At 40.6% G+C, this 131,381-nt stretch overlaps 5 protein-coding genes across 9 annotated transcripts; 2 read left to right on the top strand and 3 right to left on the bottom strand.

The window, feature by feature from the left end:
- Positions 1–12,969: 12,969 nt before the first annotated feature.
- prss35 (serine protease 35) lies at positions 12,970–18,914 on the top strand. Its single transcript, XM_018682968.2, has 2 exons — positions 12,970–13,372; positions 16,328–18,914. The coding sequence occupies exon 2, from the start codon at positions 16,347–16,349 to the stop codon at positions 17,619–17,621; it is 1,275 nt and encodes a 424-aa protein (XP_018538484.1). The 5' UTR covers positions 12,970–13,372; positions 16,328–16,346; the 3' UTR covers positions 17,622–18,914.
- Positions 18,915–19,602: 688 nt separating this feature from the next.
- On the bottom strand, positions 19,603–36,699 carry snap91a (synaptosome associated protein 91a; the record flags this gene model as incomplete). The annotated part of the gene is made up of 19 exons (XM_018682910.2): positions 19,603–21,710; positions 22,043–22,131; positions 22,430–22,564; positions 22,717–22,812; positions 23,021–23,111; positions 23,445–23,463; positions 23,561–23,758; positions 25,748–25,999; positions 27,666–27,737; positions 28,588–28,707; positions 29,074–29,142; positions 29,432–29,515; positions 30,581–30,823; positions 32,681–32,758; positions 34,486–34,698; positions 35,035–35,049; positions 36,027–36,121; positions 36,260–36,426; positions 36,685–36,699. Coding segments are annotated over 18 exons (2,043 nt in total), but the record flags the coding sequence as incomplete, so codon positions are not given.
- A 655-nt stretch (positions 36,700–37,354) lies between these two features.
- LOC127143317 (clathrin coat assembly protein AP180) lies at positions 37,355–68,046 on the bottom strand. 2 transcript variants are annotated; one of them, XM_051076002.1, is made up of 10 exons: positions 67,515–68,046; positions 67,157–67,339; positions 47,403–47,545; positions 44,768–44,843; positions 43,640–43,742; positions 42,897–42,990; positions 42,381–42,492; positions 41,706–41,812; positions 41,566–41,607; positions 37,355–37,576 (listed from the first exon to the last, which is right to left on the bottom strand). In XM_051076002.1, exons 2-10 carry the CDS (start codon positions 67,284–67,286, stop codon positions 37,511–37,513), a joined length of 873 nt encoding a protein of 290 aa, XP_050931959.1. In that variant the 5' UTR covers positions 67,287–67,339; positions 67,515–68,046; the 3' UTR covers positions 37,355–37,510. The 2 variants fall into 2 exon arrangements, with proteins under 2 accessions (XP_050931959.1, XP_050931958.1); XM_051076001.1 differs by having other exon boundaries at positions 37,362–37,576; positions 67,684–68,046.
- Positions 68,047–69,232: 1,186 nt separating this feature from the next.
- Positions 69,233–94,909, bottom strand: dop1a (DOP1 leucine zipper like protein A). Of its 2 annotated transcripts, XM_018682976.2 has the most exons (38): positions 94,499–94,909; positions 92,059–92,255; positions 91,745–91,926; positions 91,470–91,640; positions 90,382–90,571; positions 89,906–90,004; positions 89,578–89,677; positions 88,577–88,686; positions 87,652–87,766; positions 87,379–87,499; positions 86,899–87,018; positions 86,522–86,639; positions 85,526–85,555; positions 84,261–84,527; positions 81,490–82,015; positions 80,993–81,276; positions 80,751–80,903; positions 80,552–80,652; positions 80,129–80,394; positions 77,863–79,993; positions 77,484–77,595; positions 77,103–77,285; positions 76,084–76,209; positions 75,578–75,712; positions 75,246–75,301; positions 74,998–75,102; positions 74,737–74,803; positions 74,366–74,510; positions 73,537–73,616; positions 72,678–72,787; positions 72,341–72,490; positions 71,691–71,752; positions 71,205–71,357; positions 70,915–71,051; positions 70,721–70,776; positions 70,454–70,618; positions 70,068–70,197; positions 69,233–69,856 (listed from the first exon to the last, which is right to left on the bottom strand). In XM_018682976.2, the coding sequence occupies exons 2-38, from the start codon at positions 92,194–92,196 to the stop codon at positions 69,548–69,550; spliced, it is 7,503 nt and encodes a 2,500-aa protein (XP_018538492.1). In that variant the 5' UTR covers positions 92,197–92,255; positions 94,499–94,909; the 3' UTR covers positions 69,233–69,547. The 2 variants fall into 2 exon arrangements, with proteins under 2 accessions (XP_018538492.1, XP_018538503.1); XM_018682987.2 differs by lacking the exon at positions 85,526–85,555.
- On the top strand, positions 93,985–114,956 carry ube3d (ubiquitin protein ligase E3D). 3 transcript variants are annotated; one of them, XM_018683006.1, is made up of 11 exons: positions 95,635–95,653; positions 95,820–95,904; positions 98,356–98,567; positions 99,107–99,197; positions 101,341–101,563; positions 102,171–102,243; positions 102,338–102,416; positions 103,149–103,257; positions 104,362–104,528; positions 106,758–106,896; positions 114,402–114,956. In XM_018683006.1, exons 2-11 carry the CDS (start codon positions 95,828–95,830, stop codon positions 114,420–114,422), a joined length of 1,191 nt encoding a protein of 396 aa, XP_018538522.1. In that variant the 5' UTR covers positions 95,635–95,653; positions 95,820–95,827; the 3' UTR covers positions 114,423–114,956. The 3 variants fall into 3 exon arrangements, with proteins under 3 accessions (XP_018538524.1, XP_018538523.1, XP_018538522.1); XM_018683008.2 differs by lacking the exons at positions 95,635–95,653; positions 95,820–95,904 and adding an exon at positions 93,985–94,058; XM_018683007.2 differs by having other exon boundaries at positions 95,610–95,904.
- Positions 114,957–131,381: the final 16,425 nt, after the last annotated feature.

Genomic DNA, 131,381 nt, shown 5'->3' with positions numbered 1-131,381 from the left:
TCAAACTGCCATAAGGAATATTTCGAATGTAACCTTCCACATTATGAAGATAAAATTTGCCAAACCTGAAAACATGTAGTTTTCACCAGACACCGGTAAGATGGAAAATAGCTGAATAATGAAAGTTGAAAAAATGCTGAAAGATTAGACAGGAGTGGCAGCTGCATTGCTGAGGTCAATGTTTGATGTTGATCAATGTTTGAAGCCAAAACAGGTCCTTTTAAAGCAGCACAAAACCAAGCCCCTCCTGACCACCTTGTTTATCAGGCATTCGTCCCCTGTTTGAGTGACTAATCTGAATGACAAACATCTGCCATCTGCGTCTGTATCAGGAGGAAAGTCTGGAAGTTATTTTTGAGGTTCAGGCACGATGCCAGTTGGCAGCAGCAGAGCATGAGGAATGCAGGGGGCGTTTGGGGAGTACCATCAGCCCACCTACTGAAGGTGATCACAGCAGTGGAACAGCTGGATGTTGTCAGGGAATTTGCCTTCCTGGTTATAATGTCATGTGTATGAACAAATTGAGAGAGAAAGTTCACATTGTAAAATGCTTTTGTCATCCAACAGCTAAAAGTCATACTATGTGTTAGTGTGTGATATGTTTTTATTGAATTTTTAATTGTTATTTAAAAAAAAAAAGTGTGATTCAAAGTAAAAAAAAAAAAACAAACCTTTGTTTGTTTGAAATCATGAATATCCCTTGTAGCAATTATGAATGTGAAAATAACAATGAGCTTAAGATGTTTCAAAATACTTTCATTTATTATATTTATGTATATTAGGTAAAATGGAAACAAAAATTAAAACCAAACTGGAACAAACAAAAAACTGATAGAAGAGGAGGTACATCAGAGAAAATAAGTAGAAACATTTGGCTCCTCTCCCCCTCATTTTCTGTAATCTCTCTCTGGTATCTGGTTTCAAAATGCTGCCCAAAAAAAATTTTTAAAAATCAAGTGGAAAAACAAATAAAATGAATACCAGTTTTATTCTGGCAAAAAGGAAAAAAAGAAACAGTACAATAACATATCAAATATTCAAACCAGATGCAAAAAATAGGTAAAAATTACTCATACTCACACATATTCCCCTAGCTAGCATGACTGTGATATTTTGTACAGTCATGCCATGATGTCTCAGTGGGTGTGTGCTTCACTTTCTGCATTTGTTAATAGTCATATGCTCTATTGAAACTGGGAGTATGTTGTAAGTAAGTGACATGTGATAAACAGGTTTTATTAAAGTTTGCAAGTTGGAGTAAAAGTGAAGGATTTTTACCTCTACATTTTATTTCTTTAAATTAAGTCTAAAATTTCACTTTATCTTCTTCTGTTCATTTCAGTTTAAGCATTGACACTTAAACCCTCACTTCCTGTGTCCCTGGACAGGGTAAGCAGAGAGCAGGTGTAGAACAACAAATGTATATTAAAGGCTTTCATGAATCAGGTATAAGCCACAAGACACAACATTTAGCAGCCAAATCAAAAGAAAAAAAAAAACAGGTGACCTGCCAGTACAAGCCTTTGTGTGATCATTTCTCCCTTCACACTTATGTGTGTTGCCACTTCACTGTATTGAGAAAAGAAAGAAAAACTTTTTGCAAGAGAGGCATTTGAACTAAAAACTACTTAAATTACACCTTGAATGAATGTAATGAAGTTTTCAGTAGGTGAATGATGGCCAACAGTCAAGGCCAGTCAAAGGTCACTGTCGGCTCTGCTGATGATGAAACGGAACATAAAATCACACGATTACAGATGATGTAATCGAATAAAAGGCCCTCCAGCCATTTCTAGTTATAATATTAACAGAATAATTTGTGATCATGTAATACATGTGCTTACTAGAGCGGACACATGCAGTTTCCTTTTGATTTCATTTGCATCATCTATCCTAATCAACTGTTCATGACCCTGTTTAACCAGATGTTTTAAAGATATAATCTCCTGTTACTGCCTCTTAATAACAGGCACAACTTCTGACTCACACATACACACACATTGAGGAACTTCATAAATATACGTTCACAGTCCATGCAGTCTGCATCATACACAGCCATCTTTTCTTTCTCATCTGTGTTTTGACTCTTGTTTATCCCTGTGGGGCTTTTCTGGTCAGGAAGAGGAGGAGGCAGCAGACAAAGACAAATACAATTACTGAGAATCAAATCACCCACAAACACATGGTTTTCTCTCTCACCTCCATTTATTCTGTTGGATACTGACAGCAACACCTGGCCATACTTCCTGCACTGTAGCTGATGGTAAAGGATTCACAAACGTGGTCATTAAGTGTAATTACAGCCAGACTCTATGGAGTGGGGAAACCATACCTTCTGATTGCACTGGCACCTGCCTGTATAAACTATAAGGCACAGAGTTCATATGCAGGTTTGAGTGGTATGGGTTTTTTAAGGCTGATGCAGTGAGTTAGCGGCTATTTATAGTGGACAGGGGAGCCGCAACTCTTGCTCAATGGAAAGAATGCAGCAGACAAAGACAAAAATAAACTTAAATTTCAAGTTGTTTATTTTGAACTCTACATGACCATAGAAAAACAAAGCACCTGAGTAAGATTTCTTTTCTTGATTTCTCATCAGCTAATTTTTTTTTCTTCCATTTAGATTGTCAACTCTTAAATACAGGCAATGTTTTATACCCCTTTACCCCTCATCAATGGCACACAATGTGACCTTTATAATTTCTTTAAGCTAATGCCATTAGCATTGTATTTTAGATGCCTGTATGTAAAACAAAGAAAAGGAAGTTTGGTTTTGTGAACAGCTGTGGTGTAAGAGTTGGTCACTTTGGGTATTATCAGTCTAATAATACTAGCTGGTTATTATGCTAACATCAGTATATGTCTGCTGCTGTCTGCTGTTTGATGCTGAACTGGCAACATCTCCTCTAGACAGGCAAGTAAACAGCTATTAATGCTAACATTGGCTATGTAGCATTAGCCAATAGCCAAAAATTACAAATAGCTCCTTTAAAGAGGCAAAATAAAGTATTTTGAATTGAATTGCATTCAGTTACTACAGTCTGCTTTATGTTGCTATCTATGTCACTCTACACTAAAAGAAAAAGACCTACTGTACACCACTTGAGCAATCCCTGCCAGATAAAAAACAAATGTGGTCACATAAGTATGGGATTAGATTTGTTTCAGTATCACAAATTGTAGACAAAATGAATAGTGAGAGTGAATGAAAATAATTTAAAACCAAAAGCCAATGTGCATAAGTATGATTACATATAATTTCTGTAAGGTGAGGTGAAGGGCTTTTTTCTCAGCCACACTTCTTTTCCCTTCATGAGATGTAGAAAATGAGGGAAGATAAATACAGTAGTATTTCAGTTGGACTTTCGGCCCATTTTCTGTCGCTCCAACAGCTGCTGACAAAAAGTAAATAAAAAGTAATTTTGTAACACCCACCAGTGCTAGTGATTTGTGTCACTAATTAAAAAATGGAGTGGTAGCAAAACTGAAGGAATGCTTGCAAAAGAAAAAGTCATAAGCAATGAAATGAAAGTGAATCAAACAGGAAACTCTTGTATTACATAGTTTTATTCTAGGTTTTGCTTCTGAGGTCGTTTCTTTCTGTTTCTGAAACTTCAAAACAATCCAATATTCACACCCACTATTCACACCATGATTGGCCAGCTGTGCCGTGGTAAGAAGGTATAATTCAAGCCAATTTGCTTCCTTGGAGTACACACTTTTCAATTCCTCCTTCTCTTTTTAGAGAAAGCTCTAATTTGCCTCAGTGGTTGACGGAAAAACTGCAGGTGTTGAGAGATATGAGACTATGAGAACAGTGGCCAACAGGTCAAAAGGCCCAAAGGTCAAAATGCAAGGCAGCACAAGAGACTGAGGTGAAGTCTCTCTCACGTGTATGAAGGTGTGCTCATCTGTCATGGCCTCCAGGGCATTTTGACCTTTCAGCTTCTTTTATTATCACTACCTTGGACCAATAAACTCTACCTACAATGAACTCTGTGTCGTATGTTCCTGCAGAGGGTTCACAGCTTACAGAGCAACATTTCCCATAGTTAACCGCATCCAAGTTTGATCACTGGCAGAGGAAAATCTGAACAAGAACCACATTTCCTCCCTTTAGGTACTTTTATGAAGCCATAACTACTGTTGTTTGGACCCAGAACAGAACACACACAAAAGAGCTCAGAGACGTCAGTTTCTGCCCGAGCACCTTCAGTACCAGAGGAGGAAATGGGTGGATGTTTTGGAGGGATTCCTGAGGAGCACTGCACTTCCAAGTCTCCTGCCATACATCCATACATGACTTCCCTCGCCCCTTAACTTTCTCTCTCTCTCCTGTGAGTACATACATGACCTTCCCCCAGCCCCTCAAATCAATGGGCCCTTTCACTGATCACTCTCCATAATGACCCACTGTTTTGAGCCCATGGATATTTGGGGAGAGGTGGAAAAACAGAGAGCTTTAAGCTGCAGCTTTTCTGTCTTGCATTATTAGAGAAAGTTGAGTTGACATGTGTGTACTGCAAGAGGGAGCTTGATCATAATAGGCCAGGTTGGAGTTAAGGAAGCCCTGAACATATCCTGAGGAAGCTACTGCTGAGCCTTTGCTTTAAAAGGCTATACTGTATGAATGTATCAGTTCTTGTGATCTCAGTAAGCTGTTTTTTAAACCAAACTGAATTTAAAATGCCAAGACATCAGTATATATCCTTGTTGTGTTGTACTTGGCTAAAGGAAGAAAAGTTGTTTATTTTTCTGCAGTGATAGCACCCTCTATATTAGTGTTCTCCATGGGGCTTGAATTTTTGCCAATGGCTGGCATTGATGCTACTGGTAATTTGGTTGTGTGGTTGGACACCAAAAATAGTTCATATCACTTCAATCAGGCAGTTAAACAATTGCAAAGCTGATGGTGTTAGCCATTGCTTTCTACCATATATCAATATATGTCTTTCTGTGACTCTGTAGTCAGTTAGTTAGTTAGTCACTCCATGCCATGATTAGAATCATCACAAGTTATATACAATGTTCTAAGGTCACTGGTTACCTGGGAAGACACACAGCTAACACTAGCTTAATGATTCGTACAGTGTGGGAAGAAGCTAGTATGAGTGTGCATAAGCTGCTGGTGACTCAGTAGATGCTGAAAGAGAATAACCAAAAAGGATGTTCTAGAGAGTATCAGTATTGATGTAGGCAAGCTAGGCTAGCTTGCTTTCTGTGTTAAAAACAAACTGTATAATCGGTCCTCCCAGATAATGATCAGGACAGAGGCTTAAATTGTTAACTCTAATAGAGATCACTGGGAAAAGGGAAAAAATGTCATGAATGTCCACAGGCTATACAAGATACCTGGCTTTATGCCCATTTTTGTTGGGTGTATAAATACCTGATATTTGAAGGGAAAAAACATCAAAATATTGCAAAAAAAATGGATGAGGAGACTGTAACACTTACATTTTTTTGTTTGTTTGTTTGTTTGTTTGTTTTTTAAGTACATAATTTCACTGTGCCCTCTTCTTCAGTAATGGTTTAATGGCACAAACTGTAAAACTAGCACCACCAACTGTTTATCGTGATGCACAAGTCCTAATGCTCAAATAACAGTGGTTATTTCGAAAGACAGAAAATACACAATAGCTGCATACATTAAATTTCCTGACATAAAAAGAGAGCAGTAATCACATTTTATTTTATAATAAAGTAAAGTCAAAGTCTTTTTTTCCCCATTACACCATTGAGAAGTAAATCTATCTCTCTGGCACAGGCACAGGTGTGTATGTGTGTTTCTACTTGCAAGCATGAGTGGGTGTGTTCTTGCCCTTTTAATAATGACTGTACCCTCGAAACAAGGTGTGCCACTGAACTCGGTATGACTGCAGAATGAAAAAAAGCTGGCAGGTCAAGGTTTTCCAAACCGAACTGAACGAGGCATTGAACATCAGAGAGCGAAGATTCAGCCACAGAGACAGTAGAGCTTCTCCAGTCAAACTACTAAATGGCATTTGGCAGAGTGAGCAAAGAGACGTCATCACTGCGCTTCAACAAAACCTCCTTTCTTCTCCAGGAAAGAGGACAGAGATTAGTGTGTTAACCAAGTCGCACAGTGTGTTTATGTAACCTTTCTGACCCCACACAATATGTGAGTCTCTCGATGTCTTTCAACATGCAAACACACAGACTCTTTTCTGCTTTCCCCCGCTTCAGTCTTATTGTATGAAATCATTCCAGACTTGTGAGGTCTGTTTACATGTTCCTTTACAAAAAAAAACATGTGAAATAAATGCTTTTACATCTGAAATACCCAAAGTTGAACATAAAATGTCAGAAACTATGTACTAATGTTCTAAATCATATGTTCCTATTGTATATGTGAATTTATCACATTAAATGATTTTCAAATTGAAATATGTTTTTTTTTTTTTTGGAAAGGCAACTTCAGCAGCACACATTTGCATTTGGAGATATACAGTGGTTATGCTTTGACGAGATCCACTCTTCTAACTAATATCTGCAACATCTGAGCTCAACAAATACCTTTTCTCTCCGTATCCTCCCTCCTCTCACATGTCTCAAGTCCTGGCAGCACATCGTGAAATGAAAACACCTCCTCTGTCCAAATCCACACTATAAACAAGAGGCCTGTCAGGGATAAATGTCACATTTCTTTGTGTTTGTCTCAGCGTGTCTAAACAGTTTCATCTCAGCGCGGACACACTGCAGATCTGTTACCCTCGGCTCAATAACAGGGATGAATTGTTGGTTCCACTTTCCTCCACGCTGCCAAATGAGCCTCGCTGATGGTACATCTACTGTATAATCTACAAAATATACGCTTGGTGTTTAAGTTGTTGCAAAATGGAGGAACTGATTTCATGTAGGCCAACATCTTGCGCAAATTTTGTTGAAAAACCTGCCTGGTGTGTACGCATTATTATCATGATAAGAGATAGGGTTAGTCTTTGTGTTTGTTTTGCTTCCTCTTTTCAGGTCCAGATTTCTCAGCTCTGCTAAATGTTTTGACATTATTGGGATGGATGAGGAGGACATTTCTAAAGAGCTGTTTTTGAACCAGATATTAATTCAGAGCTGCTTCAAACATGACTCTTCAGTACTTGGAGGAACATCAAGGAAGTGGTAAAATGCTGCCATGTATGTACAGTAGCAGCATAAGAAGAGCTCTGTAATGTGACAGAGAGGTCAGTCAAAGAGCACTGAGGATGCCTGCTATTTTTATTTCTACTTTTCAAAGGAAAGTCAAAACTCAGCAGCCTAAATTCAGTTTTCTTCATGCACATTTTGACTGCTGAACTAACCAATACTGTACTGGAGCACAAATTACAAGGTCATCAATCATGGCTGGAAACCTCAAGTGTCCAAATACCATCCCCAGCCATGAAGAAAAGCAACAGACACTCTGTTTCTTACCTGTAGGACAGGTTCTTTTTTTTCCTGTGAAGAGAGGATTAACAACATCTACAGTGGATGTTTCAGGTGCATGCAAGCGTGTGATGTGGAATGATATTTTTATGTTTTTATAGCAGGAAGGGATTATGGGCAGTCAGTGTAAACATACATGAGGCCACACACAGAGAGTCATAGATGATCATAAGGGTATACATGCTGATCTGTTTTAAAGGACAGGCTCAGTTTAGCATATCAAAGTGTTGCATGTTACCTAACCAACCATGTCTGCTGGAAATGATGTTCATTTACAATACACAATGTAATCACTGGGTGGATCATGTTCAGAGGCAATGTCTTGAATGAATGAAAGTGAACTTTTTCTGTATTAAACCAGAGTGATCTTTCACTAACCTCAACCAAGTGCTGTGTGTGCATAAACATGACCATTAGACTACAGATTTAACAATGCTGCAAGATTGCATATTTTGGAGGGGGGAAAAAATACTGATGAAAACATTACTGTTATGTTCACTATCAACATATTTGCAACTTCCATCCATTCGTTATCTATACCGCTTATCCCAAGAGGCAGGGTACACCCTTGGCAGGTTTATCACAGGGTCTACATATAGACAAATTCACATTCACATTCACACCTATGAGCAATTTAAAATCTCCAGTTTCTAGCTGCACTGAGGAAACCCACACAGGCATAGGAAGACATGCAGACTTCACAAAGAAAAGCCCCAACTGAACCAGGAGTCCTTCTTACTGTGAGGCCACAGCTTGAATGTATCATGCTAGCTATAGCACACTATCAATAGCAAAATCAGTCTGTTGGTCAGTTGGTTGGTCCACCATTTTAATCCAGACTAAAGTATCTCAGCATGTTCGAGGTCTGCACTATGGTCACTTACTGGTATGCCTCCACAGGGAGACATCCTGGATGTATTCCTTTCAATTTACTTTCAGGATCAGCAGGTCTGTTATGAGTTTTTCCAAGATGTTAGAGCTCCTCAATCTGTCTCTGAGACTGAGCCCAGCCACCCTGCAAAGGAAACCTCTATCAAAAATTTCAGTCTTTCTGGCAAATAACCCAAAGCTCACGACCATTGGTGAGGGTTCATACTCAGTTCCCTCTTCACCAGGAGAGTCTGGCACAGCATCTGTCTTTCTGCTGATACTGCACCAGCCCACCTGTCAATCTAACACTTCTCACCCTCACTAATGAAGACAGAATAAAGACCCAAAGACACTAGACAACTTCTTCGCTTGGGACAACTCCCATCCCAAAAGAACCAGTAAAGCATTATTTCAGTTTTTTGTGCATCAACAACAACGTTTTTTCAATTCCTGAAAAGCTGATTTTCTTGAAAGTAGAGGGTTTAAACTGCTGACAGTGCTATGACCTGCCTTCACAAATCTGCCTTGGCAGCAGGACTGTGGTTGCCTGTTCATTTGCACATGAGATTCAAAGGAGAACGTGTGACTTCAGTCAGCCTTTCATCACGTACAGTCTCCTCTCTGAAAGCTGGCATGTTAACCATTTACCCAAATATTTACTATTAAAAAAGGTTATAAACTGTATGTGGATCTAAGCAAGACCTTTAGCTAACTGTCCCATTACTGTTTATATATATATTTACTATATATACTGTATTAATGTTTGTGTGTGCGAGAGAGAGAGGTAGTGAGGTAGAGAGTCCTATCATATCAATGGTGGTCTGTTTGGCGTGGAGCAGAGCTAAAAGACCATTCAGTTGCCAAAATAAAGCCTGTGGAAGTGAACTGTGGGTCAGTGCAGCCCTCTGGGTTGGTTTATTAGTGTGGTCTGTGCAGAGGCAGCCTTTAATGTATACTGCTATATACAGAGAAAAGGGCAATGAGGTCCTCTGACATTGAGTTTCAATGGGGAAAAAAAGCTTTGTGTTCTCTTAAATTTGTCAGAACTCAAATCAGGGAGCTCAGGGTTACTCAGTGGCTTCTAGATATTAAATCACTTGGAGTATAAACACACCAGTAACATTTTAAAATACTATGAGTCAGGGCAGAAGCATGCTCAAGGATGAAAGTTAACCAGAAAGTCTATCCCCTAAAAACTTGGTGTACTCCTTTAAAGGCCGCACCCATTTGCTGGTTTACTGCTGTGAAGGTAAGGAGAGTCTCATCCAGTACACCCAAACACAGCTAATGAAATTCCTGAAACTTAGCTTCCCCACCAGTATGCATCCATCTACCACAGCAGAGCGCAAAGGGAGCACTTCCCGTGAGGGTGTGACACCCAGCACAAAAGCCCCTCTATCCTCAGCACTTATGGCCCTGACCCCAACCAGAAATATCACTCACTGCTTTTCTATTTGGAAGCCACAGAGCCCGTAACATAGACAACTCTCTCTCTCTCTCTCTCTCTCTCTCTCTGTTGCCTCATTCCTCTTTTGTGACCTTTGACCTTGAACTTAGCTGAAAACAGGAGCATTTATTGTGTTTCTTTGTCTGCATGTGTTATGGTTGTGATAACAGTGGTCACAGTTTGTCATTGTGTTGGGATGTTGGTGGCCTTTGAAAACAGGGGAGCAACAGTTGCCAAGAACATACTAACAATACACCACATTTCTTCGACAGTCTGCCTCTTGGTTAGGTAACGCAGTGGGTCATAATAACATGAACAACAAAATCATCCATCCCTCCACAGTACATAATTCACTCAGTATATAATATGATGATTAATTGTAGATTACTATTCAAACTAAGATGTTTTTGTATTCTATAACTTTCATTTCATTTTCAAAATGTTTGATTACCTCTCTCACATGTCTAACTTGACACAATATGTCTCGTGCTTCAATGAAAGGTCCATTCTCAATGTTCATACACTGGAGGTTTCAAATTTTCACATGACACTCAAATAACGTTGCATGTTGGACCATAATTGGCCTCCAAACTAGCCATAATGTCATAAGTACACGTAAACTGAGACTTAAGGTGAGTAAAGACTCACGCAGTGAGGCTCAAACACAACACTGAAGTAGTAATAAGAAAAATAGTTTTTGCCAGGAGGGGGACTTTAAAGGAGCCTCAGCTGTGGGGGTTATAATGTGCTCATCCCACCTCTGCTCCACCCACACTTATGGCCTAAATAATTTAGATATCGTGGCTTCAGTAATTTGAGAAAGATGGTGGTGAGTGGTAACCCAACTTAAGCTTCAAAAAGCTCCCTCAAAAAGCTACGGGTGATGTCACATACACAATGTTTTTCCACAGACTGTGTGGCCTTCTGTATAATTTAATATGCTGAGCATGACCACTCAAAAGTCCTAGCATTGTGCTCTAGAGCCAATGATCTACCAGGGACCCCGTGTGTTTACAGTCCCTGCAGTATGTTTTCATTGACCATTGGGTCAATATCTCAGGATGTAGGCATGTTTCATTAACATGTTGAGTCTGAGTGAAGAATCAGGACCACACCCAGAGAAAATGTACCTCTCAATACTAACCCATCCAGCTTAGAAAATATTAGACTTCATAGCTGTTTACAATGTGCACACACACACACACACACACACACACACACACACACACACACACGATCACCACCCACATGGATGAGCATCCATCATGATCTTTAACATGCTGATCAGGTGTGCAGGCCACCCAAGTCTTCTCTCTCTCCCTCTCTTTCACACACACACACACACACACACACGCACACACACACACATACACACACACACACACACTCACTCACAAAGACAGACACACTCACAGTCTCAGGAACAGGTGTAAGTTTATCACCAGTTTGCTGAGATCAGTTGAACTGGTGTGAAATCTGCTGCACATCAAAGTCAATGACAGAAGTGATTACACAAAGATCAGTTCCTATTCCAGATGACATCCTGCACTCTTCATTCCCTCTTGAGCCAGATGTGTATCATCACACTCCCTCCTCCCCCCTCTCACTTTTTCTCTCCCCTCATTGCACACATATTTTCCATGTCTTTTCTTGGCTCATTGAGACTTCAACTAGTCACCATGGCATTCTTCCTCTGTCAGGCAGAGGCCCTGGTTTCTTCCCTTTGGTCTTGACCTCTCATAATGAAAAGACTAAACACAAAAATGATCTTAGCTGGTCTCACAGTCTCTCTTGTTTTGTTTCTCTGTGGAGGCAGCAGGAGCTGTCCACCAACCAGAGGACTAAGGCTGCCAGAGTGCAGTCATCCATCTATCCTATAAAGATGGATAGAATATAAGCAAATGTAAAGGTCAATAAGGTATTTGTCTTTCATTTATACGTTTTTCAGAATACTTAACACAGAAAACTTGATGTGATTATATTTGTATATATCCTCTGAGCAGCTATGACCACATGACACATAGACATCTTTACTATGTAGTCAGTTAGTAAGTGGTTCCTGAGTTCTTTGCCATGTCACACTTTTTAAAAGCTTTGAGGCTGAGTCTAAATGAAACCCTTTATCACAGGCTGCATGTCTGCAAGCAGATCCACCAAACCTGTGTTGGAAAGCAACTAAGTACATTTACTCAGGTAGTGTTAAGGTACTTGTTTCCATTTCTGGCTGCTGTTCCTTATACATCTACACCAGTACATTTCAGAGGAAACACTGAACTCCATTACATATATTTAACAGCTGTGGTTATTATTTAGCAGATTCATATTTTACATACAAAACATATGATGACTTTATAAAACATGATGCATCCTTATACATGAAACTAAAGTGCATTATCTCCACCTCGACTAACTATAACACTAAAATGTTGCTTACATGTAGATGCATCAATAATAAAACTTCTGTAATATAATTGTACGACATGACTCTCTGAGAGAGTTTGCAATAGTGATACCTTCTCCCATGCAAATGCAAATACATCTTCCACAGCTGCACCAAAGAGTGATTTTCCAAAGATTTTCTCTGAATGCTTAATTTGAATCCCTGCTAGAAACCTGAGGAGGTAGAAGTGCACATTGTATTTTAAAAGAAAAAGAATATTTCATTGACAAGTTAGAGAAATGAATAGAACTTTGCTTCTTCTTTCCTATTATTGTTTGAGCAACATTTATCAGATTGATCTTTACACCTTTGGAGAGGTTCCCATTCCATGTTGGGGGTGGGAGTGTTCCAACCCTCCTGTGGTGTGTTTACTGTTTAATGGGTAAACAGAATATCAAACATTATGTGATTGATAAGAATTAAAAATCAAGTAAAAAAAATAATACTGAGACATTTTCAAAACTGAACCTTCATGTCTGTGATGAGGAAAAGTCATCACTTTTAGGTGATGCAGACTGAATTTACTCAAACTTCAGTGAACATGTGGAATAAAAGTGCCACAGATGTGGAGGCTCACATGGCTCAGAATGGAAACGCCTCAGAAACTTTTGTTGAGCCCAGTGGAACTAATTCCTTCACAGTCCGCTCAGAGGCTCATTGACTAAGGCGCGCTTCATCTCTCTCTCTCTCTCTCTCTCTCTCTCTCTCTCTCTCTCTCTCTCTCCTGGCTGCAGCCCCGCAGCCACACAACACACCTCCCGACAGGGCTGCTGCTAAATAGACCACTGACTTCACCCATTTCAGCCTTTAGTTAGATCTCTCGGTCTGGTCCCACCCATATGTGAACAGCTTTTGTCACAAGTGAAAAAAACCCCAGTCCTTTTCAGATTTTTTTTTCTCCCCTTCCCTCCTCCCCCTCCCTCCTTCCTCCCTCTCTCCTCCTCCTCCTCCTCCTCAGCATCAAGTGCAGCCTGAGCGGAGCGTCCCGGCTGCGACTTTCTCTCAGCCTCTTTGAAGAAGCAATGAGGAGAAGAGAGCCGTCGCCCTGCTGATACCAGGACGTCTGGGATGCAGTAACACCCGTTTGTTTTCTAGCGGGATCATATTTGTGTATATCCGAGGGAAACAAACAATACACTGCGGATTTGGCATATCCATCAATCGGATGCAAGCAGGTAGGACGCCTTTGTCATTTTACAGTTATTCCGATCTCTTGATGGAGGCGAGGGAGGAAATATATTCTCTCTTTGTTTTAAATGTTTTATTCCATATTCTTGTGTTTTCGTCTCTTTCTTTTTTTTATTGATTTCTGTTTACGTGGATTATCGCTTCTTTTCTTTGTGGATGCAATTGTTGATTTTTTTCCAGGAGATTTAAGTTGACTTTATGGTCCTAGCAGTGCACAGTATTCACAGTATTCCTCATTTATGCACATTATTTTAAAGCGTTTTCAGTATTATTATTATTGAATGATGTTATTCAGTGAAGGCATAAGTACCTTTGTACATTTTAAGTATATTTGCATAGGTTGCTCCACAATTAAAAGATACATTGTCCCTCTTCTTTCCACATACAGCTGGTGATGCAGATGTGGAATTACAGGTGTTTGTTTTTCATATTTCACTGGATATATATCTATCTTTATTTGAATGACGTTGCTGATAGTAATATTTTTATTTCTCAGTGTGAAAACAGATGGCTTCCACTTTTACTCAGATATTTTGAATTTTATTTAAATCAGACTTTTTGGGCACATTTTCATAAACAGGCTCATTTCCATCAACGGGGTCTGTCTGATGAGTCAGACACTCTGGGGACTGTGCCTGAGAGGCAAAGTTTATTTCAAGTTCTGAAAATAGGTCAAAATGACTGAAAACACCCCTTTTAATAAGAGTGGTGTTGAACCAGACAATGGACGTGGAGATAGAGGTGGAGATGGACAATTGCACCATAGCGCCACCCTTTGGTCACTTTGTCTCCCGGGTGCCTTTAGCAGCCTTGTGTGACTCCCTCCACTGGGGGATGGAGAGGGCACAGCCTCTTGTTCAGCTGACTGCAGTGGAAAATAGTTTAGCTGAAATGAACGCCTTCTATGACCAAGAGCCATCATGGCAGCATATCAGTTTCCACTCTATGCTGAATAATTGCAGGCTTTCTTCTGGATTTGTGTTATGTCTGAGTCTGGTGGTGGGAGTGTGAAGCTGAACAGAAACTGAGGGTCATTTTTGTATTCTTATTTATTGAGACTGTTTTACAGGTCTTGTGGGCTTGTATTTTATTACCGTCTGATTCAGACTGGTTAGATGTTGGCCACTGGGTATGTTTTATTGGACACTGTGTGGTAAACTAAAGCCAAAAACTTTGCGGTTAGGCTCAGCTGGATGACAGGGCACTAACTGGCAAACAAATCTGGAATGAAAAGGGAATGCTTTGTAGTCCCAACTAAAAAAGTGGACTTTGGGTAAAATTGCCACAGTGGATGATAAAGCACTGATATAGTCCACAGGTGATGCAATGAGGCAGTTCTCTTTCTCAGGTAAGTCTCCCAGGAGCTTTGCCAACATGTAATTCAAAGGGATTGAGTGTCTATGGACCTGCTGGCCAACTGAGTGTGCTCCCCTCAAAGATCTGTCCTCCAGCTGAACACCCGAGATCTCAGCTTGTCTGCCACACTCCATTTAAAGCCGTCAAACAGCCAGTATGAATGGCTGTTTCACTCTGAACTTCTGTTTAAAATTAACTGTTGGATTTTCACTCCAGCTGCATTGCTCCTTGATGAACAGCATCCAAATGATTTTCTCCCCTTGTGTTTGGAATCGCATGTGTGACTTCTCTACCACAGCCACGCTGACGTATTAAAGCTCCCCTACTCTGTAGTTAAGTGATGGTCTGCTGAATCTATTAAAACGCACCCAAATTTTAATTTTCTTTATAGGGTTATCTGGATTATTGGCAACATTAGACTCATACAGTAGAAACTGTCTGCAGTCTCTGTGTTTGATGTCATTTGTGTGCATGGAGTAGTAGTGGAGTGGAGCTGAGGAAACCAGATATGGTCATTATTGAGAGAGAAGGTTAACCATTGTGGCAAACCTCCAAGCCACTGTCTCAACTCATTCAGAGGATCAGGGTTCATCCTCTTCTTCCCACTGCCCACAACCTCCAGCACGACTCAGAGGACATAAATCTCCTCTAAACCACACAGCAAATGCATCAGCTCTAGAGAAATGTTTTAAGAACTTAAGAATATTTTTAACAGAGTGCTGTATTCCTTTATGAATAATGACACCATTTTTCTGCAAACTTGAGCATTTAGAGGAAAAAAAGGACTGTGTGCTGTGCTGTCACATGTTGCTGAGCTACCCTGATAGGCTATAGCTCTGTGGACTATATTGTGGGCTACACTGCCACCCTGTGGCTGTAAAAGGAACTGTGTTTTTTCTTTGTTAGTGGATATCAACATAGGGTACAAGATGCTCTCAATTCAGGGAAAACAGAGTTTTCCCACATGTTAGACATGCTTAAAACTGGTTAAAGGTTGTTTGCTGAGCATTCTGGTTCCAAGCAAGACAATATGTCTGTAATACAGTACCAAATGTCATCTCTAGGTATGGATGTTCAGTAATCAAGCAAGAGAATCATTACTCTGGTATAGTAAATGGTAATATTTGCTAATTTTCACTAAACACAAAGTACAGCTGAGGATGGGAATGGTATTCGTTTTACAGGGATTTGGTTGGTGGTACTACATGAAAAGACTGGGGATCATCGGAATCATTAAGACATCCTCTGGGTACCATGTGCCACATTTTATGACAATTTAGAGTGTATTTCACTAAAAAAAAAAAAAGAGTGTCAGCCTAATGGTGGCACTAGAGTAAAGATTAAGGTATTGCCAAAGTCAGTAGGATTCATCCTCTTGGGACCATGGATTTCAAGGCAGTCCATTTTAATAGTTGTTAAGACTATAACAGTTTGGACCAAAATTGTCACACAAAAAAATGTGTTTCTTTTTAGCATGGCAAGAGAGAACAAACTGAATCTTGTGCTTAGCTGAGCATATCATCAAAGTGATTCATGAAATATTGAAAATGTTTCCTAAGTCTTCCTGTCTGTTCTTTATGTTTCAGAGCCAGGCCCAACTTAACAATGGGCCCCATACCCCTGTGTGTCCTACTCCCTGTGGTGGTACTGGCTGTGGCGGTGGTTGTAGCTACTGAGGAGAACACAGTCGATGATGAGTATACCTGGCCACAGTGGAAGGTTCCTCTGGTAAGGAAAAGACGCACTGTGCCTCTCAGCAGCCCCGACTTCTCAGCCCATCCACAACCAGAGCTGAGTGGGACCTGTGGGATCGAGTGTCAGCGTCGCCTTCCAACACCTTCTTTGGATGACCTGGAGCAGTTCCTGTCCTATGAAACAATCTATGAGAATGGTACACGCACATATACCTCAGTGTCTGTGCAAGGTCTCAATGAGGTGACAGCATGGTCCAGAAATGCCTCATCTAGCTCCCGCCACAAACGGGAGGTGTACGGCCCAGACACCCGCTTTACCATCTCTGATAAGCAATACTCTACCAAATATCCCTTCTCCACCTCTGTGAAGATCTCCACAGGATGTTCTGGGGTTTTGGTGTCACCTAAGCATGTGCTAACAGCTGCCCACTGCATCCATGATGGGAAGGATTATCTAAATGGAGCGCAGAAGCTACGTGTTGGTATCCTGAAGGACAAGTCCAGACGAGGGAAAGGAGGCAAAGGGAGAGGAGGACGAGGAAAGGGCAAAAGGAGAAAGGGAGAAAAAGGTCAAGAAGAAGTCCAGGAAAAGGAAGAAAATGGTGGGAAGGGAGACCGTAAAGGAAAAGGAAAAGGAAGGAAGAGCAGGAATCGGCGAAGTGTGGAATCAGAGAAACCTTCATTTAGGTGGACCAGGGTCAAGCAGACCCAGATTCCTAAGGGCTGGTTCAAAGGTGTGACCGATGGACTGGCTGCAGATTTTGACTACGCTGTTCTGGAACTGAAGAAAGCCCCCAAAGTCAAGCACATGGATCTAGGTGTTATCCCATCTGTCAAGAAGCTCCCTGCTGGGAGGATCCACTTCTCTGGCTTCGATGACGACCGGCCTGGCAACCTGGTCTACCGGTTCTGCTCCGTGTCTGAGGAATCCAGTGATCTGCTTTATCAGTACTGTGATGCCAAACCTGGCTCCAGTGGCTCTGGGGTCTACATCCGCCTCAAAGAACCTGGCAAGAAGAAGTGGAAGAGGAAGATCATTGGAGTTTTCTCTGGTCACCAGTGGGTGGATGTAAATGGGGATGGGATGCAACAGGATTACAACGTGGCTGTGAGGATAACACCCCTCAAATATGCTCAGATCTGTTACTGGGTCCACGGGGACTCGAGTGAGTGCCAGCAAGCCTAAAACAACACAGGATCCCCCCTTAAACACCACCCCATTTCTATCCCTCAGGCCACCTCTATACAACGGACACCTTACCTGTTCTAACCCTCCAACTTCCTATCATGAACCAGGGGCCCAACGACTGCCTCTCCTCTTCCTGCCTTCCTGTTACCTCCTGTGCCTCCCAGTGACTCCTCCTCCACTGATCTACACACACACACACACAGACACACACACACACACACACACACACACACACACACAGCCATGCAGACTCAGTGTTGACAACAACAGGAACTTGTCAATGCATCAAGAGAACTGTGGCTCTTCAGCTTTTCTAATTTATTTGCTAAAAAAAACTGAGAAAAAAATATGTATTGTATGTATTCACAGATCATTCAGATCTGCAGTTTTGCTTTCTATTTTGACTCTTTAAAAAAAGATTTGACCTTTTTGGATACAATGTTGGAAAGCGTGTATATTCAAATGTTTGTGAGCAAAGCACTGGTACATTTGTCATATATTCCAACCAGGCTTTGTATGGAGAGACTTGTATTTTCAAGTGCTCTCCACCACTGTAAAGAAGATTGTGTTACATTGGCTTTGACAAAAGACCCAGGAAAAATAAAAAATGTTAACTTTTGTTTTAAAAATGAACTATATAGAGATATTGAGATTACTGTTTTTTTAAAAACATTTTAATGTAATGTGCTGGTGTTTTGAATTGTGTATATCTAGAAGTTTGTTTTTTTACAACTACCTTTTTAAATAATTATTTTTCTGTTGAAATAGAGAAAGGGTCCTTATGGATCCTGATAGAAGATTTGTCTGATTTGTGAGTCTCACGATCTTTTCTCTGTTCTTGCAACGCAGTGAAATGTGGTTTCATTGTTGTGCACATAATTATATCGGTGCTCATCCAGAAGACGTGGTGCTAATTTATGGAACTGTAAACTTTTTTGAGGGTGGGATGGTAGGGGGCTTCTCAGAATATATTTTGATAGCCTAGTACTGTAACTATGTATTTAATGTGAGGCTACATATTTGGGTTGCATTCAGATGGGACTGAACCATTTAACAATTTACTTGAGCTGTTTAGATAGACTTCTGTAATTCTAAGGGTTAAATAAGATTACAAAAGCAATATTATTATATAATAACAAATTTAAATCTGGAATGTGATATTTTTGACTTTGTGTAGCTTATGTTCCAAAAATTCATATGAGTATCCTTTCGAATACCAAATACCTGAAATTAATCTGAAATTAATTATGCAGATTGAAGACTACCAACCATTAAAACAAGATTACTATTTTTTGTGTGTGTTTGTGATTATCCTGATTACAAAAAATAATCACCACTTCTATAAGCTGGTTTGGGGTAACAGTTATTATGAAAACCATGCCAATAATGGCTACTGTACTATGTATTACTGTAACAGCTTAACATACTAACTCAGTAATAAGTAACATCTTACCACAAGTCACACCACATGTATAGCCTAGTTATTCTGTGAGGGGACCCCAGTGCAAAAGTTTGTTTTTGAGGGCCCTTTCAACCGCCCAGTATCCAGGCTGCTGTGCATGTATTTGCACCCTGTTGTCCCCATGTTTCCATTAAAGCTGTACTAATCAATATTCATATATTAAAAATGGATCAAGTGACAGTAAGTGATGTAGTAAGTAAAGGGCTGATAGTAGTGATAAATCCACAGAAAATAATTACTTGACACAGCAGTTCACAGCTCTTCTGGGCTTTTTAATATCTTGTTTTGGTTATTGTGCCCATATGTTATCCTGTCATATGTTATTGTTTCCCAAGTGGCAAAAAGCAGACAACGCACAACAACAGACCATACATACACTTGCTTTTCAAGTTGATACTCCAGACTTATTGATCAATACAGGTGATACCGTTGATGAGGTGGAGCTGAAGCTGATGAAATACTCTTCAAATCAGTCATAACAACCACGCAGAAAAAAGGAAAAACCTTCACAGGCAGTTCAATCCGTCATTGAATTTATTGCATCTCAAAGGGCTTACATGCACTGGGGAGGGCCATCGTAAATAAAATAAATTTACAACTAAACAAAAATACAATTTTAATAATTCAGTCATGAAAAATGTTAATAATCTCCCATTATTTTCTCTGAATCTAACCTGATTCTCACAACCAATCGCATACATAGTCCACTGAAATGATACACAGAGTAAGCTTTATAACTGTCTGCAGTTTAGCACAGGACCGGGACTGGTGCTATACAGCTGTCCAAATGCATGTCAACACTAGAACATATTGATTCCACTGTAAGTCAGTGGTAACACAAGTACTTTGTGTAAAGATGCTTGTGGGGAGCAAGATCATGGCTAGAGGGTTCAACAATGACCTCCTGCGGGTGTCTTTACACACTGTTCCCATGTGGCCACACACAGTATTACAGACGTTTCACTGACAATTGGCCAAAGTTCAGCAATGATCAAATGAGCAACTCAAAAAACATTATGTTCAGACAGCTTTTGTCAAATGTCAGTGTTTATCTCATGCACACTGTCAGTTGGCCCATTTTGTCCGACAGCACTGAGTGGAACAGGTTGGTAATGTGGAAATTAAAGGTACCCTGTAGAGTTTTTGACTCCTTATAGCACTAGAGAGCAACTTTTTGATGAGCAGGCCCCTGGTTTGTTCGTAAACAATATATATATATATAAACAAAAAAAAGCTCCTCAAATGTTTTATGAGAAAGTAAACTTTTTTGGTAAGAAACAGTGAATGCAAACATAATTCTTTTTGTTATATATATATATATATATATATATATATATAAATCAACAGGGTACCTTTAATCTGCTCTTGAATTTGACTTAAGACCTAAGTCTTTTCCTGTTATTTGAAATCTGTTGATGAGTTTCATATCCATTGCAAACCACATGTGAAAGTAATTTAAATCTGAACTAACGACACTTAATTTGACCTGTCTGAACATAAAGTTTAGTATGGCAATGGAAAATATTATTAAATACAAAATAACCATACTGACCTGGTTTATAATATAAGTTATAATGAAAACAAAGGCAAAAGACATACTCACATGAGAAGTGTCAAAATACTAGGCAGACACTCGCACAGACAGTTGGACTGACTGAAGGACAGTTTAAATTCACCTTTATGATGAATAACTAAAGCATTTTCTCTGGAAGTTGTAAGATATGTTTCTTAATAGCAATGCCAGCAAATATCAACAGCGGTATGGAGGGATATTCCAAAAGACACAGAACATATAAATATGACAAAAAATAAAAATAAAAATAAGCAACAAGTAAAAAAAAGAAACAAACTAAAAGGATCACTTGCTGGTCTGGTATGATTGAGAAGCCCGTAGAAGTTGTTTCTTAATATACAGTATATTAATCATGTAGTGGTATTCATATTTGTTTCCAAATACTTTCAAATGATGACGGGAAATAGAAGGATACTCACACAAGTTCTTACAATTTCATGTCAGATTCACATTTATATTTCTCTTCAACAGACATACAGAATAGAGACAGAATCCTCACCAGAGAAATCTATGTACATCAAAGAGGACCTTTCTGTAAACAACACACCACATGTTTCTCTGAAAATCTACTGGGGCTTCGTTTACCACTCTTATCATGTCAGAGTGGGACAAAGAAGAGCTCCTCCCCCTTCATAAGGAGGCAGGGACAAAAATACAGGGTGGCGGGTGGAGCTTAGGACACCAAAGCACATCCATCATTCAACTCAGCACTAGAAAGAAGTCTAAACACATACGCCTTCACTTTCTCTCACTTACTTTTGTGGACTTTTTTTGTCAGGATTTTGTGTGGTTTTGTTTAGACAAAAGATCGGTACATCTACATAAGCACACGCTTGTTTTTTTTTTTCTCTTATATTCATATATAATCCGCTATGGTTCACTTTCACAGTTTGTGCTACAACATCACACAGGAGAAGGGTGGGGGTGCTGATGGGCGGGGTGGAGAAAAGAGACTCTTATAAGGTTGAGTAGCTGAACATCACTGGCATCCTGAGATGTTGACAGACACCAGGTAAAAGGTGAGAGGGCACTGCTCCAGGGAAGAAAGTAGCTGGACAGGACAGGAAATAGAGAATATTTCAAAATAAGAGTCATGTGATCCTTGTGGGTCTTGATTCAAATAAAGTGCAAGGTCTCTGCTAAAAGCTGAGAGGTGGTGAATTATTTTTTTCTCGCTTACACTACAGAATAATTAATTAATTATTTAATTCTAAATATTTTTTATATTTTTTTTTGTATAATTGAAAAGCAGCAATATATCTTTAATTTAAACACTAGTGGTGAAAATCTCAAATCTTTGCCGTCACCATGTAGCGACTATGTATCAACCACTACAAAGTGAACATATCTGTATATATTATATATACTGTTTTGAGCTCCCACCTGGGGCGTTATAAGAAGTCCTTGAGGTCGAGTTCTGCCAGAGGGTCCTTGGGCTTCTTGGGACTCTGGCTTGCAGGTCCTGGAGAAAGCTGTGAAACAAGGAGAAGCAAAACTTCAGGATAAACTGAGCAGATATGAAGATGAAGGCAAACATCCATCCATCCATTACCTATACCGGTTCGGTTCGAACCCACCCTGTGAGGCGACAGTGCTAACCACTGCACCACTGTGCAGACAAACATACACTACATCTGCACCTTTTTATGATAACATTAATCCTTTAAACATGAACTACATCTTTATATGTAAAAGTGTAAGTGGTTTAGTGTGTGTGTAATTAGATGGCCTTATTGGTAACTAAAGGCCTCAGTGTGTGTGGTCAGTTACCGGTGCTCCGGGTGCAGCAGCTCCAGGTGCAGCTCCAGCCACCCCTGTGAAGGGAGGTCTCATCATGGGCTGTCCCACCATAGGCTGCCCCATCATAGGCTGCATCATGGGAGCTCCAGGCCCTCCTGCTGGTGGCTGGTAAAACAGGGAGAGCATAGTAGATTGAGATTGTGAAAGGCTCAACAGATTCATCATCAACAACCTTCAGGATTATCCACGTTATACATTTGACATACAGTGGATATTTGTACACAAGAGATTTCACTAGGGAAAAAAAAAAAGTTCACCATGCCAAAGCCAGGCTGTGCACTCATTGGTGGCACCATGGCTCCACCAGGTGGAGCTGCTCCTGGTGCCCCAGGAGCTCCAGGGGTGGCACCAGCCTAGAGGGACAGACAGTGGTCACATCAGCACAACTTGTATGCTCTGAAAACCTTAATCACAAATTACACAGCATGTGGGGATTCTGAAAATGTTTGTAAATGTATGTTGACAGCTACGGTAGGCACAGTCCTTAACTCAGCTTGCAGAAATAAAACTGCCTTTGGATGCAGTGTGATCTCATGGTGGTGGAATCCATGCTGTTCTTACCATGGGGGCTCCTGGTGTAGACCAGCTTGTGGGGGCTACTTGTGGCATCCAGTTGGCACCTCCTGTCAGCTTCTTCTCACTCTGTGGGTCCCTAAAGGAGACAAACACAGGATATACCTGAGACTCTGTTCAAATTCCAGGATTTTTACTGATATTTGTCCATATAAGACTTAAACTTTGCTCCCTTTAGATCCTAATGAAATCAAACTGCTGCTGTAACATTTATCACAGAGTATTCACAAAGTTTTGATTCTAGAAAACATCCAAATGGCAGAAGAAGACCCACTAATTTGGTGGCTATGATAAAAAAAAATCTGATTCTTTTCTCACACATCCATAAACCTTTCAGCTATATAAGAACCACACATAGATGTTTAAGCCTACACAGGCATCATATAATTCACATATTTAAACACACACTTACTTTTTCTTTACTCCAAGGTCTGAACAGAAGAAAGAAAGAAGAACAAGTTCATTTTCTAATCAGTATTTATTACAAAGAGAAATAACTGAGCTCAGGAATGAAAAGCTGCTGTCTACCTCCAACCAGGTTGGCCAGTGACGAGTCCAGATCTCCTCCAATGGTTTTAGTGGGCGGCGGGGTGGCGGGGGGAGCGGCTGCAATGCCCGCTGCTGCGACGGGAGTTCCCATGCTTCCAGCTGTGCTTCCAGCAGTGCTGCCCCCGGTGCTCTGGGGTGTTACGGAGGGCATCAGCAAGTCGCCTAATCCATCAAACACTTGGGGAGAGGGTGGGAATGGCGGGACATCAGAGAAACAACACAGATTACAAACCTGCAAATCCCTAATCTGGCTACAGCACAGGCAGAGGGCAGATGTGAGACCAGACGGTACGGTGAGGGGGAAATCCAGCTGTGACAGCATCGGTAGTCATCTGTGCATTGCATGCACAATGGAGGACTGTAAATATATTTGAGCATTCAAGCAACTACAGCAACTGCACTCACTTGGCTAGTTGCTCAGCCAGTTTACATACAAGTAGTCACATCTCAGAAACTTAAACAGCGGCTGATTTTGGAATAAAGTACTGGTTTTATACCAGGTGTCATCAAGGCCAAAGACTTGTAGGTTTTCATTTCGACAAACTGCAGAAATACTCCTGGTTATGAATCACTGCGCTTAAGTATAGTATAAATATATACAATAATCAGTTGTTTAAAGGGCTTCATTGAGGCTGATTAACAAGGTTTCGCAACTGAAAATTTTTGCAAAACTGTCAGTATAACCAGAGGAGCAGAACCTTCAACCTCTAACCAATAGTGACAGTTCAGGTTTTGTAAAGTAAGTTAAAGTACACTGTTAATGTTTCTGACCTTGAGGTCATAATTTTAAAGAAGGTCTTCCACACCATAAAAGTTTTAGTGACAGGTGTGTGAGATCAAAACCTCTTAACTTGAGAAGAAAACCAAAGAATCCTGCTCATGATCCATCACTGGAACTCACTTTATTAAGACAATGTTTTGTTCCTTAGACATTCACTGTGCAAACATGGTGTAATATGAAACATATACAAATATTATTATTATCTAATGTCCCAATGGAGCCCTAATGTATAATGTGAACTGATATTCTATAATATTGGGACATTTATAGAGTCATCATTGACCTTAATAATATGTTTTTGTTCTTCAGTCATCATCTGACTGGGGGATTTTTCCCAGGTGAAGGCCTGTAGACTTTATATGTATTGTATGGCACTATTTGCATGGTACTGTTCGCGTGACGGACACTGTGCAGGATTCTTTGGTTTTCTTGATTCTGATCTCTGCCGTAACCAAAGAATAAGAGCTTTCATGACAATGTGATGCTAATTTAATGGACCAATTAGAAAAGTATATGATTGGAAAGTGTTGCTGTAGCCCCTCAGGACTGGAATAAAAACCTGCAGACTCTACTGCAGACAGACTCGGGCCTTGATGGCATGTGTTTACTATTAGAGCCACTGCTCTAAAGGACCAAGGGAAATAAAGATGCACTGTACAAACATAAACGACAATAAGTTGTGTCTCATGCGGTAGTCAAACAGAGGTCATTTTGCAACATGCAAAATAGCAACATCCTTATAAGACGCAGAAGGGGAAACGTGTCCACACTGCACATGCTGCAATGAGCTGCGAGGTTGAACTCACCAATTACAGATTAGAAGAAGCAAGCAATGACCCAGCAGAGTGGAGGGGGTGTGAAAAGGGAGATAGAAATGAAGCAAAACAGTAAAGGTGTAGAGCAGAAAGAAAGAATTAAAAAAAAAAACACAGACAGAGAGAAAAAAAAGAAAGATTGTGGAGAGGTGATGGTGTGAATGAGCGGGAGGTGGAGAAAGCACAGCATTTGTGAAAGTGCAACAAGGACAAGAGAAGAGAGTAAGAGAGAGAGAGAGATCAATGCGAGAGGGGGAGCAGTGCTGAGGAGTTTAGCAGTCAGCAGAAACAACAGTTTTATGTCAGGAGGACAGTGACAGCAGCACATATCAGTGTGTCATCATGCAGTCGTCAAGCTCCCAGCAGGAAGAGATAACCAGGTCCGTAGTGAAGATAGAACAGTTCTAATAAAGCAGACCAGGTTAATGCACATCAAGCAGAAGGCCTGTGCAATATGAACAGAAGACTTTTTGAAATTCTCTAACCTCTCACATTTCACAAGGCACGACAATGAAACAGATTACTAAAATGAAGCGTATCTTTCCTCACAACAAATTGTGATCCACTTACTTGAAGCATCAAAGCCACCAGAGGGTGCTGATGTGGTGGTAGTAGCTTCTGGTGCTGCTGCTGCTGCTGGAGCTGGTGTTATTGGTACTGCTGCAACTACAGCAGGTACCGGTGGTGTTGGAGAAGGCAGGGAGCCCAGAGCGTCAAAGCCCGACTCCAAGAGGTCGTTCTGCACTGGAGCTGAAGCCAGAGCTGGAGCCAGGGGAGCCAGAGCTGGGGCAGCAGTGGGGGCCAGGGTGGGGGACATCAGGCCTGAAGGGTGTAACAGACAGGAAACATTACGTAAGAAAGATGCATGTGGTACTGTTTCATATCACAATCACCCTAATTCCATGACAAACACACTAAATATGATTACAGATGCAACAGATGGCATATGAGACATCTTAAAAGCAAAATGAAATTCTGGTTTTCCATCTGGGGAAAAGTTGATCACTGCAGTATACAGCACTGAGAAGATAATACAGAGAATTACTCAACCAGTTACAACACAAGATCTTATAATAAGTCAAATATATGAATCGAATTAGAGTAAGAGTAAACCACAGCAAGACAAGGAACTAGATGAAAAATCTCCATGACGTGTCAAATGTTCAATAGAATGGTCGAATGTATTAAATATGAATAAATCTACAATAATATTACACTGTATACAATACACTGTTAAAAACTTGCGACCTCTTACAAAATAGCAGTGTCTGGTTGCCCTTTGTCACATGTCAGATGTCTTTGAGGCAATTCCCCTCTGAACTACTTAGATGATTTCATTTAAATAACCACAAGGCTCAGAGAGGTCAGATTATTCAGTGCCTTTCAAAAAAAGTGAAGAGTGTAGAAACATCCAACAAATGAATGAACACTTCTATAGAAGACCTGCACATTTATCTTGCAACACTATGGAATAGCTAAAAATCTCATCTCAACCAACTGCAGTAATAAAATACAGCTTATGCACTGATGCATCAGTCTTAACAATCTAATAATGTCACATATGACAATATATCAGGACAGTTTTCTGCAGCACAAGCACTTTTACATTTAATACTTTCAGCACATTTTGGTGATACATCCATTCATTTATTTTGGATGCAGGAGTTTTACTTTCAGTGGAGTATTTTTCTATTGCTGTAGTGTTACTTTTTCTTAAGCAAATGATCTTGGTGCTTCTTCCACCACTGATCACTATACATACTATATGAATTAGCACAGATGTTTTTTTTTACACTGTCATGTACTGTATATGAACATTTCGATAAAAGCATAGTGTCCAGGCGTACATTTTAAAATGGTCATGGTTTCAATGTAATGTACGATAGCAAGGTCATACTGAAGCTACATACAGTGTGTGTTAGCGTGATTCATCGTGATTAACAGGCTCAAAGCACTTGAGGCCCTACATTCAAATTTTGCACACTGATAGCATGTTCGTATATGCTACCACGTGAGTGGGTATGAGTGTAATACATGTTGAAAATTTCAAATTCTTTAAAGTACAAAGATGAAAATGAAAAAAGTTAAGAACAGTGGCACTTTGTGAGAGATTCTCGTTCATCAACTATTGCCTGTACGACAGTGACAAAAATAAGACGTGGTTATGACATCACTAGAAGGTCGTAGTGGACATACATTTTCCAAAAGAGTCGAAAGCCACTTTGGAAGTGCAGTGAAATTAATTCAACCAGTCCCGCCAAGCCTGTGTCATTATTAATATGACAAATGCATCTCCATCATTACTTACTGCATATTTTTTTAATCAGCATAAAACATTTCCAACAGTTATTTGCCAACATAAAAAGTTTTTGCAACGACTGCCAACATTTTATCAAAATTTGCTGGTCCATTCAGCCTTTTTAATTTAACCGTAATTAGCATAAAATACTTTGATACTCTATCTAAGTTACAGTCAGAGGAGTCTCACCTCCCAGCAGATCGTCTCCAGGGCCTCCGGGAGCAGAGCTCTGCGTCTCCTCCACAGGACCACTGAAGGAGTCTATGGGGCCGTCCAATTATCCACAAAGCAGCATGGAGGGCAGAAAGGGGTGAGAGGTCAGGCCTGGGCCACACACTGAGACATGGTGGGGTGGGGGGTGGTAGGAAACAAGAGAGACAGATCCCACTGACCAACCTGTTGAATGTGCACATTCAGCACATCTTCATATAGCTAAACTAAAAGTGTACTTAAGTGTAAAGATGTCAGGTGAATTTCAGTCATGATGGGACTGTGGAAGCTTCTTAGGATTTAATATACCATGATATTACTTGCTGTATTTGTCTCACAGTAGGATTTGGTACAAATTGTGTGTAGCAGGTATAATCATGTTCACAATCTTATTTTTTGCAAATTAGCATGCTAATGTTTGCTAATTAGCATGAAACATAGCTGAGGCTAAGGGAAATGTTGTCAGTTTTGCAGGATCTTGAATGTCATGTCAAAGAAATCCATTCAATATATGAACACACTGCTCACATGGCTAGTTCAATAGGTTGGCTAAATGTTAAGCATTACATAAACACAATATAGACACACACACACAGAGTGTATTATTTTAAGAATGTAACTGGAGTCTACTGCCAACTACTGTCTGTTGAGTATCTATGTTTCGGTGATCTTATTTAAAATTAGTTTTGCACCTACACCTACAGTCTCTCACTACATCATGGTACAAGCACTCATTTCAGAACTTACTGTAACATTTCAGCAAAATAACCAGAGGGAAGAAAAAGCTAAGTTATAAAATACACAAATGCACAAGATTCCCATACATATTGTATACAGCATATGTTGTTTCAAAGAAGTGTGTATGTGTGTGTGTGTGTCAGTGCATTGTGAGGTACAGTACCCAGCAGGTCAATGACTGGTGCTGGCTCCGCTTTGGGCGGAGACGAGGCTTCTGGGGCTGGAGCTGCAGCAGGAGCAGCGGCGGGAGGAGCAGCATCGGGAGCTGGAGATGTAAACGAGTCTAAACACAGAGACAGAAACAGGAAGTGATCAAATTACTCTCAGATCTGAATGACTGCATTTGTAGGTGACAGCCTCATTCCCAAGGAGAGAATGCTCTGCTCATGCAGTTATTATGCCTGGTCTAAAAAGCTGTAGAGGGCATGCAGAGAAGAAGCAGGAGAAGGAAGCAAGCATCCCTGCATCTTAACTGTGTATCCACATCCTTGAAGCGTGCACGATTTTTGGAAGTATAGGACTGGTGTGCATGTGCATGCAGACACCAGCACCATGCAAAAACTTCATCTTAAGTTGAGTCTGGCTGCACTCTTCGTGAAAAAGGAAGGGAAACAGTGATGCAGTAAAGGTTAAAAGCGGCTTAACTCACCCGTCACAATGTCTCCAGCCGGAGCCGGCTCGGGCAAAGGAGAGGGCCCGCGTGAAACAGCAGGTAGGTCTAATTTACCAACGCAAGCGAGAGGCAGAACACGAGAAAGAAGAAAACCATGGAGGTGGGGAGCAAAGAAAAGCATTAGCGAGGCAAGTAGAGAGACACAGCGTAAGATAGAAAGCAGCCACAACGACAATCCAAGACGAAAAGAGTGGTTACATGCACAGTTCTCATACCACTATGAAGGACAAACCAAGACGTGTGAGAAAAAAACAGTTGACAGAGGAGTGGATGTATGGAAACCAGAGGAGATGAAAGAGGTTCCACACAGAGAAATGGATATCAGCTCCTGTACCTGCACCAAAAAGGTCTACGCTAGGAGTGGTAGCAGCTTTGGATTCTGTGGTGGGGCTTTGCTCAGGCATAGAATCAAACATATCTAAGAACAAGGACACACAATCATATGTACATTCAGAGTTCAAGTCCAGTGCATACAGAATGATGAGTTAAGAAGAGAGATGAGGGAAAGCAGAGAGAGCATATATTTTGATTATCAATCAGGTAAGTTGCTGTGTATCTGTTCAGTGCAATGCAAACTGAAACAGTGCAAAAGTTAAAAGGGAATATTGCCAAATTTCAGCATGAAGACAATACAGTGCTTTTCTATTTGCATCCAGAAATCCCAAATCAGTTATGCAATATCACTGAGACATCACAGATTAAAGCCCGTGTCCTGTGCTTTCTAGAGTTAGATGAAAAGTCAGGAGATCCCCATCCCAGCGCATATTAGGGAGCTTTATATGGGCAATATGGACTCACCAATTCACCTATCCTGAATGACTAGTGGACAGTGCGAGAAACCCTGACTACCCAGGAATTAAAAATTCATAGCATACCTGAATTTTGAAACCAAGCAATATCCCCTTTTAACCAAGGTGCATATGCTACAATAGAGCATTCTCAGCTGTCACTATCTAAAACACTGGTCACAAGCAGGAGAAGAAAACACATTTCTTCCCTCTAAGTTCTGGCAGACTATTTGTTAGTATTAGGTTAATAATCAAAACAAGTTGAACCACCTCTGTTAATAAAAAGAGAGACATATCCATATCTGTCCCTTGTGATCAAATTAACAGTTCTCAGAGTTTTTGGTGCCCAGACGATGGATAATTAACAGATTATGTTTGGAAGCTGCAGACACAATGGCCTGTATTGTGCATTTTGTTTTTATATAGTAATTATTTCTGTTATGCAGAGGAGGTCAAGATGCTTGATTAACATGTTTAAATGGTCTGAATCTAGAGGAAAGGCATCATGGAAAATAGAAAAAGAAATCTGAAATGTAGGGTCTGGGCAAGTTGTTATCATTGTCACTAACATCATCATCATCACTAGCAAGGGCAGCACAGTCATCATCATCATTAAAACCTTCAGCATTATCATCATCAGTGTCATAATGCAGGGCAATGCAGTGAGAGGCATAATGAGAGCGAGAGGACTTTACCACCAAAGATATCTAGAGTCGGGGCAGCTGCAGACTCTGTGGTGGTGGTGTCGGTGGTGGTGGTGGTGGTGGTGGAAGAAGGGGTGGGGGCAGCAGGGGCAGCGATGGGGGCGACGATGGTTGGCGCCTCACTAGAGGTGGGAGGGGTGATGGCGGCAGCGGCCCCCGTGTCAGAGGGCCTCATAGCGAACAGGTCCAGCTCTGGAGCAATGTCCGCACTCCCCTCCGTTGTAGCGAAGGGGTCTTCAGGAAGAGCAGCGGGGGGAGGATGGTGTTGAGGGGTTAGCGGGTGTGGGGGGTATGATTAGAGAAGAGGGGAAGGGGATGGTTGGTGGATGGGGAAGGGGAGGAATGAGGGTTTGTTAAAAGAACAAACACTGCAAAAAGACTATTTGTGAGGCAAGATGCCTCTCAAGCTCCAAATCAGGGTTAGTCAAAGAAAGTAAACCATGCGCATGGTCATTCATTAACTTCAGTGCTGCATCCACAAGATACAAGAACAGACAGTGGAGAATAATTCCTCATGAACTAACTGACTGCACAGTTAGTGGTGCAGATCATTTTTGGCTTTTAAGTCATGATAACGCCCAACTCATCCCTACCTTGTACACTGTTTGCTATATGACAGGTACAAACATGTTAGCATACATGAGGTTTAGTAACACTGGCATTCTCTAAAAAAGAAAACCATCGTGCTGTTAAGAGCAATGAACTTGAACATAATAATAAAAGTGATTGAAGAAACTGTTTCTACTTGGCTTACCACAGCCTGAGACCAACAGTGTCCTTGTCTTTGAGAATCTAGCTAAATTCAGTGTTAGGTATGTAGATAGTAGAAAGATTCAGATATTACTTACCCAGGCAACATAAAAAACAAACAAACAAACAAAAAAAAAAACTGGCCACTCAATTCATTTAGTTCTCACCAGGTAGCATATTGTTACATGGGGTGGCATATATGAAAGAAATATTACTTCTCATTGTGTAACTTAGCTAGGCATCAACAAGTGTTTACAGAAAAATGCAGTAGCCATTTCTACCCTCTGTCATCACTTTTTTTCTTATTTTTTTTGCCAAAACATTTGACTGCACAAGGAATCTTTATTTCTACTAAAATGACTCAACCACAGCAAAATGTCTACCTGTATAATTCAAGAGAATAATAGAACACAAGTGTGTAAGATTGTACTTAGCTAAATGCTAAATCCTTAAAAATGGTAACATGCTGATGTTTGGTTCACCATCTTAATTTAGCCTGTTAGCATGCTAATTATCACAAAAAGTAGAGCTAACGCTAATGAGAATGTTACAATGTCACAAAAAGTGTCAGACAGTTTAAAATTTTGACCTGATAATCATGAAAAGTCATGAAATCACCAAAGTCAGTATAGGACATCATCCTCTGGTGACCATGAATCTCTGTGCAAAAATTATTTCAAAACCCGGTGTGTACTTTTTACGCAGATTAATACAGGAGGTCGCAGAATAAAGTTAATGCCAGAGCATGTTAGATAAATGTAAATTTATGCTTCTGTTCCTGCAGCAGTTAGTATGCTTCCCAAAATGTACTGTGAGGGAATCTATTTGATTTATTTGAAAAACATTTGTGAGAAAGCATGGGCACTGGATTGCTCTAGTCATTACACTGCACTACAGCTGTGTACAGAAGGCCAAAGAGAGAAACTAAATGGTGTTATTCAAAAAAAAAAAAAAAAGTAAAAGAAACAAGACTCATAGATGATCAGTATAATCATCACCATCAGGTAGTATCAGGGTTAGTGGTATCAAAATAAATGGAATTCATTACTGGACTACAGAATAATGAATAGCAGCACTGTGCTTTTTACTGCAGTATTCACTGGGTGAATATTAGGAGGAGAAGGGTAGTCAAGATGAGGGAGAAGAGGGTCCATGACTGGGGCATTACAGCAGGATTTGGGGTGAGACAGTAGGCCCTGAGGGCACGTGTTTGTTCTACTGTCTCCCATGGAAGCAGAAGCAGCTTTAATATAATAAAAGCACCTACAGCTTTCACATTCACACACACACATCCATCCAGCTCACACACACACTTGCCCAAAAAGCTGTTTTGTCACCCACCAGATCCACCAAATGCATCAGCAGCGGGGCCCGCGGCCACGGCAGCAGGACCATCTCCTGGGGAAGGTGCAAACGCATCTAGGGTATTGCAGACGAAAACAGCCGGAACGCAAACACAAAACGTAACACCCCAGGGGCCGACACACCGACAGACAAGTGGATGTAAAGAACAGAGGATGAGTAAACAGATGGAATGGACAGGAAACAAAAATGAGAGGTCAGCATCAGGAAAAAGCAGAGAATACAAGAAATATGCAGCCGGTTACTGCGGCGATTGATCTGATTGTACCATTAGTCACATGATAAGTTTTGGAAGGCTGCATAATGCTGCATTCAGGGGGTTGCACTATCTGTGCAGGCTTGTGAAATGAGGCAAGTTGTCACAAGTTACTCATACTCTGTGACAAGAAGGAAAATGTCAAGTTCAGGGATGGGCAAGGAAAAGTCTCTCTTTGACAAAGAAATTCATTTGGCTCTTTTAAGCAGATACTTGATGCTTATCAGATGTTAGGGCTGAGGTTAATATTAAAAAGCCCAAATATCATTAAATAAAATCCAGCTACTCATCATCTTGACATATTTATGAAACCGTTAGTAAGCCATTAGGGAGAAAATCATTAAGGGTGATAAACAAATAAACACAAAAAAAGCAAAAAGCAACAAATCCCAAAATGACAAGTCATAATAGGAGATTAATTACACTACAGTGGGTTTACTGAGGTGCACGATTATGAACAAACACTCTGACCAATGTTTAGAACACGTTAATGTCTAAGCACATCAATTTGTTTTGTTTTTTTTCTGTGACAACTGTGCAGCTTTGAATAAACCCAGAGAAAAGTAATCCACTACACTGACTTGTAGCTTTGGGATGTGCCACAAATGATGAATGTTTTGCTCTGTGCTCAGTGCAAAACAGGTTGTGTGAAAGCTTAACACTATGTCAGAACATTAGTGTCCATAGTAGTAACAAATAAGGATGTAAAAACATTAGAAAAAGGTGAGGAGAGAAAACCATTACATTTGCATCTAATTTTTGGGAGAATATGAACCTGGCAATCTATGAAAAACCCACAACAATGCTTACTGCTGTTCTTAGTGCATTTCCACAGTCCTCAAAGACTCTTCTAAACATGTGGGAGGGAAGATTTTTAACTAATTTCTCAAGCTGTGCCTGATCCAAGCAAAGATGGTAGCCTGACATGATATTTCTCGTTGCTCAATCTGTACAATGTGAACCAAATTAAAAATTGTATTGCCAGTTGTATTAATATATATTGACATTCCTTTTGAATTTTTTATATTTTGCTTGTGTTTTAGAAAAAGAGCAAAAACATATGTCATGTACAGTTACATGGAAATACAGCTGCAATTTGAGAAATGGTTTAATCTTTTCTATCGGCTGCAGACAAAAAATATTTTTTCATCCAGATGGCAAGAAGAGTCTTGGAGGTTTCTGGAAATACCTGCAACAAATAACAGTGGTTCTTTGTTTTTTTGTTTTTTTTTGCTCTGTGACTCAAATGTGAGGGTTCCATAAGGTCAGAATCCCTTCAGTCTTTAGATATCACACTTCTTATGGTTTTATACTGTATACTGTATACTGTATACTGTAGCACTCCTTGTGAATATATTAGTAGTTGCAATGCAAAGTTTAGGGAGTGATACTGTCTTATATATACCAACTTTATACCAGTGGAAACCTATCAGTAAAATACTAAATGATGAAGGGCTTGTTGCAGACAAGCAGGCAGGCCGCCATGCTGTGTATCCTGGTCTACATTCTACCCTCCAACCACACTGACCTCCGAAAAGGTCGATGTCGGTGGCTGAGGTGGTGGCAGGAGCTGAGACAGGCAGAGAGGCGGGCGCTGGTGCGGCCGCAGCAGAAGGGGGAGCAACGGCGGCGGCGACTGCTGTAGGCGCAGCAGCTGCAGGGGCAGCTGCAGCATCAGCATCAGCAGACTCTCCCTCCGCCAGGAGAGCTTCAGAGGCTCCATCAGCAGCAGCTGGAGTTGCTATGCGGATAAACCCCGTAATCCAAATGCCACGACCCAGTCACAACCCCAAGAAGAGAGAAACAGGAGGAGGAAGAAAAGGAGATAGGAGGAAGACGGAAGTGTCAAAGTGGCGGAAAAATGGGAAAAAAATACAGACTTGGTGTGTTGTAAGAGATTACTAGTGTGGATCTGGGTGCTAAAGGTGGAAATACATGTGTTTTCTAAGAAAACAACTTGACACAAAGATGACAGAGAACTTCAGGTAGGAAGCCAAGTTGGACAGTGAAAAATCAAATGCCTGCAGGCATTTCTCATATTCAGTCTGTGGCACCGTGCTGTCAACAGAATACTCACCCTCAGCCAAGAGATCTGCACATCAGACACAGAGAGAGACACAGGTGGGAGAGAATGAATGACAGTGTGAACACAAGCAGTATAATTTAAAGAAGAGAGATGCTCTGATGAAACTTAGAAATCCTTCATTTGCAGGCATTATACAGAACAAGCCAAAAAAGTTTAAGTCCAATAGAGCTAAAAGGTCCGTAAAGTAATTTAGGTATTGAAGGTTACAGTTGGACTCTCCATGTTCAGAGTATCAGTAGAGATGTGGGGATAAACAGAGGCCATACCAAAGACCAACAGCAGCTTTATAATGGAAATGCTTTATAATTTAAACCATTAGAATCCACAGTCCAATGAAAACATCAAAGATGCTATCATGTCTTTGTTGGACCAAAGAGAGTCATTCTTAAAGGCCACAGTTGGTTTATTTTAGCTCATTTATAACAAATAGTGTATACTCAATATTACTGCCAACCATTACCCAAAGCAAACTATAGGTTTTGAATTGATTTTCTTCTTCCTGCCTCTTTTAGGCAGCAGTTGGTTTCCATTAATTTTACTGTGGTATTAAAATCACTCTACAGTGACCTCAGTTCACTGTACGCTTTAGAAAATGGTCCACAGTAATGTAATGTAAAAGGGCTCGTAGTTAATGGGATGAAACATGGAAAACATTAGCACGGTCGATTTGAATGTGTTAGAACTGAAGTCTATTAAATATGTTGTGAGTAGATTCAAGTTAAGGTCATTCAATATGTTTTTTCAACTAGTGCAGGGATTGTTCGCAGAAAGTGTACATACCACTGACAATTCTTCTTTTGTTCTACAATGGAATTTTTCAGGGCACTATACTGTATAATGGAATTCAGACATAAAGAAACTCCTGGACAGTAAATGTAGTATGATAAAATAGGAAGAGCAGTAAAGTTTTTTTAAAGTTTACTTTCTTCTGACAATCCCACAATGCATTGTGCTGTATTTTATGGATCTGATCTGGATCTCACCTCCCCATCCAGTCATAGAGGAAGTTGCTGCAGCTCCCCCTCCTGATGAGGAGGAAATTGGGTCTAGATCCAACAAAAACCCATCGTCAAGGGCACTGAACACAGAGACAGGAAGAGAGAGGGCATGTTGACAGAGGTGTATCCATTTTCAATTTAAGACTGATGCCTGGATTTTGATGCAGCAGGTGATGCAGGTTCCAAACTTTTTCCAAATATTGTTGAGTGACTCTTACTTGCTAGCAGCGGTAGCAGTGGGGGCTGGCGCAGTGGGGGTGACAGAGGGCGGAGGAGGTTTGGCAGGTGGCCCGGGGCGAGCAGGGGGCCCACCGGTGGCAGCGGGAGGCGCAGGCTTGGCCGGTGCAGCAGCAGCAGCCGGCGAGCTGTTGTTGGCTGTCGCATCCTGCCGCAGAGAAAGATCCGCGTTAATGTGGTGACCAACGTGGTTATGTAAACTGCTTTTTAACACATGAATTCACAGTGAATCACTACCTGTCTGTTAAGGGTGAAGTTAAAGTCAAATTCACACTTTTTTTTTGTTCTTGCCCTGCTGTAAAGATCTGAATAACTGTGTTTTGGCCTTTAAAACAGCTACACTGTACATAATTACAGTCCTATTATTATTACCACTACATTATGATTATCATGAAACATAGCTTACCTTAGTGGGAGACCTGCAAAAATAACAATAGTACACAAGTTAAAGAGCTTAATGATGTACTTGCTGAAACATAAAGGCTGTTACTGAGATGGGAGGCAAAGTGACAGCTTAAGTATCACTTTGGTGTTTTCAGGCAGGCAGCATTTCAAAGCAATTCCATTTAGTAAACATCTGCAATTAATGGATCCATGCTGCACTGCTGAGTAAAAGCATCTTGGCCCCAGCTCTACTTCAATCACATCCTTCTTTTTCACATTACAGACAGAAAGTAAGAGAATGTTTCTGAACGGCATGCTTTGAATGCTTTGTAAAAGTCAGAGTTGACAGTAAAATGATGACAAAAACAAATATCTAACTAATGACACAGGCTAACGTCACAAAATATGAATAAAACTTGAGCAGAAAAAAAAACAGTGTGTGTTTGCTATAGAAGTGCATCTTGAACAAGGTTATTAGTGAACAACATTAACAATGTCTGTGGCTTGTTCAGATATCACTCTATAGACTCACAAATGAATCAACAGTTACTACAAAAGATGATAAATTAGTATTTCCAAGTCCAGTTCCCATTGACAGAGAATACTTACTTGTCCTCTCTGAGTTGGGTAAAGACAGAGGAAATGACATGTTAGAGAGGTTACAGAGAATAAGAAGCAGATACAGTCACTAATTTAACACTAATTAAGGATCAAACAGGCACCAGAGAAAGCCTGAAACCACTGCTAAAAATACCAAACACTTTCAGGTGCATGTTGGACACCCAACTGTTGAACCAAAATCATCTCTGTGCTACCGCTGGTAAACCAGTATAGTTATATTTCATTACTTACGGCTTCTTCCCCTCCAGAGTGTTGAGATGGGTCTCCAGGGACTCCAGAAGGCTTTCTGGGGCCTGTAGAATGATACACAGAGAATACTACAACAGGGACCCTTACTGTTTTCAGCACCAACTCAAACATAGGGGTACACGGCTGGAGTCAATACTGTCAATACTGATTACACCCCAGGGAAATACAGTGGAAAAAAGAAACCCTGATCACAGATTCAATGATATGTCCTGCAGTACAGTACCATGAGAAACCCAACAAAGGTGACGTGTGAATATGTATGCTGGAGTCACACAGTAAAGATCAATATTGAACATTATTGTGCAATGGCACCGTGTTAGCCACTTAAATGGATATTTCAAATGAAGTCTGCATTTATAGTAGATGTCACAATGGTATCTCAAACAAGATTTTCAAAAGATACGTTGCATCATAAGAGAAGAAAGTGTCCTTTTTTTGAATGAGTCCTATTGAACCATGCTGGTGAAGAGGCTTTCTAATATCCTGATCGTTGCTCCAAGTTAATGCGTCTCTCTCCGATACGCTGATAATCATCTTCCTTGTGCAGTTTTTCAGAATAATCTAATCAACACTGACTTGACAGCACTCTATTGTCTGATTCATCCATCTCTGAATGCACAGCTCCAAAGTTAACTTTAGTCTGGCACAAGGTTCAGGGCTATATACATTGATTTTCTCAGCTTACATGCTACCTCCTGATCAAAGTGTCCTTATTAGCATTGTAACTTTAACTACCTTCCTGACGATACTTAAATCTACATGCCAACTGTAGAGTTGTTAGCAACTCGCTCACAAATTAACTTTGCTAATTTTGTACCATTGTGTTTTGGTGTAAAAGGGCAAATATGATAATTGATTATATTTGGTCTGAAGTTGTTAGTGTTCTCCAATCATAAACAGGAAATGGAAAACCGAGAGGGGGATAAAGCAGGATACAAAAACAACAACTAACAATAAAACAACAACAGAAAAAGGTCTAATCTTCATGCCAATAGAGACAACAGAACAATGTTCCAGCCAGCCATGATGCAAAGCTGCATGCTCGACCAGGTTAAATGGGACATTATCACCTCCCGACATGCAGTAGTAAAAAGGATAGCTCAATAATATCCAGCAGTCTTATTAAGAAAGGTCAAAGCTAATTCAGCCAGTGAAATAAGTCACTAATTCACTTTCCTTAATTCCCTGCTCCATTTCCTGGATCTATCCATTTAAAGCTGTCAAGTGTATTATCTCTAAAACTTTGAGAGACCACCAAGGCAGAGAGGCTGATAATATTTTGTCTTGGCATTGTGAGGGATGGGTATATCATTTATCATCCAGGGACTTTAAAGTGTCTGTCTTCACCACCAAGAACAAAGAAGGCTGTTGTGCAGACAAAGGACAGCTTAACAGCTCGGGCACAGCAGTATTTAGACACATACAGTTGTAGTTCTCATGCAGGGAGGCCAGCATAAAATCTGCTGGACCATCTCCCTGTGAATGTGACAGCGACAAGCCTCCAGGCATGTGTCTGAAAGATTATCTGATATGACTGACAGTGACATCCTTTGCAGAGTATTTTCTACAACTACACACTGTCGTACAGGGTCAGTCAGATGCTAATTATTCTCTCATGTTTGTGCTGATGTAATACCTTCTGGAGGGGATGAGAGCAGAAATAGGTGGCTGAAACTGAGATCAATCCACTATAGTTTAAGAGATCTGGGAAAGTTTGATGTTTTAGCGTATAAATCAAATTTTATCATCCATACAGAATCTCATTTTTAAAGGTAGGACCTCTAAGCTCTGTAGACTGGGCTGTAAAGATTAATCATGCTAACCAGCTAATTTATAGCACAGTGTCACTTGTATAAACTAGAGAGAAAAATGGCAGTGTATTTTAAATAAGGTCAGTTACCATGTATTTATATATTGTTATGTTTAATTTCAGGCTGACACATAGACATTTTGTACAATTTTCTGCACTTTTTAAGAACAACCAAAAATAGTTTATCAGTTTTTGTATGAGATGAAGGACACCTCTGCTAACCTCAACACCGCAAACTATGCTCAGCTTCAAGCTAAAACCCAAACTATCTTAATGGTACAGTCTTTTCCAGCTTCAGAGATTTTAAAGGAATCATTTGCTTGAGGACTGCGAAAGAAGAAATATGTCTTTAAAAAGACATCAGGAACTGATTTTTATGAGACTAAATTTCAAACTGAGAGGAATTTATCACTAAGAGGCAGAGATGACAAAACTTCTCCACAGGCAGAACAACTGAACATAATATTGCTGCCAGACATATTAAATTTTAAGTCTCATCAGGAAAAGCTCTTTCTACTCTGTAATCACTCTTGCTCACATGTAATACTTGTAACACTGTTTAAATGCCATCTGCGGGGGTGTGTTGTACACAGAATATGTACATTTTATATATTAGGTGGATTAAGTAAAATACTACACTCAAATAACTCCTTACAGCAATAGTTTGACATTTTGGGAAAACGGTTATTGGGTTTCTTGTGACAAGCCTGATGAGAAGAGTGACACCACTCTCATATCAGTACGATGAATATTAAGCTAGATATTCATCATATTCACTGATCAGTCCTACCTTGCACAAATACTTGATTTTATATTTTGTTTTTTGTGCAGATCACACAAACAAAGTTAACATGTTAATTAGTGAGCTTTAGAGGTGCTGGTAGGTGGATTTTTTGAAACTACAGACAAAGCCAGACTAGCTGCATCCCTGTTTCCAGTCTTTAACGTGAGATAAGCTAACCAGCTGCTGGCTCTAGCTTCATATTTAGCATACAGACACAAAAATGGTATTAACCTACTCAGCCAACTCTCAACGAGAAAGCTGATAAGGATATTTACAGAAATGTCGAACAATATCTATATATCTATATCAGAGCTAGCTTTGACTTTGGATGCACCTCTGAAGGCCTCTGACTAAATTACTTGATATGGATTTGTGAATTTGTTCTAAAGATCTCACATTAAATTTCTCTTTTCTATAATATTCTACCATGGGGTCATACATTATATGTTCAGTTTAGCCTTGTGTGGATCAGTTTTAAATCATTAGCTCTACAGTGACCTAACAGGCCAGAGTTTAATAAGACAGCATTACAGCATGCTTTTCATGCAAGTCATTCATACTGCCACAAAAGGATAACCTCAGCTGTAGAGTTTCCACAACAGATCAGAGTTTAGAAGCCCAGGATTGATTCAGGAACCAAAAGGAGAAACCAGGTTTCTCATCATGGGAATCACTTATAACAGGATCAACTGAAAAATCAAATCAGGGATCAGAAAAAATCAAAACACTGAAACTGTCATTGAAACTCTGCAGCACAGTCCAGGATAACAGTCAGCTGTTCCTTTATACAGTTGTTGAACTAAAACTATGTTTAGCTCAAGAGTTTTAGCAGCAGAAACAGCCACCTGATCAGCAACATTGCTCAGCATATCACAGCTTATCCAATCGGCTCTTCCAGTCACATCATCCCACTTCATCAGCCCGCCTGATGTCTGTCTGCTGGGTGTGCACTCGCTGTGCAGTGTGCTTCAATTCTGTGCACTCAAAGAGAGTTCAAATGTTGACCTTCCCTAAGCTGTTTGCTCCCCAAAGCTAGCTCTGTGCACTACTCACTACTCACACTCTCAGCCTGAATGATCAATCTGCATCTCTGGAAGTGAAAAGAGAAGGGGGGCACAGGGGCCATCAATCACCAAAGAACCACAGCTCATTGGTTGAATGGAAGTTGGAAGTGCACATAGGGTACAGTGGGATATGCCTCCTCTTTAAACAAGGGACACAGTGTAGCTGTCTGAATGTCTGATTATAATCAAAGCGGAGAAATCATGGTGAACACAGCAGGAGAAAAAATAGGTGGTAGTCTTAGACATTCACGTGACATGCAGTACAGTTAGGAAGAAAACACAGTATTGACATGCTCTGTTAGTATGTAGCCTTAGAAAAACTTCACATATCCAATGATAGTAGGTGAGGTAAGTAAAATCCTTAGTCAGTCTTACCTGAGTGAGTTCAGGTATGTCATTTTTGTCTATTCCCACTTGCTGTAAAAGAACACAGCGGCATTTTAATGTTAATAAGCTTAATGTTGACAAGATTTAGGTGGTTTTCATATAATGATATAATGTACTCTGTAGGCTACCTCAGCTATTTTGAAGAACTCAGAAACCCGAGTCATTCGTGTCAGGAATCTCTTATAGATCTCCAGCCCATCTTTACACTGGCTTCTCTTCATCTGGAAAAACTTTTCTGGACAAAAAAGATCACAACATGAGATTCTTTATCCTCATATAATTAAAGAATAAGTCTGGTGATATTCTTTTTTTTTTTTTTTGTTATAACCAACAATGTATCAATCCTACGAACAAGTACTGTGTGTGGGGGTGTGAGTGTAGCCAAAGCTTGATATATATTTTATTTGTCTGTGCCACAGACAGCTACTGTGTCCAAAAACTATTAAAAACACATCACTGAGGCAAACCGCTGCACTGGGTAGACATACTCCTTCATCGCTGTGAACCTAGGCACTGTAGTTTATTTTGAGACGATCCAACATACGCTGTGGTGTTGCAGTAAATACGCACTAGTGCACCAAATCCACAACTAAAAATAGTCCCCAACAAATGCACTAACTCCTGTTTGAATAACTTTTGCTAAAAACAACAGAGCTCAGCTGAAAGCTTTTATTTATGACCCATTTTTCCTTTAAAAGTGAGTACTGTGTAAGTACTGTGGGAACCACTGGCTTGGTGCTGCCTACAGTACATATATAACAACCTCAGCATCATGAGATAAAATGAAAGGAGTGACTCTTTACCTAGCAGGTTAATGATGCCATCATTGTAGCAGGCATATAACTTGATCAGATCTTTGAAGAGTAGGAGAAAGCAGGCATTTATCACTCCATTGTTCAGTTCCTGTGGATGCACCTGTGGACGCAAGTAAAAGCAGAGAGGCACAATGTGGTTGGGCTAGATGGAAAGTATAAAAACTATAAATGACAAACTCACAAGCAGTATTAGATGAAAAAGACCGATAATTACAAATTAATACTAATGTAATGTATAAAGAACAGGTCAGTCTCTGTAGTCTCAGTGTTATATTGGCCTTACCCTGTTTCATTTATAAAAGACCACCCATCATTAATTTCAACCCTCTGAGAATGGTGCTATGTGTGAAAGGGTCTGTGACTAAATGTCATCATACATTCTGCTACAACACTAAGCTTGGCTAAACCCAGTTGGCAGCTTTTTTTTCGTAACTGTATTTATCCGTCAGCAAATTCAGTAACCTTGCAAAGTGACTTTGTTTTCTATTAGCGAGTGTCACTCACATCAAAATCCAGCAGTGCGTCGATCTGGCTCTGCAGGGTGGGCATTCCTTTCAACAGCTTCTCTACCGACATAGTCCTCATCACTCCCTCAGCTCTGAGACAGAGGGAGAGCACAGAGGGAAAAGAGATAAAGAATGAGAAAATTAAGCTGAAACATTTTAAGCATGCAAAGAATCAGAATATAAAATCCCCTTTAATAATTGGGCACAGCCTAGGCTGCATGCTCTAGTAACCATTGTAATGAAACCAGCACTGAGACAGAGTCGGACTCACATACTGTCTGTCTGTCAACACACAAGAATATCTATACATGCACCTGTCACACATATAGTAACCACCAACATGTCCCACGTCTGTTCTGTAGTCTGTCTGTATTTTTCAGTGCCAGCTTATGTAGCCAGAGGGACCTTGTGTCTGCCAGCTAAACAGAGTTGTCCACTCTGTGAGCATGAGTAATACCCCACTCTGTATTCATCTTTGCACACAGTACACGCCAGTAAAGCCATGCACTTGGCTTAGCGCCATGCTAGAGGTAACTGAGTTCATGTTTGAGCGCATCCACGGACCAACGCGACCCCGTTGGGATGTGCGTTATTCTGATGTATGTGGAGAGCAAGTAAGAAGCGTGCATTTTCTAGCTGCAGAAAAAGCTGACAAATCCTTTCTAATAGACAAAAAAATCAATAATAAATGATGAAATGATAATGCAGCAGGGCAGTATCGTGAGAAATGAGAACCAATACCCTTTCTTGACTCGGCCAAAGTCGAAAGCCATCTGTCTGTAGGCGAAGGCCTTCTCATTGAGATAGCGGCTGTAGCGTCTGATAAATGTGGACATGTCATAACCTGAGGAAGACACATACACAAAAACACATGTAAACACATGAACGCTCGTCAGTGTTGGGGAAAAAAACCCAAAAACAAATGTGAGGTCAAGATGATACAAAGTTTCAAAATGTTGTAAATACAAATGGTAGCAGTCTTTGCACACTTACACCTGTGATGAATATATGGATGATAAATTGCAATTAGTGCATCAATTTGAGTCTTAAAAGGAAGAGTTCAACATTTTTGGTCAATACACTTATATATCTTCTTGGTACTAGTTAGATGAGAAGACTGAGAGATTGACACCACTCTCTTGACTGCGTGCTGAGTGTAAAGCTAAAGTCAGGAGACAATTAGCTTAGAAGAAGGAGGCAGGTAATTGCTAGTCCTGCTCTGTTCAAAGGTTAAACAATGTAAAGCTTTAGGCTTTAATTCTTGAAAAAAAGAGAAAAAGTTAATTTCCTAAATATCATATTCTTTTAATAAAACAGATAACTTTAATAAGGACTTATATTTTTTCCATTGTAGAGTACAAGCTTCTCAGCACTGTGAGTCTGCTCATAGAGTACTACAAAACTGTTTTATGTAATCCTGATTCTAATTTAACATAGAATTTAAAATGTCTTAAAAGTAGACAAAATTGGCTTTCTAAATTCTGCAGACATCCCAATCACCCTAGTAAGGAAAATGTCCATGACACCAGGCTGTGAACCCAGTGTTTATCAATGGGGGAAACTGCTTTAATTTCCATGGAGATGGGTTTAATTGAGGGGAGCAGGGATTAGGAGAGCTGGAACTGAAGGGTGGATGGAAGACTGGTCAGGCTGGTTTTAACATTCAAGCTCATTCTACTATTGTCCAAACTGCTCAGAAACCACCTGTTAATTGCATAGAGAGAGGGAGAGTGGAACAAAAAAAATAAAGGGTGGGGTGGGAGGGGGGATGGCAAATGAAAGACCTACATACATATAAAAATAAAATTAGGTTGAAAATGTTGGAGGAGTAGCTTGGTAATAGATAGTAAGGAAAGAGACATCACGCACCATGGGAGCCTGTTTTGTCCAGGAAGTTGCTAAGGTTGAACAAGGTGTTTCTGGATGCCAGGAACTGCAGGAATCTCTGTGGGAGAGGACAAACACACAGGGTTTAGTTCTCTGTCAGACACTAAATAACAAAGGGCTTAGCCAAAAATAGCTTACGTTAGTGAGCATTCTTAATTAAAACATTTGGCTATTGCCATGAAATGGCTTACACAGGCAAGTAGTTGTAAATGAATGTATGGTTTCAGATCTGAAACATAATTTTCACTGACCTCAGATTGGATTAAAAAAATACACAGAACAGAAAATTATTGTTTCTCTAATTAATAATGGTAATAATGGTTTTATATTACTCTGATGTCTGTAAACTAACTGTCAGCAGTAGCCTCATATTAAGCATACAGATATGAGAATGCTATCAATCTTCGTAGCTAACTCTCAGCAAAGAATAAATATCACCCAGTTCTGAATAAATACACTATATCCCAGTTGTGATAATTATCAAAGGCATGGCTGCACAGGAAATACAAAAAAGAGGCTTGTTTGATAGTCACAGCTACCTCAAAGGAGGCGTTCAGCACTTTAAGCACTCTACACAAAGAGTATGAAACTGCCTATAGCAGAGAATGGAGTTAATATAAGAGGTGTGACTCTGTATTAGTCTTTTTCTTTATTGATTAGAGAGAAACGTAGCTTTAAATGAGCAGTGCTACAGCCGTCGTGAGTGGGAGGGTGTGAATATTAATTAGACACATGGAGAGCACTAGGAAATAGAGCATAATAAAGACAAATAGGCTCCCTCTGCAGCCCTGCGAGAAAAAGCTTACTCCAGTGATAACACGTGGACATGAAAACACGCCACACAAACACACACACACTGCTGATGCTTATTTAGTGACCCTGCTTGCACAAAGCAGAGCACAATAAAGTGAGGGGAGGCTAAGAATGAAAAATCCTCCCCTGAGATCAAGTGAGCTACACATTACCTCCCCTCCTCCAATTTCTCACTTTCATTCTCTCTCTCTCCAATTCAAGTCAGTACTTATCAGTATCATCAATAGGAATACTACAATAGCCCTGGACAAACACATCTCAGATAACAGAAGGTACATACTGTATGTACACATATTGCCTTGTCAAATATAACCTCATGGCTCACATACATTTATAACACTGTCCCTTTGAGCTTTTGCATCCATATCTCACAGTTATTAGCAAAAACATAAAAAGCAATAACTATCATATTCACACACAAAGTGAGCTTATCAGTGACGTGTGTGTGTGTGTGTGTGTGTGTGTGTGTGTGTGTGTGTGTGTGTGTGTGGAGGGTAGGTGGAGAGAATCCCATTGTGGTCCATTGCAACATAAGTACTCTTGCCCTTTCCCCCTGACACCTGCTGCAACAACTACAAAGGTTAATGCTATTATCTTCGTATCACTAAATCTCTGCCAGCTCCCATTTCAGCTCTCTATTCAACACCTGCTGGCATGGACAACCCCTTAGGGAATAGGGAGTAGAGAAAAGAAGGTATGGAAAGTGAATGAATTGCTTAATGAGCTGATGGCTTGATCTTACAGTATCTCTATCTCTATTTCTGTCTTATTCTCCATCAGTTGTAGTATTTTTTCTCTAGCTTTCTCTTATTGAATATTTGAGAAGACCTTCTCCTCTCTCTCCTTTGTGTCATCTACGATTCAGTGGCAGCTTGAGGCAATTTGATGGGCAGTAAAACAGCATCCGTTTATCTCTCTGAGTTATCCCTTGTTACTCATTCAGAGCCTTTGCCTTTCTTTGGCTGTCAGGACATAAATTGGGTCAGGAGGTCAGGAGGTCAGGACCACAATACTGAAGTCCAGTCCCTTTGCTAATTCCATGGTAGCTGAGAAGGGGGACATGGGAGCTAAAATGTATAAACTATGGAGCAAAAGTGGAACTTGAATGGTATTTTTTGGGGGTTTTGGACACCTATTGCCAACAGAGCAGAGAAGACCTTAAAGCAAATAATACCAGTTGCTCATAAGATTTTGTATATTATTAATATAAATATTTATGGCTGCAAATATTCTATATCTCTTGGGCATCATTTTATTCCAATTTACACCAAATTCAGCCTTACATATTTAGTATCTTCAGAAGCCCTGTGACTTCCTCAGAATTTAAAATAAAGTTCAGCAGGATCAAACATCGTTTGAAGATGTTAAAATATGAATCACTTGCTTGCTTATTTTCACGTAACTGTTGCACATTCTAACTCTGGTATTAGTATGCTAATAACTTCTGCCTTTTTAGACTTATAAGATGGTTGAATGAACAGAGATCAAAACCACAGCTTGTACTTACATGCATGAAAGGCAATCTGTGCTCCTGCTGCAACGCAATGTGTTTTTTCGAGTAGATATTTGTGTGTCTACCTTAAGTCTTGTGTGGAAAGTCAAGCATACACGCCCTCGTCCGGCACTGCTCTACTTTATATATGACAGATTCCCACTACAACCAGTCCTTTGCTGTCTCTACTGGGGGCTGCAATCACATGTTGACGGTAAGGGAAAGATGCATACTCACTTCCCCTGACTGTTTTCCCAGGCATTCAAATCATATGCACTCAGGGTTTATACAATACGTGTGTTATATCCTCACCTCATTGCCATGCACCATGAGGTGGTGTGTGGTGATCAGGGCTTTGAAAACCACCACCCAGCTGGCATTGCCGGCCCTCTCCATCAGCGTGTCGGCCATCTGGGGGACGTTGACATTGGACTCCTGGGTGGCCTGGATCAGGTCTGAGATGCACAGAGAAGAAGAAGGAACAGGAGGTCAGATGCTGAATAATAGCAGCAGGGGACACTCAGGCACAGGTACAGACTGTACAAAAAGCCCTTTATTCGACAACTACAGTGATGGCGGAAGAAGATAAATGGGTTACAAATGGCAAACAGGAGTTTGATTGAGTCATTGCACTGCAGTGGCACTGAGCTGAGCTTTGCTGCATTTCACAGCCACACACTCTCACATCCTAATTTTCATTTGTGAAAGTGTTTCCTTAATAAGAAAATAGAATGAGATATTCTTTACTTTAGTTCAGTGTTAATCATTCTATTTTAAGGGTTGTACTAGAAGCAAAGTGTCACTTTACTTTAAGCACGACAAGATACTGTTGCTTGTGTGAAGAAATATCAACACATTATATCATCATTATAGAAAACCACTTTATTGGGAGCTTGTCAAAAGTCCAGAGCCTTTTCTTTCAGAGATCATGTGTCACTGTTAGACTATTTAAAATGTTTAGTCCAATGTCTGTCTAAAAGTGTCTGTTGTTATTTTGTCAATTGAATGCCTATTTGTAAGCACCAGACTGATCTGTGAAAGCAAGAAGAGATAGTCTGTATCAACAGAACTGCATCTGGAAGCTGCCATGTTGCATCTTAATGAAATGTATTTAGATGAGTACTTCACATTATGGCACCATTGCCTGCTATGAGTCACACTGGCTGCTGCTTTGTTCCTTTCTGCAGCCAGTCATTAATAGCAGCACAGGCAAAGGGAGAGTGGAATATTCCACAGCAGAGAGAGGGAAACTGAAAGAGAAGACATGACCGCAGTGAGAATCAGACTTTCAGCTCTACAGATCAGAGTCAACCAGACAGACAGTGTACACACCAAGGTTTTGAGAGATTGGTCTCTTGGTCAGCATACTGGTTCAGTAACAAGATCTTCTGTGATACCAAAATAATTAATCTGTCATCTGTATAATGACTCTTCATCCATGATGATAATTCTATGACAATGAATGAAAAAAGATGATTTTCCTTGCAAATAAAACAAACCGTGCAGTCACCGATTCCAGGCGCATTGTATGATCTTTTAAAAAGTTGCCTAAGCACTACAATATGCTTATAATGATTATGCTTAGAATTCTTTTTTTTAAATAACTTGTGTAATAACCACGTCAGTGGCAGAAATGTAGTATGGTCATTTGAGCGTTTAAGTCTTGACATTTTGTTTAAAGCTGCACTAATCAATATATCCTATTTTCTAATGCATGTGTAATGTAAACAGAGCTAAAAGAATAACTTTTGGACTGAAATTTGTTGGGAGGCAAAAAAAGCGACTCCAATAATTTGTCAATTTTATACAGCTTATTCTGCTGCTCCTATGTGACCACTACTTTAATTTTAAAATGCTCTAACATCCAGGCTATATTATGAAAACTGTTTATTTCTACTGTTATTATTTTACTTGAATAATGTTAGCTAACTGGGGCGGCAGCAAGAAGGTTCCAGGTTCAAGCCCCGGTTTGTCCGGGGCTTTTCTGCATTCAGTCTGCATGTTCTCCCTGTGCCTGAGTGGGTTCTCTCCAGCTACTCCAGCTTCCTCCCACCATCCAAAGACATGCACGTTAATTGGTGACTCTAAATTATAGGTGTGAATGTGAATGGTTGTTTGTATAATATACAGGTATCTAAATATGTTCATATAGCACTTACTCATTTGAGAGGTAACTTGTCCTCCTTGCTAAACCCCATTATATAACACCAGGCGGTAGTTGTGTTTCCCTCCTCCTGTTTATCAGTGTCTCTCAAAAAACGGTAGAGCCTGTGAGAAGAGTATCTATTCACTGGCAGATAGGAGCGCTGTCCTCCCTGGCAAACCTCAGGGCATGTCTACAGAAACAGCGTGAGGAATTAGGTAAGTGTGGCGTCTACTCACGGTGATGGATGGAGAGGGAGAGAAAACATGACCAGCGTCATTTTAAAAGCCTTCATTCAGCAGGGCAGGGCAGATGCAAAGCGACTACTATCGAGTCCTGTGATTCATTAATAGTGTCATATCCATGTCTGCACATTTACTGCCAACAGACAGGGGGGCTGCTGAGATGTGTCTATTGAATTTTCCTCCCTGGTTTAATATAGACTAAATGCCAGTACACCTCACACCTAGCACACTTCACGGAGCAATCTGCCAATTGTTCTAATGACATGAAGTAATGAGTGATGGAGAGTTTGGTAACTAACCAGATTTGGTTTAAGATGTCAAACAAATTGAATGTTTCTGACAACGCTTAGACAGCTTTGACAGTGTTTTAAAGTGTTCACAGATTTTTGAAGGATACAAAATATGCAAAAGCTCACTAAATGACTTGTCATATCTCATTAGTTTAATCTACACAAAAACCAAAGTGAAAAAACACCAATTTGCACTTACAGGAGGTTACTATATGTGCCAGACCACAATATGTCTTAGCTGTGACATGCTGGAGTCTTGTTAATTAATTAATAGGCAACCAGCAAAAACTCAAGAGACTAATGCATTGTTGTTTTGTGGCACAAAACTTTGACACAAGTTTTCACAAAACATTTGACATCCAGAGCTCAAGAGACAACAAATGATCTGCGCTCAAGTTGCCAATGCACTGGCCAGAAAACTGCAACATGACAACGTGGACAATCTGTTTCTCACATCTGATGATCTATCTGAGTTGTTGTTCAGGGAAACAGCACGTGGGGCTGATTTATTGGTTTAAAAGCCATATTTAGCCATACTTGTAGCAGTTTTTGCATTTAGTTTCTTAAAATTGTTTTTATTATTTTCATTTTTTTAGTCTAAGTTTTGTATTATTTGAGAACTTAGCCCTTAAGGATTTTTAGGATTTTTTTTTATTTTGTCTTGCAATGACATTACAATGAGTGTTTTAAATAATAGTTTATTGAGCCATTATATACAATAAATAATTGTTGTAGACTAAAAAGCATGTTTCTATTTCCATTAATAAAGTCAAATGCTCCATAGTAAGAGTAGGAAGGAAGGAAAATGGATGAATAATGATGCAAAAATGCGTTCAAGGTCACTTTGCTTTGACAGTCATGCTACTAGCCTGTTGGTTCATTTGCGTCCTCTATCATGCTTTCATCGTGCCATAATGATTGCTGTGCATGTCCTCCTCTGTAGTAAGGCAGCGAACACAAACACACACGTACATGCACACACAGAATGTGAAGGATAATCCCTACAGGGCTGATGAGTCAGCAGCCTGCATCATCCTACGCTTTTCATCTCTCCATCTCTGACTGTCTCACTCTCTGCCTGTCTCCCCCTGTATTTTCCCACTATGAGGGTCTGTGTTTTGGCCGGACTGTGAGACAAAATGTAGTCACTGCCATCTAATGTCTACATGAGTAGCTGCCTCAAATTTTACTGTAAATTTTGTCCTAATATGAGTACAGTGAGAAAATAAATATATAAGAGATTATAACTGTTTAACTGTTTTTTTTTTATTTTTTACAATTGTCTGTTACCAGGTGGTCTTTGCTTCTGCAGTACAGTGTTTGATGCTAAGACGTCCATTCAGCTGTGGTGGCCATTGGTGCTCATGATAAACACAGTGCCATAGTTTTCACAGGAAACAGCCAACAACTACTGAGTGCTATGAATCATATTGATAAAATCTTTCATAAATACACTATTCAGTGAATCACTAATGTGTCCAACAGTGAACTGACACTCGTTTATTTATATAATGCCTTGGGAATGATTTCTACATGCAGAAAAACAGAATCCTAATCCCGCAGAAAGAGAGAGAGAGAAACAGGCAGGGAGCCTCAGTTCTGATTGATATGCTGAACAACAATTCAGCAGGAACTCCTGACTCACCATCTCTCCCCCACCTTCCTTCTCAATTATTCATATGTGTAACTGTGAGTATAAAATAGAGAGAGAGAGAGAGAGTGTGTGTGTGTGTGTGTGTGTGTGTGTGTAAGACAGCTCGATATGTAACCCTTGACAAGTGCTAGCACACACAGATAGTCACGCTCACTAACAAATGAATTGCATGCCTGGATCCAAATTCCATACTGTTTACCACAAAACACAGCAAATTGAATCATATCTTTGTACTGTATCACTGCCTGTCCAAACACACAGTGCACAAACCTCCAAGTAAGCGTTTTGTCTAACAATAGAAGGAAATAACAAATCAATCTCAGTGTCAATCTCAAAAGCAGTTTAGTATTACACTTTTATAAGGCAGGGTTTTGTGAGAGACTCATTTTTGGAAAATGGCCCCAATCAATGTAGTGTGGCAGACACTTCTAGATCCTAGTATGAGACAAGCCAACAAATTGCAACAAAGGGTTTCTGTTTAAAATGTATCTCCAAGCAGTGATCGTGGTGAAATCATCAGGGTCATTTTTTCTACTTAAGAAAGTTCCTCCAGAGCCACAGAAGATATTATACAACAGATCAGCTTGACAGTTGTTTTTTGTCTATCATTGTTCATTAATTCAAATACTGGGATTGGACTGAACAGATCGCCATTACAAAAAATATTCCACAATGATTCACTGGGCAAGTACAGGTAACAGCGGAAGAAAGCACATGACGCCTAAACCATGGTAAAAGCCTGATGGAAATATAGTAACAGCCCGAGCTGCCATGGAGATGTGGCGATATTGAACCACAGAGAGTAATTGCAGTCTCTCCAGCTGTAAGAGCATTTAGCCATCAGCTGGTGATTACTGCAATAGTCACATCTACACTTAAACCCAGAGAATCACAAGCATTCTGCAGCACTGTGGTGTAGACCTCAGGCTACAGCACAGCTTCAAGTAGCACACATGGAAAAAAGACATCTAAATAGTGTCTGTGTCCAGGGGCCCATCACCAAATGATCCAATCTTCACTTCACTTTGTGAGTCACAAGGTGAATATGGCAGACATCTGCTTTATGGCAAATGAGAGCGAATTACCTTAAGACATAAAATAGGATGTGGGGGCTGTTCCTACAGCATATACAAAACAAAAGCTTTCTAAGATTCTGGCATTAACAGATGGCTGAATGAGAGTAAGGCTGATGGGAATAGATCTGTGGTCTGACGTGAATGGAAACAGGGCATCTGGGAACTGTAGTCTTTGTGTCAAATAGTTCCGCTAGTCTTACAGCTGCAGAGTGTTTGGACCATGGTCTTATTCTGTCATTAAAACCTGGTAATTAAACTTGAAGAGACATGTGGATGTTTAAAGCGGTTCATGTAGTACTCCAAGATGTTATATTACAAAATCTATTTTGGTTCTGAAAATGTCACAGCAGCCAAAAATGAGGTAACAGTCTCTTGCACTGTGGTCCTAGTGTAACATTTCTGTTCCCCAGTGACAACATGCAGAACATGTCCTTCATTTAAAGCCTGGGGAATTTTTTGATGTTACACAAGGTTATTAGAGGCATGAGGATTACACAGCCCCTACACTGTTCTGCTATGTTATACGCACACACACACTTTAGCAGCAGTACACACACGTGCACACATGCATCCCAGCCGCAGCACCTGAGCCGTCACTGTGCAGCATAGCGAACAGGAGTACCATTGGTGTAACATGTTCACATGCTCTACAGTGTGTATGTTGCTGGAAAAAAGAGGAGGAGGAGAACATCTACACAACCGCACAAAGATGCTTAGATCCGATGCTCCAGAATGCAACCCAAATAAGAATCAGCATCTTGTCTGACAAGCATCAGTGTAGCTGGAAACAGTCAAATTTCCTCAAACTCTCTTTAATGCCAAACTGAGACAGAGGCTATCAGGAATTTCTTGATTAGAGGACTGGAATTAAAGTCTGGTAGTTAAAATTCACCAGAACACAAGGCTGGTCTCAGCGCAGTTGTGTCCTCAACGTGCTTTCCACAGGCATGATATTTTTAACAGCAGTTATTCTATAGTTCATAACCACAAGTTATCACTGAACCATGACAAGCTTCTAGCATTCTTTCTAAGCACAGAAGAAAAAGGTTGTTTTTTTTCAATACACTGAGTGTAAAACAGTCATTGTATTTTTAAATTTCTATTAATAATGGCCCTTAATAGACTAACACAGAAAATAATTAAATGTTTTCTGTGTTTCATAAAGCTTATTCTTCCCCACCACTGTTGCAGTCTTAAAACTATGAAAGCCACATAGACATGAGTTGCATTAGAGAGACAGATTCATTCACTGAAGTAAATATGGCTGTTGACGTTTACGATGAAATAACTCTTCGACTGCATTTTGATCTCTGGGGATCAGCTCTGTCTCTGCAGATGTCACTGAGCATGCTCTGGGACGGGGTTATTTGTTTACAGTGTTTTTGTTGTTTCTGAGCTGTAAGGAATAAAATACAATGCTAATGAAAATATATGTCATGATTAAAAACACATTAAAGAGCATGATATGGCTCTTTAATGTGTTTATAATTATTTTTGGATGAGGTCTATGGTGCAGAGGGACAGAATGAATTACATCAGACTGCAGCTACACTGACAGTACTTCTTAGTGAGATTAATACTTAATTGGTCTTTTCATTGGATTTACTGATAATAACAAAAAGATAAAATAATACCAGGCTTATTTGGTCATAAACCAAAGCACTGACTGGAAAGTTATCACCTTTGTTCATTTAATTTCATGAAAATATACCTCTATGGCTACACTATGGCTAGTATGGCATCATACTAATAATGGGTAGGGCCTCCATTTGCTCTCAAAACAACCTCAGTTCCTTGTGGCATGGATTTAACAAGATATTGAAAACATTCCTTTGAGGCTTTGCTCCATGTGGACATGATTACATCACATCATTTCTGCAGATGGGTCAGCTGCACATTCATGCTGCCAATCTCCTGTTCTACCATATCCCAAAGGTGTTCTATTGGATTCAGATCTGGTGACTGGGGAGGCCACTGAAGTACATTGAACTCACAGTCATGTTTACGAAACCAGCATGAGATGACTTTTGATTTACGACATGGAGCATTATCCTGCTGAAGGAAGCCATTAGAGGAAGGCAAAATGTGGCCATAAAGGGATGCATAATACTCAGATAGCCTGTGGCATTCCAGCAATGATTGATTGGTATTTAGAGACTCATAGTGTGCCAAGAAAATATTCCCCTCACCATTACACCAGCAGCACCAGCAGCAGCTTGAGCTATTGACACAAGGCGAAAGTCTATGGACACACGGATTCATGGATGCCAAATTCTGACCCGTGTATCAGCAGAAATTGAGATTCATCAGACCACATTATGTTTTTCCCAGCCTTTGACCGTCCAGTTTTGATGAGTTTTTGCCCACTGAGGCCTCAGGTTTCTTTCTGTCCAGAAAGAAGTGATGGACTGACGAATTGATTTTTATAGGATCTGCATACAACTAGAAAATTTCAGATTACAATCAGACTAAACCTGCTCTATTCTTTTAGAGGGCGATGCAGCAGGCTTGTATTGATTGAGATCTTCTACTCTCACACTTTGGACTGGTGTGTGCTCTATTGACCGGCACAGTGTCGGATAACTGTCACTGAATACCATATAAGGATGCCCTGCAACGTCTGCCACATCCAACACATACCTGACAGGACTCCAGTTTCAAATACCACCACCAACCTTTAACACATGAATAAACGTCACTGATATCAAGAACCCTGTGTGTGAGTACAACTGATGGCAAACTACCAAGCGTGCATAAACCAGAGGACACGCTCAGGCAACATCACGACACACGCAGCATCCCCCTCTTATTTTCCATAGATGGATTTTGACAAAAATGTACCAATAAGAACCACTGGGGACATGCCAAGGTGGTTTCCTAGGCAACAGGCTCTCATATTTGCAGTGGCATCAAGGATTCAGTAAAATTCCTTTGAAATCATCTTCATAGGTGCAAACTCCCACGGCAGGAGACTGATGGGGGTCATCTAGCCAAAGCCAGATGTATATGAGTCATACCAGGCTTTACACTACTGAAAGATTCAACACTGAATCTACCACTGACTTCATGTAAATACCCTTCATATAACCTCTATGTTGAACATTTACTAATGTTATTTTTGTTATGTTATTTTACTGAAAATTTGTTTATTGTCATATTTCATATAGATCCATATTGCTGAATGAGTGACTAAACATGAGGACTGGTGTATTCAGAGAGCGCTTTATCTAAGTAAAAGTGTGATACAAGCCATGCTGCATGAGTGATGCCTTATTGAGCTACACATGAATGGACCATGAAAGCACAGTGTTTATTTATAGCTTCTCTCACCCTCAAGCAACATACAGGGGTAGAAAAAAAAATACCCACAATGCACTGTGCCCCAGTGTAAGCATAACGGCAATGTGGTGCGGCAGCCAAACGAAGAGGAAGCCATTGGGATCCAGACACTGCAGAGGCTGGAAGTGACATGCGAGGAAGAATCTGGCTTAGCACACAATGCTACTGCCACTGCTGGTGGACACGGACAGCGATGCTGTCTACATGTAAACACTTTGGCTTTCAGTGACATTTCCCTCAGTTGTTGGTGGAGTTGTGGTTGTTTGGGTAGAAAACTGCACATAAACATGGACAAACTCAGCTATATGAGACAAAAAGTGAAGTGTTCCCTGTATGAAAATCACCACATTTCAAGTAGCCTATACTGTATATCAGGATCATTCTTCTCTTTTCATTTTACCACATCAATAATTGTAACTGATAGCCACTGTGTGTAACTTCAGCCAGCCAGCCACCAGGCACGCACTACCGAACACCAAAGTGTCAACAAACACACACACTAAGCACAAAGTGCAAATTTATTGGATTTTGTATAGCTTAACACTTAAAATACATATCAGTGTGTTTTTGCTTCTCACCTACAAATAATACATTTTATATTTTGAATGCAGGCTATACAGTTGTTGATTTGTGGATATATTTTTTCTACACCTCAGGTCTCTAATCATTCCCATAAAGCATGAAAAATAAGTAGTAGATATTGATCGTTTAGAGCAGCAACTATAAATGTTCTCATAAACCTTCTACAGGTAGATTAACGGTGATGTTCTCTGATTCAGCAACAAGCAAATAGACTTTTGTTCACCAGTCTGCAGGTGAACCTCATGTGTCCTCAGTAATCATTCAGCAAAGCACCCAAACAGACGTTCAATAAACCTTTTCTCGCAGAGAATAGATCTGCTTTTGCCCGCTGTGTTCACCGATCAATCTTTTTCTAATTACTCTAATTATCCTTCCTCTTGCCCACAGCTCTCATGTCTCCTAACTACCGACGCTCTCTGAGACAAAAAACATGATCATATCAGAGGCTATGTATCATCATCCTGTGCATCACCAGTCTTCCATCTCTTCCTGTGTACATTTATTTTGTCCTACCTAGCTCCCTTGGTCCCTTATTAGCTGTTAACCTCCCATGAGGCTTTGTGTCTTCCCTGTAGTAGAGTAGAAAATCCCTAGCTTGTGGCTTGTGTTTTCCTGTAGGTGCAGGTTCTGCTCCAAAGGAGGAGGCAGAGACAGATATCCACCCTGTATGCTGAACCAAATAATGCAGCCAAGATTATTTTTTCTGGACTGTTGGACTTTTTTTATGACAATGAAAAATCTGCATCTGTGTGGGTGCAACAATTGGTCTGTTCAGGAAGGGAAGGTGGGAGGTGAGAAAGTAACTGTGGAATAAAGGAGGGAAAGAATTAGTTGGTACATAACTATTAAAATCACCCATGCCCTACTGAGGAATATTTCTCAGCCCTGAATTTGGCCATATGTCTGTGAGAATTGTAGTGTTATACAGAAAAGGTCATTTCCCACTCAATGCAACAAACCCATTAAAAGGCAAATTAGAACTGGCACTTAGGTCCAAGCTCAATTTGGGCCAGCCATGCCCAATAGAAATCTGATCAACTTTGACTCAAACTTCTAAAACAATCTGAGAGTGTTACTGGAATTAACTCCTGGCAACCTAGGGAAGAGGTTCAAAACTATGGAGAGAAATACTTAAAGGTTCCTGCATAGTCAGGGGCACAGAAGCAACCTTGATATGAAATGGTCCCAGGGGTGTCGTGTGTTTGCATGAGTGGCTATTCAAATAATCTAGGAGGTCAAGAAATTCAAACACTTCACTGTCAGGTCAACATCTGGTGGTCTGCAGCAATCTCTCTCTCTGGCAACAGGCATTGCCCATAAGGCTGAGACCAATACTATGTATAGAAATAATGTGGAGGCTGATGCCATTGTTAGCATGCCCATTGTCTACCTATGTCTGAAATCAAAAAGCCAATGTTTCTAAAAATTTCAAGAGGTAAATGGTCACAACGATCACTGAACTGAGAAAGCTGATTTGTTGACAGATGCTGCTCCTTGGGCAGAGTAAGGGAATGATTCCAAGAGAGCCATAGATGTTACATAACTATTCCAAACTGTTCCCAAAGGGTCATTGTATCTTGTGATTCAGTCAATACGTTTTTGTAAAACTTCAATTTTTTAATTGCAATGTCAAGTCCTGAGGCAGAACTCAGCAGTCAGACTGTAATAAAACAGCAGGAAACCCAAGCCCCCCCTGCATTATTGATATGCAGCCTGGATATAGACACAGCCATTCAGTGTTTGCAGCTGATTACCTGCATACCATTACAAAGGATTGTTTACTTGCATCCTATTCTGGGTATAGCAAGCCTCTGCCTATATATTATGCCCATCTAAGTGCACAAAATCCCCCCACAGATACAACTGTACTGTAATATTAATGTTTTTATCCTCAGACTAGGGGACTCAAGGGCTTCACGACCTCTAGAGAACATTAGAAAGAGAACTGAGAGGCATGGGGAGAGGTGGGAGGTAGTAAAAAGGAGAGGCAAATCAATTTGAATCAGGTGCTCAGATTTAGAGTAGATAATGGTCTGATAGCAGCTGTATGGGGGATCCTGGTCCCAGGTCATTAATCTGAACACACACTGTTAGTAGGGCAGTCCACCTCCCACACAGTGTCTGACATTAGAGAAGCATTCTAGGGCTTTCAAGGATACCTGCTGTGAGATCAGCACTGCAGTATATGCTGAGCCCTCCTTTTATCAACCTCCTTTTACATTTTTCTGTTCACTGCAACTCACCATTAGGCAAGCACTGCACTGAATCAGTATAAAGGAGAGAGGATGAAAGAAGAACAGAGTGGGGGTAATGGAAGTGTAAAGATGGAGGTGGCGAGTCAGGATGAAGATAATGGTTAATATATGAGGATCAACTGTAAAACAGACAGCATGAGGGATGCTCGTCTAGAAAACAATGTCTTTTGACTTTGTCACATCCATACAGACACTGATACAACATCTAATCTAGTTTTTGATTCTGTGAACTGAAAATGTTTTTTTTTCCCATTTGCAACCATGTTTCATCCCCCTCACTGAAATATTTTGGGACCAATGGGTGGGTTTGGAACCACCTTTATGCTGATGATACACAGTTATACAATATGTGTGAGTATATACATAATTTTCTGCTGCTGGGGGTCTCTTAATAAAAAGAATAACTTAAGATGGAGTTTTGTGACATTGTGAAGTAGAGTGGAATCATGGGATTTGTTGTCTTCACCACCACTGCTTTGGATTGTTTTGGAGGTTTCTCAAAATTCTCTGCAGAGGTCTCCTCCTCTCCAAAACAAACAGACCAAGTGATTAAATCCAGTAAAAACACTGAATAAAGCAGTTTTGTGTTAAAAATCTGCATTTCTCCGACATTATTCAGCAGCCTATATGTCTATGGGGGGGTGTGAACAGATCTGCTGCCATCGTTTGCTCAGCTTGTTTCACTGATAACTTAAGATCCAGATGTCCAATGACTACAATTCTTCATCCAGTTAAAATATATAGTTAAAACTGGCCAAGATCTAAGAAGTGTATCGTAACAATGTGGCTTAAAACTGAATTAAAAAGTCATTTTGACCGCTTCTGGCAACTGTGACACTGACACTTACAAAAAGGGAATATGACGGCTACTGGCAGGCAACCAAATCAAACTGACCATTACCTTGATTTAAATTATGAATTTCTGCAGGTTTAAAAATTGCTGGAAATATTTAGGATAATAAAGGTAAACAACTCAACAATATACACCGATCAGCCACAACATTAAAACCACTGACAGGTGAAGTGAATAACATTAATCGTCTCTTTACGATACCAACCACAAAAACTGCTCAGAAATGGCTCAAGGAACACGACAAAAAGCCAGAGGTGTTGACCTGGCCTCCAGACTCCCAAGATCCCAATCTGATTGAACATATGTGGGATGCACCAGCACAAGCCAGATCCACCCCGCAACCCACAAGGATCCACTGCCAATATCACACCACAGCACACCCTCAGTGGTCCCGGTTCCATGCACTGATGGGTCAGAGCTGTTTTAGTGACACAAAGGGGGCCTACTCAATATTATGTAATTGGTTTTAATGTTGTGGCTGATTGGTGTATACAATATGGGTCTAGACATTTTTAAACATTTTAGGGCAGAAAAGTTACATATTGTACCTTTAATGCACCATCAAAATTTCTGATCCTTTATTTCAACTCATTGCAGTCTAACAGCAACAAGCTGCTGTGTAAAATGCCCCACTGCTTCGTGTTAAAACACTAGAAGCTATTCCTAATACCCTGGATTGTAACTGTGAAGCAGCATGAGAAAATAACTAGCAGTCACAGCCAGCAGTTTCAGTGAAGATATCCACACTGACGGGGTTGGGTCAGCGAGTGGAGGTGCTTAAAAAAATGTTACCTTGTGTCAGTTTCACTGACATTTTTCAGGCATGCCACACCTCTGCTGCTCCTGTGAAAACTGTGTTTTAACTGCAGTATTTTCCTCACTCTCAGAGTGAAGACAGTCTGTCTAAATACTGTTCAAGCATTCCTTCCACAGACTAACAGTCCATGAACACGACAACCTAAGCAGAATGTGTTACTGTTGCTGGGAGACGTAAAATCCTCTGTACATATTTGGCTGGTTAATACCTGAAGCAAAAACATAATCTCAAAGCAAAGTGGTTACAGAGGAGAGACTGAGAACCTTAATATCTCTGCCCTGGCAGGTTTTCTATTAACAGGTGTTTCTTGGATAGTTCATACTTCTGACAGCAACAATAAGTACAGATGTTTACAAGGTTTGGCCTGTTTAACTGTGTTATTGTTTTCAGTATTAAATGACTATTTAGACATTGTTGGGAGATATTCTTATTTACTTTCTTGCCAAGAGTTAAAGATTGATACTACTCTCCTGCCTGTTCATATAATATAAAGTTGAAGCCAGCGGCAAATTCGCTTAGACTAGAATAAAGACTGAAAGCAGGGAGCTAGCCTGGCTCTGTCTGAGGGTAAAAAGTTCACCTACTTAAAAAATGATGTGTAGAACCAACCATTTGTGGTTACAGAGCCAGGCTAGCTGTTTCCCCCTGCTTCCAGTCTTATACTAAGCTAAGGTAAGTGCCACCCAGCTGTAGCTCAGATTTAACAAACAGATGCTATATGAGAATGAATCTTCTCTGATCTTCAGTCAGCTGTTATAGCACATTACATGTCATAACAACATAAGAGTAGAAATAACAGATAGTTGCAGTTACTGAAAATGAAATGGCTTTGAATGGGATTAGAGTGAGGGGTGCAAACCCCCCCCCTACACACACACACACACACACACCTCACCCTCTCCTCCCCTCCCCCCTGCTTCAAGAAGACCGTCTGCCTCTCAAATGTGGTAACACACTGACGGTGACTCATGTTGTGGTAACAACGCCATAGCAGCCAAAGGGGACTCAGCACGCTGTTTATGTTTCTCACCGCTTACCCTCCTGCCTTCTCCCCCCCTCACCAAACACACACACACACACACACACACACACACACACACACACACAACAGGTCATATATCCTGCATTTGCTCTGAGCAGAGCCTAATCGCATCTCTGTGTTAAAAAACCTGTTAATTGGAGTGACTAGATTTAGAGCAGCATCAGAGCTGGTGATAATTATCGCAGACAGAACCTCAGCCGTGACGCTTTATCAGAAATAAGGTCATAATAATAATGTTGTTTGGATGTAAAGACGAGAGAAACGTGAAAAAATGAAGGTGAGGGAGGGAAAATGATGCCATACATTTATAGAAACATAACCATCGAGCTATAAACTTGTCTTAACTCTCTCCACAGAGGGAGGATTAAGAGGTTAGGGCAATATGAGTAGCAGCAGATAAGGATGGAGGCTATGAGGAGCAGTAACAGGATGGGCCTGTCGTTGGAAACAGAGCCAACTTCATTTGGCAGACACTCAAACCCTGTTACACTAGTTCTCTAGTTGTCTTCCTCTGGGCCTGGATTCACACTGAGAAGTGGCTCAGTTGTTATCCTGAACAAACCAGAAAAATGCTGCCTTCGAGTCCTCCGCAGAAGCACCTAATTCTGAGTCTGTCAGCTAAGTAGGCTCGTATAAAATATGGTGGCACTGCAAGTCAGTGTAGCACTCCACTCTCTGCTACCAGTGAGTTGTGTTATTCACCTTTGTTTTCTTGTTCAGATGTCACTTAATAATTCTAATATTTCTAACAGTACTGTCTGACCCTCATCCCACACATCACTAAATCACGGGATTTACAAGTGTCAGTGAAAATGGCGTGCGTGTGCCTTTCCTCACTCCATCTTGAAACCCTGAGTCATGTGCCTGACAGCGTGCCAGATGGTCACACCACTGCACCAAGATAAGGCATTATCAAAAGTTAACTCTTGAGTTAGGAAAAGGAAAATTTCTGATCAATGAGAAACACACATTTAAAGGTGACACAAGTACTTCTTTCAAATATTGATGAGTCTCTGTAAATTTTCCTGTAATACAATAACTGCCATATTGTAAGTATTGGTGGAATTAAATACATTTTTTAAAATGTTTTTGCTAAGACACTAAGAAGGCAGTCTACATCAGTGTTTGCATGTGTGTTGAATGCATTTCCCTGTTTAAAATCATGCCTGCTGTACATGATACAAACAAAACAGGGACTTACTCATAGTAACATTGCTGCATAGAGTTATTGGTGGCTCTAATCTACAGCAATACAATACTTTTACTTTATGGCATGAAACAGAAAGACTGTTGCTACTGCGCACATTAAGCTTACAGATTTTTGTCACAAACAAAAAAAACTAATCTCCTTAGCAGTGGTCTTCTTTGTTCACTGTAATTATCCTAATGCCTTGAAAACTTCAGCTCATTCAGGCAGCTGACTCACAGCTGCACCTCCTCCTCTGCACCACCCTGGCCCTGTCCAAAAAAAGACACTCAATTGGATCCTCACACAACTCCTGTGCCAGGATATTGCCAGCAGCATGTGGCACACATGCACCTCTTTGTATACTGTACGTGCATGCACAAACACACAAATGCAGCTGCTGCTACTCTCACATATCAGGATCCTTCTGTAAGACACACTCAGGCCATGTGGAGTGTCAGGCAATCTGTGCTGTGTGCCTGAGCTCTAATCTTTTAAGAGTTTAGAAGACATCAGAGCAGTATCGCAGTCATCTGTCAGGCTCTTTAAATAAATGGCAAATGTGTCCCCAAATTCTTGCAAAACCTCGAGAGACACATCTCCACTATTATGCTATTACTGAGATGACTTCTTTTAGCCTTTACTTGCCCATAAACTCGGCAGTGTGTGGCATGAAGACACAAACCATTTAGTCACAGTCACTAACTTGAACCCTGAGGGAACAGCCTCTAGCTGCTTTAGTTATTGGTTATTATTAGGGTACAAAACTAAAAACAACACGTCTGTTTATACCTGTATTCCAGACTTTCACATTTTCTATTTATGATGCCTTTGATCCACTAAAAAAGGCTGGAGCACCTGATTCAGTCTAAAAGCTGTCTGGTTTCTGATCTTCTTCGTTTTTCTCTGTCTCTGTCTGGGGCTTTGGGGTCACAGCAAGAAGGAGCTTACTGCCCTGCTGCTCTCTGTCACTTGAACTAGATCAGCTGAGCAACACACCAATACAAATTTGGCCGTCAGTGGAACAATCTATAAGAGATTATTTTTAGACCACAGACACATATCTGTTGAGAAATGTCCAGATGTACGACTAGAACAGAGCAACAATTTAATCCACTCATTGTTAGTGTTTGGAGGGTACATGATAACAGGGTGCGTTAATGATAACAAAAGCAGGAGGATCTTTTATTACTATGTTGGCAGGGTGAAGTCAAACAAAGGTGAATTCATATTTTATGCATGATATTGCTTTTACATTGATGATCAGATTGACATTATTTAAAGGGATGTCTCAACTGGTGGAGGGGAAAAAAGCAAGATAAGAGATATGTTTGTCATCTTAATTGATCTGTTGCTGTCACATTTCAGCCAGACTGATAAGCAGCTCTGTGGGTTACAGCCAGGAACCCCCAAAATATTAAATAAAACAAGAATTTGATATGTAAGAGGACAATCAATAATATCTTCATCCAGAATCTTAATCTAATTAAAATATGCAATTGACTTTAATGGAAATTCTTATGTCCAGGAGTCAAAATACGAAATATATGTGACTTTGTGGTTGATAGAGTATATGTGCAAGTGGCAGAAATATTTGTGACAAACTATATTAACATGAGGGGAGGATGTTTGAAGCAGAATAGGAGGCTAATTATGAAAATGGCTGATTAAGTCAGTGAACTGGTCTGTAATGCAGAGTACACAGTGTATGTCAATACTGATATTGTATGATGCAACAAATGTCAGAAATAACACACTTATGGTACGTACAATGGATGTAATCAATGTTAAAGCATGGATGTCAAGATCCTTTATGTGAAACCGGACAGAAGAACTGTGGCAAAGACAGTGATGAGCTGATCCTGACGATGTTCTATACCAACAGGTTTCACTGACAAATTATCATTAGGCAGTTGTTTATTTGTGACATGCTGAAATGTAGCACAGTAAACAAAGAGCAAAACAACAGCAAACTTATTTGTTAACATCAATTACACAGCTATCTACCTACTTTGAAGTTTGCGTGGGTTCTCTCCAGGTACTCTGGCTTCCTCCCACAGTCCCAAGACATGCACGTTAATTGGTAACTCTAAATTGGCTGTAGGTGTGAATGTGGGTGTGAGTGGTCGCTTGTATATGCTGGCCCTGCAATGGGCTGGCAATCCGTACAGGATGTACCCTGCCTCTCACCCAATGACAGCTGGGATGGCTCCAGCACCCCCCACGCCCCCGCCACCCTTAATGGACAGGCAGTATAGATAATGGATGGATGAATGGGTGATGTACTGTTAAGTTTAAAATTGGCACGGCTGTGCAGTCAACACTTGTGTCTTTTATGATAAATACTGTATCTGTTATTTAAATCATTTATTCATTTTTTTCTGTAGGTGACTGGGAAAACGATATGTGGAAGAGAAGTGCTCCTGCATCGACAAAATGCTGACACACACTTTGGCAAGTGGGTGAGCTTTCCACTTTGTTGTGTAATGATTCAGTGCAGCTCATCATTCAGTTTTATTTTTTAATCTGGACACGAACCGACGGGCGGATTGATTTCTCCCTCTGGGTTTGAGTGTGCCAACTTGAACCTGATGCCACTTCCTGACTTAAGAAACGTATAACGCCGTTAGCTTGTGTTATGTGACACAACAGTGCATTTATGGTGTAGCCGAGTCATCCGTGCAGTAATGTGTTAATGTTAATATAATTACACATAATTTGTCAAAATATATTTATTATTTGACTGGGAAAGCCTCCAGAGTTCAAAGTCCTCCTTCCTTAATGTCTTTATATCATCCCCACTATAAATTCCTTGAACCCCCCTCACCTTGCTCTTTTTGTGCTGGTCCCCAGAGTGAAAAGTGAGTGTTACTTTTTTGGTATCACTCAAATCCATCGTATTGTTTCTCACTGTTTATGTGTATTTCTGCTCTTCTCTTGTCTGACACGTAGATTTTAGCATACTGGTAGTTGTTTTAACATGTAAATAAAATATAAAATATAACAAACTAAGCTAACACCAACATTTACTTCAGAAGGAACTGGAGCAGACTCTCTGCTTTATTATTTGTTGTTGTCAGACATATTTTATTTTAAATGAGTTTATTTTTGTAATATTTCATTATGAGCTAATCAGCAGTGGGAATGGTGTTGAAGTGAGCAGTTTTATTTCCATGGACGTTCTGCTTTACTATTTGTCATTGTTAATTATGTTTTATTGTATATGAGCTCTTATTTTGTGTCAAATATTTTTCACATGGTGCCCTTTGTCCTATTATCTTGTGGGAGAGGAGCAGGGATGGGCAGTTTTATTTCCATGAATGTTCAGCTGTCGTATTTGACCCTGACAGAATAAGTGGATAAAAACAACAGATAAAGGAACTAGTGGCTCTGGTTACACTGGACCTTTAATCACTGTGCAGCCTACTCTGGCCTGATTTTTATAGACTGATAACACCAAAGGTCCTTTAAGGGGCGTATATCTTATAAGATTTAAATCAACATCAAATGAAGTGATGAGATTGGTGGGGTTTTACTCAGTGTAATGGGTCAATGTAAAGCCTGGAGCATAACTAAAACGTAAGGGACATGTGTGCTTACAAAAAGAGCTATGCCATTCGAGATTCTAAACCCCAGATATGGTATCATTTCATGAGATGCTGCATTTGTGTACATCTAGAGGAAACCCTTTGAGCATCCAGACACTTCTACCACTCACCTTCCCAAACATCTCTTCTCCTCTGTCCACTGTCATAACCTAATTGGTGGGATAACACATTACTCTTCTCACATTTGATTCAGTTTTATGTATGGATGCTCACTGAGGATAAAGACTATATGAAACTGCATCTAACAGTACACTGTGGTTTATGTTTGCATCAAGCCCTTTCCAAATACTTTCCAGGCCTTCTTGATGTTTCTCTTTTCTCGTCTGAAGCAGAATTGCCACAGTACCTCCATTTTTTCACTCCCTTGATTGTACAAAGCAATACACCAACAAATCAGCAAACTGCACCAAGAAAAACAAAAACAGTGATATGTCCCACATCTATTTGTGTTATCACCAGGGACAAGATCCCAGGCAAAGGCCTGTGTGTTTAGTAGTAACAACAGCACTTTTAACCTTTTTAATTATGCATTCACCAGCATTGGAGCAGCATGGGGGAGACAGTCTCCAGTCAGTCAGTAGCTTAAGTATCAGGTTTAAGGCTTCGTGCCTTCAGTATGATTCAACACTGATGCTCATCCACCAGGCACAATAGGTGAAGGAGCCCTGCTGTAATTAGATGATCCGTTTGGTCTGTTCAATTATGGTTTAAATTAAAGTAGAGGATGCCCCAAGCATGATGTGTGTGTGTGTGTGTGTGTGTGTGTGTGTGCGCGCGCGCTTATACATGTGAGGGATGCTGTGGTTCCAGGCACAGTAACACACACTGGAGGAACGGATGGGGGGAGGCAACCATGATGGTACTTGGTGCATGGCCTAGTTGTGCGTGAGGAGGATGGACGGAGGGTCACAGTAGATAGAAAGATGGACAGATGGATGGATGGCTAGATAGATAGATAGATGTTTTCTCTACTCACATTCCAGGTGCTTTTTCTTTGGAGCTGTCTGTTCATGTGTGGTGGCTTTACACACAGCTCGGGACACCTCGGATCCCGTCAGGCTGTACTGCGCCGCGGCGATGCGGTCCGTCAGCGTCTGACCCGACATCTTCTCTCCGTGGAGCCCAACCTCGACTATCAAGCGTCCAATATGGTCCTAACCTAACCCCCCCACACACACACACACTGAAATGAACGCCCGGCCTCAGTAATCCCAGCTGCTCTCGAAAAACACCACAGAAACACAGCACTAGAGAGGAAATACTGTAGCACGCTTTCTATAGAACTGCAGTTGATTTGATTTGCATAACAAAACTGAAATTTGGCTGATTCTCACTCAGTTGTGTTGGATCTGCATGCGTTTCTGGAACAATCATGAACTGACTTTCTTCCGTGAAGGCCAGTGTCCTCTGGGAATTATAGTCTATAGGTTAAATAGGCGAAAATATCCAACTGCAACTATTCCTATTCCAAGGTTTTCCCTTTCATTTCGATTAATTTCTTACTGTTGGCGTTATTGTCGGCCAGCCTCCCTGACAAAACGCTCCTCTCCGGATGATGCTCGCTGCTGCCTCTCCCCCCGCCTCCTCCCTGTCTTCCGTCCTCCACTCTCTCCTGGATAATCCTCACTACCACCACCACCAGTCCGACGGTCCCTGTGTGTCAGCGGGGCGTGCAGGGGAACATCAGGCCCTGGCTGGCATCATCTTCATCCCCCAACCATCCAGTTTTTACCCTCCTCCTCCCCCTCCTCCTGCTGGACGCTTCTTCTTCTTCTTCTTCTGCTGCGGCCACCGTCAGCCTGCGAGCCCCGGAGATGCGTGCTCCACACAGGGCCGTTGATTGGTGGTGTTTTCAGAGGATTTACATCCTCTTGTTTATTTAATTATTAATTTATTTATATTTCTCACAACGCCCCGCCCCCTCTGAGTCAGGTGACGCAGTATTACCAACCCCGCTGCTGCGTCTTTCATCGCGAGAGCTGGGAGGAGACGAAAAGGATGGAGGTTGTGAATACCAGGAGGACATAGCTGCTAATGTTTCCCTAAAGTCTGATTTACACACAGAGCTGATTTTTCACACTCAAGGGGAATAATACACAGCAGTGCTAGTTAAGAATGGGACAATATTTAACTCAATCTGTAACGCCACAAACTAATTAATGCATTGCATATTTAATGATATGCTAATTCTTTGATTTGGAATTAATGATATGTTACTGCTGTAGGTCTTAGCTAGTTAGCCTGACATGCTAAAGATTGCAGCTTACATAAGAGAAGATAAACAGTGTTATCCACTACACAATAACGCTCATAAGCTTTGGTTTTGAATGTGAAGGGTTAATAAAGCTACTATACAGCCTAGCTTGATGCCTGTCATGCTGCTACCACACTATGAAGGTCATGAAGCGTGTTGCCTCACTTGACAGATTTCCTTGATCAAGGAGGCTCAGTGTAGGACCCTGCAGTATTCAGGACGCACCTCTGCCTTTGTCTCTGTCCATGGTGCTGATATCATCAGCTCTGCTGCAGCTCTGGATAGATCGGTGATTCTGTGGCAGGAGTTCAGTGTCTGGTTATTTATTTTTGACATAAAATGCCTAATATGTATTAATGCATAAGAGACAATAATGAAATAATATAATAGCCTATATAGGCCTTTCTGAAAGGAGTTATTCTGCTTAACAAGTACTTTTTCTTTAGATTCTTAAATGCATATTGCTGACAATACTTCTTTACTTTTACTTAAGTGAAATTTTGAACTTGTACTGCAGTAGTTTTACAGTTTTGTACTGCTACTTTAAAGGATTGGAATACTTCTATCATTGGATATCTTACTGTAATTCATTCATACCACCTGAGATCAAAAAACTGAATCTCCTAATGCAAAGTAGGTCAGAACCTGGGGAGCAGGTTGTCTTTAACTAGCCGTAACAACACACACCTGTCCAGCGGGAGGAAGTTATTGGTAAGTTTGGGAGATTTCATCAGTCTACATCATGATGACATTACAGTTACAGTGACATAATGTAAGTGCATTGAGAGACACAGCACATTTAACCCTCCCATTAGAAATCTTTATTTATTAAGTCACATCGATATGGAATGGCACAACATCTTCGCTTTGTCCCAAAAGGATCCACATGAAATGTTAAAAGTCAGTCATCAAAGCTGCTCCATATATACAAATAATTAAAATTAAATACAATAGCTTTTGAAAAGTAAAATAATCATTATAAATACAAAAAATGTACAAACTATTTTTCACCATTTGTATTCGTTCATTTGTTCTTTAATGTACAGGTTGAGGTTTTTCACGAGTGTTGATCAGTCATGTGTTAATCCCCATGTTCCTCCCCCCGCAGTGTTCTCACGTCTTGATAAGTCCCTCAAGAAAGTCTTTTTCCACCATCTCCTCGATGTTCTGTCGAGCTCGACTCCAGAAGACTTTCTGGCTCTCCAGTTTGTGGCCTTCCTTGTGGCCGGGGAAGGAGGAGTCTGAGGAGTTGTGTGTGAAGGCAGGACCTGAGCGGCTGCTGGCCTTGCTGTTGAACACCTGGCTGAGCAGGTTGAAGAAGGGAAGCAGTTGTTCCATGCTGCGGATCACATACAGGGTCAGCATTAGGTGACCTGGCTCCCAGGACAGGGTTCGGGTGGAGCAGTCCTCCTCTGGGTTTTTCTAAATGAAGGGGAATAGATAAATTACTTAAGTAAAAAAAAAAAATATGTGCCATTCTGCAGGTGGAGGGAACTACAGCAAAAATTTAATGGGCTCAAACATAAAAAAAATGGTCAAGTCTTTTAATGAGTGTTTCCCTGAACATACTCTTTATACGAGGCGGTCATTTATCTCCATCACTAATAACCTTGACAGAGGGTGGATGAGATACCTTGGCTCGTTTCCTCAGCAGCTTGGCCAGTCGGACGACGTAGGGTTTAAACTCTCTCTGATGAGTCCCCTGACGTCTTACTTCCAATCCTGAATCGTCTGAAGCCTCTGGGATGAAAGCCCAGCGGTACCTATAATGAGGCAGATCTAATTTAGAAATAACACTACTTTGATCTCTTTAATGAGCAACCAAAGCATTAAAGGAGCAACATCCAAATATCTTATTCACGTGTCCATTCAAATACAGCCTGGGCAATCTTCCATTTAAAATTGTCATCGATCCCTGCTCTATTCATCTCTCACAAATAATGACAGTCTGTTACCAATTCCATGATCTAGACCTATCACATGCAAAGCTTATTATGACCCATGCTTGTTTGTACTGACATCTGGAACTGAGGCAGGCTCTCAGGAGGGAGAGCCAAGGCCAGATCCAGGAGTTTGCATGCTGACAGATAGAGGTTGAGCCAGCGCTGGCTGTTGTAGGAGGTGGAGAAGCCATTCCCTCCAGAATAAGTGGTCTCCAACCCAGCCACAGAGGGCCCTGACGTCCTAGAGGTGGACAGGAAAAGATAAATCATTAAAAGAACACAGGAAGAAGTCATTCTGATGCTCATTTGCTGCTGCCACCCAGTTTGCAGTATCAACAGATACCTTGATATGTCTTCATCTGCTGTTAGCTCCTGCTCCATCAGTAGAAACACCTGAACCTGTAGGAACAGTTGTAGAGCATACAAATTAGCATGTGCAAGTGAATTTATGTGAGAGTAGGTCAATACTTGTAAAAGACTGAAGAAAAGGTATGGTAAGTGAGAGATTGACTGCAGTCAGTGACATCCAGTGCTCACCAGTTCAGTGATCATGGTGGGCCACAGGGAGGTGAGGTGTTGAGGCGACATGCGCAGCAGCAACACTCTGAAGAACAAGAACACCTGAGCATGGAGGATGGGCACCTGAGGCAGACGCAGGCTCTCCACCAGACGCTCTGAACACACACACACACAAACATCTGAGTACCAGCTCAATGAACATGGTAAACTGCAGAAGTAAAAAAAAAAACCTAAAACTAAAAACACCATTAAGCTTCATTTTACTATGCTTGCTGCTGCTGCTCCATGTCTCTGTGTGCACTGTTTACCTTGTATGTCTGGGAGGTATTTCTGATACTGGTCCACTTCGCTGCTGTAGATGGTGAAGGCCAGGCGTTTGAGCAGCATGGCCCTCTGTTCCAGCTCAGCATCTCTGTTGGTGAACAGACTCAAAGAGCTGCTCTGGGCTACAGCCACCCGGGCTGCAAATAGAAACACACACAGACTTTATCAGTCTATGTGCCAGTCTTTAACCTCTAAATAGGCTTTTAGTACGTCACATCAGCATATTTTTCGCAGCTGAATGGGCTACAGATTTAGTGCAGAGCGTAAATACAAGTGTTTGTTTTGTTCAAAACGCTTTGCAGGATGCAGGTTTAATTCTGCCTGGGATGTAATGAGATGTGAAAAGTGTAAAACACTCTGCAAGTATCACTTAAGATTAGATGATGTGGTAAATGGTGCGTAGCCACACCCAGTGGTAAGAGCTACACTCATTTCTAAATTAAACTCTGCTAAAGAATCATAAGGCTTACTCATGAGGTCTCTGAAAGTGGTTTTGTCATGAGTCATCAGGTGGTCAATGATGGCTCTCCAGCTGAAAAAAAGAGTGACATGATGTTAGACTAATATTTAATAAACATACAGAGACAAATTAACACACACAGCCTCCTTGTATCTGGCAGAAAATGTAGGTAAAATATGCTTACACTTTAAAATGCATCTTTACTGTCCCTGTGTTTTCAGCAAAGGGCAGACTGCTAAGACAATCCTCTATAAACATACTATACATGTACTGTATACATGTGTATGTCCCTTAAAACTGACAGGAAACACAGTCTTGCTTCTTCCACTGTGCACATAAGTTATAATACATTTTAAACAAGAACGTGAATATCTCATCTTTTTGTGTGACAATCCTTTGAAGGGATCTAATGGACGTCTTTATATAGTTGCAAAAATAACGCCCAATTATTTTGAAGAAGAAATGATGGCAGGGATAATAAATGACTTTTCATTTTGGGGGTGACCTATTACTTTAAATTAATTTCTTCTTCATCTTGTACATCCCAGGTAAATGTGTTTCTTTTTTCCTCCATCTGACCGTAATCAATTAGGTTACAAGTTAACACAAGCTGTTGAAGTGGTCACCCACACACACACTCCAGTTCCCTCTCCTACTCACTGACTGACGCAGGAGGAGTCCATCTGGAAGAAGGTGTGGTCCATGAAGAGGTCAAAGGCCTCCTTCTTCCAGGCACGTCGGGTGTATTGGTACCCACTTAGGCTGCTTAACAGTTGGATGCAGGCCCGGTAGCTGGGGGCGTTGTGAGCACTGCCAGAAGAAATAGGAAACATTATATTTTCATATTTAAAATATGTGATCAGCTACAACTCATTTTCACAAATGGCAGTTCACTGCACTTCATGCATGTTACAAGTGTAAACACAAGATTAGTCTTCAACACAAACATGCACAAAAGGTCAGGTAATATTTCAGTGTTAAGAAAACTTGTCCACACCTGTGGTTACGGAGATAGGGCACCACATAGTGCATAATATTAACCAGCAGTGGGATCACCCTCTCCTTCTCGTCACTGTAGAACACCATGTCCAACAGATGAGCCAGCACCTAACAAATAAATTCAGCATTCCTTATGTCAGACTCTCCCCGTATACTTTCAGTAAGCATGGCAACACTGACTAATGTTCAAAATATGATTAGAAAGAAGGCATTCATCTCTAAATATTGAGCTACTTGGGCTACTTGGTTGAAACATTGTATATGTTATATGTTATACAGTGCCTCAAGATAACTTCTGTTGTGAATTGGCGCTATATATAAATAAAATTGACTTGACTTGACTTGACTATAGGCACCATATTCCTGCATCAACCAAATGTATGACAAACTGCACTGCAACATACTGATGTATTGCCGCAAATAAACCCATTAAGAAATAAAGCTGCACAAAGCAGTAAAGCACTGGCAAAACCTGCATAATTAGCTCTACACAGAGCTAAAACAGCCAGGGTAGAAGAATGTGGTGAGTGATTTCAATTGTCTAGCTCAGCTCATTCACAGCAAACAACACTAAATCCAGCTGATTGATTTACTGGTTTACTAATAATGATTTATGTTAGAGGTGGGGAAGTGGTTGTAAATCAGCTGTAAGGAGTTCAGTTGAAGTGCACTGGGTGGAGTTAATGTATTGTACGGCTATGCCTGAGAGCAACAGGCCTAAACACTGCTGGTAAATATAAGTGAGAGCAGCTTGAGACATAATCAAGATGAACAAATGGCAGAGCCACTGACTGATGTCCTGAGAAACAGTAGTGCAGGAGGGGTTGAGCTGAATCACAGAGACATGAGTGTTTTACCTCAGCCAACAGTGTGAGGGCGTGAACGCTGTACACTGATGGAGTGAAGCTGGAGGCCTCCATCACTGTGAGCATTAAATCTACAAAACACACATACCAAACATTAACAGCAGCTACATAGCAGAAAAATATTAATACTGCCATGCTGAAATAAGCAGACTATCTGCAAAATATATTCGCATTTCACATGCTTCACTGTTCACATGTAACTATGTGCTGTGTTCTGACCCCTCACACAAAGATTTTATGACTCAGATTAGATTAATTTCTACACTTGATTTAGCTGGATCCCTGACATTAAAAAAACATCTCTGATATAAACACAAAATGACCTCTCCCTTGACAAAATACAGACTGCCCTGAACAAAAATACATAAACTAACTAACTACTACTTCACAATCAGCTGATCAAATACCAGGAGAACAGAAAAAGAATCTCATCCTGTTGATGTGAGCTTCCTTGAGGAATCAGACAGACACATGTATTTCTGTACACATATAGAAGTGTAGAATGGATGCAAAATGCATTTACACTTGACTTTTAAAGGGCCCACATGGGTTTCTGTCAACATCAACATCCATTTTATGGTTGTGCTACATCCAGTAACCCAGGAAGCTCTTCCAAGTGTTAACACAGTGTGGGGAGGGGTAAAACCGAGACATATTACAGCTGTTTTTTTCTCACATTCCCATCAGACATAATGCCTAAAATTTTAAGCTTAGTTTTGTGGGAAACTAGCTGGTACATACAGTAGTAATATCCAGTCATGCACATGTGGCCTTCATTGGCCCTTTCTCCAATGCAATTAGTAAATGTATAGCAACACACCTTCCACATCAGCTTCCAGGTTGGTTCCATCCACAACTATCTGAGGGGAGGCCTTCACCTCTAGGTTTCTCCTCAACCATGTGGTTTGCTCTAGAGAGGATCCTGCAATTGTCCCGATGGCCTCCACAACTTTATGGGTCACGTCCTGAATACACAAAGAATAATATAAGTTACATTAGTAAGGAGTCATTTCCAGTCAGGTGAGTTTATTGTAAATCAGCATGAAACCACAGCTGAACTTCAACTTGCCATTAAGGGACATAAAAATTACACAATTGTAAGGCAAAATAAAAGTTAAAAACATTATCTTTACAAGACATAAAGCAAACAGTTAAGAATTCAACTGGAGTCAAGGTGGTTAAAGTAATCACCTGCAGCTCCCTTTGGTCCTTCTTGCTCTCCAGATTGGGATTCTTCAAAATGAACTCATTCAGAACTCTTGAGAAAAGAAAGACAAATGAGAGGCCAAGTTAAAATATATAAGGTGTGGACTCTGTAGACTTCAAATCTACAATGTGACCAGTTAACTGTGAGTTTTCTACTAAGAAATTTAAAACTAATCTTACAACTGAGGTTGTGAGCATGTAATGACACCTTAACGACAACTAAATGGAGAGAAGGAAAAGACCAACCCCAATATAAGAAACTGTCCTGGGGCAGGCAGGCCTAACTGTACAGAGTCTTTCAGCAGTGCCAGCAGAGATGGCCAGCTATCAACTAAACTGGACACAGGAATCCTAGGACAAAAAGAGGGCACAATCAAAAAATGCAAAGAAAAGGGTTTTAGAGGTTAGAAGGTTAGATTGATTAAATCAAAAACAGCAGTTAAATAACAAAGGTAAATCCAGTAAACACAGATGTTGGGAAGAAGTGGACTCACCTCTGGACATAGGCATAGAAGAACTGCAGCATACAGACCTCCAAAGAGAGGTGCTTCTGTAGATATAGTGAGGAAATATAATGAATAACCATGAACAAGGTGAAACTCTAAGACTTCAAGAAAATCAAAATCCCCACAACTTAACATATATTTAATACTTGCACCGTTCCTGCTGTAGAAATGTATGCAACTTCAAAGTTTCTCTTGATAAATAATAATAAAAAATAGGAACTTCTACAGTCAGATAACAGAGAGGAAACAATTTAAGCTCCAGTAAGTAACAATACGGTTACAGTACAGCTGACACCAGCAGCAGAAACAGAAATACAAACCTTGTCCTTTGCAATGGCAGGAGGCTGTTTGAGAACCTCTTTGACTGTCTGCATGACTGTCTCAGTGCGCATGGCACTCACTGAACGAACCAGCTCAACCAGCAGCAGCTGTTCTTCACTGGCTAGAGGAATCACCTGAAAGATACAAAGTATAAATACACATCAGTGGTATAAATGAGTGTAGTATAATAACTTAACTCCAAACTAAACTAAATCACAGTCTTGAACAGAGTATGTGTATATCATGTCGAAGAGTATATGTACTTCATTTTTTTGATGGTAACTACTCAGGCATTAGGTTCTAATTTTTTTCCATTGGCAGTGGTGGCAAAATATGCAACACTATTATCATTCAAAGACAGTTTTTTTGGCATTTCTTCTAGGAACCATGCTAACAGGAAGGTGGAATGAAAAGTCCTGCCTCTGCAACTTTTACTGCCTGTATTAGCCTGATTTAAATGGTGGTCAACATTGAAAAGTTGAGCATACTTTTTTACAACACCCACCTTATTTCTGATTGGAGTCTTGACCTGTTTTCTCTCATTCCAAACATAGGCTATTGCTGCCATGAAGTGCGCACCATGGTTCATGGAGATTGGACCCAGCAGCTCCAAAATTTGCTGACGGAGGTTCTGTAGGTTCAGATTTGAGTTTCAGTGAATATTGCAGTATATTGTGCTAGGAAAAACACAACTGAATTCAAGAAATAAATCAAATAGAGTGTTATATCCTCTAATTACTAAGGAGAGATTTAATTTTCACATTGTTGCCTCATGTCACCTTCCACACCTACTGTGTCAAACTATGCCCACTGCCCAAGCTAAAAGCTCAACCTGACAAAACATGGGAGTTAGTTGCACCAGTAACTTAGGTAGGTTACTTTGCCTTTAATTGTTCTTCCTTGAGGGACAAAAGCCTTGTAATAATGATGTAATAATGAATAATGTTTTGTGTAGGATAAAAATCACTGTATAATCTCAGTGAAAATTACATTACCAGCCCACCTCCGGAAAAACTAATTCCATCTGGACATGGCTAATAACTATTTGAAGCAAAATAAAAAATATAAATACAGAGCTATAATTGCTGAAAATGTCCTCCCCTGTCAGTAATAACATTCAGTTTTTACTGTTGGGACCAGAAATCCAAATATTCTGCATGGAGTTATTAGACTGGCTGCTCACAGGTTAGCTCTGAGCTGGTTCTGTGGTTTGTCCACCACAAACTATATTTACTGGTCTACTACTGACCACCATTATGTGCTGCTGACATTTTAAATTATGTCCTAAAACCACATTTGACCTTATCACATGCACCTGATTTTTTTTGTGGTTGAAAAGAGACAAAGCCAATCTCTTTATCACAGACACTCCCTCTCATTTCTTTGTTTGTTCAGTCAGACGTTGTCCTTGCTCCACTATCAGGGCATTACTAAAATTACTTTATCATTCAGCTAGACTGGTTAAAACTGCATTATAATCCATGGCTGAGTCTTTTATGAAAAAACTCATACTGCCTGGTGTACCTTTGTGGAGCCCAGGTTGATGTTGGAAGTAGAGGCAGCAGAGGCAGCAGCTGGCTTGTCAGAGTTGTCAGCCTGGTGGAGAACACTCCACAGCAGTGTGACAGACGACATGATGGTATGGAGGATGGACAGGATACCTGAACGAGCCTCAGTCAGGTGCTTCTGGTCAACACTCACTTGTAACTAAAAGGCAGATAATGCAACAAAACTGTCAGTGCTATAGTACAACACTGTACTATGCAATGACGTGTCAAGCATATGTCAAGCATATCTATCACATAGGGCATAAATATCTAATATATAGCAAGGTAGTGTGTATTCAGAATTGCACAGAGTACAAGGGTTAAACTGCTACAATAATTAGGTGCACAGCACCCTCACCTGGTGGTACTGGGAAGTGGGATCTAACAGGCAGTAATGGATGATGGCTGTTACCCCTTCCAGCACTGTCAGAATCAGGTCAGGAGGAATGCAGAGAGCCATCCACTGGGGTCTGGAATATAGAGGGATAATATGGAGTTTAATCAATGCATACTTTTGAATTAATATTTTATGCCATGTCAATATAAAAATGTGTAATGTTACTCTTGAAGCACAATTGGTACAGCAGAAAGATGGATGATGTTTTGGAGAGCAATTGCATTCAGTGGTCAAGAGTGCCATCTAGTGGCCAAACCCTTGTCATTAATGCATGGATATAACTGATTGTGGTTACTATAATGGCATGTCATATCAATACAATCCATGTAGATGTTAATACCTGGTGTCAGTTATCCCAGTTTCATAGCGGTACTGCTGAAGAAGGTTATCCAAGTTCCTGCACAGCTGTAGAGTGACTGAGGCCACCACCCTCCTAAGCACCCTCCCCATGTACGGGAGGGTGGCTGTTATGAGTCCGATCCACTGGGGGTGCATCTTACATGCATGGTGCTGATGAAGTGCCCTTATCACTGCACAAAGGAACATACCCTGAGCTGTGATAGGCTGTCCGTGGAGGTACTGCAGTGATGTCATTGGCTGCTGAGGGTTTACATGCTCCACTTCTCCACCGAGAATCTCAAACCCTGCCCCAGCACCACCTCCTGTCCCTCCACCTACTGCCCCTCCTCCCACAGGTCCTCCCTCTCCTCCTTCATCAGCTGGCACCAGGACTCTGTGCTCAAGTACAACGAGGCTCTGCAACAGTCTTAATAACTGTGACTGGACTGCACTACAGCTGTCGATCTGGTCCTCTGACAGGTTGATCACACTGTCCTCTGACAGACCCTCCTCCACTGTGGCCACGTTGACACCTGCCACCCGCTGCTCATGCCATTTCTGGGCACTGAATATGGAGGAGAGAAGGCAATGGAGAACTACCTTCTGAACTTTGCATTTAGAGAGGACATCACTGATGAAACTAGCAAAGCCCTTAGCTGAGCCACCTGTGACTTTGGATAGCTCGCTGAAGAGAAGAGCTAAGACCTCCACACTGGTCAGCTGCATGGCTCGGTTCCCTGCCAAGTCCTGAGGACCTGCTGCCAAGTGGGCAGAGTAATAGCTTCTTAGGAAATAGAGGCAAAGCGAGATGATGATCTCCAGGTACATGGCACTGCGAAATGAGTGGGAGTGGGAGTCCTGGGGGATGGGGCAGTAGAAGTCTTTGCCCATGACGGAGACTCTGTGACGTGCTAGGAGGTTTTGGAGCAAAGAGAGCTGTGGAGTGTAGGTATTGTTGATGCTGGTCGTGGAGATGGCACTTACAAACCCTGAGGGAGCGGCTTTCAGCATGGCTGCAATGGCTGACAGTGCATGTAAGGCCCGGGAGGAGTCGTACAGCTGGAGGTAGAGCAGGACATGCTGGTAGAGAGGATGGATGTTAAAACGAGGTGGAGCAGAGGATGATCTGCGTCCTGTGACACTGACACCCCCAACAGTCCCACCAGGACCCCCACTGGGTGAGCCAGTGTCACTCTCAATCTCTGAGACCTCACCTTCCCCACAGCTGTACCAGTTCTCTAGATCCAGGCTGTCCCCAAAGAAAATACTGGGTGGCCGCAGTTTCTCAGCTTGATTCGCTGCCTTTCTCTGCCTCTCCTCTTCTTTCCTCTTGGCCTTCTTGATCTTGGGCTTTGCACCTGGAGATTTGTCTGCCAGCCTCTCCATGATCTTCCCTTTAAGGCTGAGCTGGGTGCTGCTGTGGCTACGTTTACGGGCCTGAGGGTCATCCACCCGAAGGTTGTGGTCTGGGGTGGCTGGGTCAGAGCTGTCCGGCAAAGTGACGATGGAAGGGGATGAACTATGACGGGTGATACCCTCTTTGAGCTGCTCCTCTGCAGATATATCAGCAGGTGTGACAGAGAGGAACTCCAGCGTGCCTTCAGCCAGCATCTCTGGCAAAGTCTGGTGGTTGGAGCTGGGAAGAGGACCGCAGTCAAGATGGGGACCAGTGGAGGTATCTGAGGAAGTGCTGTCTGTGTCCGTCTGTGGCCAGTTTTCAGGTGGAGGTGAGACTTCAAGAGATCCCTCATCTATTAAAGTCAGAACCCTGTCTATTAGCTCTTTTATAACAGAGGACACAACCTCTTCTACAGAGTCCTCGGACATGTCATCTGAGGAACCGGGCTGTTGGTCTGAGCCATTGACTGTGCTGTTGACACCCTCTGCTTCCTCAAAGCTGCCATTTTCCACTGTTGATGAATGAGAACCACTGGACTCTGAGCTCTGGGGCTCCCCCTGCTGTTCAGCAGGCTGATATTCACCAGGTAACTGTAGGTTCTCACTGCTCAGGCTGAGAAGGGACAGGCTGTCACTCAATGGGTTGACAGTTAGACAGAATGGCTCCATGTCCCCCATTGCCAGGCCCCGGAGCTCCTCTTGTGTAACTCTGTCCCCACGGATTTGACTGAAGTCTAATGAAAGAAAGAAAGAGGAAGAAGAAAGTTCACATAAATGCTCAAACATATAAACATATGCTCTTATCATACAAAAGAGACAGGACACAGTCACTATCAGCATAAAAAGCAGAGATATTGGGCAGTGCTCACTGTCTGAGAAGCCAGAGTCCCTGGTGTAAATGTGCTCTGATGGCTCCTGTTCAGGTGGTTCAGGAAAGACCTGGGCCCAGTGCCTCTGGGCTTGTACCCTCTGAATGGACACTCGGTGAGTCTTGGGGTGGAGCAGAAGGAGGAGAAGTGGCTCAAGGACCCGAGCAATGTCATGTCTCTGAAGGACCTGATTCAACCATGCCCGACCAACGGCGCTGGTACATGGATCCCAATAACTTAGACTGTCCAGCATGATGAAAAGAGATCTGTAGGACCAAGTGAAAAGAATTAGAGAGAAAAGAGGAGAGATAAAGAGAAAATGAAAAGGACATTGAATCAAAGGAAAAGCATTTGATACAAAATACAACTGTAGCTGTAATAAATTAAGCACAATTTCCATGTCATCAACAGATCCTGGCCTACCTGTCAAATGTGCGACTAAAAGGAGAGGACTTGGTGATGTTCAAATCTCGTGTCAAATGCCACAGCACAGAGAACTTCACGTGAGCCTCCAACCGAATTCTCTGAAAGAAAACATGCTTCAGTATGGTTTTAATGGTGTGTGTGCCTCTGTTTCGTGTGTTTGTTTGGATATGACCTGACAGGTGTGCAGTGTACTGACCTTATCTCTATGCATGAGTTGCTGGCTGATGACGTCCTCACAGATGCTGGAGGAGGGCACCAGGTTGTGGAGCTGGTAGAAAAGCTCCACACTGCGTTGATGGTGCTGAGGTGTTCCTTCACTCAACTGGTCCCACAGGATCACAGCCACACTCTGAGCAAAAGATTAGAGATTTTTAAAAAAACATGAAAAAAATAAAATACCACTAATAGTTCCACTATAACCTGAAAAAAGATCCCTACCTTGAAGAAGTCTGTCTTGTCTGCAATGTACTTGAGGATTCCCTGAGTAAGTGGTGGCCTGATGACGACAGCTACTCGACCCTGGCTGGGGCTCATGTGCTGGGTGGATTCTGTGTTGTCACTAGATGCCACGCTCTCAGCGGTCACCATGGCAACTGACTGGGTGAGTCCTACTAGGTCCATGAGCAGGGAGATGGCCACGCCCTGCAGGCTGAAGTCACTGGCCAGGCAGCAGGCATCCATCAGTGTCTGCAGCCACACTGGCAGACGGACCTGCTCACTGTCTGTATGGATGCAGGAGGGATATACAGTATCTTAATGTACATCTTCATCTACATCTTTATCCCTTACAGAGGTTTTATTGTCCTCTCTTTCAAATTCAAATATTCAAATATTCAAGTTTACCTTAATTACACTCAGCAACAGTATGCATACTGTACTTACTAAAAGAAAGAGGCTTCCCTCATTCATTATTACAGAGTGTTTCTGGAGCTTACCCAGCTGCTCTTCCTGTGTGGGTGAAGACTTGAGGTTACCCTCTGCAATGTAGACAGGGAAACTGGAGCATTCTAGGAAGAGCTGGCAGGCAGCAGTGAAGGCGGCAACACATTCTCTCTGGACCAACCCAGATCCTGGGCATAACTCAGTATAATCGCGGTGCTGGGAGCCCTCTGAAACCAGGGGCCCCGACTGCATGACCTCATTTCTTTCACCCTCTAGTCTGTCCACCCGCCCCGGGGTTATATACAAGATGATGAGTCGGGAGAGGAACTGCTGGAAGTGCTCCAGGCAGCACTGCATGACTGGTTTGTCCAGAGGCTTGGTCTGAGATGGGCCTGAGGAGCGACGGCCTGTTTTGACTGCTGGGTGGGGATGGGGAATTCGCTCTGTTTCGTCTGGGCCATCTCCCTGATACTGGACAAAGTCTGTGAAGCCACTTTCTGAGGAGCGACTGCTGGGAGGATTTTCCCCATCCTCAAACACCTCCCCACTGCCAGGTAGCTCCAGAGTAGCAGGGTGAGCCTGCAGAAAGAGAGTGGTAGACGTTTTGCTAGACTGAAAATACAGCAAGTCAGGAAATTTCAAGTGGAGATTCTGTATACTGCCACAATGCATTTGAGACCATGATACTCTATGAGGTTCTCATCAAATTTACAGTTGAAGAAATGCATCTGGTAAGAAATGCAAATGAGGTGCCAATAATGCAACTGAGTCCCCCTGAGTGAGTTGCAAGAAAAAATAAATAAAGCACTAAGCTACAGTGTTTTACAGCTTAGTGTATTTTTAACAATTTTAATAGAAAAATAATAATAAAAAATAACAAAATCTTAAAATAAGAGCAAAATATGTGTATGTATTTCAGTGTGAGAAACATTTATCATTTATACAGTCTAGAAGTCTGGAGACAAGAGAATACCTCTAGCATGCTTTGAACTTGTCCAGGTTCCCTAAAGCCTCTGCACTCCCACACAACAGGTGTTCTTAATTACACTGCCTGACCCTTCGAGTACAGAGGTCTAATCAGGCAACATAAGTGAAGAAATGTGTGTGTGGATGATGTGTGAAGATACTTTAGGGGTACAATCATGGACATTTTCACAGCACACATCTTGACTTGTCATAGTGTGAAAATCACAGGTGTAAGCAATAAACCAAATGAAGGGTCAGTTTAGTTAAGTGTCCCACTGTAATTCCAGTGAGCAGCATGCACGACAGACCATGGAACTGTTCACCTGAATGGAATGCAGCCTTTATTAAGGTAAGTAAATACCACTGTGATTTTACTGCAATTGCATAACAAAAAAGAGGTCTAATGATCTGACAAATGGCCCCAACAACACTATCTAAAACAAAAGATTGTAAACCACCAACAATCTATAAATTATTTTTCATTAAATTTTCAGAAAATGTAATATACTGTAAAACAACATATACTGAAACTGCAATATAACTTTACAGATATCTGGACACAAGACTTAGAAGACCCATATACTTTAGAATTAAACCATACCAGAAATGTATTCCATAAAAACAGTGTGTCAAACTAGTGGTTATGATAATGGATGTCTCTCAAGAGGCCGAGACATTAAACAAATAATAACCTTAACAGACAAACCAACACCTTCCACTGCACTGTGTTGTGTACACTGGTCATTTTACAGTGAGGCTGTATACACAGCGGTTAGGTCTGATCTGAGGAACTAAGTGTAGACGGAACTGTACACCAGACTAACATCCTACTGCAGACAGCCCTACAAGTTCATACAGTTCTTTGTCACAGTCAGCCTTGCGGGGGCCTCTGGGATTCGTGGGATACATTTTGATCGTGGCAGCATACACATTCTGGAGCCTGGACTCAGATGGCATGTTAGCCTGCACGTTCCCTATATGCCCCTCAGGGTGGGGGGTGGGGATGTTATAGTATTCAGTGGATGTATGCAGGATTTTTTCCACTCTGATAGATACAGCACACCCAGGAGGCATCACTGATTAGTCTACTCTTCTTCTTCCTAAGAGAGAAAGGATGAGCTGGGCTCAGCTGTTTAACTATCTTCTGTCTTTCTACTTGTCCTCTCCTCTGCCCCTCATGGGTCTACCTCCATTTAACCCATGTCTATCTCCAGACATGTGACTGAGTGACTAAACTTTTATTAATGCCTCACTGAGCTCTCAAACACTTAAACAACCAGGTTGCTGGACAGGGACCAGGAGGACCAGGACAGCCAAATGAAGCATTTGCTATGAACAAGTCTTCAAATGCCTTGTGTCAGGGGATTGTTGGATGGCAAGACCACGCAGCCAACTGTAGCACAGGGCAGGGGGCTGGCAGAAGGAATCAAGAGGCGGAAGGGGCCCTGTTGAGGGACCAGGGAACACCATCAGAGCCTGAACTGATGGGTTTTTGGGCAATAACTTGTAGGGGAAGTGACTTAAGTCAGTCAAACTGGGATTTGTTCTGACTGGGACAACAACAAGGTTTATGTTTTTATCAAAAGACTTTCAAAGGATCAGAGACAGAACAGAATTATACACTGGCAATGTTTTTCAAAGTCAGGGTCAGTGGTGAGAGGTTGCCACAGCAGTGGCTTTGCTACTGATTTGGTGCTTGTGAACAATTCTAATTTCTAACTGGCCACAAAAGAGAACAGATATGCTTATGATTTTATGATGATTCAAGTGGTGGGAAAAACATGATATTCATTCTTTTTCTGATGGAAGAGAGCATTGTAACTTCAATTTTTTGGAATACTTCAATCATTTTCCTCACCCGTTTGTCCTCCTTGTCTCTGCTCTTATCCCTTGCTGAGTTTAAGGAGTTGCCAGTGGAGTTTGAGTGGCCCTGAGCCTGGGAGCTTGAGGGCAGGGTAAGAGGGGACACCAGCGGAGGCTGCACTTTGCTGAGGATCTTGGAGCACAGACGAAGGCAGTGGGTGAGCTCGCCAAGGCCCAGAGCCTGCAGGTGGCAGGTCAGAGCTGCCACCATGCGCAAAAGCAGCTGAGGAAGATGCTCTGTCTGGATCTCTATGTACGTTTCCTGGAAATGATGGAAAACAGAAGTGAAGTGAGGATTTGATGGTATAATTATTGAGAATATGAAATGAGATTTAGAGTTTTATCAGACTACTACTCTTCATAATGTTCAATGTATCACAGTTTGCTTAATTAGATGTTATCAAATATACACTAAAATCTAGAATTCTCTTCTTATCTTACCTCTGCCTGGTTTTATCGTGATTATCACAACAAAATGTTATCTGCTACTGTCATTATCAGTCTAAAAAATACCAATATTTAAAAAAAAAATCTAAATGTTCAGCAGTGAAACACAATGTGAAACCATATATTCAAAGTCATACTGTGTGTTGTTTTTGAATGTTGGTGGCTGCTTATTTCTTTTAAGTAAAAAATATAATCTTGTATGAAAAGAGGGCTCCACATACTTCAATCTAGAGTATTCAATGATGCTTTCATCACTATATGTGTTTATATATATATTATACACTACTGCCCCAAGTGTACTTGTGTTGTGAGAGTGTTGATCCTCTCATTAGGCTTTTTTCCCTTAAATTTTGAAAAAAGTATTTTTACTCAACAAGTAATTGACATTTTATGAAACAAAAAAGAGCAAAAAATAACATCCAAATGATTAAAAAAAGCATTAAATCATGGAGTAAACTAAAATATTCATATTTCTTACAAATATGTGAGCACTGCAATAGCATATAATTGCATGCATGCTTAACAGACAGCACATACACACACTGGGCAGATATTTCATTTTCACAAGATCCACACCCAACAGCCAGGATAGGTTTTCATCACATGTAATGACTGTTAGAATTCCACCTCTCCCTTGGGATCATGTTCATTTTTGGTATTAAAATACAGTAAGTCAGTCATTCTGAAATGATCACTCAAAGCAAGGCAGGAACAAAGATGGCCTGAGGGATGTTGGCAGGACGTTGCAGAAATGTTATCGTAGCCTCAGTGAAGCAGGGTGAGGTGAAAAAGCAGGAAAGAGCAGTACTTTACCTGGCAGATTACCCTCATGCTTCTAGTAGGCTTCAAGGAGAAAGAGCAGATAGTTTGAACAGACAGGAGCAAGCAGAGCACAGGCCACACAAAACTTTGTTTGCAGAAACACACACATACTCTTTCTCTCTCTCACTCACAGTCTCACAGAACACAAGGCAAGGGTCTCTCTTTCTCAAACACACACACACACACACACACACACACACACACACACACACACACACACATTTAAACAGGGTAATAAAAGACTGAGGGATTTCCAAACTATTTAGATTGGAAATACTGTACAGACAAGCATATCTCTAGAGGATGCAAACAACATTTTGGCAGGGAAACTAAACACACAAGGCATTTTGAACCTGTGTAGGGATTGCACATACAGTATATACACACAGAGATAGAACAGATGGTTGGCACACACACATCCTAACGGTGGCCATTACATCCCAAAACTGGATCCGGAAATGGAGTTGGATGACAAATCTGACAACATGAAGGCCAAATTACAAATGGTCATTAAAGTTATTATGTAGGGAACATAATGGATTTAACATGGAGGTGTGTGAGCCAAGAGGGAGTGAGAGATAAAGAATGACATGAAAAGCCCAAGCAGGGGAGACAAGGGACTGTAGGAGAGGGAAAGTAAATAATGTGTTAGTGTACAAAAACAAAGAGGAAACATTTGAGTAAACCAAGATCTATAAAGGAGAGAGAGATGGGAATATGAAAATGTAGGGAGAAAAAAATGAACAATGACAAAAACAGAAAAGGACAGACAAAACTGAGCAATAATGCACTACTGAAAAGACAAAAGTGACAAAGTACAGAGAAAAGAAAATCATAGTAGAGTGAAAGTAAAGAAGACAGAAAGAAAGAAGAAAATGGGAGATAGATATAGAGAAATTAAGACAGAAAAGGAAAGAAATTAAGACAGAAAGGTAAACAGAAAAGAGAAAGAAAGAAACAAACAAACAAATAAACAAAAATTCTCACCAAGGAAACAATATCCAGTAGGAAGTCGACCAGCTGACAGAACTCCACCAATGAGAGCTCAGGAGGATCTGGGCTGCCAGAATGCCGCTTTACATGTGTGCTGCTGTTCTCTGTCCTCCTGCAAAAATAAAGTACAATGGTTAGTGGTTATCTTCTGGGTTTAGATTTTCCAAATGATGTCAGTGTGTAGATCCACTTTGACTGATGTTAAAATGACAGTTGTGGTATGGGTGTAATGGTGTAGAGAAAAGTATTTTCCACAGATTTTGTCCTCTGATATTTAGACCTTAACACAGAATGTTCCTGATACTAGTTAGGTGTGCCTCATTAAGTGACAACTTCAGTGTACACGTACACCTTCATTTATATGTACAAACCTGCAGCACTCCTCAAACCAGCGAGCAATGTAGTCCCACATGTAGTACGGCTCAAAGGAGTTGAACAGGAGATTGGCTGTTTTAATAAGTTCTGCTGTCTTCTTGTTCTCTCGTAGTTTGCTAAAAAAAGACAAAACCCAATTTACATCATGGCAAAATAACACTTGAATCTTAGGAATATGTAACTGTTAATTACAGTTCAATGCAATCATCTGCAAAAAACAATAAATAAACAAAAAATCTATTATAATTCTAATATTGAATAAATGATTAATTATTTATCAAATAAATAGATAAAGTATTTTTTGCAATTTACAAGGCAACATTTACAAAAACTTAAAATAAAATGCAAAAATGTGACTCTCCATCACTCCATAATTCTAGAGTTGTAACTATTCATCAGATTTTTTTTAGATGTTTTTCTTCTTTCATTCCTAATGTCTAAAGGGCACAGATGGGCAAGCCGTTGACTGGACTGACCTGCTGAGGTGTGTATGGTCTTTGCTGAATGGACTCTGGTTTTGGAGGTCCAGCTCTGTTCTGCACTGTGTGTGTAGAGTCCGAAACACCTCAATCAAAACATCCTCCAGGATTGCTGGACCTGGAGAGAGACACATCACATCAGGGATGATATCCACATTGAATGAATACATATTAAATTCAGTTTATGTGACGGGCTGCATGTGTAATATGTGTTATAATTTACATATTTACCACACTAACTAGACTGTTGGTGTACACATACTGACATACCAAGCTCTGGTTTGTCCAGCAGGCTGATGAGAATACGAAATGGCTTGAGGTCGTGCATGAGGATACTCTCCTCTTCCCCACCTCGGGCCTTGCCCTGCAAGATTCCTACCATCGCCTGAAAACAAGCGCGCACACACACACACACACCTGTTACAGCAGAGATCAGAAAATATCTGTAAACTCCAGAGCCACTTTTCACACAGCTGAGGGCACATTTATTTGCTTTTGATTGTTTTTATTTTGCTTCCTATAATATTTGGCAGAATCAATCTCATATTTGCATTGAGCCCCCTTTCATTTTTTTCTTTTTGTTGTGTGTGTGTTTCACGCTTCGTCTGCCACATAATGGACTGATGTCTGGAACAGACGGTCTCTGGTCTCTGTAGTACCAAACCTCTCCCAGTGGAGGGAGCTCCAATAGCTGTCTCAGAGCAGATGGCAGAGGAGCAAACAAAAACCAAAACAAAAACAAAAAAAGTACTTTCAAAAATAAAAACTTCCCTCCCTGTCGCTCCCTGTTCCAACCCCTGGAGTACCAAAGCTTATCATATGCCAGGAGGGCTGGAGCTGTTTTGAGCGCGACAGGACAGATTACACAAGTGCGTATGTGTGTGTAAAAGTCTGTGTGAGACCTGGGAGCTGCCTTCAAAGGATGGGCTTTTGGGGAGAGGAGAAGGGAGCAGGACATATATGCAAACCCAAGAGAGGATGTGGGAGGAGTGGGAGGAGAAGGATGAAAGGGGATGTATAAAGTGTGAGGCAAACAAAAGAGGGAGAGATTTGCCAAATTTAGGGTGATCCCCCCCCTAACACTGACACATATACATATGTATGATCTCAAGAGACTTCAGATTTTTTTGGCATTTTACACCTAAGAAGCATTTTCTGTCACTAAACTATATTTGCAATGAGCTTGAAACCTCACCTGGACCAGCATGTCCTTAGAGAAAGTGTTAAAGTAGTGGCTAGCGTGCTCCTCTGGGTTGCTCTGTCGAGTGCTGCGGGGGCCTATTATCACCCCATTGTTATCAAAGCCTATATTAAAAAAAATACAAAAATAAATAAAAAATAAACAATAAACAAAGACATACAGTTAGACTTGCATAAACACTCAGATGTACATCCAGCACACTCACAAGGCAAGAAGCAAAGCACTTATCCAGAGTGGAGCAAATGGATATTTAATCTTTTTTCTTCTTTGTAAACTCCTAATGGCTGTTGCCAGCATTACTCAGATTTCAGTCATGGTAAAGTACATCTTGGAAAGCTTCACACTATAAAAGCATAACCAGTTTCAGATAAATGATAATGTAATCCATTCATTGGGGAATGAAAAAAAAAACTCTAACTGGGCTAGAATCTGGCTTACAATTGGCATTAGAACCACACTGTATTGTGTATCTCAACTTGGGACTTTCACTCCAATTATAACCTGCTCTTTATCCTTTCCAGTGATCCAGGAATTTGAGATATTCTATGTTGCAATCATTGCAAGTTGTTCTGGATTAGAGTGTAAGCTTGTTACATTCGGTGTTCATCACTATCCATGCAGACACTTACCAGCATCATCATCCACAGTGAGTTGCAAACAAGAGAAAATACAGTAAGACAATGATCACAGCAGATACTACTCTAGCGTATATTCCACAGAAGAGAAAAAAACATCCTATATACCTGATGTGTACACAAATGACAAAACAGAACAATGTGTGTAAAAGTTTGCATGTCGTTCCCACTTTGGTCTATGTAAAATGTCAATACCTCTGATATACATATGTTCGAGTGGTTTCATGAACTACAAACAGTTGATCCCTCTCCTGTAGGAAAAATGGAAATTCTACAATATTCTAAAAATTACAGGAAGAGCAGGAGCAGTGATACTGTATATCTGAGTGTCAGCACTGTGTCTGTGTGTGTATTTCGCACCCAGCAGCCAGGCATAGAGTCTGCGGTTGAGGGACATGTCTCTTCTCAAAACCACATGCAAAGCTGCTGACAGGATCCGGATCATGTCAGGGCGAGTTGCCTGAACACAACAGAACAGACCAGAACATCTGTGACTGTTTCGCTATCCTTTTCACACATACAGATACACACACAAGCAGGCAGATTATGGGTACTAGCTCAGATGTCAATTACTTGGGATATCAATGTCAGTCGTCACTATAGACAGACACACACACACATATCATTATCATACTTATGTTACAGAGTCCTGTAATTTTAGCCAGACCACACACACAGCTTTCCTAACCTGGCTCATGTGGAAAGGGAAGCAGAAGAGGATCAGGTCCAGGGTGCTCCTCTGCACCAACACACTGGAGTCCTGGACTGAGGTACTGACCGCCTCCACCTAGTGAGAACAGAGAAGCACTATTAGTCAACCTGTCTACAAAACACACAACATTTTTCAGTTTCCTGCAGTCAAACTGCCATTTTTTCCTATTTCTTTGTAAATTAATGTTTTAATATTGATTCCTACCCCAAAACTGAATCTAGACACTAATATAGAATAATACCAGCTGAAAACACAGCACTGCTGCTTAATAAACCACTTCACTGTAACATCAAGAATAGTAAACTGACATTTTGTAACAAAGTGGTGCAGTATATTTTGTCCCTCAGCTCCCTCACTAGAACTGTCAGGTGTGCAAGTCCCTTTTGGATGACAGCATATTGCTGTGTGAAAATGTTTTAACAAAGGACACTGAGTGACAGTCTTTCACGTACCATGAGCTCGATGTCACTGCCTATGACGTAGAGCTGGTCCTCCATGGAGAGCTTGCGATTAAGGTGCAGCAGAACAAAGGACACCCCTGGGAGACGCACAGCAGGGCTGGTCAGGATGCTGCCCCACAAGGCACTGTAGAAGGCCGACTGCTCCACTGCTGCAGCCACCTTCTCCAACAGGGTGTTGGTTCTATGGCAAACACAAGCAGGACACAGCAAATATGTTTATTAAGTGCACAACAGTATTTACCTATTACCACAGTGGGACTGCAAAATGATGAAGTCCACAAAATTGACCATCAGTGTGTTTCTTCTCTATCCAGGTGAAGGCAATTAGTACTTCAAGGTAAAGGTCAATGACCTGGTAAAAATAATGCAACCTTCTGTTAAGCTCTGCATTTTGATGGATGCAAAATAAACTCAAAGAGTACAGGGTTAATTATGGTTTTAGTACAAAAGCACTAAAACTATAACATTTGTAGTACAAATGAACAGAATACAAATGTTGACCCCTAAAACAGCCTTTTTTTCATGTCAGACATTTTCATGTCGTACCATGAAAACCACAGGTGCGATTAATAACACTAATGACATCTGACATTGCTAACTGAGACACATAAATCAAATGGAGCTATCATTGATGTTATTATGTGCCACTGCAGCACCCTCTAGGGCACATGAATATAACTGTGTCAACACTGATGAGATGACTATGTTACAATAGCTTATAGCTAATATCTTATACACAACTAGATCAACAAATCATGTGAAAAAAATTAAATTGATAAATCATGTACTCTTCTGTTAGTTATTTTGCCCAAGTACTAGACTACAGATGTTTCTCAGAGAAGAGAGACTGAGTTTAACAAGTCCACACAGAGACAGATGTCTCAGGCTGTCTCCAGTTTGAAATATTAATCCTGCAATGACTCATACATCTCATGCATCATTCATTCAAACTGCAATCAATTCCTTTCGCAATAATGCTATAAAATGCATTCTCGTAATGGCCTCTTCTAATTCCTGCATGTGCACATTAAAATGTCTCCAAGTGTTTTTCTTTCCATTTCCATTTAATTTCCTCTTACCTGTCGTAGTACTCAGAGCCCTCCTCCAGACCAGGCAGTACTCCAGTCAGTAGCCCCTGCAGGCCTGGTTTCAGAGTCTTCCCCAGGGGCAGGTAGTAGGTCTCATACAGCCCCAGTAGCACAGGCTTCACAGACATGGCGGCATTGGAGAGTAAAGGGAAGAGCCCAGAGCTGCAGGGATGAAGAAGATATGGCTCATGTTTAAGATCTGCTACTAACACAAAACTTTGTGTGGAGACAATTTACTGGTCCCGTACATAGTAACACAGTATTACCTATAAAGAAAGAGGTCTTTGGCTAGCCTCTTGGGGCCAATGATCTTGAAGATGATCTCATAGGTCTCCAAGGCCTTACGGTGGACCCCGCTGGGCAGGGCAGGGTGGAGGCATTGGGCCAGCCGTTTGCCTATCGTCAGCTTCTTGGGAACCACTTGGTATTTTGCATTGTTCTGCAAAACCTGACAAAGGATATAAAAAATGGTTAACAGGAGCCATGTAGAAAGACATTGTGACAACCAGGATGTGTGATGTGTATGTGTGTGTGTAATCTAGTGCAGTGTAACCTAAGCTGTGGCCTGTCTGGTCCTTACCTTGTTGAGTTTGCCCAGTGCAGAGATGAGATCTGCCCATTCACTGGAGTACTCAAAGTTCTTGAGGGCTTTGTCCACTGCGGCCACATAGTTCCTGTACTTGGAGTCACTGAGCAGCTCCACTTCCTCTGCATTCATTCTCCTGGGTGGGTTATTATGCTAATGTAAAATACCAGGCACACATATGTACATCACACCTGCGAAAAAGAAGACAAAAACAAGAAGAGAGGAAGATGAGACCAAGGAGTTCAAAATACACAGAGCTCATGGTTTAAAGTTTCATCATCTTCATGCTTTTGGTCAGTAGCAGTAATAGCATGTGTTCCAATATCAGCCTGGGTGCAGCTGGGGCCATTTTAATAGAGTGAGTCATATGAATCAGAAGAAGCAAAGTCTGACATGAGCAGACATTACTATCTTTGTTTTACGTGTTTGTGAGTGAAGTGTGTAGAGTGAAGAGTGTGCATGACAGCAGATGTGCTGATTCATAAATTGCTTCTCAAAAAAATTTGGAGACTAAGAGGATCAACTTTCCCAGAATACCGCCGCTATCACTCCTACAATGCAATCTTGCAGGCAGGAATGGCACTCAAGATTTCTACAGCTGCAGAACAGGAGAGGGATGAATGTGTTTCCACATTACAGGGCAGTCCTAACAGCCTCACCATGAAATGAGCTCTTGTTGGCATGCGGTAATGTTGTTAAGTCCATGCGGCTGGTAGGCAGCTATGTCAGCTTTGCTCCCTGGGCTACACAGAATCATGATCCAGGCTGAGAGGCCACTATTGAAAACATAAATGCTGTTTGGTAAACAACATTTATTTCTCTTTTATATGGAGTTTTAAAAGTTGGCTAACTCATTAACACTTAGACATCTAATAGAATATCCCTTATGATCCTTAAGAAGTCAGTTCTAAGAACAGTTCTGAGCAACCCTAATGATATTTATGACCAATTACTAATGATTATAGTGATTTTTCAACTTGACATACACTGGTGCCAAACAGGGAATTTTTACTTTGTTTGTCATATATGACAAAAGGCTTAACATATATTTGGGTTTTGTTGGTCAAATAAATAAAGCAATCTGGACATAGCTTGAGCTGTGGGACATTATAATGAGCATTTTCCACTATTTATACGAATTATACTATAATTAAGTATACTTCTTATGCTACAGTTAATACTCTTTATAAGTAGTTATTAATATTATTAACTTAATAATATTCATATTAATAATATTATATTATCTTATAATATCTAATGGTCTTTTTTAAATAAACACACACAGAGTTTAAATAAGTCCTTTCTTTTAAGAACTGATAGTAATTTTGCAGCAGAAAAATAAACTTGTCAGTCATTTCTGGGTGATCTCACATATATATTAGGTATTTCTGTACTGCAATGACTAGTTACAGATTAGTCAACATATATGGCAATTTCATTAAAGCTGTAATGAGATAATGTTGACAAATATATATGAGCCTGGCTAATTTATCTGTCCAGCTTTCATACCAATGTTGGAACCTTGTGGTTGACATAACATTGATTTATGATTGATTGAGCCTCCCCCTCCTTAATGTTCAAATGAATATCTGAACTGGAACTAATTTTGACACAAGGCACAGTTGTGTAATTGCTTTCTCAAGCTCAATGTTATGTGTTCTTTAGACTATGTGTGTGTCAAATTTAAGAAGGGCTCCAAGAGATAAAGAAAAGGCAAGTGACATTTTCGTTGCAAGCTTTGCCTGTTTAGCAAGATATTTCACTTTTTCATGGTAGACATTTTGACTTGTCACTGCAGGGGAAGTGGAACTAACCACGGTAACGGTGGCACAATACACCGGAAATTATATCAGTGAGTCATTGCTAATTAATGTTATTACAAACACCTGTGCTTTTCCTTTTGTGACATGGCAAAATGTCGGCCGTGAAAAAGGTGTTGGCAGATTGAAAGAAAAGTGAATGGGTTTTGACATGTTCTTCCAAATGTTTGAGAGGTACCTACATACTTAGGCTTTGAATGAGGCAGTGGTTGAAAATTCAGGGAAATGTAACGTTGTGCTTATGAAGCTAGCTTGTGACAGCCTGCAAATAGACTTGAGTAAAGATGTCAGTGTGAATAATATAGTTACTGTAAAGCAGGTACACACACCTGTCGTCCATACAGCAGCAGCTATGTACGTATCTTAACACTGAGGTGGAAATAAACACTACATATGGGGGAAAATGATATAATATCACCGTTGGCTAAGGAATATTCACAAAATATGAATATACGCGTTACTGCCGTTACAGTTTGAGTAGGAGAGAGCTAACTATTACAGTAACGCTGTGGCTAACAGCTACCCTGTTCCTAGCTAGATGAGGTAATTTTAGCTAACGTTAACGTACATTAGACTTTGTAACATAATAAATTCAAGCTAATATAAAAGCTTACCGTTATAGGGTATGGGCCAGCAACTGTCATTCATTCATGTGCCCGGCTGGACGAGTAAAAACGGCTGACAACGTCAATAATATGACTAGCGAGCTTGCTAACGTTAGTAGCAGGTTGTTAAAATGATGGAGATGCAGGGCCCGGCTCTGATGTCACCCGTTCATACAAGTCAAGTCGCTTGACAAGACGGCTTTGGAAGTAGACAATAGGTAATTATACTCTACATATTCTTATTTCTCTTAGTGCTGCCCCGCTGTGTGTAAATAAACAGTGATGAACGCATCAGTAGCTTGTAGTGCCAAATATACAAAGCGAGACGATTGACAGCTCCCAGACTGCACTGCAGAATAGCAGTACGTCCAACCATAGCGTCCAACTGGTCTTCCGCATGGACGTCTTCCGCCTCTCAGCGCTGTGAAGTGACCCACAGTTACATCGTAATGGTACATTACAAGTACCAGTGAAACAGTGTGCTTTGTCTTCAAAATAAGAGCTGACTATTTTCCTGTGTTAAAATTTCCACTTGGGCGTCAACAATTTCAGTATCCTGTATGAACTAGCCTACTAAACTAAATATAATAGGAAGAAATGTGTAATTTAATGGTTCAGTTATGCAGAACTCCAGTTGGTTCTGGCCATTGAGAATACTTGCTAAATTGATTTGCACCATTAAATTATAATATCAACTGAGGCCTTATTAGTTAATCTTGTGGTCCTGTTTTATATAGGGGCCCTGTGTCAAAATCTATTCATAAGACATCTATTATTTTAGCTCTGCTCAAGTGGTGCATATTCCTAAATACTGGGCAAATTTGCCATACATATATCACAAAAACACAAATATACAATGTAATGAAGAAATAAGTTCTTTACCTGAGGCCTGTGTGGCAAACATGCAAAGAACCTGCTATCACATGAAACAGTAAACATTCTACTCAAACCATGAACTCATGTTTACCCGCTAAAATATACTCTGTAATAGAAAATGTGTTCATCATGGTCAAGTGTATAAAGCCTCAAATACATTTATCAGACTGTGTCACATGATGTCACTGTACTATGTGAAAAAGTTAAGCACTCTTATTTTGAAATGTCTGACCATATGCTCTTCTCTTACTATGTCTTACTTGACACTAGTGGTATCGGCACGCTGCAGTTAAGTACCAGCCCCTGGATTCATTCAACCAGCTAAATCAGACAAATATGTTCTTATGGTTATTTAACTTTGTGCGAGTTATTATCCAAAGTTGCCCAGTCAGACTGAGTTTTGTTTAATGGATGTTTTTTATTCTTCCTGAATATTGCGCTAACTGAATGGCAGGCTTGGACATGCCAACCAAAACACATGGAGTTGGAGTCTTTTTAGAGCTGAGGAAAAGGCTGCAGAGCGGACTCCTTATCGTTGGGTAAGTATTTTAATAGAAAACTAGCTGATCAGTCACACTTAGATAACACTGTTTGTATTGGAAGTTCATAATACAAGCTATGCTAGCTACGCGCATTTGCTAAGTTAGCTCAGCGCTGGGATCAGAGAGATGCTAACTAACGCCTGATGTTTCTGTTGTCTCAGTGATACAAAACTCTAACGTTAGCTAAGTCTAAGTTTTATGGCACCTCATTTTGTTGGATATGTTGCACCAGCTTTTCCAAAGATCGTTAGTGTCACAAAATAAGTCAGTTAAGGCCCTGCTGTTGTAATTTAATCCAAACTATCTGGAAAAAGTTAAACTGATAAAGACTTATAAACTAAGTCTAAATACAGTTCACAAGTACTGAGTTTTTGTTTCCAGAAAACTATGGTTTCTGTTTAATATATTTGAAAGGAAGAAAAGTAGCATGCTGCACAATGGAAGCAGGTTTTTCGTATGATACTTGCAGAGAGGGTTTATCGGTGATGCAGAGTAACTTGGTGCATTTAAAGAACTACTTACAGTGTACAATGTTAATGAAAGTGTAATTGAGCATTTTAATCAAACACTGGTTCATACTTGTACCCCTGTGTATTTCAAAGAGGAAAATTATACTTTTTACCAACTGCATTTATTTGACAGGCCTAGTTCTGTTCAAATCAGTATTTTACATATAAAACATCAAGTCATGAGATTATACAATATATTACGTTGTTAAATTTGCTCCCCCTTGACAAACTACAATATTAAAGTACACCCACATATTTGTACATCAGTAATAATGATTCTGTAGTATAATAATAAAACAGTGACAATGGTGATTCTGCATAAGTTCTTTCATTTCTGATATTTTAGTTACATTTGGTTGCTAATACTTAATATACTTTTACTATGTAATGTGCTGATGTGCTGTGCCAGGTAAACAATTAAATCCAGCAAAAGTCCTCTACCTCAGAAGGGCACATAATAACTAGAAACCTATGGAGTCTACCCATACACACACAGCAGCCTGAATATCATATTATAACAGCATGCTAATGAAATCTAATTTCACAGAAACACGAAAGTTGATAGCATTTTAAGTTTGCCTCTGCCTGGGGAAAGTGGATGTAGGACACCTACAACAACACTAGATGGAGTTAATGATATTTGTCATGAAATGAACCATTGTGGCTCTGTACCCGAATGTACAGTGGGAGAAATCTTATTCTTACTCCATATAACTGCATTTTCAACAAATGATATAGGGCTGAAAGTTGTGTGAAGAACAGGAGAGCTAAAGTTTAACATTTCTCACAAAAGGAGATGAAATAAAAACCACCAGCCACTCAGAGTAGGACTGTAGAGGACTGTCAGTGTAAATTGAATAAAATCCTTTGACGTACACCCCTATAACCAGAGGAGCTGCTCAGCCTGCATCCAGTTTGTTTTCAAAAAAAAAAGAAAGAAAGAAAGAAAAACTGTGTTTCTCTTAGCCAGTGGACTTCAGTACTTCCTTTAGCTCAGGCGGCATCATCCAGACGGCGGTAGAGGTTGATTGTAGTGACATTTTTTTCTAATGGTTCTTCATTGTATTAAGCTCAGTTGTGCAGGGAGTGGAGTCACTGGACTCTCAACTACACATTTTGTTCTGAAAATGGGCTGCTCATTAATCACTGTGCTGTACATCTTGGACAAGGAACAAATGCATTTGTACGGTATGATTTGATGTTGAAAAGTTGGCTTGTTGGTTCACTTATTATTTTACATTAAGTATGAAGAACAGAGACTATAAAATGACTCTGCCTCTTTAGTAGAAAGGACATAACATAACATAAAAGTGAGATAAGTCTATTAGTCCATTAATCAAGAAGTCAATAGATAGAAAACAACTATTTGAATAACTAATTAAACAAAATGATCAATGTATTAATTCAGAAATTAATCAGCAAATTATTCATCAATAAAAATCCCTTATTATTTGCAGCCCGGTCATAACACTCGTAGTTTGCTTGAAATGATCTCAACATAAGGGTTTGGAGCAGCCACAAAACAAAATAAGAAGTAATCGTTAATGTCCTGAGTATTGTGCATATTTTTTATTGGTAAAATTTAAAAACTTCAAAATGTGTGAAATTACTGAAAAATGCCTATAATAATTCCCCACTGTTGATGATGATTTATTCAGATTGCTTGTTTTATTCTGCATTTTTGCTTGAAAAGGACTAAAATGATGAATTGATTATTAAAATAGTTGCAATTAATTTTCTGTTATTTGACCACTCAGTTAATTGTCTTATTGTTGCTGCTTCACCGTAGAGCTAATGTGGCTCATTGAAGTGAAGGATGCAGTGAAAAGATGGGGGTGTCACTCCATAACAGCTTATCTTGCAATCAGGCCTCAAGTCTTATGTATTTATTAAACCTGTGTGTGAGTGCATAAAGCTTCTGGTCCTGTCTGCTCTCCAGGAAAGATGTAGCCAGAAGTCCTGCTGACGTGGTTGTGACGGGTGGAGATTCATCAATTCACATCCGGACTCAGCGAGGCGAGCTGAGCCTGACTTTACCAGCAGGAGTCACCTTAGAGCAGGGATCCTGCATTCCGACGCCTGCAGGAGAATCCAGTGGAGAGGAGCTGCATTACAGACTGCGCATCAACGTTGCACAAAGTTCAGATAAAGGTGATGTCCAGAATGAATATGGAAATACATCCAGACACGTGTAAAGTCCCTCTGCTTTGCTAGACTCCTCTGTGCCAAGACAAGAACAAAGTCTTTTGGTAGCTATTTAGGGCTTGCTGTCTATTCTGAATTAATTGGACTGAGTCACTCGGTCATCTGAGACAATGAAGGTGTAAATTTTGCTCTCACGATACTCAACAGCACACAAGCAACTGATCATCAGAGTCATGAGAATATTCCCTTTAAGTCTTGAATTGATCTCATATCAAATGTGCACCCTAGAGTCATTGCATAATATCCCCAAACTCCATCTTTTGGCATTTCCAGAGATTTTTCTGTGTGAGTCCCGGTGTGAGACGAGAGTTATAGCTAAGGACAGTCATTGACAAATCCAATCAAAATCAGACTGATCGCCCGGCTCCCTAGCCAAGCCACCTTCACCATCCCAGTATTTTATCGATTTTGTGCTCTGTAATACAAGGTTACCACCCTTTCACCAAATCTGACTCATTTATTTGTTTGCCTTTGGCCCTCCACAGAGGCCTCTGACAGCGTGATGGAGACACTGCGGGCAAAAGAGACTTATTGCTTCTGTTGTCAGGGCTGCATGACCAGGCTGCTCGAGGACAGGTGAGGAGCGGACGGACGGGGTAGAGCATCGGTGGAAATGGGTTTTTATTTACACCCTCCTCCACAGGAAGAGGAGCAAGTGTTTATTGATGGTGTGACCCAGTGGTAGAAGTGATAGTCTGAGGAAGAAAAATTGATGGATGGAGCCAGAGCTGCAGTCCACAGTTGTCAGCCTGACAGAGTTAGAGTTATAGAGACGCTGTGACGTAAAGGTCTGCGCTACCCATTAAAAAACAATTGTGTTTCCTACCTTGAGGTGGTTCAGTTGGACAGTGGTATTGTTCTTATTGCCTTCAGCTTGTAGCTTTCTCTGGTCAGCAATGTGACATGCTGAAAATTGCAATAGCTGCATTACTGAGACCCTTGCCCTCTGGGTATGTTTCTCAGCAATAACCCACTAAAAGTTGCCAAAAACTTATTTTTTTTGCTTTCAACAGGGCCTAGGAAAGGCAGAAATGTCAGGAGAAGTGCTCACAGCAAGGTGGAAAGTTCTAATTTCAGTAACATTGTGCCTCATTATGCTTTGCAACAATATGTTCGACTTTGTGGCTGCTCTGAGGTTTTAATGCTAACATTGACTGCAGCCATCACAAGGTGTTCTCCACAAATGTTCTTTATATAGCCTGAAACATGCACTCAGTTTACAGTTTATTAGATACACCCAGCAAAAACTAACAGCAGTCCTGTAATAAATTCTACCTTTGTGACATTTACACGGTCCGGTTTGTTTTGCAGCTGTTTTAGAGTGTTGATTCAACTATATGATCATTTTGGAAGCTGCAGTTTGTGGTGCTGTTGTATTTTATTGCCTTTTACAGACAGGTGTTTCTATGATATTGTCCAACTCATTTATATCAATAGTGCAGTTCAACAGCAGCACAAACCACAGCCTCCAAAATAATCATATAGTTGAATCAACATCTCTCTAAAACAATAGAAACTGAACATTGTAGCCTTCATGAAGGGGATTTTATTTCAGGACTGTGATAATCTCAGCTAGGTTTACCTAAGAAACTGTCAGCTATATATATATGAGTATAGTAAGTGCTTTACTGGAATGAATGACAACATGTGATGTATTAAACCTGCCCTAATAAATATTTCTATGCTAACAGTGACTAAAATGATTACATGTAATATGGAAAGTGATGCTAATAGTGACAATCCCACAGAAAATTATCACCCAACACTGTAGTTACCCTCAGTTCTAATGAACTTTTTAGCATCTTTCAGCCCATTTGGTTTGTAGTGGAGAATCATAGTCTCTCTGGTTTTCTGTGTGAAGTTCGTCCTTAAGGAATCCAAACTCTGTAGCTGTGTGTGCATGAGCAAATGTGCTGACCTCTCCCCGAGTTTATGAGGAGTAGAAGGAGTAAACAGAATCATTAAGTCACAAGAGTGATTGATTCAGCCTGGATGTTTTGTGTTATGGTTGCAAGTTTCCTGTTGTACAAGAAACACACACAGTATTAGGCAGCGACCAAACACACATGCACACACAAGAGACTGTTATAGAGTAGAGTTGAGTTAGCTGCACCAAGATAGGTGCTGTCACAAGCAGAGTATTCACTCTGGTCGGCACACATGAGTAGGGGAATGAATCTTATTGATGTATAATATAATAAGACAAAGTCAGGTCATTTATGCTAATAAAGGATCTTTTAAGTGAGACCCCTCATTTTCAAGACTCTTATTTACAACAGTTTTAGTGCCCAAAACATTTGGTTTTGGTTCAGTCGCACTGCTCCTATCGCCCTCATTTCCAGCAGCAAAATAATTTGGAGGCCAAAACATGACTGCAAATGAATTCTAATGTTGCTTCATAATTGCTGGGTATAAAACATAACCGTGTGCTTACATGCTTACATTCAGTCTGCAAAAAAGCAATTCAAGGAGCTACTGAAAAAATATTTAGATGGTTTGAATGACCTGTCCTCCTTAGTCTTAAGGGGGATTTGGAGACTTCTTTTTTGTCAGATTTTTCTCCCTTTTTTGGATTCTGACCTTCTCTGGTCCTGAGAGAACTCCGAGCTTATTGAGAGATAACAGCTCCCACTGCAGAGAGAAGCAATTAATACAGTTTCCGCAAGGACAATGAAAGACAGAAAACCTTTAACTTTTTTTTGTGCCTCCTCTTCTTCAGAATGTTTAAACGAGTTCTTCCTCTCCCTAATGGCAACTGGAACGCCATCGTGGACGACTGGTGTTGCCACCCAGATCCGTTCGCTAATAAGAAGCTGCTGCCCAGAGCAGAGGACTGTTTACTGGGCGACACCTTCCTCCTTCTAGCCAGAGACGGCAGCTGTGATCAGACTCTCACAGAGGAAGTGAGCCCTGTTGGCGCAGAGGACAGTCAGGATCCAAAGGTGAGGGAAGTATAAAGGAAAGTGCTGGTTTGTTGCTTTAGCGGGATGGCAAAGCCTCTAAAACAGCATTTCAGGGTCTACACTGTTGATGGAATTCCTAGAAAATTAAGAATTTGAGAGACAAAAAAAAGTCTGAATGAAAGTTAAGGAATTGTAGCAGTAAAACTCATACTTACTCGCTGCAGTGACAGACAAAGTGGTGGAAGCACCTAATGGACAATAAAAGATTTTTTTAATAAGACACAAAAATTGGATTTATAGCCGTATCATAAAGTATACTCACCCACACAGACACTCAATCCTCAGACGGCTGCATCAGTGGAGTCAAACTCTAGCACCATGTAGACGAGGACTGAGCGCCCTATTTTTCTATTAGTCATTCTCTGCACGAGTGGCACTCTGTGCATGACTGAAACTGAGAGAAATAGAATGAGAGGCAGATAGAAAAGAGCAGCAGAACAAATGACAATCCACCTACCTTATGACTCTCTCTGCGTCTCCTCTTCTGTCTTCCATCCTGGTTCTAGTGGCTGTTGAAAACAGCCAAGTTAAATCTGGATGTGTATGATGGTGATTGCTTTCTGATTTTTACCTGTGTTCCATGCAGAAACCCTGCCGCCGACTGGCTCTCATCTCCTGTAAGAGCTGTTCTTCAGTGCTGGGAGAGGCTGTTGCACCAGGTACACATCATCATTACATCATTCAAAGAGATTTTTATAAATACACATCATTTTTAGTTAGTGTATATGAGCCTTTTTCTGTTGTATCCTACAGGGACCCTGAAACTGTACATCACACAGGTGGTGGTGGAGCCCGCTGTCGGGGACATAAAGCCAGAAGCTTCACTTAACAGGCAGGTTTTAATCCAAGCATCTAGTGGTGATAATTAGGAGAGTGTAGCTGTTAACCCAAGCTGTTTCACAGGGAAATAAATAAAAAGTGGCAGTTAGACACCAGAGATGTCGGAGAGAAAACAAAGTCACACACGGTCTTTCTTTCTAGGTTAATCACTGTGGATGTTGTCATACATTTTTGTCCTTCACAATAAAATCAGCACAGGAGACTATAAATCAGTTCTAGTTCATTTGTATGTCAGTCTCACCCAATATCTGATACACCCCTGATTGGATTTTGCTGAAACTTTGGGGAATGATGCATATCACCACTGTGTTCAGGCTTTTTCAAAAATAATTACTCTGTCACAATTTTAGTTCTGAATTAAACATTTTAATAACCAATCTCCCATTGTGCAGGTCTGAATAATTTAAGGTTTATGCATAAGCTTCAGTGTCTCACTATGTTTGATTGTCACTTTTAAAAACTACTTCACTGTATGACTAGCTGCATTGTTTAAGATTCCATTCTCAGAGTTAGTCCTGGGCATGAGCCCATGACCATGAAATGTAACATATCCTTCCATAACTTTATCTCAGAGGTGAGAGAAAATTATGAAAACCCTGTCATCTTGCTAAAAGTCATTGATACCTCCATTCTGTTTTACTGTTAGTGCCTGACCAAGACAGTGAAATGACTACTCTATGAAGACAGAATTTGTAAATGAATGAACATTGTCTGTTTTGGCCAGATCTGTCTTCGTGGAGAGGACGATAGCAGCCAGGCTGTTGGAGCTGTCTAACTCACTGAGCATCTTCCACTTCTCTGTCCAAACTCCTGATGGAAAAGCCTTCTTATTGGTAAGAGCACAGCAGCGTTAATCAGAAAAACACATGACTTTTTAGTAAAAATAGACGCTCAATTATTGGAGAAATGGGAAGGAGTGATACGACAGGTTCTTCAAGCGATACAAAAAGCTGATTGACTGTGATTTGTTAGAGTTGTTGAGACTACTGCCAGGCTTTAGCTTCTTTAAAATCAGCTACATGTGGATTATTACAAGTGGCTCTTTGTAAAACAACAGCAACACACAACCACAGTAACAGGAAACTGAGGTTGTCCAGTACTTTTCTTTTTTGTGCAGTACACTGAGGACAGACATGCCTATTTAAAAAGGTAGTGTTGCGTAGTAGTGATAATATGTCTTCACAGAATTTACAGTAAGTTTGACTGTAAACACGTCTGCTTAATTCAGTTCATATTCCAAAACGGATATTATTTTATTTGAAGCTGGCAGATGATTCTGTTTCAGTCGGACCATCTGCATGACCATTTGATGCAGATTGTGTTTTTGGCAGAGTTTAAACTGTTGGATATTAAAACTCTTCACTGAAACTCAGCATAGAAATAACAACACAATTAATCTTGTGTGAAATTGGACCAAAGTGGATGAATATATAATCAAAGATCCTGCATCATATCAGAGGTGGATGAAACACTAGCCTTTGTGTTTTGCTTACATTAGCCCCGCAGTTGTTTGAAAAAATCAATCAAAGTCAACCATTTTTTCCCTTTAAATATATTTTTACATTTCTTTTTGTCTGACTTTATTAATAGACAGTATGTGGAAATTATTGAAGTGGTAACTCTTTACCACAAACCAGATGAAGCAATTAAAAACAATATTAATATTTTATGTTTTCTATATTGTGTGTCATTTTTAAAGTCAGTTTTCATAAAATAGGGATAGACCAACAAGTATTAAAGTGACAAAACAATGTTAAATATGTTTATTGAGCTTCCCCGAGCAGAACATCAGGGTCATTGTCGGCCCAAAGTATCACTCCGATGCCAGTGAGCATGAGTGGATGCACAGTTTATGTGATGGAGTGTGAGTGCTTGCCATGTGTGACGTCAAGCATGTGTATCTCAATTGTTAAGCGACCTGTCTGCTCCTCGTGCAGCTCTGGCTGCTGAACAGCGACTCCATCACAGCATCAGTCCCAGAGACATGTGTCGGGGGTGAGAGGTCTATCAGCTCCCCGGCTCTTCACAGTCCATCACCCGGAGCTGCCAGAGCCCTGAAACTCCTCTATGTCGCCTGCTCCGACGCAGGCATCCAGCAGAGAGAGTAAGCGAGGACCGTATCCTCCACCGCTCCAACCCTCCAACAACACCCCCCCACCCCACCCTCTTTCCGTCTTTGTTTTGCTCTTCTTAATCTTATCCTTTCATCTTTCCCACGCACCCTCTCAATCACAACCTGTCATGGCTCACCGCAAGGGATGAAAGACTACTTTGTTGATGAACGGATTTTGGGTCTTGATAGAACACTTTGCGCTAAGGGTCCCTGCTCAGATGTAATTGTCTGCTATTTTGCAAATGAGATTGCCATCAAAGGTGTTTATCGTCTCAAAGTCGTCAATTGCATAAGCCACGCTCGTGTTTGTTGCACGTACAGGGGATGTTGTTTTGACAGGAGCGAGGCTCTTTGTGCCTTGCTGTGATACATTAGAGAGGTGTAGGTGGATGTGCTGCATGTGGTTCTCCATGCTCAGTACAGCAGCACCCCACTGGAAGAGCCTTCCACCCTCATTATTTTCAACTGAATCAGCACTCAGCGTTTTTCCCTCCACCTCCACCTCCTCCTCCTTCTCCTCCTCCACCTCCTCCCCCTCCCCGCAGCCAGATAGAGTGAAGGCAGAACAGGGAAGTTTTGTTGTTTCTACCATTTTTGACAAGCCCACCGGCTGACGGATGGAGAAAGAGTAATTAAAGGCAAAATTCACATCAAAGGAGAAAGGCTTGTCTTCTCAGTCAAAGCAGAAAGAGTCCATTTAAACTACATGATGAGCTGCATGAGTTGAGTGATGCACAGGAAACTTTCACACTGTAGAGTATGAAATAGCTAATACAATATTACCCATCGCTAGAAATGAAATAAAAACATCTTTTGCCCCTGCTGTCCTGTGGACAAACTACATAATGTTGACACTGTTTCTCACTCACATCTTTGATATATTGGTACAGCAATTTCTTGTTCTATATAGACAAATAGCAATATACTGTTTCTGCAACAAGCAAATATCGGCTGATATATCATCCCAGCTAATTTATCGCTCTATCTTTCTTTATTATTTTCTGTTGAATGTATAAACCAACAGTACGTTGATCCCTGATTCAAGTTACAAAACAATCTTCACATCAGAGTCTTGGTTGTAAAGTGCTTCACATTCTAGCAACTGCTTTTTTTTTTTTTTTTTTTAATTTTACCAATTTCTGACATTTCCTCTCACAAAGCTAAATGCTGGTGTTACTCACACCTCCATCACCCCCTACATAATTTACCATTCGTCCTTCATCACTCATCTCTGACATTTTTAAATTAAATGCTATGCCTGGGGAGCTGAATTCCCAGGATGATGGCCCTCTTATTCGGGATACAGTCGGTTACAGTCGACTGCGGCCGGCGGTTGCAGTGTGTGTTGTTAAAACTGCCAATAATTGGCAAGAGAATCACTGAGCCAATGCCTAAGTGGATTATGCTTGTCACTAATGGGAGTGACTTGATTATGAGTTGAGTCAAAGTCCCAGGCACCATCACAGTCAAGTACAATGGGAAGCAAGAGGCCTCATGGATATGGAAATTTGAGTGTAATGGAAATTATATGGGCAACTCTTTCCGTAGAATTAATTCTGAAATATGACTAATCAAATCCTATTGTAGATGACATTAACTACATGACTATGCACAAAGAATTATGATGTTGACTGGTTTGGATCAATATGTAGACATCATAACTTTAGCTTAAATCTGGATGTGTATGATGGTGTTTAGCTTTGCTAAGTAAACAGCTTAACCTGATTAAGACCCAAGTTGTTGAGTGGCTGAACGCAAATCTTTCTGGCATGTAAACATTGCTAAAGCAGCACTGTTTCTTCAGTGCAATGTCTTAAGTAGAACTGCCAAAACTTTGAGAAGACTTTTCCCTCTCAGGAACTGCACAGATGGCTAAATGTCACCCAAACAAACTGGATCAGCACCACACACTGACAGAGCATCAATCTTTCCTCTCTCAATCACTCTTCCTCTTCTCTTTTCAGTCCTCTCTTCTTTTAGTCCCTCACACACACCATCATGCACACAGATTGATGCCACACATACACTCCGCATCAATCCACTTTTATGTATCCCTAGTTATCCTGTTCAGTTTACACTTGAAACCTACTTAATTAAAACGGCGAGGCGAATGCTTCAACATGGGATTTACAGCAGCTATTTCTGGGCATCATGTTGATTGTATAATGCTGTGGCAGTCACTATAAATCACTCCTGTTTTGTGTATGTGTGTGTTTTCAGCATTGTAACTAGCTGGGAGGTCAATGCCATCGGACATCCTGTGGTGCTGCCGCTGAAGGTGTGTGAGGAGCTGCTGCAAGTGATAGATGACAGCAACTCTACACTCCCCACATCAATGCGTTGCATGAGGTCCTATGAGGTGAGATAGGTACTTGTGAAAAGCTGCATTAGCAGCACAACAGTAACACTTTTACCTGACAGCAATCGCTTATTTCACATGCTTCTTACTTACAGCACCTTGCTTTTCCATTATTCACTAGTGCTTGACAGTGTTTTTATCCCGCCTTAATTAATTTCACGAGTCAGGGCTTTCAGTTACCAGCTTCGCTTTAGGGATTATGTGGGTCAAATGTAAGGTTTTACTTTTGTCAGCCTTATTCCAGCTTCTATACACCTGTAATTGTGCAAAATGTGTATATATAGCCTGAGTTGCTGAGGAAAAACCCTTTGACTAGAAAATAGGAGGTGTTAACTTTGCTGACAACTCTATTCTCCTTGCCGTTTTAAACATAGTGACAGGGGTAATTAGCGCCATTATCCTCCACTTCCTGCTCAGAAAGTTTAGGTAGTGACTGCTACCACTTAAACAAGTTTGCCATCCGCTAAAAAATACGAGAGCTGAAATGCTGTGCAGTGAGCGGATCTTTGAGCAGAAAATCTGCCGTTGTACATCATGTGAAGCTGCTTTTGTTGTCACCCCAGGCAGGGGGTGTGAAGTTGAAGGCCTGAAAGACTGAGTCTTTCAAAATCTGCATTGGAGAAGGAATACTTTGTTGCAATGACAAAATAACAAGGCATATTCTGATCAAAATCTGACCGTTTCATCACTGTGGTTTGGTATGCTTTATCCACCTCAGCCTGCTGGTTTAGTTACGTAGCTTTGGCTGCTAAAATTTGATAGCAATAGCTGGCTGCTCAGTTGGCAAAATCGCCAGTTGTCAACTAGAAATAAACCTGCTCTTGTCCTAAAATCAGGAGTCCATTGTTTAATATGAATATTGAGTGGTAAATGTGCCACCATAATCATTATAAACTACATGTGTACCATGAAAATTGAAAGCGTAACATAGCGGCGAGAATTGTAGCAACAGTAACTTTGGGGTAATGGGTTAGTGAATGGTCAGTTATACCAAGGTTGGTTTGATAATGATGTAATATTGTTTCAAATAGCTGCACACAGCTGCAGCAGAAGTTAATGCCACCCCCTAAAGCATGCTATACCTGGCCTGTGAAAATGGGCAGTGTGTTAGTAATTGTTCTTGCCATATGGCCAAGGAAACTCTCAATCTGTGCTTGTGACTAAAGAACACAACATTTTGGTTCACTGTAACAACAATGAACGAGAAACAGATTTTCAAAACTCATCTAGTGTCAAAGTAAACCAAGACTGTACTATTATTTTACGTCCATCTGTGATCTGTCCTGTTGGATTAACACAGTTTCAAGGCTGACATTCAGCAGTATGTCCCCTTACAGGGAGTGGAATTTGGAATAGAGGGCTCACTTCCACCAGATTGCTTTTCTAATTGTTTCACCTACAGCGGGCTCCTGTCTTCTTATAAGGGTACTGTGCCTCAAACCTTAAATGCTTTCATGCTTTCTAGTTCCACTCTCTCTCCAGAGCTTCTTCTCTTCTTTTACTTGCACATTATGGTCAAATAATAAGTGGTATTGTTGTTTTCTGAGGTAACAACATTAACAAAAGGGTGCAGGGGCAGAAATTAGGAAATGTGGAAATAGAGAAGGCCACAGATAGATCGACCCAGACACAGTATCTGTCTGGTGGTTACAGTAGTAAAAAGAGTGTGATAAATTGACACACTTGAACACTTCCTGATAACAGACGCCTGTTGTGCCATAGGCACCAGAGGAAGGGAGGAGAAGGTAATGTGATCATAGGACCATCTAGAGTTACCGGAGATGGTCTGAGAGGGAGTCCATGTTTCAAACACTGTTTGAACAACACTGGCACCCAGACGGGGAGGACCAGCCTGCAGTGGGATGGCAGTCTAGAGGTTTACAATGATCTGAAGAGTTACATCTGCCAGACATGATGAGATGAACATATGTGAGAGGAAATGGAACAAAGGTGGAGGGTGCTGTGAGCTATGGTCTACCTCATGTTGGATGTTGAAGACTCAAGTGAGCAAAAGCCCTCCTGAGAGAAGTAATTGGCATTATACAATCACTTCCACCTCATCTGTGGGAAACATGTATATTTATTTGATGCTTTCGGTAAATATATATTCATATAACATTTTACTCACTAACTTCATTGTTGTCCATAAGGGAAAGCAACACAAGCTGTCAGATAGGATTTAGGAAATTTAACTCTGCTATGTAAATCACTTATTTGGAAGAGATAATGAATAGTAATATCAGAGACCCAGCACTCCCACACAGGTGTCATCAGTTATTCTGGCTGATTAGATCTCTGTTCAAGTTAAAGTAAAATGGAGCTATGCTGAGAGAAACTCCATGTTCTAATACATATTTTTTTCAGGGCAGATACTGGGACATGTAATAGCAGTACAAGCGCACGTGTAACTGCATTTAGATGAACTGGTTCACTGGCGTGCTGGATCACTGACTTCCTGCTTACTGGGACACTTAATTGTAATTTAGCCATCATTATTGATGCTACTTATTACACCTGTGCTTTTCATACTATATGACAAGTCAAAATGTCTGATGGGAAAAATGCCTTTTAGAATGATGAAGGTGTAAACTGTCCCACCACAACAGTGTTGCACCTGTTGCTATCAGGAGAGTGAGGAAGCAAGTCAGTCAGTCGAGCACCGTCTAAAAGAGAAGAGGTGTCATCAGCCAAAAGTGAAAACACCTCTGGTGGACAGGAACTGTGCAAAGCCTTTAAATTTATCACTATGCTTCTCCGACTATACACATACCATACATACACGTCACTGCAAAACTACGCAAAGAAGGGTGTTATGGGTAACCATAAATCACAGACGGGCCAAAGCACCAACTCCAACACCTAGCTATGACACCGTTTGCAGGTAGCCGTGCTGAATTGGGCGTGTGTATATATGTGTGTGTGTGTGTATTTTAGTTTAATTTCAGCCCCTGTGAGTAGATCAGAGGCTGCACCATAACCCAGCCTGTTATTATGCCTCATGTGGAATGTCTAGTGTTGTCTGGGCTGCTGCGATTCCCACCCTCTATCCCTGGGCCTGCCAATGTAATGGGGTGTAAAGTAGTTCCAGCATCCCAGCGTCACTCTTTATCCCCCACCACCCCTAACCCCCCACAGCCCCACAGCCTCATTAATCTCATCCTCGCTCCCACAGAGACGGCACGTAGATCAGACAGGAACTGACTCATGAACTGATCCAGGCGTTCTTACAATGAAGAGCCGAGACCATGTATCGATCATACGTCGCCTCGGTCTTTCTGCAGTCCACACAACGTCACACCAGGAGGAACTGCACTTTGACTAAATAAATTACTTCCCCCGAGATGCACACGTCACGATTCATTGCACGTGGACCAATGGATGAGGAGGGGAATTTATCAACAGAGCTGGTGGCCTGTGCTGCTGTTTACATCAGCATATCTCTGCTTGATGATGTAAATGAGGCTGATATTGTTCTTTTATCCAAAAGAAAAAATGTTGTAGTGGCATGTCAGTGTTGTTTATCTCTAGTGTGATGGGAATGATACATTTTATTGAATTAGATCTTCAGAGTGTGGAGGGATTAATACTCCACTGGTTGTGCATGGGATGTCCTCAGCCTAAGGTTGCTGTGACATTTCTACAAGTGTACTAGAGGTGTGGGAGTTGTATTGTGGGAAGTTTAGGATCCAGTGTTTTTGGAGCTTAACCCCTGCTAGGGACCAAAAGTCAGGATATCTCAGCCTCTGCTGCTTTGGTTTGCCTCTCACAAGTCCCTCAACTTTACTGAATTGCCATACTAAATCATTGGAGTACTTTTCAAAGGTGCTTTTACAAGTGGCTGAAGAATATTACACATTTCCTTATTGGAACTCGCAACTCCAGACTGAAATGGAGCTTGTTAAGAGCATCAGTAAACTAAGCCCTGAGGAGAGAAGGAGAGAGCTCAGAAAAGCAATGTTTCGTGTGATGGGGGAAATGGAGATGGAGCGCAAAGCAAGAGCTGCTCTGGAAAAGCTTCAGAGGAGAAGGAGAGAAAAAGAGGAAAGGGAAGATTCAAAAGGCAGAAAGACAGAGTTGAGGAGGAGAGGAGCAGGCAGCAGGCCAAACAAAGAGAGGAGGAGAAGAGGAGGGTAGATGAGGAAAGGGCCCTAGAGAGACAAAAACAGGATTCAGGGCTTCAGTGGAAAAAGGTGAGAGGAGATGAGGGAGGCATGCAGGCTCAAGGTCAAGCGCTCTAACCATTTGTATGAGCAGTTTGATGGTTCCCACGTGTCAAGAAGCATCCTCAGAAAATCCACTTTCTGAATGGAACTGATCCTGCACAGCAGCTGTAGGGACTTTGTAGGGAATCGTTTTGTTAAGTCTTATACCCTTTTTACACCACAGTTAGCACATGTATGCAGGTTTTTTAAATAAACCCGCAAAAAAAGGTGATTGATACCTTTTCCATCGCCAGTAGTTTGCCTGTATTTTTTTTTTCTTTCTTTTCTGGTGTGTCACATTCAACTTCATGGACATGAACAGCTTTAGTAAACAACAGAAAGCAGCATGGAAGCTCACTCACCCACCTGCCTTGCCAGTGTTGCATCTTGCAGTGTGGCCTACAAAGAACAAAATTGCCATTACACATAGTTCCCATACACTGCGAAAAGAACAAATGTTCCTGGCTGTTCATGTGCCATTATCCAGAACTGTGATGTGCATCATAACATTGCTCTGTCCAGTGTGAAGTTTACATTACACACCAACTGGAAGAGGACTCATGGTTTCCAGACAGAGTAGTTCTTACCAGTTAATTAAATGAGTTTCCTTTTTTATCTCTTATTCTTCCTCCAAGTTACCACATTAAAATATGTTGCATGGCAAGTAAGAGAATGCTTCTTATTAACCATGTGTGCACTCAGCAACTATAAAACATCATTCAGGTCTAATAATAACTTGATGGCAGCTGCATTTACTGACTGCTGGAGGTAATCTGTGGCAGTAACAGAAAGTTCTGTTCTCAGACTCAGGCAGTAATCACTTCATATGCCCCCTGTTCAAAACCTATTGTTGTGGTTTGTTTTTTTGTTTTTTTTTAATCTGGATCACATCCTTGGGGCGTGGTGGACACACACCCAAGGGTGATAATAGAGTGCATTGTTATATAGGTCAGGGGCTTTGTTCATTTTGCCAGGACTCTCTGTCTATCTCATGTATCTGCTTGAGCTGCAGATACATGATCTGCACAATCTTTGTGCTTAATATTCTTAGCAGCAGCAGCAACATTCTTTGTTTCGTCATGTTCTACTTTTCCACACCTCTTTCTGACTCTCTCTTCACGTGTGAAGAAATATTCTCTGTGCTGCTTGCCAAATTTGGAGTGTTATGATAACAGAGTCCCTAGCACCAAGCATCAAAGAATGTGTGTTTGCTCAAAAGACATCCTCACACCAGCCTCTTGTCATTGTCTCAGTACCTTTAATACCCAGACATTAACCCCTCCTCTGTAAAGTCCCTTCAACTAAAGAGCTGTTGTGTAGAGATGGAAAATAAAACTACCAAAGGTGATCTCTTGCTACAGCTAGATCTATTACTTTCAAGGCTTTGCAGTGATTCACTGTGCTACAGCTCAGAAGAATTCCAATGAGATCAAAGAAGTGTAATGCCCTTAAGCATATTATCATCAGGTGTTCTGGGCAGACCTACTGTCAGCATCCCTGCCACTTTAAAGACCTTCATGTAATTTTAACACTGTTGAATACAAACTATCTGAGAACCTTTTTTGTGTGGCTTCTCATAATAGAGCAAGTGGGAAGTAATGAGTCTTCTGATCATATGTTTGCTTGTTCCTGTGATTTATTTGTCTTTTGAGCCAAAGAAAATAGTAGTTTAAAGAGAATAGTAAAAATGCCACAAAAATCAAAGTTCAGACATTTAAATAGTTTGTTTTGTCCTTACAGCAGTCTAAAGGTGATTTAATTTAAAATCACAGAAAACAAGAAAACCCAGCAAATAACATTTGTAAAGCTGGAATTTAGGCGTTTTTTCTTGTTTGTTTGTTTGTTTTGTTTTTTCTTTAAAAAAAAAAAAAAATGTCTAAATGTTTCAGGTTTAATCATGTGTAATACTTTCCTTGGCGCTTTCCTTGGTAATGCATCATGAAACAATTGCTACAGTTCTTTGCCACTGAACCAAAGACCTGAACCACCTTGAGCTGTACACATACACATTTATGCATCGGTTTAACAGTTTTAAAGGGAATTTGTTTTTCTTTAAAGTCCCTGAAAACCAGTTTCTGACTGATTGACTTTTGAAGTTTCTCTGTTGGCCTTTGCTCAATGAATTGGTACAAATGGTTTCTGTTACATCATCATGCTGCGTTTACATGCAGTGTTGCCAACCTAGCGCCTATATCACTATGTTGTTGATTTTTAACCTGAGCTACTTTTGAGTCACCAGTATTGCCTCACAAGGGTGAGGTTGGACTTTCCCTCTGCAGACGCACCTCTGTGCATTTCATTCAGTTGATGTTTAGCAACTTTTGTCTGCTTTCCATTGACAGTAGTTCTGTACGGCAGTTCCACAACAGTTTTCAACTACGTCCTCAATTTAGTAAATTGATCATACACAGTCCGGGGATATACTAGGTTTTGACCAAGTCTTGTTGAGTCCTAAACTCTTAATAGATACCTAATTGATATCTAAAAACTTTCAATTTGATTATTGCTTTTACAGTCATGAATATTTGATATTATACAGAAATACGTAAGATTTAAAATGACTTGTTTTCAGAGGCTTCAGGCAAGAATTCATTCAGTATCTCTTTCTTTCTATTGGCTTTTGTACCTTGGGCAACAGCAGCTTGTCAAGGAAGAGGAGAGCAATCACCTTTTCTCGTTCCCCCAGCTTCAACTAGTAACTCTAATCAAAAGCCAGCATCTCACCCCCATCTAGACCCCCATTACTCTGGCTCCTTATCACGCTTTCCTCTTTTTCTGGGATTCACTTCTAGTTGCCGTTTGTTATCATTTGTATGAATTACCATCGATGCACTTGAGTGGTGAGCAGACATTGGCATGGGAACGGAGAAGACAGGGCCTTGAGTGAGGCAAATGCCCTCATCCATCATCCCAATATAGAGCCCTCAGTGGAGCGCAACCATTGTCTGCAGCAGGCAAACACCCAGGAATAGCAGATGGAGGAAGAGAGAGAGAGAGAGGACAGAGCTAAGCTGATTTGTTTTCTGGGCTTTGTTTATCTGAATGTGTGTTTCTGAAGTTGATTAAAACTCTACCACCTGTGGTTTTTTAGTTGTTTGAAGACGTTAATTGCAGATAATGTGTTGCTGTGCCGATCAGCAGACCGTGGTAATCCAGTACATCTGTGCTTTGGGGAGCGAAAATCCTCATTGTACAGTACAAACTGGAGTTTATAAAAAAGTTTTAACTATTTTTATTTTATTCTCATGCCTCACAAGTTTTCACGTAGATTTTAACCTTTCTTAACTTTGCTGTTATTCTTAGGTGGCGTACCTGAGACTCTGAGGTCTGAGGTCAAAGGTCAGAAGCCAGGAGGTCATGACTCCACTCATGCATCCTGGCAAAGAATTCAAGAGGACAGCTGCAAGTAGAACATCTGTGAACATGTACATGTGTTCCTAAATGTTAAGGTGCCAACCTGCACAGATTTCCCTTAAAGTATGAGCAAGCATGGACTAGCTTGTTAAGCATTGTCTAGTTGTGGTTTCTGGTTGCGTCTGTCAACATGCCTGGTAGCGCAACATCACCTGCAAACAGATTCATGTTGACACAGGTTGTTGCCAGCTTTCTTAATGTTAACACATTTCCAGTAAATGCAAAGAAGCGAGAAGAGAATGACAACATCAAAATAGTTTTTCCTTGTAGTTGTTTTATAGTTTTTCATCCTAATGTGTAATTACCGAGGTGTATCATAATGGCTGTGAAGCCTGCCTGTGTACAGTGTATGTTTGTCCATTTCTGAACTTTATTCTGTATTTTTCTTAACATTCTCCAAAAAACAAACAAAACAAAACAGATTAAACTGTATTTTTGAAAATAGCACCTCTTCCTTTCTTTTTTTTCTATCTGTTGGAGAGCACTGCTTGTTGATATGTGGGACATTGTTCTTGAGTTGGCTCTTGATGAAAGCTTATTATAGAGGCACTTCAGCCCCAGGGTACAGCAGTGCATCCTTCACTTGAGTGTAATTACAGCTTGTGGAGCTAGGTGATTTTTGTCTAGTTGTGTGTTTATTTTGGAGTCTGTGTCAATGATTGATGGTATTTATGTAACATGCGTGGTGGCGGGAATCGTTGTGAAATGGTATGGGTATGGTATGGGCCTTTTATTTTGAAATGTTATAAACTCTACACTCTCTTAAATTCATCATGAGTTGGGTGGGACAAGTAGTTCTTACAGTGTGTCAGATAGGGAATACCTCAGCTACATTAGCAATGTTAATCAAGGGATCAAAATAAAAGGGACATTTCCCCTGCAACCCTTAACAGTTAAGTGGTATAGATAATGGATGGATGGATATCAGGTGCACACAAGTTTGTACAAACATTGGCAGTTCTCAAATGATGTATCCTCCTGACTCGTGACTCTCTGACTTTTCCTGTAGTTCAACCATGACCTTCTCATGACATTTGGTACAGACAGCCATGTTCCCCTCAGAATGAATTTTAACTTGGATGACCTCTTTTACTCTGATACCAACAGGTCAAAATTTCAGTTTGTCCAATACGTAAGTGTACCTGCAAAACAACTGACATTCCCATCAGCCTCAGTTGCATGTTTAGTCCTCAGTGGCAACTTCAGCCTGTGAACACTAAGATGGCAAACTTTGCAGTCTTACAATGTCCACACTGGTCGTGCCTACTTCTGGAATAGAACCTGGAAGTTTCAGTTTCACTACGGCACTCTAACATCAGCATGTTTACATCACTGTGAGCGTGTTAGCGTCACCTTAGCATTTAACTCAAAGCACTGATGTGGCTGTATGCAGCCTCACAGACTGTAGGGTCTTGTTACAGTATAAGATTTTTTTAAAAATTAAAAATGTAATATTTTTTTATATAATTGTTTTTAAACAGTTTATGTTGTATAGATCAGTGTAACAGTTGAAAGCTTGGTTTTTACTGTAAACAGGTTTAACTGCATTAAAACTGCCTGCAGAGCTCAATCAGCTGAGTAAACCAAAGTGATTTGTTACTGATCACCACTGGAGCTTATGATGCCCACACCTTCATGGCTCATGAACATGGCATCCCATCTCTCTCAAGTTATCTCTGACCAGCAACGCAGCATAATGTCTGACTGTATGTCTATTTTTACAAGCTCTTAGTAAGGACGAGGGGAATTTTTTTCTGCTCTTGACTGCATGCCTGGATCTGCTGAATGCTGATGCGGCAAGTGACAATTACTTTTAAAAATACAAAGAAGTATTGTGCCCACTGAGGCAGCAAAGCAGAGAGTGAATTGGCTAATTAAATACATCTAACACTGAACCGTCAAGGGGTTCTCATTTCCTTTCTGCCCTTTCTCCACAAGTGCAAATGAAGTAGGCTCTAAATAACCCATTTGTTTCAAGCCCGCTGAGCAGAAGGAGCTACTCCACATTACTGGCTGCTGCTGCTGCTGTTTTGAACACACTGACAGACAGAGTCACCCAGAAGCCTTGAGGATTTGCAAACATTCTTTGTCTTTCTCCCCTTGATGATAGACAATGGAAGTGTCAAATTAAAAGTTTTTTGGCCAGCACACCACCATCTGTTGACACGGTGCAGCTCATTAGCCTTTTCAGACACTTAGCTCATGAAAAATATCAGTCTGAACAAAGGTCTACTCCATATTGAGCCTTAGTAATTACTTGTCCATGGTGGAGGACAGTTTTTGCTTCTCTTCTCTTACACTAGGTATGCAGTAGATATAAGGATAAAAGGGAGACACTACTCAACAGCAACCAGTGTGAAAGGAAATAGACTTACACTGCTGTGCATTGTTTCAGATTTCCCATAAGAGAAACATCATGGTTTAGGATCACACTGTATCTTTAGACAGATACTGCTTATTATAAGCCAAATGTAAATATACATTGGTTTGGTCACTCCAATTTGATGAGTGAAATACCACAGCGGTGATTAAGGTGAGATTTGTATTTATTCATTATTGGTTGTATTGGAAGAGAAACCAAAGTCATTAAGATTTATCCTCTGGGTACTGTGAATGCTACAAGCAAATGTCATGGTAACTATATCCAATAATTATTGAAACATATCACCAATAAAACAAAAATGTCATCCTCTGGGTGGTGCTAGAGGAGAAGTCAGGGGATTACCAAAGTTAATGAATATATGCTCAGAATTTCATGACAATCCACCCAGTAGTTGAGATACTTGGTAATGGAGCTATGCAGCAACCAGGGCAAAAAATGTCAATAAAAACTGAAACATGCTGCTGTCAAGCACAGATATATTTAAGTTCCTAGAAAGTTGTTATCTAAGGGAGTTGACATTTTCGCCTGACAGCAAATATATATTATTATGTTACTGTATATTTTACTTGGCATGGCAGGTGTACAATCTGAGAAAAAAAAAAAAAAAAAAAACTTCTCTTTCCTCCAGTACTTGGACTGGCTCTAAACAATGCGACCTGATGGATCTCTTAACACAGAACTCCCTGCTTTGTCTATGACTTCTATCCTATTGGAGATAAATGTCCATCAAAACCACATGTGACATGACACATATGGAGTGATCAAGTCTACAAGCACGACCGTATGAATTTCAAATTGGATTTTCCAGGCCTACGCCTTTGCTAATGTGTTTGATATTATTTTCAGATTAAGCGAGACAGCGATGTGTGAGATTACAACGTGGCCACGGTAGAAAGAGAGAGATCCTTTTGGGAGAGGTCAAGCCATAAAGCTTGTCTCATCTCTGAGAGGAAATGAGGCATTAGATTGAGTTCCCGTTTTAGTCACCCAATCCTAATGGGTCATCTATCCTGAGAGTCTTGGAGTTCTGTGAGAGAGGGATGACAGAATCTTTGCTCTTTTCTTGTTTTACTGAGTCATTCTGAAAGTGAAAAATAAAGACAAAAACATCACGATAAACTTTGTAATATCCATAGTTTTCATGGGATTGCAGAGGTGTTATGGTCTATTCTTGAATTTGAGAAGACTGCACTACAACCCTACCCTGCCCTTTGGATCATCCACTTCAATCAATTAACTGTCTCCACTTCATTCATTGCTTTTGCACTTGAGAAGCCATATACCTCCAATAAATGCCTGAGCTGAGTTTCAGAATGAAAATATATTATCTTCTGAGATGTCCCTGTGTGACTTGCCATTGTATAACTTTATGTCTTAACCATTGTTGTTGTAAAGAAAATGCACAGTTGAAAGCCTTTTTTATTGTACCCAGAGGATGAATCCAAATGATTTGATGATGCCATTCATTTTTTAACTAGCTCCTACATGCATTTAACTGTTTATTTATTTATTTATTTTGTGAAATATTTCCAAACAACTGGATGGATTGCCAAAAAACATTGAATATCACTAGTAACTTTGGTGATCAGGTAAAGGGTGACTTTTCATCTAGCACCAGCAACAGGTCAAACTTTTCACTTATCTTGTGGAATATCTCAACATTAACTGAATGGATTGGCACAAAAGTACAGACATTCATGGTTCCCAAACAATGAATCCTAAAAGTTTTCATGATCCCTGAATTTTAATTTGTCCAATACTTTGGTTTCTGACCATTACCATCAGCTGCAGTGTTAATTAGCAAATGATGCTAGCGTGTTAGCATAGTTATTGTGGGCATGTTAGTATAGCTGTTTTCACACATGGACTGCAACCCTAAACTTATCCAGACATTACCTAGAGGACCTTTATGTGAAAATCAGTTGGACCAGACGGTACTTAACCCTTAGCTCCCCAGAACAAAGTCTATGTAATGTCCAGTTGAGTTGTGTGAGTTGTGTTAATAGAGCCAGTCATCGTCCAGAGAATTCCAAGCGAGCCAGTGGGTTTGTTGATGGTGTTTCCTGCCTCCTGCACACTAGTAGAGTATTTCCAGTAGGTGAGAACCCATCTGACATGGACAGTCTGCTGTTGTGTGCTACACGTGTCAAAGGACAACTCCCGACAATGTCCTGGCTCGATTCTCTGGACATTGTCCAAAGTTCATACAAGAAAATGGCTTATGTTGATGTTGGGATTTCCCTCACAACACTACTGTGTCCCAGGAAGTAAGCCGCAAAGACTGTAGACTCTGATCTTGTTTCACTGTTAATTCCAAAGTCATAGTGTCTTCCCCTCTAGCTTTCCCCACTTGCCCCATAACTTTAACAACCACTCCACCCCCTATGCCCATACCTCAGTCTTTCTCTCCCTCTGCAACACTCCCATCTTGGCGTTATAACAAGGCCATGGGGTATATCAGTGGGGCCTTCAGGGGCTCATTAGTTTGTCCATTGGTCCCAACAAGTCTCAGTGGCAACCTTAGAGCAAACCCATGCCAAGCCTTCAAGCAGGCAGAGGCCACAGAGTCGACCTGCTCCTGGGGAAGAATGACAGAGATGCCTCAGAGAGCACAAGGCAAAAAAAAACAAAAAAAAAACAAAAAAAACAACTAGAACAGTCATCCAGAAAGAGCTTCTTTAGACTATATTGCTTATGACAGCGCAATGACAGACAGAAAACTGCTTACTGTCATGATCGGCTAGTCCAATGTGAAAATACAGTATGCGAGAGAATGAAAGTTGTCAAATGCATCAGCAATATTTCTGTTGTTAAGGTTACAGAATGCACATCAGCTTTTGATTTTCACTCATGATGTAAAACCTAATCTGTAAGTTGGGGAAGAAAGTGTCGTGGTAGTTGGGAAAGACAGACACGGACTGAGTTGAAAGCTCTGGTCTGACAGGCAGGAGACATTTTGAGCTGACAGCTGACAGAGGAGATGGAAGCCCTGCTGGAAGTGGAGTGTTGGGATGCTGTTTCTGCCGCTGCTGCAGCTTGATATCTCCTCCAGCCTGAGGGAAGATGAATCGGCTGCTGCCTCTGAGTCTGGAGACGGAGGAGCTTTTGCTGTGCTTGTCGGGTGGGGCAAAATGCTTATCAGTGGCTATGTTCAGCATGTATTATGGAAAAATAAGCAGTTAAGTTTCCTGTTGCTGCTAATCCTCACTCCTGGGGGAAATACATAGTGTGTGGGCTTGCATTCTATAAAACCTTCATTTAAATGGAACAAAATGCTTTTTACAGGTAGAAGCTGGGCAAAAGAGTTCTAATGATGAAGTTAAATATGACTTTTTAAAAGGAAAACAATGGCTGAAGACACAACGCAACACATCACATCCAAGCAGATTACAGACGTTTGTTCCAAAATTGTGATCTTCTAACTTCAGCGAAGATTGATCATTCAGTTGTCTTCCATGAATGAGATGACAGCTATATGGACTGCTGTACTGCTGCTTCAGGGAGGATCTAAATGAGGGATGGATAGAATTGGGAACAGGAAGAGACGGAGAGGGGGATGTTAACGACAGGGCAATCTGTCAGCACTCACGGTTCAATCTACACAGTTTCATGTCTTCTCTGCATGTCTCATGGGTGTATTCTCTGCAGCTGTTGGTGTGGCTATTGTTGTTTTGAACATTCATATAAAGAGCAAAGAATATAAACAGGAATTGATCTTCTCTTGTGGTAATATCAGGCAGAAAATAAGCTGTATATTTCTATAGATGTGGTAGAGGTGCAGACAGGTGCAGTGCAGCACCTTTTTTTGCAGTCTGCGTTGATTTGCCCCAAACTGCAACTATACCCAACGATAGCTGTAAGCTAGCTAGAAACAGACAAACCAACCTCTTCTTTTTCATGTTATATCCCAGTCTCTCTTACTTCCTGACATTTCTGCTGATTTATGAAGCAGATTTATAAATGCAGTGCAAATCTTTCACTCAAGTTGCATCATTTTCCTCGAAAGGCAATCATGTCTTCCCATCATTTTATGCCACCACTTGGCAAAATCAGATCAGCAATACGTCATTCATTACAACCCACTGATTAGATGTTTATTCTGCTGGATATGTCTAAACTTTGTCCTGCTGGTGGTACTAGATGAGAAGTGAGAGGAAAACTCATTAGAATTCATCCTGTGGGGACCATGAATGTCTGTACAATATTTCATGGCAGTTGTCGAGATATTTCAGTCTGGACCAAAGTGGTGGATGGACAGACTGACGTTAGCATCCATAAAGCCACACACACACACACACACACACACACACACACACAAAACATGAACATTTTTTCTTCACAAATGTAAAAACCCAGTGGATTAAATTGGAGTGTCCATCTTTCTAGCGTTTCTAGAATACAAAAACCCTGTATCCAGGGAGAGAAAAGAGAAGAGGGCACAAAATTGCTCAGCACATTTCTCTCCTGTCCTCCCCCTCTCTTTCTCCAGGAGTTTCAGCTGATTGTAGCCTCAAGATAAAGAGGCCCTCTGTTTGTGTAGCAGACCTGACCTCTAGATCCCTGCAGCAACACATCTCTCACATGATAAAACCAAGAAAAGTGGAAACCTGGAACCAAAGCGAATAATAGGCAGAGACAGATTCCCACTGGCCAACCAGGATGGTGTCCACGGTTCCTGTGTGCCTGCGTGCCAGTTTGTGTGTTACCCATTGCATCTTGCCAAAGAGAGGCCTTTTGTCTGTTCCAATATATTTCCATGAATCTATCTTTAGATGGGATTCATCATGATGAGACTGAGTCCAGTTTTCTGAATGGTTCCAGGACTGTGCACATTATGAGTCTCTGAGGCATTAATGTTTTGAGGTGTGAGAGTCCCATTTCCTGGAGCTGCTCCCAAATTATAGTTCACTCTGCACGCAGGTCTCCTAGGCAGCTCACTCTATTAGACAGAAGCCTTTATTCAGTGGAGGGTTTATCACTGAGACAGAACAAAGACCCTTACTATCCCACAGAGGCGACAGGTGGAGGGAAGGACGTTTTGACAAGCTGAGAGCATCATTTCATCAACTTTCTTGTCAAAGTGCCCCTTTCCTTTTCTGCTGCGATGTCTTTCTTTCCTATAGCTCAGAGAATAAAAATGACAACAATATTTTTTTTTTCACATGCATTTCTAGACTTCTTTCAGCATTACTCATCTCACCTACTTGTACTGGGGTGATGGGAGAAGTCGCAATAATGGAAAAACCTCAGAAAATCAGATTGAAATTAATGAAATAACTAGAGACTACAGGGGGTAATGGGAAATCATGTTTCTTTTTAATGATTTGGATTAACTGTCCCTTTTGCAAAGGATTCAGTCACGGCTAAACACGCACATTTCCAGCCGTCACATAAGATAATATTTTTGATATGATACCTGTTGTCCTGACTTTCAACTGAGCTGTTTCTCAGCTCTTTATTGCTCATTTCACCTCCTTCAAGTAATCCCTAAATCATGGGGGAAAAAAACTAATCCTGTCACATTTCATGCACAGGGCCTATTATTGCATTGTTTTCGTGCAATTTCACAAAAAAGTCTGGAGACAGAGCTGTGATACTCAGCTGTTAAGACTTAAATGTTGGACCTGCTTGCCACCACTGTCTCTCAACTGTTACAGAGCCTGTCCTCATGATGCATCCGGCTGTGGATCTGGCATTGTGTCGACTTTAATAGCTTCTGTAACAAAGTTAAGAAATGATTCACTTCAATTTGCTGAAGGCTACTTGCGTTGAACTGTGCTGCACTAGACTGTGCTGTGCTGTACATGGAGAGTGAATTATGTTCACTATACGCAGGGTTTAATGTAATTTTTGCACAGGAAGGACGGGGGAAAGACACTCCGTTTTTTTTCCTGCTTTAATTGCAGTGCATGTTATTATCTGCAGGAGGTAGCGGAGACGTTTTCACCAGTGACGCCTTTATAATTACCATACAGTAGTTTTGACTGTCACTCTTTGAGCACCACACTGTGGCATTCACATATTTTTTGTAAAAGGATAATTTTAACACATAGACAAAAAAATACCATACTCAGAAAGTGAGAGACATGTGTTCCCCCTCCCATAAAGAATTAAGTCGAGTAGAAATACAGAATCATGTCACATGGAAATAATGTAGTGAAGGTTTTTTTGCCTATCAACTCTGATGAAAAGGATTCAGTGGCAAACATGCAATATTTCTTCTTTAATCCAATTTTAATCAAAACCTTGCTGTCTTAAAGAGGCACTCCTCCAATTCGACATGTCAAAATCGGTTTACCTGTTGTGGAGATTACTATTGATCCTGAGAAAACAGTTTTATAATGTGGCTCTAATGGAGCTTTATCAAGTCTGAGGAAATAACCCAGATGATGTCATCAGGGGTTGTTAGAGTACCACTTTCATAAGAGACATAAGCAGTGTTACTGCCTGCTAGCATCAGGCTATTGTCCCTCCCAGCTATCAGTAGAAGCACAGAAGTGCTGAGCAAAGTGTGGTAATGAGACTAAAGAAGTGTGCTGAGATACATGTTTGAACAGTGTGTTTTGTTGGACAGTGGAAGCCTCCAGATATCACAGGATTGGAGACTAAAGCTTCTTTTACAAACTGGCAATGTGAAGTTTAAAAGATAAAAGAGGAGTTACCTAACAGCATGTCTACATATAGGCCAATACACAATCACTGTAAGTGCATGTAAAATGGAAGAAATATGCTTCAGGTCCCACTTACACATGTAGAGCTGAGGTGAAACAGCTGTACTGATTAAAATAGAGGTGTATCTGTTCCATCAGTCATGTGTGAAACAGGTGCTGCACTTGTCTAAACTAAACTGTTACAGCAGCATGTAGCTTTTGACAGATTAAACACCATAGTTTCATATACTACACAGTTCAATACACTGTTTTGATGAGTGGATTTCGCTGCTGCAGCCTTACTGGTCTGGTGTGATCAGTAGCTTATGATAGCTAATGGTTTCAAACTAGTCACTGAGACAGCTGACTTAATGATTTTGCTTTATTTGTGCTACTTCTACAGTGTATTTTAAGGTAACAGCTATCTTGTTATTCTGACTTAGATATGCTCACTTTCACCTTTAAACTTGAAAACTGTGCACAATTCATAATATTGTCATAACATTTTTACCTCTAGAAGTTTGAAGCAGACTGTGTCTTCAACACATGATCAGCTGTTTTGGAATTTCAGAGGAGCAGGCAGAAATCAAGTGTTAAGTATAGCTTTTGTCTCTGAGTCTTACAGTTGTCTGTTGTTTTCATACCACTAAATGATGCCTCTCAGGGCTGTCAGCGTCTCAAGCAGTGGATGTTATTACAGCAGCCTGTTTCCTCTGATCTTCCTCTGTCTCTGCTTGTTATCCAATGGCTCCTTTATGACTTGAACAGCTCCATCATCACAGTACAGAGTCGCTGTAGAAGAGTGCAGCAGGCCCTAAAGACAGAGCTTGTGATGCCAATGTTATTGTCTATCACAAGGTTGCGGCGCTTATAGGACGCAGTGTGTGCACCTCATCAACGCTTGTTGTGAAAATACAGCTCCCACCGAAAGGAGGGTGACTAACTGGCCAATAGGGACGATGATGTGATTACAGTGTGTGTGCATGCACAGCCGATCTGTTGTCATTAACATTTTACACTCCTCTTTGTAACATCAGTGTACCACAGCATTATTGCTTGCGGTCCCAGCCTGCCTGCAACCCTGCCAACCTTGTTCAGGATCACTGCTGATGAGAGAAGGATGTTTGAAAACTCCGCTAATGGGCACGAGGAGGAAGCGTTTCATTTTTCCACCGCAGCTGTCTGCTTGACTTTGTACACTTTCTCACACACACACACACACACACACACACACATACATACACATACACACACCTTGTGTCTCTTCCTCACTAATTAAAGTTGGAGATTACCTGATGTCTGCGTAGGTAAATTAGCTTACAATCTGCAGTACTTGATCTTCAGAAAGTTTATTTATAAAGCATATTTCAAAACATCAGAGTAAGTATTGAAACACCATCATCATATATAGTGAGGCCCAACAGTCAGACTGAAAGTATATTCAGACAATTATTGTAAATTTTGTACATTTGCTCTGTTATAGGTCACAAAATGTTGACGTGAATGATGTTTTGATGAAGTCTCTACCTGACTCATGTCGCAGTATAGCTGATGGATGGATATTATTGGATCATTACAACTGATTCATTGACATAAGAGCAGCATAATGATGTTCTAGTTGGCCAGGGAGGAGCTTTATATATTGTTGGGTAGTCTCTTCTGCAGCAGCAGATCATATCATGTAATATCATATATTAAGCTGTTTGAAGGTTTTGTGTGTAAAATCTTAATCTGCCTGTGCATTCATATAAGAGATCCATGGAGCTTCAAAGTATTTACTATTAAATAAACATAATAAGTAAGTATAAAATAAATAATCATATACATGGACTGCAATAAATATAAATATAAATAATAGAAACTAAACAATAATTTGTGAAATACCCTATTATTAAATTATTAGAAATCAACCCATTATTATGAAATGTTATTACATCATTCTTATTTCCATAACAAAATTGTATAGGGGTTCAAAATACCCCTTTCTCAACTTACCTACTTTCTCATGTCACTTTTCATGACAGTGGTGTTCTTGCATGCAAATACAAAGGCCAAAGAACAAAATGGGTTTTGAATCAGGCCAGAAATCTTTATCAGATGACTGCGGGTTTAACAGGTCACACCATAGCAGCAAAATGAAAGAGACCTGGCTGAAATAGGGTACAAAAGAACACAAAGCTCACTTCATTTCTTTAATCTGCATATTTTCCATTAAATCAAAGAGATATTTGTGGAGGAACAATACCCCACAGACATCATTTCTGAATGGTTTCTATTTTGGCTGTAATCCAGATATTTCTGATTTTCAAGGATTCATTTGAAATAAATGATTCTTTGACAAACAGTGTCTCTGAAGGCTGACAAAAAATAGAAGTGTATCAGAAGACATAGCACATTTTGTCTCCAATTTTATCTATCTAAAAGACTCAGAATGCAGTGGCTTCACCACATACCTTAGCAGTTACTGAACTGACACATATTTCAGCTGCCCACTCATGAACCCTTAAACCACAGGGCCAGTTGTCAAATGGAGGTTTCTGTTCATGTTTATCCCCACATTGTTAAAGGGATTTGCAAGAGAGCACGATAGATTAATCCTTCTTGAGCTGAACTTTTTGTATACTCCAGTGAATTGCAAGAATTTGGTTTTCAAAATTGGATTTTCAACTCAAAATGCCAACTAGTGACAATAAGAAAGGTCTTAACCTGGTGTTTAATCCTACAAAGGAAGTATGGAATATATGAGCCTGTATGTAGAGTGGCCAGCACCTGACAAAAGCTAATTGAGTTTTTATCCCTCTCATCTTGGATTGGCTCATGTACAGAAGAGTAACCGGAGAGATCCTAATTGCCCAAAGCGTTGGCTTGTGGATGGTAATAGAGGTATCGTGAAGTACTATCTCATATCTACATATGAAGCTCATGTTACACAGCACTTTAAGAATATTGCATTTCATCTGTCGAGTGGCTGTCTGAGCCTGTATCGGAAGCCTGTTTCATTATTCTCCAGCCCTGCTGCCAGACTGCTTTGCTGGCGCGGAGACTCGTCTCATTTCATACGGAGAATAGAAAATGACAAGACAGAGTGCAAAGGGGCGGAACGACGCACTTGACAACTGGGGGTTGAGATTGTAACTGGAGAAATGTGAATGTAAGTATTTCCACATTCACTGAGGCTCCCAGGAGAAAGGGCTCCATTTGAGGTCTTGGATATTACATACTCATATGGAAGGCTTAGAAGGTATGGAGCCCTGAGACTGACAAAATGCTGTGAAATGTTATCAGAGAAGTCCAAATTACAACACAATACATCACTGTTCACTATATAATCAAAACTGAGTGTAAAAATAAAACCTTTTCTACTTCCTTTGACATAAAATCAATTGGCAAAGAGCTTGTATTTCTTTCCTTACCATCAATTATGGTATAGTTCCTACTTTTGTGCACATTTTTTTGTTTATTATTTATTTAATCATTTAGCTATTTCCTGTTTTCCCTATGGAACGACACAAGTGACATAATACATGAGCTCTCCTGAAAACAGGTGGAGTCTCTAAAACACTGATACACAATATGCTATTTTTGTCATGCATCTCTATTCAGTATCCTCATTATTGAGGATCATGTGGAAAATTAGGCTATTGTTGATGTATGATTCATACATGAGGTTAATTTATCACGATTTCACTTGCTATTCTTGACGTCACCAGCATGGCAGCGCAATATCATGAATTTCACTCAATTAACTCTAAGATCAGGAAAAAAATAAAATTACTGCCTCGCAGATGTATCCCTCTGCCAACCAGTCAAGACACAATTTATATCCATGTCTGTCCCGACTCATTAAATATATGTACCAGTAATCATAAATAATCATAATTAGTGTAAGAATTCTTAAGTTATAACCAAAAATGTATTTTGTAAGGTTACAGTGACCTTTGACCTTTTGACCAGCCAAATTCATCTTTGAGTCCAAGTGAATGTTTATGCCAGATGTAATGGAATTCCCTCAAGGCATTCTTAACGTATTGCATTCACAAATGGGACAGACGTGAGGTCGCAGTGATCTTTTACCTTTGACCACTAAATTCTGATCAGTTCATCTTTAAGTGCAAGTGACTGTTTGTACCAAATTTGAAGAAATTCCCTCAAGGAGTTCTTGAGATATCGGGTTCAGAATGGGCCAGACAGACAACAATACATAATGACTTGGGGGCCTCATAACAAGGCAGGGTTATGTTGAAACTTCCCACTGGACAGAAAAATCCACAATAAACATAATGTAGGATCAGCTCTAACATAGTCATAAAGAGAGGAAGAAAAAAATGTATTTCAAGACTTCATATAGACGTAAAAGACCAGGGAGATGTGGGTTTATCTGACCTGGCTGCCTTGTGTAAAGAGCTGTGAAAAATCGGATCATTTCAGGCAACATAATAAATTCCTCCTTCTCCTATAAGTGCTGTAGCCCGAGGAGTTGGACCAGTGTCCACTTTAACACCTCTTGTACCAACATATTACTGGCAGGAGCACAGTTTTCATATTCTGTGTGGACATTGTTACATTGTTTCTACAAGGCTTGCTGAGCATTCTAATGTGGAGGAAAAGAAACTACATGTTTTTAAATGGGGTTTTTGCACCACACCTTGTAAAAGCATTGCAGGATGGCGTGATCAAGCCTCTACTGGCTGTCTCTGCTCCCGGTGCCTTGCTGCTGTGTTACCGAGGTCATTACTCACTGTGACACCCTCCGCTGATCTACATCATATTACCAAGCGTTTAATATTGTTCCCTGCTGACCGTATGGCCTTGCAAAACAGCCACCAAGAGGACTACCAGGCTTTACTAAATACATCATCGAGATTGTTATAAAGTGCTTCCCTCAGCAAATCCCTCTCACTGCTGTGCTTCTTCTGGAAAACTTTTTAATTCTGCTTTGTAACTTCAGTTTAACATTCTGGTTGATTAGTTATTGATCATCTTCTCTGAAGTACTTTGAGAAAATGCACACACCATGCAATCAAAATCTTTTAAGGGTTTTACCTCCTGAGGTGTAAAGTGCTCAGGACTCAGTGTGATAAACAGTACAGGGCTACAGTACATCATACATTTTTTCCACTCCTGTTGCCTTCAATTTTTCTTATGCTTCACACTACAAAAGAAAGTGCACACAGAGAGCAACCAAGATGAATTTTCGTACAGACCTGAGGCTACTCTGTTTCTCTATGGCTCTCTAAATTGTTTCATTTCTCCCTTTTGGATACCTTTTAGATTACATAAGAATCTGTCACTAAGCTGTCACCCTTTATTTGGACATTGGGGTGTGGGGGGGGGGATTAACACTTTCTCTTGACGGTGGCTAATTCTTAGATGCTCAGAAAGCGAAGAGAAAAATGTATGTATGTAATGTACGTACACACATGTCTCAAATGCTAACATGTTAGAGCAGGAAGTGCTTGTTACTGTGGAGGGCTGGACTTACCAAGAGGAAAACCACTACAGTGTCCCATTCACTACATGCCTCTCTTTATTACTAAGGCCAACTTCTATTTTTAGCACATTAGCCCCTGTAGTTTTCCTTAAAGGGAAACATAATTAAAAGAGTATCATCAACACTAACATTAAAGGAACAAGTTAACATTTCGGGGAACAAGCTTACCACTTAAACATCTGTTTTCAAATATAAAGCTACAGCTTTGCTTAGCGTTCCAAGACCAGATATAGGAGAAACAGGTATTTTTGCTACCTGCACCTTTAAAGTTCATTAATTACACATTTTGTTCCCTATAATTGACTCAAAAACATGTAAAAAAAAAAAAAAAAAAAGTGTAAAAATTACAAATTGCAGTTTTATGGGGAAGTTGTGTCCCGGACTTTCCATAACGTAATGTTGTCAGGTAACCAGAGGAGTGGTATCTATCTTCCCATCAAACTATTCTTTTAAGAATTCGGTCAAGTCACTTTCAAGAGAGATGAAAGCCAACTAGCTGAGAAAACAATTTCACCATAAGGTCTATTCAGCAGCTGTTACTGGGCTTTTAATGGGGGTGGAGTTTGCCATGTTTTCATGGAAGTACAGATGTTCAAATTTCCATGTTTTACCAAGCGCCTCAAGGACTTTTCATCTGTTTTGCCCTCATACTAAAGGGACCTTGTGGTGAGGCATTTTTTTTTCTAGGTCAAGAATTAACTTTAAACCTATGCTTTTAAGACATGAACAACAAGCTCTGAAAGTGCTCTGAAGAAATGGAAATATGAACACTTACAATTCAGTGACAACAAGAGAAACGGCATCTTCTCCAGATCACTTACTAAGTCGAGCTTGTGGTGTGACCTTGGAGCCTCAAGCCAAATAATATTAAAATTACAATGTACCAGGAATCTTTCACAATGACTGAAAAAAGTGGAATAACCCAATAATTCAAACCAGAAAGTTTCACATCTATTTTAATCTTCACACTCAAGCCACAATAGCACAAGCCATTTATCTCTTCAATCAAATTATATTCAGTAAACCTTATTCAACATTTCACAGTTAAGAATTAAACTTAAAGAATTATTAAAATAGCATCAGTATATGTGATTTGTAAATACACATTGTCAAATGTCAGAATGCAAAAAGGGCTAAAAGAATAGCACACATGCGTTTTTGTATCTTTGACCATGACTAAACTCAGCATAACAATGATTAATCACTGCCCTTTACTCTTTTATTTACACAACTATTGCATTAATAATACACCCATTACTTGCTATGGTTGTGGTTATGCAGCTGACTGAAGGGCTGTGGACATCCTGGCTTCACACTCTGAGTACTAAAGTGATTAAAGGTAAGTAATCTTTTATTCAAATGGCAGCAGTGACCCATTCACTCAGAGCTGTGTGGATTTTATTATGACCCAGTGTAAACACATAGATAGCAGAAGACTAGCGTGTTTCCATGAGCTCAGGGTTGAAGGTGTTATCTGGTCCAGATCAGGTTTCTAGACTATACTGACTCCAAACAGAGAGTAGCAGCTAATCTAATGACTTAACAGCTTCCCTTTCTCTTCTACACAAACACTGCATATCATATTATAATTAATTGGTACACCCTTGATCCAGCATCCTTCTGTTCGGATAGTGATAGTAATTACCAGACAGTCACGGTTTTCTGATCTTTTCTTGTATTTTTACTTTGATTAACTGAGAAAATATGACCAAAAACACACATTACATGATCATTTTAACATAGACCACTGAGACTACAGACAAAGCTGGGTGCATTTTCATACCTGTGCAGCATGTTGCTACATATAACCAAAGATGATTAGATGTAAAAGCTTAAGAACACAAGTCTTCAGCAGCTTTGTTGTGATATCACCTCATTTAAGAAACAATTTAGCACTTGAACATCTCACTGTCTGTTTGAAAGCAAACACTAAAGAATGCTTCATGGCTGATCCCAGCAGCAGACGTACATGTCCACTCATTAATCAGTCTCTAGCGGTTTTTAAAATGCGACAGAAAGGCCATCCTTGTCCCTCATGTTCTGGACATTTTACAAGAAGCAGACTGGGTTTTGAGTTGGAGTTCACAGAAAATGTACTGAAGGAAAACACCAGCTCCTTTCGAGACAGGTTCATTGATCAGCTATGATATTGACTGCTGAGGAATCAACACAAAAAATCATCCATGTGTGCCTGATAGATTTTTGAGCTGCAGTGCTCAGAGGTAACACCTAATCTAATGTGCTGAGGACTAAATGAAGGAGGACTGACTTTTAAGTCATGAAAGATTGTGGGGGGGCATTTATCACATGGTCCGACGTCTAGATTCATAAAACTGAAAAATGAA

Source organism: Lates calcarifer, linkage group LG15 (genome assembly GCF_001640805.2).
Source record: "Lates calcarifer isolate ASB-BC8 linkage group LG15, TLL_Latcal_v3, whole genome shotgun sequence".
NCBI lineage: Eukaryota > Metazoa > Chordata > Actinopteri > Centropomidae > Lates > Lates calcarifer.
Note: the sequence above shows the minus strand (reverse complement) of the source record. Positions and strands in the feature narration are given on the sequence as shown.

Coding starts and splice junctions, on each gene's coding strand:
- prss35 (XM_018682968.2), top strand. CDS start 16,347: ATGGGCCCCATACCCCTGTGTGTCCTACTCCCTGTGGTGGTACTGGCT.
- LOC127143317 (XM_051076002.1), bottom strand. CDS start 67,286: ATGTCGGGTCAGACGCTGACGGACCGCATCGCCGCGGCGCAGTACAGC. Junction 42,991..43,639: donor TTTGGCCGAGTCAAGAAAGG/GTATTGGTTCTC, acceptor CCTCTGTCTCAG/AGCTGAGGGAGTGATGAGGA. Junction 42,493..42,896: donor ACGCACTGCTGGATTTTGAT/GTGAGTGACACT, acceptor TTGCGTCCACAG/GTGCATCCACAGGAACTGAA.
- dop1a (XM_018682976.2), bottom strand. CDS start 92,196: ATGAATGCAGAGGAAGTGGAGCTGCTCAGTGACTCCAAGTACAGGAAC. Junction 79,994..80,128: donor GGACTCTGGCTTCTCAGACA/GTGAGCACTGCC, acceptor TTCTTTCATTAG/ACTTCAGTCAAATCCGTGGG. Junction 69,857..70,067: donor TGCTGAGGAAACGAGCCAAG/GTATCTCATCCA, acceptor CCCTTCATTTAG/AAAAACCCAGAGGAGGACTG.
- ube3d (XM_018683007.2), top strand. CDS start 95,813: ATGGCAGGCTTGGACATGCCAACCAAAACACATGGAGTTGGAGTCTTT. Junction 101,564..102,170: donor AGGACAGTCAGGATCCAAAG/GTGAGGGAAGTA, acceptor TGTTCCATGCAG/AAACCCTGCCGCCGACTGGC. Junction 106,897..114,401: donor GTTGCATGAGGTCCTATGAG/GTGAGATAGGTA, acceptor TGTTATTCTTAG/GTGGCGTACCTGAGACTCTG.